General features: G+C 43.7%; 10 protein-coding genes and 1 non-coding gene across 22 annotated transcripts; 4 read left to right on the top strand and 7 right to left on the bottom strand.

Annotated features, from left to right (window-relative positions):
* Window positions 1-11,653: 11,653 nt before the first annotated feature.
* On the bottom strand, window positions 11,654-19,005 carry LOC124011341 (ETS-related transcription factor Elf-2-like). Of its 2 annotated transcripts, none has more exons than XM_046324621.1 (9): window positions 18,628-19,005; window positions 17,935-18,018; window positions 16,304-16,511; window positions 15,464-15,577; window positions 15,156-15,272; window positions 14,122-14,211; window positions 13,747-13,939; window positions 13,209-13,448; window positions 11,654-13,082 (listed from the first exon to the last, which is right to left on the bottom strand). In XM_046324621.1, the coding sequence occupies exons 2-9, from the start codon at window positions 18,007-18,009 to the stop codon at window positions 12,560-12,562; spliced, it is 1,560 nt and encodes a 519-aa protein (XP_046180577.1). In that variant the 5' UTR covers window positions 18,010-18,018; window positions 18,628-19,005; the 3' UTR covers window positions 11,654-12,559. The 2 variants fall into 2 exon arrangements, with proteins under 2 accessions (XP_046180577.1, XP_046180578.1); XM_046324622.1 differs by having other exon boundaries at window positions 15,464-15,574; window positions 18,628-19,003.
* A 6,297-nt stretch (window positions 19,006-25,302) lies between these two features.
* On the bottom strand, window positions 25,303-42,662 carry LOC124010922 (fibrous sheath CABYR-binding protein-like). Of its 6 annotated transcripts, none has more exons than XM_046323737.1 (9): window positions 42,143-42,662; window positions 38,766-38,866; window positions 38,042-38,147; window positions 32,506-32,526; window positions 29,957-30,117; window positions 29,614-29,896; window positions 26,039-26,949; window positions 25,703-25,751; window positions 25,303-25,466 (listed from the first exon to the last, which is right to left on the bottom strand). In XM_046323737.1, exons 1-8 carry the CDS (start codon window positions 42,216-42,218, stop codon window positions 25,716-25,718), a joined length of 1,695 nt encoding a protein of 564 aa, XP_046179693.1. In that variant the 5' UTR covers window positions 42,219-42,662; the 3' UTR covers window positions 25,303-25,466; window positions 25,703-25,715. The 6 variants fall into 6 exon arrangements, with proteins under 6 accessions (XP_046179693.1, XP_046179692.1, XP_046179689.1 ...); XM_046323736.1 differs by having other exon boundaries at window positions 26,039-26,293; window positions 26,342-26,949; window positions 29,614-30,117; window positions 42,143-42,659; XM_046323733.1 differs by having other exon boundaries at window positions 29,614-30,117; window positions 42,143-42,659.
* A 7,678-nt stretch (window positions 42,663-50,340) lies between these two features.
* On the bottom strand, window positions 50,341-51,862 carry ndufc1 (NADH:ubiquinone oxidoreductase subunit C1). Its single transcript, XM_046322896.1, has 4 exons — window positions 51,726-51,862; window positions 50,952-51,055; window positions 50,692-50,767; window positions 50,341-50,482 (listed from the first exon to the last, which is right to left on the bottom strand). Exons 1-3 carry the CDS (start codon window positions 51,769-51,771, stop codon window positions 50,708-50,710), a joined length of 210 nt encoding a protein of 69 aa, XP_046178852.1. The 5' UTR covers window positions 51,772-51,862; the 3' UTR covers window positions 50,341-50,482; window positions 50,692-50,707.
* Window positions 51,863-52,354: 492 nt separating this feature from the next.
* On the top strand, window positions 52,355-69,003 carry LOC124010450 (N-alpha-acetyltransferase 15, NatA auxiliary subunit-like). Its single transcript, XM_046322892.1, has 20 exons — window positions 52,355-52,623; window positions 54,381-54,465; window positions 54,605-54,709; window positions 55,184-55,341; window positions 55,446-55,580; window positions 55,759-55,912; window positions 56,057-56,176; window positions 56,329-56,424; window positions 56,589-56,695; window positions 56,804-56,876; window positions 56,957-57,126; window positions 57,268-57,420; window positions 57,532-57,660; window positions 57,782-57,995; window positions 66,369-66,562; window positions 66,802-66,910; window positions 67,007-67,105; window positions 67,300-67,443; window positions 67,549-67,646; window positions 67,823-69,003. The coding sequence occupies exons 1-20, from the start codon at window positions 52,570-52,572 to the stop codon at window positions 68,021-68,023; spliced, it is 2,598 nt and encodes an 865-aa protein (XP_046178848.1). The 5' UTR covers window positions 52,355-52,569; the 3' UTR covers window positions 68,024-69,003.
* On the top strand, window positions 66,594-66,727 carry LOC124011720. Its single transcript, XR_006834619.1, has one exon. It is a non-coding gene; the product is annotated as a small nucleolar RNA SNORA18 (small nucleolar RNA).
* LOC124010451 (malate synthase-like) lies at window positions 68,807-76,364 on the bottom strand. Of its 2 annotated transcripts, none has more exons than XM_046322894.1 (15): window positions 76,241-76,364; window positions 74,795-74,923; window positions 74,425-74,643; window positions 74,061-74,151; window positions 73,700-73,776; window positions 73,179-73,289; window positions 72,986-73,045; window positions 72,688-72,844; window positions 72,201-72,399; window positions 70,321-70,399; window positions 70,066-70,158; window positions 69,900-69,972; window positions 69,724-69,791; window positions 69,485-69,615; window positions 68,807-69,342 (listed from the first exon to the last, which is right to left on the bottom strand). In XM_046322894.1, exons 2-15 carry the CDS (start codon window positions 74,909-74,911, stop codon window positions 69,171-69,173), a joined length of 1,647 nt encoding a protein of 548 aa, XP_046178850.1. In that variant the 5' UTR covers window positions 74,912-74,923; window positions 76,241-76,364; the 3' UTR covers window positions 68,807-69,170. The 2 variants fall into 2 exon arrangements, with proteins under 2 accessions (XP_046178850.1, XP_046178849.1); XM_046322893.1 differs by lacking the exon at window positions 76,241-76,364 and adding an exon at window positions 75,225-75,490.
* LOC124010453 (ras-related protein Rab-33B-like) lies at window positions 75,615-78,687 on the top strand. Its single transcript, XM_046322895.1, has 2 exons — window positions 75,615-76,144; window positions 76,509-78,687. Exons 1-2 carry the CDS (start codon window positions 75,914-75,916, stop codon window positions 76,995-76,997), a joined length of 720 nt encoding a protein of 239 aa, XP_046178851.1. The 5' UTR covers window positions 75,615-75,913; the 3' UTR covers window positions 76,998-78,687.
* An 8,178-nt stretch (window positions 78,688-86,865) lies between these two features.
* LOC124011624 (short coiled-coil protein B) lies at window positions 86,866-90,589 on the top strand. The gene is made up of 4 exons (XM_046325080.1): window positions 86,866-87,073; window positions 89,033-89,104; window positions 89,212-89,292; window positions 89,380-90,589. Exons 2-4 carry the CDS (start codon window positions 89,086-89,088, stop codon window positions 89,520-89,522), a joined length of 243 nt encoding a protein of 80 aa, XP_046181036.1. The 5' UTR covers window positions 86,866-87,073; window positions 89,033-89,085; the 3' UTR covers window positions 89,523-90,589.
* A 1,465-nt stretch (window positions 90,590-92,054) lies between these two features.
* On the bottom strand, window positions 92,055-108,433 carry LOC124011524 (alpha-1,3-mannosyl-glycoprotein 4-beta-N-acetylglucosaminyltransferase B-like). Of its 2 annotated transcripts, none has more exons than XM_046324974.1 (15): window positions 108,092-108,433; window positions 104,832-104,993; window positions 104,213-104,344; window positions 103,635-103,768; window positions 102,618-102,664; window positions 102,380-102,418; window positions 102,165-102,240; window positions 101,894-102,008; window positions 101,357-101,487; window positions 101,089-101,196; window positions 100,799-100,992; window positions 99,413-99,491; window positions 98,292-98,367; window positions 93,457-93,569; window positions 92,055-92,834 (listed from the first exon to the last, which is right to left on the bottom strand). In XM_046324974.1, exons 1-15 carry the CDS (start codon window positions 108,174-108,176, stop codon window positions 92,817-92,819), a joined length of 1,509 nt encoding a protein of 502 aa, XP_046180930.1. In that variant the 5' UTR covers window positions 108,177-108,433; the 3' UTR covers window positions 92,055-92,816. The 2 variants fall into 2 exon arrangements, with proteins under 2 accessions (XP_046180930.1, XP_046180929.1); XM_046324973.1 differs by having other exon boundaries at window positions 102,380-102,493; window positions 108,092-108,431.
* A 2,759-nt stretch (window positions 108,434-111,192) lies between these two features.
* On the bottom strand, window positions 111,193-113,353 carry LOC124010463 (saxitoxin and tetrodotoxin-binding protein 1-like). The gene is made up of 6 exons (XM_046322908.1): window positions 113,097-113,353; window positions 112,560-112,702; window positions 112,379-112,446; window positions 112,077-112,202; window positions 111,840-111,944; window positions 111,193-111,749 (listed from the first exon to the last, which is right to left on the bottom strand). The coding sequence occupies exons 1-6, from the start codon at window positions 113,238-113,240 to the stop codon at window positions 111,712-111,714; spliced, it is 624 nt and encodes a 207-aa protein (XP_046178864.1). The 5' UTR covers window positions 113,241-113,353; the 3' UTR covers window positions 111,193-111,711.
* Window positions 113,354-126,885: 13,532 nt separating this feature from the next.
* On the bottom strand, window positions 126,886-136,954 carry LOC124011233 (matrix metalloproteinase-17-like). 4 transcript variants are annotated; one of them, XM_046324384.1, is made up of 13 exons: window positions 136,869-136,935; window positions 132,030-132,220; window positions 131,486-131,860; window positions 130,935-131,067; window positions 130,708-130,861; window positions 130,425-130,533; window positions 130,116-130,293; window positions 129,598-129,774; window positions 129,401-129,497; window positions 129,186-129,259; window positions 128,799-128,948; window positions 127,981-128,247; window positions 126,886-127,769 (listed from the first exon to the last, which is right to left on the bottom strand). In XM_046324384.1, the coding sequence occupies exons 3-13, from the start codon at window positions 131,648-131,650 to the stop codon at window positions 127,405-127,407; spliced, it is 1,869 nt and encodes a 622-aa protein (XP_046180340.1). In that variant the 5' UTR covers window positions 131,651-131,860; window positions 132,030-132,220; window positions 136,869-136,935; the 3' UTR covers window positions 126,886-127,404. The 4 variants fall into 4 exon arrangements, with proteins under 4 accessions (XP_046180340.1, XP_046180339.1, XP_046180342.1 ...); XM_046324383.1 differs by lacking the exon at window positions 132,030-132,220 and having other exon boundaries at window positions 136,869-136,954; XM_046324386.1 differs by lacking the exon at window positions 132,030-132,220 and having other exon boundaries at window positions 126,886-127,748; window positions 136,869-136,954.
* Between the last annotated feature and the right edge of the window lie 3,529 nt (window positions 136,955-140,483).

Here is a 140,483-nt window from a genome sequence, read left to right as displayed (position 1 = left end):
ATTTCCCTCAATCCTGACTAGCCTCCCAGTCCCTGCTGCTGAGAAACATCCCACAGGATGATGCTGCCACCACCATGCTTCACCGTAGGGATGATATTGGCCAGGTGATGAGCAGTGTCTGGTTTTCTCCAGATGTGACACATTGTATTCAGGCCAAATAGTTCAATCTTGATTTCATCAGACCAGAGAATCTTGTTTCTCATGGACTGACAGTCCTTTACCTGCCTTTTGGCAAACTCCAAGCAAGCTGTAATGTGCCATTTACTGAGGAGTGGCTTCCGTCTGGCCACTCTACCATAAAGGCCTAATTGGTGGAGTGCTGCACAGATGGTTGTCCTTCTGAAAGGATCTCTAATCTCCACAGAGGAACTCTGGAGCTCCGTCAGGGTGACCATCGGGTTCTTGGTCACTTTACTGAAGTGGGGGCCCTTCCCAATTGGGGCCCTTCTCCCCAAATTGCTCAGATTGGCTGGGCAGCCAGCTCTAGGAAGAGTCTTGGTGTTTCCAAACTTCTTCCATTTAAGAAGAATGGATGCCACTGGGTTCTTGAAGACCGTCAATGCTGCAGACATTGTGCCTTGACACAATCCTGTCTTGGCGCTCTATAGAGAATTCCTTCAACCTCATAGCTTGGATTTTGCTCTGACATGCACTGTCAGCTGTGGGACCTTTTTATATAGACAGGTGGGTGCCTTTCCAAATCATGTCCAATCAATTGAATTTACCACAGCTGGACTCCAAGTTGTAGAAACATCTCAAGGATGATCAATGGAAACAGGATGCACCTGATCTCAATTTCGAGTTGCATAGCAAAGGGTCTGAATAATTATGTAAATAAGGTATTTTTAATACATTTGCCCCCCAAAAAACGAAACCTGTTTCCGCTTTGCCTTTGTGAAGTATTTTGTGTAGATTGAGGATGTTTTATTTCATCCATTTGAGAATAAGGCTGTAACATAACAAAATATGAAAAGAGTGAAGGGGTCTGAGTACTTTCTGAATGCACTGTATGTATATTCCACATAGTGTACATGCATGCAGTAGTTCATTACTCATGTGCTCAATGGGGCCCTGAAGCATTCCAGTGTGTATGTACTCTATGAGCAGTTTATTGAATCACACTCCACTCGGTTCAGTCCCTCCCCTATCACACAGATGAACTAAGGACAAACTGCACTTCTCTCATTTAATTTGATCATTATGTAGTGTGCCATATGTGTGTGTGGTTGTATGCTGTGTGTGTGTGTGGTGCTCACAGAACAGTTATAGTAAGCTATTGTGGCAGCCAGATCAGCAGAGTGGGGGAGAGTGTGACTGGCACTGGTCTATTCAGGAATGCTGAGTAGCTGGCAGAATCCCCTAAACTCTCACACTGAGCAGTCCAGTCACATCCGCCTGCTCTGGAACATTCTATTACATCCATTTCAGAAGAGTCCAATCTTGCTCAGAAGAAATGGTCTTCCCACCAGAACTCCTGGAGAGGGAGAGAGAAACAGACTGAGGGAGTGAGGGAGAGAGAGAGAGAGAGAGAGAGAGAGAGAGAGAGAGAGAGAGAGAGAGAGTGTGTGAGTGTGAGAGTGAGAGTGAGAATGAGAGCTCCGTCTAGCGCCATGGATTCTGCCTGAACACTGGGTAGAGTAAGTCTGAAGCCAGGGTTTGAATAGGAGGGCTGTGTGTGTGTGACAATATTTAAGAGAGCTCTTAGAATAGTCGTAAGAAGATGTCATGTGTTTGAGATTTTATCAAGTCCTTGAAGTGTCTAGGTAAATAAAGACATCACCCCATAGCACTCACTTCTGTCATCATGCTTTGAGAGGCTAGTTAAGGATCATACCACCTCCACCTTACCTGACACTCTAGACCCACCACAATTTGCATACCACCCCAATAGGTCCACAGATGATGCCATCGCATTCCACACTGTCCTATCCCATCTCAAGGGTGCGTGCCCAGCCCCTCCTGTACTCCCTGTTCACCCATGACTGCGTGGCCATGCAAGCCTCCAACTCAATCGTCAAGTTTGCAGAAAACAATAGTCGTAGGCCTGATTACCAACAATGACGAGACAGCCCTGTCAGAGTGGTGCCAGGAAAATAATCTCTCCCTCAACATCATCTAAATAAAGGACTTCAGGAGACAGCATGTCCCTATCCACATCGACGGGACCGCAGTGGAGAAAGTGGAAAGCTTCAAGTTCCTGACAATCTGAAATGGTCTACCCACACAGATGGTGTGGTGAAGAAAGCGCAACAGTGCATCAAACTTTTACAGATGCACCATTGAGAGCTTCCTGTCAGGCTTTCTCACCACCTGGTATGGCGTCTGCACCACCTGCAACCGCAGGGCAGGGGGCACACTGTCTGCACTCCAGGACACCTACAGCCCTACAGAAAGTCCAAAAAGATCATCAAGGACAACAACCACCTGAGCCATGACATGTTCACCCCGCTATCATCCAGATGTCGAGGTCAGTACAGGTGCATCGATGCTGAGACCAAGAGACTGAAAAACAGCTTCTATATCAAGGCCATCAGACTGTTAAATAGCCATCACTTGCCAGCCTCCACCCAGTACCCTGCCCTGAACTTAGTCATTGTCACTAGCCGGCTACCACCCGATTACTCAACCCTGCACCTCAGACGCTGCTGCCCTATGTACATAGACATGGGATCACTGGCCACTTTAATAATGTTCACATACTGCTTTACTAATTTCACATGTATATATTCTAGTCAATGACATCCTATTCAACTATTGTGTGTGTGTGTGTGTGTGTGTGTGTGTGCGTGCGTGCGTGCGTGCGTGCGTGCGTGCGTGCGTGCGTGCGTGCGTGTGTGTGTGTGTGTGTGTGTGTGTGTGTGTGTGTGTGTGTGTGTGTGTGTGTGTGTGTGTGTGTGTGTGTGTGTGTGTGTGTGTGTGTAACACTATTCTATCCTATATATTCTACAGACAGAATATTTAGTATCCACATACGGTCCTAATGTCTATACATCCCAACCATCCACCCTGGACTGTGACATTGCTGGTCCTCATATTTATAGATTTGTTAATTCAATTATTTTACTTTAGATTCATTTGTATTGTTGTGAATTGTTAGAGATTACTGCACTGTTGGAGCTAGGAGCACAAGCATTTCACGACACCCGCAATAACATCTGCTAAATATGTGTTTGTGACCAATAAAATTAGATGACGAGAATAAGTAATAACTCCAGAATGGAAACTGGAACCCCACTAGAGGTCAGTAGATGGTAGCAAATAAATACGGCACTCCTCTCTTCCTTGTCTCTCTCTTCTCTCCTCTTCTCTCTCTGGAGAGGTTTATAGTTTTAAACATAATCCTGCATTGGAACACTCTGTTCTGGGTATTGAGTAACTCCCCTACCTATGCCCCCGGCACTCTAAACCTGTGTGTGCATGTGACTCATGTGTGTGTTTGTGTGTGTGTGTTACTACCCACCTCCCACTCCCCTGTGGGTTTTTCAAGTCTCCAGATACATCTGTCTGTCAGCTCCACCTGACTAGCTGTGAAACCCTCACAGTCACTTATGACTAGCAATGATGCTGACCTCATAGTCCCCCTCTAATCCTCTAGTCAGTCTCAAGGCAGGCTTACTGGGTCTAAATTGTCACACCGTCACCAGCTGGAATGTCACACTAACACAGAAACCTAGAGGGACTGAGACAGAGAGAGAGCGAAAGAAATTGGGGAAGACAGGAATGGGAGAGAACTGAAAGCAGCAGAGAACTGAATTGGGAGGAGTCAGATTGTCCGAATTGAGTGCGAGAGAAAATCAGAAACCCCTGAAGGAGGAGAAAGACTGTGAAGGAGCTCATCAAAGTAGAATAGAGCTAGAGAGCTCTGTTTTTCTCAGATAGACAAGACTGAACAGTGGTGATGATCACTAAACCACACTGACATATTCTCAGGATGGAGATGATGGGTAAGACCACATATCTGTGTCTCTCTTTTAGATCCAGTCCCTGCCTACTCTCTCTCTCTCTGTCCTCTTTCTAGCTGCTCACTCACAAAATGGCTTCCAAGGTACGCAGAGGATGAGTCCGAGCCTGACTGTTGGCAAGAGGGTGTGTCCTATGAATTTGCTAGCCTTTTTAAATCTGTGGACATTTATTGTGGTAAACGGAGCAAAATGATGCGTCACGGTTAATTGGTCAACCTAAGAGCATTCCATGCTACACTGAGTGATTACTGATGATTGATTTGAGTCGGTTTTCGGACATGATCTTTCATGTGAGATGTGTGCACCGCAGAGACATGTGCACCGCAGAGACATGTGCATCGCAGACTCTGCAATCATGTTTCACAATGTCTCATGAGCTGTCAGGGGAGTTTTTGTATGTAGGTGTGATTATGTGCGCACCCGGTTTGTGTACAGTTTTGTATCTCTAATATGTTGTCTCTGTGTCCCCAGTGTGTCCGATGGGCAGCAGCAGGCTCTTTGGTACCCTGGCCCAGCAGGACTACTACCCAGAGCACCAGGACTCGGACCAGAACCCAGAGGGCCCGGAGCAGGCCAACTCGGGCCAGCTGCTCAGAGAGTGTGAGGATGCCCTCCAGAACCGGCCGGCCCAGGCCACACAGGGACCTGGTCTACCTTGCAGACCCAACACACCAGCACCAATACAGGAACCATGAGCAGCAGAACACCTCATCCATACGGGTCATGATGTGGAACATCCTAGCTCAAGGTACATAGACCTCTGATGGATGATGGAGTACTGCAGATTACAGACCACCAGAGCATCTGTATGTCTGAGTGTACAAAACATTAGGACCACCTTACTTATATTGAGTTGCAGCCCCTTTTGCCCTCAGAACAGCCTCAATTCATCAGGTCATGGACTCTACAAGGTGTCAAGTGTTCCACAGGGATGCTGGTCCATTTTGACTCCAATGCTTTCCGCAGTTGTGTCAAGTTGGCTGGATGTCCTTTGGGTGGGGGATGATTCTTGACACACACAGGAAACTGTTGAGCGTAAAAAACGAAGAGTTGCAGTTCTTGACACACATACCCGTGCGCTTGGCACCTACTACCATACCCCAATCAAAGGCACTTAAATCTTTTGTCTTGCCCATTCACCCTGAATGGCACGCACACACAAGCCATGTCTCAAGGCTCAAAAATCTATCTCCTACCTTTCAGCTGCACTAATTGAAATGGATTTTACAAGTGACATCAATAAGTGATCTTAGCTTTCACCTGGATTCATCTGTTTGTCATGGAAAGAGCAGGTGTTCCTAATGTTTTGTACACTCGGTTGGTCTCAAGACTGTAGAGCATGGTACTGCTCAGCGTTCACGATCAGAAATGGGGAGAAGTGTACAACAGTATACGGTTATGTCTACTCTGGTAATGTCAGCTAACTACATTTACACATTACAATTTAGTCTTTTAGCAGACATTCTTATCCAGAGTGACTTACAGTAGAGTTCATACATTTTTGTCGTTTTTTTGTACCGGTTCCCTGTGGAAATCGAACCCACAAACCCTGAGATGGAGAGAGAGTTGCAAGCGCCGTGCTCTACAACTGAGCCAAACTGGTCCCTGCAAACAGCTCTCTCTCCTCTCAGCTCTAGGCGAAGATGTCCTCTAGAAGCTCTGATCTGGGCTGAGAGGAAGTACCTGGAGCAGATCCTCAGTTACCGCACTGACATCCTGTGACTTCAGGAAGTGGACCACTGCTACGACACCTTCCAGCCCATCCTGGCCACCCTGGGCTACCACAGCACCTTCCTGCCCAAGCCCTGGTCCCCCTGCCTGGATGTGGCCAGCAACAACGGCCCTGACATCTGTGCTCTCTCCTACCGCCGCTCATCACCACCTGCATCTCTCATCCATGATGCTGCCTACTAATCAGGTGGCCGTCGTGCAAACGCTGTGTTTTTATTTTTATTTTACCTTTATTTATCTAGGCAAGTCAGTTAAGAACAAATTCTTATTTTCAATGACAGCCTAGGAACAGTGGGTTAACTGCCTGTTCAGGGGCAGAATGACAGATTTGTACCTTGTCAGCTTGGGGATTTGAACTTGCAACCTTCCGGTTACTAGTCCAACGCTCTAACCACTAGCCGCCCCAGTGTTGCCGGGCGACAGGCCAGAGGCTGTGCATGGCCGTGACCCACCTGAAGGCGTGACTCACCTGAGGAGCAGCTGGGAGAGGCTGAGGGGTGCCCGGGAGGGGCAGACCTGCTGCAGAGCCTGAAGGCTATCACCTCGCAGCCGGCTGGCTTAGAGCTGGGGGAGGGAGTGGGACAGTGGGGGTGCCTCTGATAGTGTCTTTAACGCTGAAGCCCTCGGAGGACATGCACAGGCTTTTTATCTCCTCCGCCCTGGGTCTGGACTCAGCCTATAAGCTGCTGTGTACAGATGGGCAGACGGAGCATGTCTTCATTACCTGGAGGATCCGTCCCTCAGGGGAGAGCTGCAGTACCCTGGACTACACCTGGTAGTCTCACGGTGCCTTCACTGTGGATACCCTGCTGGACATACCCACTGAGGAAGAGCTAGGACCTGACCGCCTGCCCCTCAAACCACTACCCCTCCGACCACCTCTCACTGCTCTGTGATGTCAGCTTCAGGGAGCAACCCCATAGGCTGATGTAGGCTGCCTATCACAGAGGTATCAGCCAGTAGTGTCACAGTTCAGAACAATGAAGGAAAAGTGACTGGATGGGTTTGTGGTACAAGAGAACTGAATTCTTATTTTACTTGACTTGGTGGTGAGATTAGATTTTAGACTTGACACCGGGGAGTAGTTGTTTTTTGTATATATTAAAAACCAGCACTTGCAGAAACATGACTACCTCCAGGGGAAAAACGTTTCTGGCACAGGTGTGATGTTATCCCTCTTGATTTTTTCTTTATGTAAAGGGGGAAACTGAAGAATAGGATAACATCAATCCTGTGGATAATTATATAACTCTGCTATTTTCCGTGCTGTGGCAGCTAGATGGCCAGTGAGTACAGAATAAATAAATGTCCTGTGTATTTATTTTAGTGTTTGATACTTTGTGTAGCTAGTTATGTTAATATTCCGTATCACCTTCGCCCAGGCTGAATAAATGCTTGAGCATCAACATTCAGTCAAATGACTTTTGGGAATAAATGCTCACACCTCACTTCTAAAGCCTTTTGTTGGCCATTTAGTCTATAGAATATCAACGATCAGAAACACTGCCATGTAGTGTTGACCAGGGGTTCTCAAGTGCTGTGTTTAGACACACAGCCTAATTCTGATCTTTTATGCACTAATTGGTCTTTTGACCGATCACATCAGCTCTTTTTCAGAGCTGGTCTGGTTGGTCAAAAGACCAATTAGTGAAGACAAGATCAGAATTGGGCTGCTTGTCTAAATGCAGCAGTGGTGTAAAAATACTTCAAAGTACTACTTAAGTAGTTTTTTGGGGGGTATCTATACTTTACTATTCATATTATTGACAAATTTCACCTTTATTTCACTACATTCCTAAATAAAATGATGTACTTTTTACTCCATACATTTTCCCTGACACCCAAAAGTAATTGTTACAGTTTGAATGCTTATTAGCAGGACAGGAAAATTTTGAAATTCACACTTATCAAGAGAACATCCGTGGTTGCGGCCGGCTGCGACAGAGCCTGGACTCGAACCCAGAATCTCTAGCGTCATAGACCACTGCGCCACTTGGGAGGCCCATGAGTCAGTTTTAAAGCTTAAACTACAGTTTATTTTGGGGGAATACATGATGTGTGCAGTACTGTGGTCACCAATATCCCTGTTATATCCTTGTTCACATGCTAGTCGGAATGAGTCAACTCTGACATTTCCAACATGCTAACTGGTTGTAGTGGTGCCTCGTTTAACCAGTTAGCAAGTCGGACATTTGAGTTTCCTAGTTTCGACTAGCACATGAATGCTGCAAAAACATAAATTGTAGATTACATTTTGTATTACACTGAATTTATTCCACGGAGACAATTTGTTTAACCTGTTTAGTAATATTCATATATATTTTAACATCTGCCCTGCAGGTAACCCACAGTTTATTTTGGGGGAATACATGACGTGTGAAGTACTGTGGATACAATTGGCCCAGTGTCGTCCGGGTTAGGGGAGGGTTTGGCCAGCAGGGATGTCCTTGTCCCATCGCGCACTAGCGACTCTTGTGGCGGGCCGGGCGCAGTGCACGCTGACACGGTCGCCAGGTGTACGGTGATTCCTCCAACACATTGGTGCAGCTGGCTTCCGGGTTAAGTGGAATTGTGTAAAGAAGCAGTGCGGCTTGGTTGTGTTTCGGAGGACACATACGCAAATTGGTGAAGTGAAATGAAGAAAATAAAGAACGGAAAAGTGGTGTGTGCATATGTATTCACCCCCTTTGCTTTGAAGCCCCTACATAATATCTTGTGCCAATTACCTTCAGAAGTCCCATAATTATATTGCACACAGGTGGACTTTTAAGTGTCACATGATCTGTCACATGTTCTCAGTGTGTGTGTGTGTGTGTGTGTGTGTGTGTGTGTGTGTGTGTGTGTGTGTGTGTGTGTGTGTGTGTGTGTGTGTGTGTGTGTGTGTGTGTGTGTGTGTGTGTGTGTGTGTGTGTGTGTGTGTGTGTGTGTGTGTGTGTGTGTGTGTGTATATAGACTGCTCCAAAAAATAAAGGGAACACTTAAACAACACAATGTAACTCCAAGTCAATCACACTTCTGTGAAATCAAACTGTCCACTTAGGAAGCAACACTGATTGACAATCAATTTCACATGCTGTTGTGCAAATGGAATAGACAACAGGTGGAAATTATAGACAATTAGCAAGACACCCCCAATAAAGGAGTGGTTCTGCAGGTGGGGACCACAGACCACTTCTCAGTTCCTCTGCTTCCTGGCTGATGTTTTGGTTACTTTTGAATGCTGGCGGTGCTTTCACTCTAGTGGTAGCATGAGACGGAGTCTACAACCCACACAAGTGGCTCGGGTAGTGCAGCTCATCCAGGATGACACATCAATGCGAGCTGTGGCAAGAAGGTTTGCTGTGTCTGTCATCGTAGTGTCCAGAGCATGGAGGCGCTACCAGGAGACAGGCCAGTACATCAGGAGACGTGGAGGAGGCCGTAGGAGGGCAACAACCCAGCAGCAGGACCGCTACCTCTGCCTTTGTGCAAGGAGGAGCAGGAGGACCACTGCCAGAGCCCTGCAAAATGACCTCCAGCAGGCCACAAATGTGCATGTGTCTGCTCAAACGGTCAGAAAAAGACTCCATGAGGGTGGTATGATGGCCCGACGTCCACAGGTGGGGGTTGTGCTTACAGCCCAACACCGTGCAGGATGTTTGGCATTCGCCAGAGAACACCAAGATTGGCAAATTCGCCACTGGCGCCCTGTGCTCTTCACAGATGAAAGCAGGTTCACACTGAGCACGTGACAGATATGACAGTCTGGAGACGCCGTGGAGAACGTTCTGCTGCCTGCAACATCCTCCAGCTTGACCGGTTTGGCGGTGGGTCAGTCATGGTGTGGGGTGGCATTTCTTTGGGGGGCCTCCATGTGCTCGCCAGAGGTAGCCTGACTGCCATTAAGTACCGAGATGAGATCCTCAGACCCCTTGTGAGACCATATGCTGGTGCGGTTGGCCCTGGGTTTCTCCTAATGCAAGACAATGCTAGACCTCATGTGGCTGGAGTGTGTCAGCAGTTCCTGAAATAGGAAGGCATTGATGCTATGGACTGGCCCGCCCGTTCCCCAGACCTGAATCCAATTGAGCACATCTGGGACTTCATGTCTCGCTCCATCCACCAACGCCACGTTGCACCACAGACTGTCCAGGAGTTGGCGGATGCTTTAGTCCAGGTCTGGGAGATCCCTCAGGAGACCATCCACCACCTCATCAGGAGCATGCCCAGGCGTTGTAGGGAGGTCATACAGGCACGTGGAGGCCACACACACTACTGAGCCTCATTTTGACTTGTTTTAAGGACATTACATCAAAGTTGGATCAGCCTGAAGTGTGGTTTTCCACTTTAATTGAGTGTCACTCCAAATCCAGACCTCCATGGGTTGATAAATTTGATTTCCATTGATAATTGTGTGCTTTTGTTGTAAGCACATTCAACTATGTAAAGAAAAAAGTATTTAAGAATATTTCATTCATTCAGATCTAGGACGTGTTATTTTAGTGTTCCCTTTATTTTTTTGAGCAGTATATATATATATATATATACACACACACACACCTGTTCTGAAAGGCCCCAGAGTCTGCAACACCATTAAGCAAAGGGTACCACCAAGCAAGCGGCACCATAAAGACCAAGGGGCTCTCCAAACATGTCAGAGACAAAGTTGTGGAGAAGTACAGATCAGGGTTGGTTTATTTAAAAAAAATATCAAACTTTGAACATCCCACGGAGCACCATTAAATCCATTATTAAAAAATTGAAAGAACATGGCAACACAACAAACCTGCCAAGAGGGCCGCCCACCAAAACTCAAGGACTAGGCAAGGAGGGCATTACCAGGGGCAACAAAGATAACCCTGAAAGAGCTGCAAAGCTCCACAGCGGAGATTGGAGTATTTGCCCATGGGACCACTTTAAGCTGTACACTCCACAGAGCTGTTCTTTACAGAAGAGTGGCCAGAAAAAAGCCATTGCTTAAAGAAAAAAATAAGCAAACATGTTTGGTGTTCACCAAAAGGCATGTAGGAGACTCCCCAAACATATGGAAGAAGGTACTCTGGTCAGATGAGACTAAAATTTAGATTTTTGGCCATCAAGGAAAACGCTATGTCTGGTACAAACCCAACACCTCTCATCAACCCGGGAACCACATCCCCAAAGTGAAGCATGGTGGTGGCAGCATCATGCTGTGGGGATGTTTTTCATCAGCAGGGACTGGGAAACTGGTCAGAATTGAAGGAATGATGGATGGCTCTAAATACAGGGAGATTCTTGAGAGAAACCTGTTTCAATCTTCCAGAGATGTGAGACTGGGACAGAAATTCACCTTCCAGCAGGACAGTGACCCTTAACATACTGCTAAAGCAACACTACTGGTTTAATGTGAAACATTTAAGTGTCTTGGAATGGCCTAGTCAAGGCTGGTATAAGTTTGAGAACCCCTGGTATAGACAATAGTATTAGCAGCAGGATGGCATATACTGCTATGTCAGCATATATTCACAGGGACTTTTGCCACGGAGTGAAAGTGGGCACGTAAGTGTTTCCAATGACCATATCGTGTGATTTTTAACCAATTATGAGTAGGCATGGCCAACTAATTGTCATTAGATTTTTTTTATTACTACAAACAATGTGCCATCTTCACATATGTTGATGTTGGGGTGGTACTGGAGATGAATATAACGCAGAAAAAGTTATAATTTTCCCTATTTATGTCAAACCAAACGTGAGCATTGCGAGACCTGGTTGGTTTAAGGAGGATACAGGTGTTTTGACCGGTGGACCGTTTTCACCTTTCAGCCCACTTGTGTAGCAACCATTTAGACGCTTGTCAGGGTCCAGGCCTTGCAGCCGTACAGGAACCTCAGCTTCAAAAAATGTACAGTATACAAGACCAAATAGATCCAACTGAATATTTGTAACTATTTGAAAGCAATTCAGTGCCAACAAGCATTGACTGAGACGAGATGTTTCTATTCATGTTAGTTTTTATAATACATTTCAGTTTAAATCTACATCAATACAGCGAGTACAAGAAAATAGCATAAATGTGGAATATACTATCTAGATTTGTCTTTTCTTGACACAAACATCCTTTCGCTCCCATTCCTGAACAGTAAAAAAAAAAGAAACACAAGAGAACATTGAGTGTTGAGGGACAGTGCTGTGGGGTACTACTGCCCGATAGCCATACAGAGACTGAGAATGGGAACCAACAAAGTCAGATGAAAAGCCAAAGCAAAGATTCCAACTATGATACAAAAGAACTGCAGTTGCATCGAACTTCGAATACATCATACGTAACCTGCTGCAGTGTATCAAAAAGGTTTTACACAAAGACCTTCCTTATATTATGTTTTTGATTTTAAAAAAGGATTTTCAATTTACAATCTAAGGCTTGCCCGTTGTTTGAGTTCCAACGAGCTTCTAAAGGGTATGTATACAAAGTCCCTTTTCCTCTCGTGTCTTCCTGGTTTTCTGATACGGAGGTCACTGCAGCTCCAGTTTGAAGACTAGCTTCCTGGTAGCTAGGCGCTCCAACTGAGGTCCAGTTCAGAGCTCTCCTACTCTGTATGGTCCAACAGCTCCACTGCCCAGTGAGAAGGATGGGAAGTGAAGACTCCACTTCAAACAGTGTCAATATGGAGTCAGTAGCTCTCGGGCCTCAAATTCTCAAGATTCAGGGGCCACTGGGTTCTGTGCCGACTCCGAGGCAGAAGGGTCCTCCGGGCTGGACTGGGAGGGCTCCGTGCTCGCTGAAGGAGGGGATGGGGTGGACTCTGGGAGGGCTGTGGGGGGTGAGATGGCCTCTTTTACAGGAGGTGTAGTGGGGGTTGGTACAGGGGTGGTGATAGCAGTGGAGGGAAGGGGCTGTGGTATACCTACAGGGGAGGCCGCAGGTGGCTGCTGGTTGGGGGCTGTCTCACATGCTTTGCTAGTATGAGCGGAGGGGCTGGTTTCTGCATTATCTGGAGCGTGGCGGGTTTAGCCTGCACGAGCTGGGTGACTGGTTTGGCCTGTATGAGCTGGGTGACTGGTTTGGCCTGTATGAGCTGGGTGACTGGTTTGACCTGCACGAGCTGGGTGACTGGTTTGGCCTGTATGAGCTGGGTGACTGGTTTGGCCTGTATGAGCTGAGCTAGCTGGCCTGAGAGCTGGGCTGAGAGGTTGCCCTGTGTTAGCTGAGCTAGCTGGGCCGCCGGGATGGTGATGATGGTGATCTTCTCTCCGCTCTTGGCCCCGGAGGGCATCATGGTGGGCAGGGTCTGGATCACCAGCTTGGGCCCGCTGGCGTGGGTGTTGCCCAGGGTGATGGGAGCCTGGGTGGTGAAGACGGTGGAGGAGTTGAGGGTCATCTGACCCAGCGTCGTCGTCATGACCATGGGCATGGCCAAACGCATGGTCCTGTACATCAGACAGAAACAAAAACAGATTTATTCATGAACCTTCCAAATGAGTTCACTGTGCATTTGTATGAAGATGTACACAGAGAGAGAATGCATAATTATTTCATGACTAATCATGCTTCACCTGTTGCCGGACGCAGCGGGGACGACAGTGACGTAGCTCTGCTTTGTCTGGGTGGAGGTGGCAGGGTCAAGGGTCAGGGTCTGGACCGCCCGGTGGTCCTCAGAGGGTTCCCCCTCACCCTCCTCGCCCTCTTCATCCCCGTCATCGTCGATCACCCTGATGTTCTTGGGCATGTCTTTAAACTGGTAAGCCAGTCTCTGACCCTCCACCTTTGCTAAGATCCCCCGCTGGTAGTAATACCTAGACAGGGACAAACCTACCAGTCAGACGACTGCACTTACACTCAGAATGCGTGCGGAAATACAACCCAAGATGTAATTTAACAGAAGTGTCACAGCCTAGCATGTATTTTGAAAAGGGGACTTTAAAAGGGTCAAATGTATGCATTTTAAACAGGCATTCTAGCCAAAATTTTGAATGTCATTAGTCATTCCTTAGCATAAAAGTAGTAAAGATATGTTGGGTCAACAACAGCCAGCCTTACTCACTAACCATATTGAGGAATTGCCTATCAAACAGAATGGTATCCGGTGGTTACCTGAGTGCTCTGCCCATGGTCTCATAGTTCATATCAGGTTTGTTCTTGTGTTTGCCCCACAGTTTGGAAACCGCCTTGGAGTCCACCAGTTTGAAGATGCCCTTGTCCCGCTGCATCCACTTGATGTACCTGGGACAGGTGTTCTTGTCCTGGAGGAGATCCAACAGGAACTCCCATAGGTAGGTGGTGCTTCCTGGAGGACGGAGGGAGAGAGAAGACCAACATCATTCATAGAGGACCTCTCACACAGGCTGATTCCTGAATCAGCCTGTGTGAGTTGCTAGCTTGAGTGTGAGTTGCTAGCTTGAGTTGCCCTACGTAGAGAAGCATCCCTTCATGGGCTTGACAAACCCTAGCCCCTGCTGTATGGGGTACCTTTTCCCTCTCTGGGTCTCTTCCTGATCCCCAGGTCAATGGCGCAGTTGGTGTCAGGCTGAGGCTGTTGTGTCTTCGACTTCCTTCCACCTGCAAGGAAACAAACAAAACAACTTAGTGCACTTCCTATAGAGGACCGAGCATGCCCCCATTCTCATCAACGGGGCTGCAGTGAAGCAGGTTGAGAGCTTCAAGTTCCTTGGTGTCCACATCACCAACAAACTAAATGCTCCAAGCACACCAAGACAGTTGTAAGGAGGGCACGAAAAAACCTATTCCACCTCAGAGGACTTGGCATGGGTCCTCAGATCCTCAAAAGGTTCTACAGCTGCACCATCGAGAGCATCACTGGTTGCATCATTGCCTGGTATGACAACTGCTCGGCCTCCGACTGCAAGGTACTACAGAGGGTAGTGCGAACGACCCAGTACATCACTGGGGCCAAACTTCCTGCCATCCAGGACTTCTACACCAGGCGGCATCAGAGGACGCCACTAAAAATTGTCAATGTCAGCCACCCTCGTTAAAGACTTATCTCTGCTAGCGCACGGCAAGCGGTACCGGAGCGCCATGTCTAGGTCCAAGAGGCTTCTAAACAGCTTCTACCCCCAAGCCATAAGACTCCTGAACATCTCGTCAAATGGCTACCCAGATTATTTACATTGCTGCCCCTACCCTCCCCTCTCTGCTACTCTGTTATCATATCTGCATAGTCACATAACTCTACCTACATGTACATACTACCTCAACTAAACGGTGCCCCCGCACATTGACTCTGTATAGCCCCTTGTATATAGTTTTGCTATTGTTATTTTACAGCTGCTCTTTAATTACTTGATACTTTTATCCATATTTTTTTTTAACTGCATTGTTGGTTAGGGGCGCCATTTCACTAAGGTCTACACCTGTTGTACTCGGCGCATTTGACTACTAAAATTTGATTTATAATATACAACTTTTAATACTGGGTTGGACTCGGTGATCAACACAGAGACAGATAGTACGAAAGCATTTGGTTGGTGTCGGAGGCAGACCTTTCTTCTTCTTGGCTGAGGGAGGCTCGTAGTCGGGGGGTATAGGGAAGCTGTCCTCCTCCATGGGCTCACACTCTGTAGACACCTCCACCACCGTCTCCATCATCACGTCCTCCACTGAGACACGCACAGAAACAATAGTCCTCATTATTACAACCACAGAGCAGTGAGTCAACTCAAGACTGGCAAATGGTAACTGACAGGTTACACGGCAAAAATACATTTTAAAAAACAGTCGCCATCATGTCCTACCCACTTGTAATGCCTAGTCCCCAGCAAGGCCAGTACGGAAGGGGTTGAGTGGTTACCTGTGTTGTTGCGGTCTCCATGGAAACTGCTAGGGGAGTCCATGTGAAGAAGGGCCTCGGCCGCTTCGAAGGTCTTATCAAAGCACATGGTGCCCCCGTGTGATGACACCTCTACTACGACAACACAGGAGCGATGAGGGAAGAGGAGGAAGGAGAGAAGTTAGAGAAGTGAAAATCCATTCTACATTTCAAGTCAATGTAATGTTCATTCAACTAGTTTATTTCAATGATTATTTAACCATACCGCCCTATGGCTGGGGCCCTACAACCACAGACACCACAAACAATACCCATTGGAAACAGTTAGCTGGGCAAGACAGCTGTTGTCTTTCTGTAAAAAATGAGGGGTGGGGCGAAGTAAACCTGTACTTTTGAGAAAAGGGTAGTAAACTGTGTAGCCTTTATCACACTTTTTTCCCCTTTACGACCCTCCTCCCATTCCATGTTTGATCGTGCATAGCAACAACTGCCTACAGAAGTAGTTTCATCTTTAGGGTGGTCATTGGTCAACATCCAATAAAACTGTCCACTCCCTCAAGCATCAATGGCTTCTGTCATTCTTCCAATGGGCTCAGCTTATACACCACCAGATGTCCTTTCTTGAGATGGTCATGGATGGAAACAACACTGTCTCACTAGTACTCTGTGGCAATGTCAACTCTTAAGGAGCTAAGTTATGTCTAACACACACACTCCTCGTCTACCTCTCTAAAACGATGATTAAGCATCCAACCCTTGCACGTCTCTCTCTATCGACACAATCCAAACCCTCCATCTCACTGCTGAAACACGTCACTGGCCAACCCTGTACCCCCACCTCTCCCACCGCAGCCCTCTCACCTGTCTCCACCACCTCTGTGACCACCTCCTGCTCGTCTCCCACGTCCTGCATCAGGTAGGTCCCGTCATCGTAGACCAGCACCTGGGCAGCGTAGCACTGCTCCACCTGGGCACTGGGAACCTCCTCCACCACCACAGCAGGATACTCCTCCCCATCCTCCCCGATTACTGTCTCCACTATCTCCTGCACCACCTCCCCCTCCTCACTCTGGAGACAGGACAGAGAGACACATTGAGGGAGGCGCAAGCTGAAAAGTCCATTGTGTGTATGTTTGAACATTTAATTATTTACTCCACAAAACTGCAGGACAGAGATGCCGTGGTCACCAGACAAACAAGTTATTTATTGGTTCACTTCACAATATTGTTCATGTTGATGAGATCAGCCGTGGTCCTACTGCTTTACATTTAGAATGGGCTTCTGGGTTGCGCTGGTATAGCAAGTGAAATACCTTTTTGTACAGGGAAGGTTAGGGCCAGGCAGTGGTGGGTATACGTCATATACCGACTTATTTTTCAGTGGTCATTGCGTATACTCATGTCTTAATCCCCACGAAGAGTATCAAAGTAGTGTAGTGGAGGTATACGCTGTATTAATAAGGCTGATGGAACAGGTCAGAATGTTTAGCTTAAAATGTTGATCAACTATTAAATGTGCATATGGCGGTAGGCCTACGCACAAAAGTTCCAAAATGAAATTTGTGGGAAAACACTGTTCTAAAATGCGCACTGCACATGCAAGCGGTTTCATGAACAGAGATGTAAATATCAGATAGAAATGCAGAAAGAGGGTAGATCTAAAGATGCAACAACTATCATGGGTTGCTAATATGACTAGCATAATGCCTTTGTCTGCTAAACAATGAAAGAAAGTTGATTTGAGAGCCAATAGAACAAGCGAGTGCACATGAAGTCTTTATAAAATAATTGCCTCCACGTTTCTATGGTGAGGTTTTGGCTATAGATTAAACATGCCTAAGCAAGGTAAGACATGCCTCAGAATATGAAGTAAAACACCCAGGTTTCAAACAAGTCAGGAACAGGAAAAAATATAGTAATGCTAACAGCCTTCTGGTAGATGGAAAGGCTTTTGCAAAAACCTTCTTAATTAAATGTTAACTACCTACAAAGTACATTATGCCAACCTCCCAGAATGATATCATGATTATTAGCATCAATCCAGTGGCCATTTGTTTTGCAAACTCCATCGCATGTGCACTACAGAAAAAACAATGCTAGGTGACTGTGCAGTGCTATTAAGGGTAACTAGACTCAAATCTATATTTCTTCAATTTTTCCCAGACCTCAAATTTGTCTCCTGATGTGGTTTAAGCATTATTGTGGGCTTGGAACATCCAATTTTGTTTTTCTATTAGCGTGAGAGAGAACCTGAATCAAAATTAAGAAAATAACTTAGACCTGTCAATTTCTGATTCAGTTGACAGCCCTATTTATCTGTTTATTATCCTACTTGCACAGAAGTTTGGGTTAGCCTGACTGTGAAAAAACAATTTGGGAGTTATCATGTTAGGTTATTCAGAGTGCCACTGTTTGTCATATACTTTTTCCAAATAGGCCAACTTTCCTTCACCGGACAGGCTGTTAGGGTAATCCTGGTGATACTATCTTACCTGCTCAGTCTCTTCCATGACAGTGACGTACTCCACCATATTCCCTCCACCATCTGCCACCACAACAGAGGTCATCACTCATTCCTACGGGAATAAAACAGTTTCAGGAAGGGAACCTGAGCCACCCTCTTCCCCATCACAGACTAGGAATAGTTCTGTATCAGGCCCTAAAGTAAGTACTAGTATCTTCTTCACTGCTAACTGAGAAACTAAACTAACAGTAACGTAAATGTATCCAACATAATAATAGTGCGAAATTGATCATTTGAAACCATTTTCCAGGACTAGTACGGAGCAAACAGTGCACACTGTATAATCCAATACTTGCTGGTTCGGCCATCACGTTCACAAGCGTGCACCAATGTTTACATAATTTGAGCCGTTTCCGGCCTGTACTGGTACAAACGTTAGCTCTAGTTACCTAGCCAGTAACGTTAATTAACTGTACATTGACTGGTATATACCGTTAGGCGTGTGTTCTACGTTGTGTGTGTTATAGAGATGGAATAGAAGCAAGTTAAATAACGATAGTTAGCTTGTTAGCGGCCAACAGACTAAAATAGCGAACGTTAGCTAGATGGTTTGTTAGCTAGCAACGCTAAAGTTGGATATCATATGGCCATATTTACCCGATAAATATCACATATCCAATAATGGTATTGTGTAAAATCTCGCAAAAATAACGTCCCTTACCTTCTTATGTTGCTTTTCCTGCGGTGGATAGCTTCACGCTAGGCCTAACGTTAGCTGTGTAAACTAACTGCTAGCTATCCAAGTTGACCAGACCGACGTCGACTTGCTCCTCAATTGAAATACTCGCAACTGTTTGCAAGCTAGCTGTTGCAAAATTTATATTTTTACTGACAAACAATAATAAAATGCTGTATATTGCATTTGTTTACGTTAGTTCTGTTTTACAGGATGTTTCGATCTCACTGCTTTCCTGCGCGCCGTCTCTTCGCGGAGGGAGTCAGGTCAACCTCCTGGAGCCCGAAAGCGAATGACACATTGGCACTGATTACGTCAGAGCTACGAGCCCCTGGCTTGTGGCCCCAGTCGATACAAAAACTCACTGGTCGATAAAGCCCTTTTCAGAACACTTCTGTAAATAGAAATGGCTACATGAATACATCCATTGTGATTACTGGACGACTGCTGGTGTATGTCATAACTAACTACATGAGCGTCAGTCTGAATATTGTGTTGTATTCCTATGGTTGCGAGTTTATATTCTCATCCCCCAATTGAGCCTGGGGACAAAATTAGTGGGTTTACTATGACAAAGGTAGTGCATACAGGACATAATTAGTGCCGTGTTGGGTTTTCAATAGCAGACATGGTAGAGGGGTTTCAAAGTTGAGACACAAAAAGTAAAGCAACAGACAACCGAAATATTCCTTTTTGATTCCCTCTTTATTTCAGAAAAACAGCAATGTTGTTTCACAGTCAGTTTCTGGCCCATGCTAGGCCATTGCACAGAGGCAAGCCATCCACTCACATGACAGAACAAGCCCCTATATACAGTATCGGTCAAAGGTTTGGACACATACATATTCAAGGGTTTTTCTTTATTTTGTACTATTTCCTACATTGTAGAATAATAGTGAAGACATCAAATATGAAATAACACATGGAGTCATGTAGTAAACGAGAAAGTGTTAAATCAAAATATGTTTTATATTTGAGATTCTTCAAAGTAGCCACCCTTTGCCTTGATGACAGCTCCGCACACACTTGGCATTCTCTCGATCAGCTTCATGAGGTAGTCACCTGGAATGCTTTTCCAACAGTCTTGAAGGAGTTCCCAAATGTGCTGACCACTTGTTGGCTGCTTATCCTTCACTCTGCAGTCCAACTCCTCCCAAACCATTTCAATTGGGTTGAGGTTGGGTGATTGTGGAGGTCAGGTCATCTGATGCAGCACTCCATCACTCTCCTTCTTGGTCAAATATCCCTTACACAGCCTGGAGGTGTGTTGGGTCATTGTCCTGTTGAAAAACAAATGATAGTCCCACTCAGCGCAAACCAGATGGGATGGTGTATCACTGCAGAATGCTGTGGTAGCCATGCTGGTTCAGTGTGCCTTGAATTCAAAATAAATCCGTTTCACCAGCAAAGCACCCCCACACTTCCTCATCCATGCTTCGCAGTGGGAACCACACATGCGGAGATCATTCGTTCACCTACTCTGCATCTCACAAAGACACGGCAGTAGGAACCAAAAATCTAACATTTAGACTCATCAGACCAAGGGACAGATTTCCACCAGTCTAATGAAGGCCTGATTCACGCAGTATCCTCTGAACAGTTGATGTTGGCATGTGTCTGTTACTTGAACTCTGAAGAAGAGCTGCCATTTCATTTTATTTGGATGCCATTTCTGGGGTGCAGAGAAGTGCCGATTTCTGAGGAAGGTAAATTACTTATCCTCTGCAGCAGAGGTAACTCTGGGTCTTCCTTTCCTGTGGCGGTCCTCATGAGAGCCAGTTTCACCATAGCACGTGATGATTTTTGTGACTGCACTTGAAGAAACGTTCAAAGTCCTTAACATTTTACGAACTGACAGACCTTCCCGTCTTAAAGTAATGATGGACTGTCATTTATTTTTGCTTATTTTAGCTGTTCTTTCTATAATGTGGACTTGGTCTTTTACCAAACCGTGCTATCTTCTGTATACCTATCCTACCTTGTCACAACACAACTGATTGGCTCAAATGCATTAAGAAGGAAAGAAAATCCACAAATTAACTTTAACAAGGCACACCTGTTAATTGAAATGCATTCCAGGTGACTACCTCATGAAGCTGGTCGAGAGAATGCCAAGAGTGTGCAAAGCTATCAAGGCAAAGGGTGGCTACTTTGAATATTCTCAAATATAAAATATTTTGATTTGTTTAACACTTTTTTGGTTACTACATAATTCCATATGTTTTATTTCACAGTTGATGTCTTCTATTACTATTATCCTACAATGTAAAAAAATATATAGGTACAAATAAAGAAAAACTCTGGAATGAGTAGTTGTGTCCAAACGTTTGACTGGTACCATATACAGTGCCTTGCGAAAGTATTCGGCCCCCTTGAACTTTGCGACCTTTTGCCACATTTCAGGCTTCAAACATAAAGATATAAAACTGTATTTTTTTGTGAAGAATCAACAACAAGTGGGACACAATCATGAAGTGGAACGACATTTATTGGATATTTCAAACCTTTTTAACAAATCAAAAACTGAAAAATTGGGCGTGCAAAATTATTCAGCCCCTTTACTTTCAGTGCAACAAACTCTCTCCAGAAGTTCAGTGAGGATATCTGAATGATCCAATGTTGACCTAAATGTCTAATGATGATAAATACAATCCACCTGTGTGTAATCAAGTCTCCGTATAAATGCACCTGCACTGTGATAGTCTCAGAGGTCCGTTAAAAGCGCAGAGAGCATCATGAAGAACAAGGAACACACCAGGCAGGTCCGAGATACTGTTGTGAAGAAGTTTAAAGCCGGATTTGGATACAAAACAATTTCCCAAGCTTTAAACATCCCAAGGAGCACTGTGCAAGCGATAATATTGAAATGGAAGGAGTATCAGACCACTACAAATCTACCAAGACCTGGCCGTCCCTCTAAACTTTCAGCTCATACAAGGAGAAGACTGATCAGAGATGCAGCCAAGAGACCCATGATCACTCTGGATGAACTGCAGAGATCTACAGCTGAGGTGGGAGACTCTGTCCATAGGACAACAATCAGTCGTATATATTGCACAAACCTGGCCTTTATGGAAGAGTGGCAAGAAGAAAGCCATTTCTTAAAGATATCCATAAAAAGTGTCGTTTAAAGTTTGCCACAAGCCACCTGGGAGACACACCAAACATGTGGAAGAAGGTGCTCTGGTCAGATGAAACCAAAATTGAACTTTTTGGCAACAATGCAAAACGTTGTTTGGCGTAAAAGCAACACAGCTCATCACCCTGAACACACCATCCCCACTGTCAAACATGGTGGTGGCAGCATCACGGTTTGGGCCTGCTTTTCTTCAGCAGGGACAGGGAAGATGGTTAAAATTGATGGAGCCAAATACAGGACCATTCTGGAAGAAAACCTGATGGAGTCTGCAAAAGACCTGAGACTGGGACGGAGATTTGTCTTCCAACAAGACAATGATCCAAAACAAAGCAAAATCTACAATGGAATGGTTCAAAAATAAACATATCCAGGTGTTAGAATGGCCAAGTCAAAGTACAGACCTGAATCCAATCGAGAATCTGTGGAAAGAACTGAACTGCTGTTCACAAATGCTCTCCATCCAACCTCACTGAGCTCGAGCTGTTTTGCAAGGAGGAATGGGAAAAAATTTCAGTCTCTCGATGTGCAAAACTGATAGACAAACCCCAAGCGACTTACAGCTGTAATCGCAGCAAAGTATTAACTTAAGGGGGCTGAATAATTTTGCATGCCCAATTTCAGTTTTTGATTTGTTAAAAAATTTGAAATATCCAATAAATGTCGTTCCACTTCATGATTGTGTCCCACTTGTTGATGGTTCTTCACAAAAGAATACAGTTTTATATCTTTATGTTTGAAGCCTGAAATGTGGCAAAAGGTCGCAAAGTTCAAGGGGGCCGAATACTTTCGCAAGGCACTGTATATCCCATACAAAAAGTGCCTGCAGACATCAGAACAGACTAATTGAATTATCCTACTCCTTAATTAGGAATAAGCTTACATTCACTTATCAATAGTCTCAGTCCCTTTTCAAATATGCCTAAATATAGCAAGAACTCCAATATGTAAAGTGAGGGAAGGAAAGTGAGAACTAGTTCTACAACAAATCTGTAGAGTACAGTGAGAGCCTTGTTTTGGCCCACCGATTATTTGAACTGGTTTTGACAAAGTTGAACATTTATTCATGAATCTAACACAAACTAAGTCATATCATTTGAAAAGCAGACAAAAACATAGCAACACGCTTTACTGAGCCATCAAATTAACTTATGCAACCACACAAGCCTGACTTGAGTAAAAATGCAACTTTCATATGACAACAACACACGACTGTTTATACCAGACTCGGAAACCACATTATACACTCAAACTAATGGCTTTTTTCTATTTCAGATACAGCTTCACAAATGGATTGTCTATCCAACAGCTGTGTATTCTATAGCCATGGTGTGGAAACAGTGAGAACAACTCTACAACAGAGGGTGTGGGAGAAGGTAAAAGAGACAAAAATGTCTGCCTTGTGAAATATTGCTGAATAGCGATATCATGAAATATGCTAGTCTAGCTTAAGCGACATCACTGAATGTAAAAACCTGACCGACTCTCATCATGCTCATTTCCCACAAAATAATCCCATGTCTGTCTTGCAACTGAGAAGGTTGGTTCAACTTTAATACTCCGACTGCATTAATAAAAGGTCTGTGGATCACCAGCTGGGGGAAAAGAGGAGGAATGCCGAGGTAGTCTACTCTGTCTCGTCTCCCAAAAACAAGCCAGTGATTCAGAAATAGAGTCTCCAATCACTGGGTCTTTGAGAGTTAAATACTTCTGTTCACATTGGAATCGGCTCAACGAGGAAAGACCTGAGGATAGTTAAAAGAATGCTGGTCACACCAAAACCCCACCTTGTCCTGCCCAGTCCTGAAGCAATTAGTGGTTGACTTTTGGTGGCTAAGCATCAGATGTAGTATTGCATTGGATGATGATGAATTAAGAAACACCATTGTGAAGTTTCTTAGGTGAAGTAAACTACGGCATGGGGAGGATAGTCAAGGGCATGACCACGGTGCAAATTACAGGGGAGCTCCCCTAAAAGGAGAAAATAATGATCATTTGAGTATTGGTGATGTAGTCTATTGTTATTTTACCCTATTGAAGTTGATATTCGATCAGATGTATTTATCTGAAGCCTGTATGTGTTCATGTGTAAGCCTACCGGTGTTCAAAGTTAATTGTGATTAACATTGTGGTCTAGTAGGTTGACCCTTTGTGTTAGGGTGACCATATGTCCTGTTTTTTTCACAGGACAGTCCTGTTTTTCAGCCACTTTTCAGGTGTCCTGACTTAAGTCACAAAAAAAAATGTACATTTCTTCCGTTTTTCTAGTGGTGTAAAGTAAAAATACTTTAAAGTACTACTTAAGTATATTTTTTGTACTTTATACACCATACATTTCCCCTGACACCCAAAAGTACGCGTTTCATTTTGAATGCTTAGGGCAGGAAAATGGTCCAATTCAAGCACTTATCAAAAGAACATCCCTGGTCATCCCTACTGCCTCAGATCTGGTGGACTCACTAAACACAAATGTGTTGTTTGTAAATTATGTTGGTGTTAGAGTGTGCTCTTGGCTATCCATAATATTGATTATATTTTATTTAAAATGTGGAGTGTTTGGCCCGGCTGGGATGTCCTCGTCCCATCGTGCTCTAGCAAGTCCTTGTGGCGGGCCGGGTGCCTGCAAGCTGACTTCCGCCACCAGTTGTTTCCTCCGACACATTGGTGTGGCTGACTTTCGGGTTAAGCGAGCAGTGTATCAAGAAGCAGTGCGGCTTGGCAGGGTCTTATTTCAGAGGACGCATGGCTCTCGACCTTTGCCTCTCCCAAGTCCGTACGGGAGTTGCAGCGATGGGAAAGACTGTAACTACCAATTGGATATCACGAAAATGGTGTTGTCTGATTTGCTTAATAAAGAATATGAAATGATTTATACTTTTACTTTTGATACGTTTTAGCAATTATATTTGATACTTAAATATATTTAAAACCTTTAATACATTTTTTTTACTCAAGTAGTATTTTACTGGGTGACTTTCACTTTAACTTGAGTCATTTTCTATTAAGGCATCTTTACTTTTACTCAAGTATGAAAATGTAGTACTTTTTCCACCACTGCGTATTTCAATTTAGAGTTCCCATTCATTTGATCAGAATTGACATTGATTGCATTCCAACCCGACAAAACGTAGGGTATAGGCTAGCGAGCCAATGTGTCATATCGTCAACCAATCACATTGGGTCAAATTCTGCTGGGCCCAGTTCCTGCCAGCTTCTAATGGAGAGCTACAAAAGTAAGTTAATATATAACTATTTCAGTCCAATAGTTAGTCTAAGGTATTTTGGCAAACTTGTGTAACTTTGGCAAACAGTTACATTCTCCTGATGTCAACCAGGAATGTTTCCATGGCCAAATATTCCCAGATTATTATGATTTAGCTTGCCCGGTGTGACGGAGGGGGACTTTTTTGGGGGGGAGGGGAATTTGAGGGGTGTTGTACATCTAGAAAAATATACCAGATCATGTATTTTTCCATAAAGCAGGCATTTTCTGAATATATACACAGATAATTCCCGAGACCAAGACAGGAAGACAAGTTTTATACTACAGATCAATATCCAATATCAAGGGTCAAAGGTCAAAGTGTGTGGAGGGGTCAATGAAAGGGGGGGGGTTGGGGGAAGGCACATCCCCTCTTCTCCCTCAGGGTAGAGAAACTGTATATCATCCAGGGGCTTCAAGTGCTTACTGTGACGAATAAAAAGAAGAAGAAAACATTTGACATAAATACACAGTGTATCAAGACTGGTGCATGACAGACCAGACAGACAAAAGTTACACAAGTAAGTAGGCATCTATTCACCAGTGAAAAACCCTTACAGGTTCAGGTTAGACTCCGTCACACTACACCCACAAAGGAAAATGTTGCTTCCTAATATCTTAGAGAAGTGACTTCAGGAGGCGACTGTAGTAAAGCTCTGTACCTGTCAGGTGGTTCTACTGCATCTGCATCCTAAGCAGCCGTCGCTTGCCCTGAAGACAGACGGTGAGATCACGTTAGATCACAATACTATGACTAGCACTGAAGTGACAGTATCCTATTAACCTAGATTTCTAAATGTGAGATACAACTCTCAGTACTACCGCCACGGCTGTTGCATCATCATCATTCGTGATTTTGTCATTGAAAATGATCTATTTGAACAAAATATACAACAATCTGTGCATTTATAGACAGTCCTATTTTTCATCTACTATTCCAACTAATCAAACATTCTATTGATCAGTTGTATGCTGTTAGTTGTCAAATTACCTTTTACCTCAGCAGCAGGGGCCTCATCATCGTCTGGAGATGGGATGATCCTGCCGGTCATGGGGCCGACGCCCAGGACTTTGGGCCTCTTATCAGTCTTGGCTGCTCCCTCCAGCACCACTACAATGTATTCCTTCTTAGGCGCCTCCACAGGTGCCACCACCACAACTGGGGCAGCCTCCACTGCAGCTGGGGCCTCTTTCATCGCAGCCTCTTCTACAGGTGGGGCAGCTGGGACCTCCTCCACTGCAGCCTCCTCCACCTCAGGTGGGGTCTCTTCTATGGTTGGGGCCTCTTCTACAGGTGTGACCTCAGGTGGGGTCTCTTCTATGGTTGGGGCCTCTTCTACAGGTGTGGCCTCAAGTGGGGCAGCTGGGGCCTCCTCCACTGCAGCCTCCTCCACTGCAGCCGGGGCCTCCTCCACTGCAGCCGGGGCCTCCTCCACTGCAGCCGGGGCCTCCTCCACTGCAGCCGGGGCCTCCTCCACTGCAGCCGGGGCCTCTTCTGCAGGTGCAGCCTCAAGTGGGGCAGCTGTGGCCTCCTCCACTGCAGCCGGGGACTCCTCCACTGCAGCCGGGGCCTCTTCTGCGGGTGCAGCCTCAAGTGGGGCAGCTGGGGACTCCTCCACTGGGGCGGCCTCCTCCACTGGGGCGGCCTCCTCCACTGGGGCGGCCTCCTCCACTGGGGCGGCCTCCTCCACTGGGGCGGCCTCCTCCACTGGGGCGGCCTCCTCCACTGGGGCGGCCTCCTCCACTGGGGCGGCCTCCTCCACTGGGGCGGCCTCCTCCACTGGGGCGGCCTCCTCCACTGGGGCGGCCTCCTCCACTTCTTCTACAATAGGCACAACCACTTCTTTGACCACTTCAGTGACTGTCGTCACCTCCAAAGCAGAGGCTGCTGCCAGAATGACTGGTTCCACTGCAAGACAGAACCCAGCGCCCAAACATCACTCACACTCATGTTACAAAAAGACTGACTCACAATTGATCTCCAACTCAATCAACATAGCACATATGCACCCAGTGTGATAGAAGAAAGGAGATCCAGGAAAACAGAGTGAGTTAGACATGCCAACGTGAACATTGTAGAAGTCTGTGCACAATTCCCACGAGATGGTGAAAGACGCATTCTTGTTTAAAAAGTACAGTTTGACCAAAACCCTTACGGTCTCAGCCCACTGTGTGGGTTAGGGAGAATACCCAGACCAACACGTAGCCATTAGCCAGACAGAGGTCACAGGGAGAAGACCAGCTTGCCATGCAAAAACGTGACATTAGTTGGAAAAAATGACTATTTGTACAGACATAGGTGTTAGCTTGTGCTTCTTCAGATAGAAAGGCAATCCGAATGTGTTGAGACTACTTTTAGGTCACCCGAGCATTTTTTGGTTGCGTTTGCATCAACATTGTACAGATCAAAGTGTACTTTAACCATGCATTGACCTCTATTGCATGTGTCACTTGCTCCCCAAAAGTCCCATATCTAAAAGTTCCGCTGGACCAGTCATTAAAACCTCTATTTGTTGCACACGTTGGTGAATGATGCAAAGCAGAAATGCATTGGACCAATGCAGACTGTCAGGCTATGGCAAGAATGTACCCGCCAGAGCATTGAGGAACCGCAAAACGATGGGTGGTTTTCGAGAGAGTTAGGATGGAGCCTACTGTTGCAGAACTTCAACATACAGGGTAGCAGTGGCATGGGTGTAGATGGCAACGAAATAAAAAGTGCGGTGACAGGAGAAGCATTGATTGGAAGAGGGCACAGGAAGCAGTAGAAGTAATGAAGGAGCAGTGTGTGGAATAGCAGTTAACTGTACATGACCGTTCCCCATACGGTGCACGTATGAAACGCAACATGTCCTTTTAAGGGTGAACGAGTCATTTCTAATGTGAATAGAAGACATTCCAAAATAAGTCGTCAGAACATACAGCAAAGACAGTACTTTTGCATGTTTTCCACCATCCTAATGGTTTGATTTCAAACATTTGTCTTGAACTAGGGAGCTTTTCTGATATGTGTCCTGGGCTAAAGTAAATCGTTTGTTGACTCGTGGGGTAACAGTGCAGAGGTGAATGAACTCCTAGTGTCAGTGTGGTGGATTTATCCCTAGGTTCTTCATGGTACAACCCGCATAATATTAGATCGGAAGTGTATCGTCTTGTCATTTGTCCTCGTGATGGAAACCATTGCTGCTTTGGAAAGACCTTGTAGGACACCCGGAAACCCTACAAGCATAGCGTATTAGCACAAGCAAACCAAACCCAGACAAACTCAACACGGGAGGGGATCTTTCTAGTCATTTTATTGTATGGCTCGATGAATTCCCTGAATCACTTACACGACGACTCACTACGTTATAGCTGGTTTTTAAAAAAAGAGCAAATCTGAATGACCACACACGGTTGATTTCCTCACATTTTAACCTTGCGAGGTCATTCCCTCCCAAGTTCCACTTTTACAGTTAAGAATGAAAACACACGGCAACCGTTTGTTTTGTTACAGCTACAGAGCAGGTTTCAGTGTCGTCTGTGCGAGCAGAAGCCATCACGCGGCTACAGCGGGTTTAGTTCAACAAAGTTAAAGTTACATCGGCATGTACCAACTCCGTGATATCTGGCAGAGAAGCGTAAGTTAAGAGGCTTAAAAATGTACAGTTATCCATGTAATATCTCCCCCAAAAAGCCTGAGTATTAGTGGTTGGTTGGCCGCGGACTGGTCTTACACATTACAAAACAAATAAAAAGATAATCAAATGGCGCATTTGAGGTGTTTTCCTGTTTGTGTTTGCATGCGGCATCGGGCCTCTGAGGGAAGGCAGGGGAGAGGTTAAAGGGCATTGATACGTGAGATCAGTTGAGCTTTGCAAACAGTGTTTGAGAGGAAGAAGAGAGAGAGGGAAGGGGTGAATAAAGGTAGTTTGGAGGGGGAAAGGGGAAATAAGCAGGTTTTTCGTCACATTTCACTATTGGGGGGAGGGGGCACAGTGATTTGCACTATTGTGTATTTCCATCCTTACTGTGATGTGAGGTTGAGATGGATGACATCACTGCCACTTTCTAAAAAGGTCTCACAGCGGTGATCTGCTGTTCTGACTAAATTCACTTGTAAAAGCTGTGTCAGCATTTTTTCATATCTGCTGGACTCACAACAAATATACTGTACATAGTCAGGAGATTTTGAAATACAGAAAATCAAACCCCACACAAAAACCTTGAAGCTTCTGTCTTCTAGCTTTAAACACTTTCACTTACAAAACCAGCCATGCCATTATTTACTCTCTGCCCTCCAAGTAAACTCTAATAAACTAGTAAATAAAGTGTTCTCTTCTAGAGAATAACCTTCACGGCAGAGGAGTCTAGCTCTACAGTGGTTTTAGAACCAGGTGAGATCAGTGTTAGACGCTGTAGTGGTACTCTATGGTGTAGGAACAGTGTACACATAATCTCCCTGTTGTCGTTGGCCTATCGGAGTGCGTGTTCGGGCTGGTGGTGAAGGACAGCGTGTGCCTCCCTGTGGTGTGTGTGTGTTACTCAGCAGCAAAAGCAGCCTCTGGGACTGCCTCCTCCTCTGGGCCCGTACCGTTGATCTCCTCCTCCGGCTCTTCCACGGCAACTGCCTCCTCAGCAGCCTCTTCCACGGCCACTTCCTCTGCTGCTGCCTCCACTTCATTTGCCACCTCGATGACCTCTTCTGCGACCTCAGCAACAGCCTCTGTAATCTCCTCCACCACAGTCTCCGCTTCCGCTGGTGCCACCTCTGCCTCTACTGCCGCTGCCTCCACAGCCGGTTCTTCAGAGACTGCCTCGGCCGCTGCTTCTGCCTCTACTGCCGCTGCCTCCACAGCCGGTTCTTCAGAGACTGCCTCGGCCACTGCTTCTGCCTCTACTGCCGCTGCCTCCACAGCCGGTTCTTCAGAGACTGCCTCGGCCGCTGCTTCTGTCTCGACTGAGGCCTCTTCTGCGGGTTCTGCTCCGTTTTCCGCCGCTACAGCCTCCTCAACTGCAGCCTCCTCTCCAGCCTCTTCTGCTGCTGCCTCCTCCTCAGCCGCCTCCTCCTCTCCTCCCCAGGCTGCTGCTTCCTCACCTGAAATTTTTTTAAAGAGAGAGAGAGCGAGACAGAAAAATATTTGAATCAGTAAAGATGGCATGGGCCTTTGAAACACTGCCTGAGTAAGCTTTACAACACGAAATAAGTAAGAGTATTTGCAGGGCATGTGAATTACACTACTCACGCCTACAAAACACTAGCCTGTAATATAACAGAATATTCCGATAAAGTACTACGTTAATGTGTTTATCTTAAATCATATTTACATTCATTACTTATCATTTAGCTGCCGTGTACACAACCACACACTGAAACAATCACACAACGCATCACACACGCCCATGCCACTCATCTTACCACACCTCCGGCTCATACCACACTCCACAGAAGAGAATTCACTCCACTACAGAAGAGAATTCACTGCAGAACCACATGCAAAGCCCAACGAGACAAGAGAGAAAAGGAGGGGAGAAAGAGAGAAAAACAAAAAGGAGAGGAGCAAAATGAAAGTGACATAGGGGAGGTATACAGGAATACAGGATCAGGGGTTAGAGGTCAGAGGGTGGACTAAGGAGTGAGGGGATAAAGATGGTGAATCTTACCATCCCATCAAAGCAACCAATACCTGGAAATTCCAACATTAACAGAAAAGCCAGATGGTTTGTGTGCATTTAATTTTAAATTGAGGCAGTCGGTCTGTTTACACATTTATCCATCAACACGATTCCATCCTGGAAGACGCCACAAAAACAGTTCATCAAATAAATACAAAATTGGGGCAATACACAGAACGAAGTGTCCAGAGGAGAAACGTTCAGAAACAGACAGAAGTTGAATGTATGGGACGTAAGCAGGACTTGTTCGGTCATACAGGAGAAGGAGGAAAGTAGGAGATTTCCCCCTTTTCAGATTCATCCAAAGAGTCCAGCAGGCTATAAAGTCCCCTGACGTATAGCCAATTTAGTTTTACACTGAAAAGAGTAAAAATAGGAGAGCGTTAGCGCAAAAAGGAGGAAGAGAACCTTTAACCCCAAAAAAGGACTTAAAATCAGATTACAATTTCACCATTATCAAGTACGCAAATTTAACATCAAAGACTATGATCATCAAATCCCTACAGGCTTATCTCATCAAAATGACTGATAATGCCAACAGTGAATTAGCATTCTAGGTGTAAAGGGGCACTAAGATGACATCACCTGTTTCAGTTTGACGAGTGGCGTCAGTGTGGACTTCGAGTTTGGTAGGGAATAAAGACTCTTTAATAAAGAGGTACGGGTTTACGAGAGGTTGGGGGGGTTAACAGTGAGAGAAGAGGGTTTGAAGGGTGGGCACGTTTTGGGGTGGATCGTACAGTAGGAAAGGAGTAGTGTCAAGGAGGGGAGCCCCCTGTTCTGATTAACAGGTATTTCAGCCAATAGGATCAGGTTAGGGTCAGACGGGAGAAGCTGGGTGTGGTGGGGCCAGAAAGGACAGGCTGAGTTTTCTAGTTTCAGAATCACTCCGATAAAAATGTCTATATCAGTCATCAACAGGAGTAGGCCATCTAGAGTTTACCATCTAGAGAAACCAAGACATTGTGTACAGAGAACAAACATTGTGTACAGGGAACAGGTCCTCCCAAATATTACCGTCAACAGAACGTTTTCCATAAACTACATGCTTTGGGTCCCCTAACAATATTTTTTTCTGCCAATGACAGAAAGCTAAGGCATTGGGTTGTGAAACTTCCAAAACTAAGTCCAGAAAATCAGAGCGCAGAACCTGTTCTTGACCCGACACCTTATTCAGGTGTCAATTCAAATAAATGGTCATCTGTCTCAGACCGTTATGCCAGTTCTACTATATGTAAATAGAAATCATTTAAGGCCAGAAGGTTGGAAGCACTCATTGCTGATAAATTGGCTGATTTTTTTTGCAGATGAGACAAATTGCTCAGGCAGTTATTAACCAGAACAGGGAGATCTCAGAGTGGGTGTAAGAAGCTGTGAGATTGGTGCTCTGCAGTGACTAACCAATAAGGATTTAGAAACCCTACAATGATTGGAGACATCACTACTAACTATACTGTAGATTATAATCATGGCATTTCACAGCATTTGGCTCAATCATTGAAATAAGATACATGAAGAGTCCACTCATTTCAGAGCCCATGAATCCACTCCTTTTCCACACCATTGGTCCTCAGAATTATGTGAAATGCAGTTTTGTGGATGTATCTAGAGAAAAATCTAGGTGTGAGTGCACCAATAGGGAAACATACATTTCAAGGCAATCAGTGAAAGAATAATCAAATCCATGCCAAGGTACCCTTAGTCTAAGACAAAGTTTCATTGATCATTCAGAAAGAGAGTCATTTAACAGGCTGTGAGTTATTATAAAAATGAAAGACATTAGCCAGTAGAGCCACACATAGGCACTCACCCTCCTCTTCCTCATCCCTACCTGAAAACAGACACAGAGAAGCACAGTGTCACAGATTTACAGAGTTTTATATGGATTATATACTGAACAAAAATATAAAACGCAACATGTAAAGTTTTGGTCCCATGGTTCATGAGCTGAAATAAAATAATCCAGAAATGTTCCATTGGCATACAAAGCTTATTTCTCTCAAATTTGTTTATATCCATGTTAGTGAGCATTGCTCTTTTGCCAAGATAATCCATCCACTTGACAGGTCTAGCATATCAAGAAGGTGATTAAACACCATGATCATTACACAGGTGCACCTTGTGCTGGGGTCAATAAAAGGCCTTGCTCCCCAGTGGGTGGGCCTACGCCCTCCCAGGCCCACCCATGGCTGCACCCCTGCCCAGCCATGTGAAAGCCATAGATTAGGGCCTAATAAATGTTTTTCAACTGACTGATTTCCTTAGAACTCAGTGAAATCGTTGAAATTGATGCATGTTGCGTTTATATTTTTGTTCAGTGTAATATAGGCTATGGAGTACATGGATGAGAGATCTACACAATGATCCTGCTGCATGTAAAATCAGCAAAAAAAAGAAATGTCCCTTTTTCAGGACCCTGTCTTTCAAAGATAATTAATAAAAATCCAAATAACATCAGAGATCTTCATTGTAAAGGGTTTAAATACTATTTCCCATGCTTGTTCAATGAACCATAAACAATTAATGAACATGCACCTGTGGAACGGTCGTTAAGACACGAACAACTTACAGACGGTAGGCAATTAAGGTCACAGTTATGACAACTTACGATACTAAAGAGGCCTTTCTACTGACTCTGAAAAACACCAAAAGAAAGATGCCCAGGATCCCTGCTTATCTGCTTGAACGTGCCGTAGACATTCTGCAAGGAGGCATGAGGACTGCAGATGTGGCCAGGGCAATAAATTGCTATGTCCGTACTGTGAGACACCTAAGACATCGCTACAGGTAGACAGGACGGACAGCTGATCGTCCTCGCAGTGGCAGACCACGTGTAACGACACCTGCACAGGATCTGTACATCCGAACATCACACCTGCAGGACAGGTACAGGATGGCAACAACAACTGCCTGAGTTACACCAGGAACGCACAATCCCACCATCAGTGCTCAGACTGTCCACAATGTGCTGAGAGAGGCTGGACTAATGGCTTGTAGGCCTATTGTAAGGCAGGTCCTCACCAGACTTCACCGGCAACAACGTCACCCATGGGCACAAACCTACCGTCCCTGGACCAGAAAGGACTGACAAAACGTGCTCTTAAGGTTGTCTCTCACCAGGGGTGATGGTCGGATTCGCGTTTATCATCAAAAGAATGAGCGTTACACCGAGGCCTGTACTCTGGAGTGGGATCGATTTGGAGGTGGAGGGTCTGGGGCGGTGTGTCACAGCATCATAGGACTGAGCTTGTTGTCATTGCAGCAATCTCAACGCTGTGCGTTATAGGGAAGACATCCTCCTCCCTCATGTGGTACCCTTCCTGCAGGCTCATCCTGACATGACCCTCCAGCATGACAATGCCACCAGCCATACTCGTTCTGTGCGTGATTTCCTGCAAGACAGGAATGTCAGTGTTCTGCCATGTCCAGCAAGGAGCCCGGATCTCAATCCCATTGAGCAGGTCTGGGACCTGTTGGATCGGAGGGTGAGGACTAGGGCCAATCCCCCCAGAAATGTCCGGGAACTTGCAGGTGCCTTGGTGGAAGACTGGGGTAAAATCTCACAGCAAGACCTGGCAAATCTGGTGCAGTCCATGAGGAGATGCACTGCAGTACTTAATGCAGCTGGTGGCCACACCAGATACTGACTGTTACTTTTGATCCCCCCCCCCCTTTTTTCAGGGTCACATTATTCCATTTATGTTATGTCTGTGGAACTTGTTCAGTTTATGTCTCAGTTGTGGAATCTTGTTATGTTCATACAAATATTGACACATGTTAAGTTTGCTGAAAATAAACACAGTTGACAGTGAGAGAAGTTTCTTTTTTTGCTGAGTTTATATGAATGAGGTTGCCGTAGTATACATCTGACTGATCTGTACTCAGTTATGATATTGGCATGGCGTTTTATTGTCCCCCACGATGATATCAGGGAGGGGACTGTGGATCTGTCTCCATACGTCCATTCGTTCGTCAGTCACACGTGATATCTCAGACAGCACTGGGCCGATTTGGACAAAACATGGGGGAATGATGAGTCTTGCCATAGAGATCCGTCATTTACAAAATTACACTGATTTGCCCAAGTCGGGAGCTATAGCAGTTAACCGGAATGTGTTAGTCACACGCAATCTCAGTTGGCCCCATGGGGGGGGGGGGGGGGGGGGGCGCTGCATAATTCGTGGGGGACGACATATTTATTGTTGCCTTGTTTATCTTTCCACACGTGTATGAGCGTGCATGAGCGTTTATGGGTGAGATAGCCATGCGCTTGTGTGATGATATCTGGGTAGTTGGAGTTTGGCGTCGCGGTGAAGTCTGCCAAAATAAACATCCATTACAAGTGGACAATGAAAAGCTAGTTGTATATCTAATCTCGTGTTTATACAGCACCAGTAGAACGATATGGTCCTCCCGGAGTGTCAATAAATAACCAACTCCCTAGCCGCTGTTGGATGACATAATAGCTGCAAGCATAAATAGAATAGTCTTGGACGGGAGAGTGTTTTTGTTAGCAGGAAGTGATTTTGGCAGAGACGAAAAGGAGTGATAGTGGGATACGCAGGTCTCCGACAGCTGCCGGGACGCTGAATAGCAATGACTTGGTTCGGCCAGAGAATGTGAGGGGGGGGGCTGGCCTGCTTGGCTAGAAGTCCATGGTGGTCTGGCCAAAACTACTGACCACTTGTTATTTCCACACACACACTGTTGGGCTTGTCCTGACCCGCGGGCTGGCCTGTCTGTGTCAGAGCTAATAATACATCATGACAGGAGACACCCTCAGTGTGTGTGTGTGTGTGGGTCTATTCTAATGAACTCAGCAGGATTTCCACTGCAGAAGGAAGGCTCTCCCAGAGGAGAAAATAGGACACACAAACACACTGAATAGCCATGCTACGGCTTTAGGCGCATGAGCGTGTGTGTGTGGTCCTTCAGTGACATTCCTCGGACATGGTGAAATAAGTCAAGGATTATCCAGGCCTCCTGTCCCACAATCTCTAGCGTGGATCACATCCCTCTTTCACACACAGACAGGACAGAGCTACTGTGCCAACCATGACTCACGAATGGAGGGCTTAGGCCACTGTACTGAGAGGGGGGTTATGGGGTGGGTTGGCAGCTGGTGGGAGTGTAGCAGGTTTCTATTTTTTATGCGCCAATTGAAAACGCATTGCAACAGTGGACAATGAATAGTTACAGTTGAAGTCAGAAGTTTACATACACTTAGGTTGGAGTCATTAAAACTTGTTTTTCGACCACTCCACAAATATCTTGTTTACAAACTGTAGTTTCGGCAAGTCGGTTAGGACATCTGCTTTGTGCATGACACAAGTCATTTTTCCGACAATTGTTTACAGACAGATTATTTCACTTATAATTTACTCCATCACAATTCCAGTGGGTCAGAAGTATACATACACTAAATTGACTATGCCTTTAAACAGCTTGGAAAATTCCAGAAAATGATGTCATGGCTGTAGAAGCTTCTGATAGGCTAATTTACATTATTTGAGTCAATTGGAGGTGTACTTGAGGATGTATTTCAAGGCCTGCCTTCAAACTCAGTGACTCTTTGGTTGACATCATGGGAAAATCAAAGGAAATCAGCCAAAACCTCAGAAAACAGATTGTAGACCTCCACAAGTCTGGTTCATCCTTGGGAGCAATTTCCATCTGTACAAACAATAGTACGCAAGTATAAACACAATGCAGCCGTCATACCGCTCAGGAAGGAGATGCGTTCTGTCTTCTAGAGATGAATGTACTTTGGTGCGAAAAGAACAACAGCAAAGGACCAGAACAACAGCAAAGGACCTTGTGAAGATGCTAGAGGAAACAGGTACAAAAGTATCTATATACAAAGTAAAATGAGTCCTATATCGACATAACCTGAAAGGCCTCTCAGCAAGGAAGAAACCACTGCTCCAAAACCACCATAAAAAAGCCAGACTACGGTTTGCAATTGCACATGGGGACAAAGATCATACTTTTTGGAGGAATGTCCTCTACTCTGATGAAACAAAAATAGAACTGTTTGCCCATAATGACCATTGTTATGTTTGGAGGAAAAAGGGGGGAGGCTTGCAAGCCGAAGAACACCATCCCATCCATGAAGCACGGGGTGGCAGCATCATGTTGTGGGGGTGCTTTGCTGCAGAAGGGACTGGTGCACTTCACAAAATTGATGGCATCATGTGGAATGAAAATTATGTGGATATATTGAAGCAACATCTCAAGACACCAGTCAGGAAGTTAAAGCTTGGTCACAAATGGGTCTTCCAAATGGACAATGACCCCAAGCATACTTCCAAAGTTGAGGAAAATGACTTAAGGACAACAAAGTCAAGGTATTGGAGTGGCCATCACAAAGCCCTGACCTCATCCTATAGAAAATTTGTGGGCAAAAGTGAAAAAGCGTGTGCAAGCAAGGAGGCCTAAAAACCTGACTCAGTTACACCAGCTCTGTCAGGAGGAATGGGCCAAGATTCACCCAACTTATTGTGGGAAGCTTGTGGAAGGCTCACCGAAACGTTTGGTCCAAGTTAAACAATTTAAAGGCAATGCTAATAAATACTAAATGAGTGTATGCAAACTTCTGACCCATTGAGAATGTGATGAAAGAAATAAAAGCTGAAAGAAATCATTCTCTACTATTACTCTGACATTTAACATTCTTAAAATAAAGTAGTGACCCTAACTGACCTAAGACCGGGAATTTTTACTTGGATTAAATGTCAGGAATTGTGAAAACTGAGTTTAAATGTATTTGGCTAAGGTGTATGTAAACTTCCGACTCCAACTGTATTTACAGTGAGTGTGTCACAGTCCTTAAGTGTCAGGACCAAACCCAAACCGTGTCTTATTCAACAACCTGTCATGACATGATGGGTTAGTTGAGATTGGGAGGTAAGAATGTGGGTGAGGTTGTGCGTTAAGATGGTAGGTGAAGTTGTGAGGTAAAATGGTGGGTGAGGTTGTGCGGTAAGATGGTGGGTGAGGTTGTGCGGTAAGACGGTGGGTGAGACGGTGGGTGAGGTTGTGCGGTAAGACGGTGGGTGAGGTTGTGCGGTAAGACGGTGGGTGAGGTTGTGCGGTAAGACGGTGGGTGAGGTTGTGCGGTAAGACGGTGGGTGAGGTTGTGCAGTAAGACGGTGGGTGAGGTTGTGCGGTAAGACGGTGGGTGAGGTTGTGCGGTAAGACGGTGGGTGAGGTTGTGCGGTAAGACGGTGGGTGAGGTTGTGCGGTAAGACGGTGGGTGAGGTTGTGCGGTAAGACGGTGGGTGAGGTTGTGCGGTAAGATGGTGGGTGAGGTTATGCAATAAGATGGTGGGTGAGCTGAGACTGACTCTTGGGAGGCCATGGTTTGGGCGACCACACAGTCTTGGGACGAGCGTTGATATCCGCTACACGGTCATTGAATCTGGCGTGGTCTGTGGTCACAGTGCTGTATGTCTGTTGGAAGAAACACAAAGAACATTTTAAACGCTCAAAATAGTAATATCTTCAACTCTACCAGAGAAATCTCTAAAATTATTTTGGAGGGCAACTTTAGCCATGTTGACCCAGCCCGGCTGCGACCGGGAGACCCATGGGGCGGCGCACAATTGGCGCAGCATCGCCCGGGTTCGGGGAGGGTTTTGCCATCAGGGGTGTCCTTGTCCCATCGTGCACTAGCGATTCCTGTGGCGGGCTGGGCGCAGCGCACACTGACAGTCACCAGGTGCACAGTGTTTCCTCCGACACATTGGTGCGGCTGGCTTCCGGGTTAAGTGACTGCGGCTTGGTTGTGTCTCGACCTTCGCCTCTCCTGAGTTCGTACAGGAGTTGCAGCGATGAGACAAGACAGTTACTACCAATTGGATACCATGAAATTGGGGAGAAAAACAATACATTTTTTTTTAAAGACCGAAAATAATAATAAGAACTTTAGCCATGTCACATAATAAAACAGAGCACATTCTAGAGTTGTAAAGGTTTATGAAATCAGCCAGTCTGGTATTATAGTTTATCTCTAAACTACGTCATCTGAACTCAGACAGATCAAATTAAAATGGCCAGGCGTAGACTCACGTATGCGATGGCTCCAGCGAAGGCCCCGCCACACAGCAGGGCGTAGACGATGTTATCACCAGTACCACCGGGGACTGATGACATTTGTCGTCGTGGCAACACTAAAAAAAATTTAAAAAAGTCATAGCTCAACTCACCCGGCCTTCAGAGTGGTCATCAGTGAGAAGGAAACATGGTAGATGTAAACAGGATATTCAACATTCGATCTTGATCCCGCCCTATAACCCTGGCTCCCTATTAGATTGACGTAGACCTAATGCATCAAAACAATCCACAGAAAGAGCGAGACAGAAGCGTGAGGACAGAGGCTTTGTTGAAGCACAATCCCTGGCTGTTTATTGGATTGGGTGGAATGAGTTTAGGTGTCCAGGAATGTGCCTGTCAGAGCTAATTTGCCTCCAACTGAAATAGACTTCAGTGATCCTCTGGTAGACCTTCAACCAGAGTAACAATGGGCAGCTTTTTTAAATAGTCTATTGTAAAAGAAAAGAAAGTCAAATGCAAATTGAATTTAATTCTACCTTAAGCAATTTACCTAGCAGGTCAGCGCAATAGCAACATTCAAAAGCAGGTGAAATGACCCACCACTAATATTCAAGTTAAAAAATAATAATAATTAAACACTCTCTCCAGACGCATATTCTTTTTGATGATACTCCGCACAAGGTGGTGTTGTGTCATTTGACGTAGTTCTTTCACTTTCATTGTGTTTTGCCTGAGTGCCATTACATCAGCAGGAGAACACTGCAGCCAGGCACTTTGTTTACAACTTCAAGACTTCGGCCATAGTCACAGATTCCTGCTAATGCTGTTGTAGGTTTGTGCCATGCCCTCACTGCAGACAGGCACACAAAAAACTAGACACGCACAACACACAAAGACGGACACAATCATACGCACACACTTACCACACAACAAGCATGCAAGTTTAGAACACAGACAGGATTCAAAACACACGAAAATTCACAAAGACAGAAATCTACCGTACAGACAGACTGTCACAGAAACGGACTTCCGGCTTTGCCACAGTACAAATAAATCTGTCAAGTAGCTACAGTGGAGAAAACCACGAATCACAAGTGTCCAGTTTTACTTGTACAGTAAACAAGCACAGTCTAAACTAACAGGAGAGCCTGCATGCCTTTAACAATCAGTGTGCAAAGTGGGGGACCAGTAATTTTAGGCCCAAATAAAGTTGACAATTTAACGGAAGAAAAGGCAATAGAATTTTATTTTAGACATAACTAGTCCCTGTTTGTGTCAATTTCCTTTTGATCCTGATAATTAGGAAATAACAGTGTGGCTGATTATAAATGGGTTCTAACTACATAGTACGTGAGTTTCTCCATTCAAAACATCAACATAGGGATTGTCACTGTACCCTGTTATTTATACCAACTAATCTGTTAAACCCTCACAGGAGTTGCAGGGTTAAGGTGGTGTGGGATTGAGAGAGTATGAGGGGTTGTGGGTCATAAGATTAAACTATGATACTCTGTGTGCCTAAGTACTGGTCAAGGGAGGAGAGTGGGCAGGGAGGGACCCACTGCCATGAGAAGAGGCCCCTTCTTGCATGTAGATGTAGAAATGTATCAAATATTTGTTTTTTTATAACTAACCCAAAATAGACCACAGCCTGTTGTTTCCAAAGGGAGCAAATGGATAATAGTGGGCAGAACAAGCAAGGGGGTGGGGCAGAGCCAAGCATGAGCTATCAAGATCCTATTGGCATGTTCTAGTATGTGTCTGTATATTTCTGTTAGGGAACTGAAGTGTGTGTAATAACTAAATTTACCCTTGCAATCCTAAACATCGCACTTTATAAAAAAAAAAACTTTGACAAAGGGTAAAGTCTACATAACTTAATCCACCTTGTTTGTAACAGATTCTAGTTTTGGGAACAGACAACTATTGAGATCAAATGTTTAATCGGTAAGAAAATTAACAGAATGTCGGCCAAAATACATCTCGCTCCATCTTCTCCCACTCCCGGCCACTGGGCTTCATCTCATCACTAAATGTGGTGGTAAATAGAAATGGCAACCGGATGCTTCATAGTTACACATCCGATTAAACATCTGGCTCATTGTTCCATCTGTGGTTGTATACTGCACAGACGCAAAGCAGGGGCCGGTGTTGTTGCGTAATCTCATAAGAGGTCACCAATGGTGTCTTGACAGCAGGACACCGGACAAGCTCGACTTTGAGTGTGTGTGTCAATGAAGAGAACGCTGTGCCAAAAACTCACGGCACGTCATGTTGCTATCGTTGCCTAGCCCTTGGGCACTTGTCTAAGAGCAGCAAAACCACGTTCTGTAGGAGCTACAGCAAATTACGAGCAATGCCAAGTAAGCAAAAGGTGTGGACATTCTACTAAAATGTGAAGGCACATAGTGTAAGGTAAAGCTTTTGACAATTTAATAAAGGTCCAAATATGAAAATGGACCTTCTCAGAAGCTGACGTTATGTCAGCCTAAATATATGTGTGAGTACAGCATATGGTTTACTGAACTATGCCCATGGTAAATATTTAAAATGGAATGCTGACTCCGGCTTTGAAACACTGATTAGGTCAACCATTTTTTGTTCATAGAACGCAAGTTCATTGGTGCGCGCTCCCGTGGGAGCAGCTGTATGGCGAGAAACGCGTGCCTCTGTCCAGTCTTATACATTGAGACCATGATCACACCACGTGAGCAAAAGCATGAACCCTATTTCTATGCCATCTTTGACATATATTATTAGTGTTTAAAACACACAAACGTTATGTAACGAGCTTCATTTAATTGATACATTCCCTTTCAAATTGCGTGTTTCGTAACTATGGTTAAAATGGATCATGTGAACACCTAGGCCGTGCAATCGCCCTTAATACGAAGTGACAAGCTGCCATAATCTAATGATTGGAGAGGATTTCAACGATTTATTGGCACAGTAGGCCATCGCTGAGTCTGTATAGTAACACCGAATTAATTTCGGAACAAAATGGTTAGGATACTTTGAGCATGAGATTACTTGAACATGGGGAAAACAGGACTTTCCCTTTAAAATGTAGCAATGCTCCAATAAAATGGTAATCATAAATACAATGAAAAGATTCAGAGCATCATTGGTCAACATTCCAATTGACCTTCACTTCCCTTGTCCTGTAACACCGGTGCCATCTTTCATATGTGGGATGCGACAGTTTCAAAAGCCAAAACACGAGAACAAAATGTTCTCTTCTGAAATGCACGCATATTCCTCTGCCCGAAGACTATCCTACCCTACAGAAGAATGAAAAACCAACATGCATACACATTTGCCATCTTGTATCATGTACAAATGTAATTTAATTCGATCTCTCCATATTTTGAACCCATCATGTAAATACTCACCATCTCTAGATAACTGTTGGGCTACCTTCCTTGCCAAAGGCCCATATCTTTGCCAAGCCGCTCTGCAGAGAAACATCGCCGCTCGCTATCCAAAAACTACCGTAGGAATGCAGCGTGTGCCGGAGCAAGGGAGGGCAGAATGAATGGCGTAAGCTGGTCGTGTGTGAGAGGAGCGAAGCGCTGGATGTCTGTCTTCTCAAACGGTTCTTCACCCTCCCCCTTTTCTCACGCACAAGGGAAACGGTCAAATGTCAAGCACGTGGAACATAAACATATATTTTGTTTTATCGGTGTGTCTTTCATTTTTGGAATGTCTTTCCTGTACGCTTGTTATGAGTGCATCCATTTTACGAGTTCAGTGTACGCACCCAAACCCCTTAGTCGATTGACACACCTTTACATCAACCTAAGTAACGTAATTTTAAAACTCCCGATCAAAATCCGTCAATTTCAAGTAGAGATACCGTATCTGACAGGACGGAAATGGATTCAGAGGAGCATGAGGAGGCGAGTCTGATAAGGTCTCGCCCAATTCCTGTACAAAGGACCGAAGACAGCCTTTTAACAAAGTACCTTTTTAACATGTTTTTCATCTCTTAAAAATGTTTTACTTTTGTTAAATAATTTATACACATTTTAAATTGATTTTACAGAATTGGATGTTTTACATAAAAAATACTTTTATTTATGGTTGTTTTTATTGGTTTTAACAACGTAATTTTTAACAAACTTAATTGTAATATTCAAATGCTGTTTTTATGCTTTTATGCCGTTTTTATGTGTAAAAAATTAGGTACAACATATGTTTTAGCTGGTTTAAAGGAAATGCGATAATAAAACTTTTCCAAAATAAAAAAAAATATGTTTTTTTTTGCATTGGATACGTCTTAATCTTTCGATGTCGTACTTCCATATCGGCGGTGAAAGGCGACAGAACTTGAGCGGTGTTTGTCAAACCATGAGTCATCCCGAAAATGGGTTTTCTCACAAAAAGTCTGTAGCTTTCGAACGGTTTGACCAACAAACTCTTATGACCACTCTATGGAAAGGGTAGACTCTCACAAGTAGTGTCAGGACTCATCTGACTTTTTTTTTTTTAATCGAAGTATGAAGGAAGTTTTCCTTAACTGTCTTATATCTTATAGTTATAGGACAATAACTTAAAAACCTATGATATATTTTTTACTCTATTTTTTGTTGTTGCCATTTATGAATGTGTTATTCAATGCTTTCATCTGGGCTATTCTAGTAAAGGCCAAATTAAATGTTTATACTTAAAGCGGTCCTAAAATTCAAAATCAAATATCTCAATGGTCCATAGTATGAACATCTTAACCTTCCTGTTGTGTTCCGGTCAAATTGGACTGATTTACAAGTTTTCTCTCTGAAAAATGTAGTCAATTTAATCTGATTGTCATAGGGTTCCATTACATGTTGATGATTTTCATTACATTTTGGGTGTTTTGTTTAACTTTTGTGTTCCTGTGGTGTTCATGGTCAAAAATGACCGGTCATTAGAAATTAATGGGTGAGACTACAATTAGTGTATAAAATTGAGTTCAGGCACATGCCCATTCATCAGATTGACACACTTCCTCTCCCAGACCCCCACATGCATGTGTGTTTGAGGACACACACACACCTCACACCCCTTCTTGGCTTCCATGTCAACCCCCATGGGAACCTTTCCCCCAATATAATCTTTCTCCCACGGGAACCACACCTGTTGGCATTCTCACAAACAATTGCAACATTGTTTCAATAATATAAAGAACTTTTCTCACTGATCTGGTATATAAAGCTTTTTTTGAGGCCTTGCTAATAATTCATTATGTGGCAGCACAATGACCAAACGATATACTGTTTGTTAGGCTCTTGATCATATCTTTGATCATGACACCGGTGAGGAGGAGAGAGGCCAGGAAACGGACAGTGGAGTAGTCTATGACAAATAGCACAATATGTTTAATCTGAGTATGTGTTATAGTCAAACTAATTCATACATGATGCTTTTTTGCTTAAAACGAGTTGTATGAGCTACGATCAATGAAGCCCACAGGCCATAAATAGCAAATAGAAGTTAAAAACGTGTAATTTTCACAATAACTTAAGTTGATAGAAAAAGATCTAACACAACATTAGGTGATAATATATGTATTATTATGGATTTATAATCAGCTATAATGGGGCGGTCATTTTGGACCGGGAACATATAATTAATTAACAAGAAACAACACAACAGGAGGGTTAAAACAATTCCATGTCAGCTTAGAACCTCACTTTAAACCAATTTAAGCAGACACTATGTTCAGGTATTTTAACAAACTTAATTGTAATATTCAAATGCTGCATTTCGCTACACTCGCATTAACATCTGCTAACCTTGTGTATGTGACAAATAAAATTTGATTTGATTTGGTATTTGGGCATTGCATTACACATTGCCAGGGGCGCCGTATGAGGGAAGCGAGGACGATTCTAAGGGCCTGTGACTGACAGGGGCCCTAAAAAATTATTAGAACATTAGGTAAAAAAAAATCAATTAGTTTAAGCACTGTCTATTGTTGCAACTTAGAGGCAGATCAGATCCCATTTGACCAATTTATGTAGAAATCCAGGTAATTCCAAAGGGTTCATACTTTGTGTGTGTGTGTGTGTGTGTGTGTGTGTGTGTGTGTGTGTGTGTGTGTGTGTGTGTGTGTGTGTGTGTGTGTGTGTGTGTGTGTGTGTGTGTGTGTGTGTGTGTGTGTGTGTGTGTGTGTGTGTGTGTGTGTGTGTGTGTGTGTGTGTGTGTGTGTGTTTTTTTGCGATCACATAACCCAGAGGTGCTAATCTTTTTGTATGATGTCTTTTCTCATGAGGCCAATGTCCTCCATTGCGTCTTCTAGTGTAGCCAAAGATCAGTGACTTTGCTAGCAAGAAGGCTCGGAGCTGGGCTCTTGGTGAGTAAGTCTGAGCAAGGGCCAGTGATAACTGTTAAATGGCATCGTTATGGATGTTGTTTCACTACACACATGATGCCCACAGGCTGAGCACAAGACTGAGAACAAGATACATCTCAAAGTAATGGCTGGATTGCCATCAAATTTGTTGTGCACAATCAAGACCCCAAGTTGAAGAAACCTATTGATTTGATGACCTCTTGACCTTTCCTCTAGCGCCACCATCAGGCCTTTTCATTTCCATTTTGTTTTCCATTTCCACTTTTACAGCTGCTTATTTTCCAGTTGGTATGTGTACTTAGTTCAAAAATCTGCTACTGATTTTATTATTTTGTTTGTTATATCATTCTATAGATGATAATGTTAATTTATTTTAATTGAAGAGGTTAATGTATATTTAAGTAATATTTATTTTAAGTTATACATTAATGTTAAGAGAATTTTCCATTCAAGAATTTGACCATTAAAATTACATTTAGACTGTAAAAGATGGCCTTTAGCACATTTCTTATAGAGGGTGTCAGTCTCGCATCAAATAGTGAATTCCTGTGCAGTGATGCTGCATGCATGTCTGCACAGTGTTATATCTTCACAGCTCACTGTCAGTGAATATTGTACAGTAAATATTGGACTACAAGAGAGTTGAAAGCCTGCAAAGGTACAGATATTTAAAGTTTTGAATGTGTCGATTGGGTTCTGGAGGTGTGTGGTTACAGCAATTGCGCGGGGTTGTTGTGGCCTGTGTTGGTGGGGCCCAATGTGATGTCTTTTCATGGGGACCAACATTCCTGGCGGCACCCCTGCACATAGCCTACCATTGGCAAACATGTCTCAATAACGTATAGCCTAGACAATTTACGGTAGTATTTTTAATGACATTTTTCAACTTTATCTGAAGGGGAGTTTGTTCACCACGTGCTTAATGCACGTTCCACAATCGATCGATTCCTCCATGTGCGCAGATTACCCCAAGAAAGGGTTAAGGTAGGAAATGGGGTGCCAAATCCCAGTGGGTTAAATATGATCCACAGAGAAGTATCAACTCATTTACCGTTAGCATTGGTCTAGCAGTGGTCTTTTATATATGTTCAAAGCTGTCAATTTGATTTATAGAGGATGGGCAGGTGGCTTTTCATAAACCACAGGCTATGCTATAGTTCCTTCATTGTTGGAATGTTCTAGAAATGTCCGCAGACAGGCGCGTACTGGGACTAGAAATCGTCTCTGGTATTTCTAACACGCTGACACATTTTTTCCCCTTGAGGCCCCCATTATTAGCCAGATAATTATCGTTTTAAATTTAATTATATTTTACAGGTGTAAATATTGGACTATAAATTGTGCCTTCCTGTGTTATACTTATGCTATTTTTTATTCCATTCTACTGAGCCATTTGCTTTATGTTCATATTCGTACCTTTTATTTCTTATTGTTGTTTCATTGTCGAGAAGGAACCTGCAAGTAAGCATTTAGTTGGACGGTGTATACTGTATGTATGTATCCTGCACCTACGACATAAAAGCTTGTGACTTGTTTTGCACAACAACAAAAAACTAGTTTTGCAGGCCCACAGTGGTGGAAAAAGTACTCATAATCATACTTGAGCAAAAATAAAAAATACCGTAATGGAATATGACTGAAGTAAAAGTGACAGTAAAATACTATCCGAGTAAAAGTCTAAAAGTATATGGTTTTAAATGTACTTATGTACAGTGGTGGGAAAAGTATTCAATTACCAGTAAAAGTACAAAGTAAATTCTATAAATGTAATTTCTTATATTAAGCAAACCAGACCGCATGATGTTCTTGTAAAAATGTTTTTTTAACAGACAGCCAGGGGCACACTAATACTCTGACATCATTTACAAATGCAATATTTGTGTTTAGAGTCCACTAGATCAGATGTGGTAGGGATGACAACCCATTATATTGATAAGTGTGTAAATTGGACCATATTACTGCCCTGACTGAGCATTCAAAATGTAATGAGTACTTTTAGGTGTCAGGGAAAATGTAAAAAAGTACATGTTTTCTTTAGGAATGTAGTGGAGTCAAAGTAAAAGTATTCAAAAACATAAATACTCAAGTAAAGTACAGATACCCCAAAAATCTACTTAAGTAGTACTTCAAAGTATTTTTACTTAGGAACTTTACACCACTGCAGGCCCACTCAGGTAAAAATGGACCAGCCCATCTGGCATTTGCCCAAAATGCCTGATGGCCAGTCTGGCCCTGTCCAAAGGTCATTGTCATAGCCTATGAGATGATATCTTGACATGAGGGGGGGGGAAACTCAGGGGGGGGGAGGGGTTGACTGTCAAAATTGACCACAATTTTTCAAATTAGTTTTATTGGCAAGGCAGGAAGTCATCATGTCCTGGCTATAAGACACACAGTAGACTTCGATAATATAAGGGACAAATATCTGCAGTGCCATTGGAGAGCACAACATTAGCTAGCATTCTCTGTAATCAAATTAACGAATGATGCAATGCTGAAGATCTGTTTACAACAGGGAGGTATGGGGACTGGCTTTTCTCTCCCTCCACATCATTATCTGGCAAGTGTCTGAACTAGAGGTGCCTAGACCAGTGGCGGAAAAAGTACCCAATTGTCAGATACCTTAATAGAAAGTTACTCAAGTAAGTCAGCCAGTAAAATACGACTTGAGTAAAAGTATTTGGTTTTAAATATACTTTCACCTTTATTTAACCAGGTAAGCTAGTTGAGAACAAGTTCTCATTTACAACTAAGACCTGGCCAAGATAAAGCAAAGCAGTGCGACACAAACAACAACACAGAGTTACACATGGAATTAACAAGCATACAGTCAATAACACAATAGAAAAAAAAGAAAGTCTATATACAGCTTGTGCAAATGGCGTGAGGAGGTAGGCAATAAATATGCCATAGTAGTAGAGTAATCACAATTTAGCTAATTAACACTGGAGCAATAAATGAGCAGATGATGATGTGCAAGTAAAGACACTGGTGTGCAAAAGAGCAGAAAAGTAAATAAAAACAATATGGGGATGAGGTAGGTAGATTGGGTGGGCTTTTACAGATGGACTATGTACAGCTGCAGCGATCTGTTAGCTGCTCAGATATCTGATGTTTAAAGTTAGTGATGGAAATGTAAGTTTCCAGCTTTGGGGATGGCCCCTGAGATATACCTGCTGGAGCGAGTGCTACGGGTGGGTGTTGTGACCAGTGAGCTGAGTGAGCTGAGATAAGGCGGAGCTTTACCTAGTATAGACTTATAGATCACTTGGAGCCAGTGGGTCTGGCGACGAATATGTAGCAAGGGCCAGCCGACTAGAGCATACAGGTCGCAGTGGTGGGTGGTATAAGGGTCTTTGGTAAAAAAACAAAAAACAGATGGCACTGTGATAGACTGCATCCTGTTTGATGAGTAGAGTATTGGAGGCTATTTTGCAGATGACATCGCCGAAGTCGAGGATCGGTAGGATAGTCAGTTTTACTAGGTTAAGTTTGACGGCATGAGTGAAGGAGGCTTTGTTGCAACAAAAAAAAACAATACTAGATTTGATTTTGGATTGGAGGTGTTTAATATGAGTCTGGAAGGAGAGTTTACAGTCTAGCCAGACACCTAGGTATTTGTAGTTGTCCACATATTCTAGGTCAGAACCATCCAGGGTAGTGATGCTAGTCGGGCAGGCGGATGCGGGCAGCGAACGGTTGAAAAGCATGCATTTGGTTTTTACTAGCATTTAAGAGCAGTTGGAGGCCATGGAAGGAGAGTTGTGTGGCATTGAAGCTCGTTTGGAGGTTAGTTAACAGTGTCCAAAGAAGGGCCAGAGGTGGATCAGGGAATAACCCGCAGCAAGAGCGACATCATTGATATATACAGAGAAAAGAGTCAGCCCGAGAATTGAACCCTGTGGTACCCCCATAGTATGAAAAGTAAATGTGACTGCTAAAATATACTTAAGTATCAAAAGTAAAAGTAGAAATAATGAAAAATTAAGCAAAGCAGATGGCAACATTTTCTTGATTTTAAAATTTACGAGGAGTTAGGGGCACACTCAAGACATTATTTACAAAAGATGCATTTGTGTTTACCGAGTCCACCAGGCCAGAGGCAGTAGGGATGACCACGTGTTCTCTTGATAAGTGTGTGAATTTGACAATTTTCCTGTCCTGTTAAGCATTCAAAATGTAATGAGCACTTTGTGTGTCAGGGAAAATGTATGGAGTAAAAAGTCCAATATTTTATTTAGGAATGTAGTGAAGTAAAAGTTTTCCAAAATTTAAATAGTAAAGTACAGATACTCCAAAAAACTACTTAAGTAGTACTCTATAGTATTTTTACTTTTGTACTTTACACCACTGGCCTAGACACAGTCTACTGATGTGAGACACATGCATGCAAGCATCCGCACCATGAATACAGCAGGTTTTACAGAGATGCCGTCTACAGTATTCTGGAGCACCATATCAATAAGGCATCTATTTACTGTATTTCAATGATCACCCTGATGGTATATGTATCTGTGTATTGGTATCCAGCCAGAGGCGGCAGGTAGCCTAGTGGTTAGAGTATTGGACTAGTAACTGAAAGGTTGCAAGATCGAATCCCTGAGCTGACAAGGTAAAAGCTGTCGTTCTGCCCCTGAACAAGGCAGTTAACCCACTGTTCCTAGACAGTCATTGAAAATAAGAATTTGTTGAACATCTCTGGAGATGTTAACTGAGAGAAAAATAACTGCAGCAATGCTCCCCATCCAATCTGACAGAGCTTGAGAGGATCTGCAGAGAAGAATGGGACAAACTCCCCAAATACATGTGTGCCATGCTTGTAGCATCATACTCAAGAAGACTTGAGGCTGAGATGGCTGCCAGAGGTGCTTCAACAAAGTACTGTGTAAAGGGTCTGAATACTTAAGGAAATGTGGGATTTCAGTATATTTTTAATAAATTAGCAAAAACTTTCTAAAAACCTGTTTTTTCTTTGTCATGAGGTAGTGTGTAGATTGATGAGGGGGGAAAAAACAGCCATTATAGAACAAGGCTGTAACATAAAAAAAGTGGAAAACGTTGAGGGGTCTGAATACTTTCCCTGTGTATTGGTATGTACTATATCTTAAAAATAGTATGGTGTAAGGGAAAATATCGACCCCCCACTCAGATTGTGTATCAGGGAGAGTGGGATATGCAAAAAAATATATAATTCCAAGTCACAAATGCATATTAATACACACGTGTGAAATAGGAAAATAAGTACCCACCAAATTATTAAATACAGTAATCTCTTTATTACACATAGAACTAGATATTATGCCCAGGACATGGGATCATTAAAACAAAATAAAAATACAGAAGGAAAAAAAAGTGTGAAGACATATTCAGATCACCCTGATGGATCCACGAAATAGTCCTGCAAAGCATAATAATGAATCACAAAAACATTAGGCTGTCATGTTTTTCTTTTGTAATATAATAAATCGAAAGAACAACAATCTGAACTCAAACAGCAGACATTTTTACAAGCGTTAGAACAGCACAACATCCTAATTCTTGAAAGTCCCACATGCATTACCTTAATAATTACTAAACTGAGGGAGACTTGAAGAGGGTAAGACTCACATGTTGTCATAGCGATTCATTCCAGGCCATTCCTCACTTTGTACTCATGCACATCAGTGCTGTGCTGTTTGAAGAGCTGCAGATGAAAAAAATAACCTCTATAGTTTGGCATTCATCCTGGACTGCATTCAAAAATCCAAACAATGTTCTGCAGTATTGTAAAAGGAAATCAGGGGACAAATGTACAAATATCAGTAGGCTAACTAAGTAATCTTATGTTTTGTGTTTAACCCCCAATAGAGGAGGTGAGCAGTCATTACCAGGCCCCAGAGGAAAGCGGACGTCCCGAACGCTAAGCCCACACGCAGCCAGTTGGGGTTGGTGTGATCTGGCTTTGCTGCGGTGAATGCAGACCGAGTCCCAACTGCAAGATAAAAGGACAATGAGATTAATAATCAGCATTTGACTGACTGGCAATTCAACAGAAAGAGTTGTGAGGTTGTAATGCTTCAGTTGTTACTGTATGAGTCTGTTCTTGCTGACTCCCAATAGAGACCCCACAAGTGTCAAGTTAGTCACAAATTGTGCATACATTATTGTAGACTACATCAATACTAGGTTGACAGATTTGTCTCTCTTTATCTCCATAATTACAATCATTCGTGAGGTAATTATCGTGCATGAAAATCCTGTGTTTGGACTAATGATTACATCCCAGGTAGCTAATAATACCTAATTAACTAGTAGACTATTAGTAAGCTAATGTCACTTAGCTACTATACCGAGATAGCACATTCAATCATCTGAATACAGCTACTTTGTGTTTTCATGTCAATTGCAGTGTTATTAAAACGTGAATGGCTATGCATGTTGCCATATAACTTAGTACTTCACTTAGTCAAGACAGTTACGCTAACCTTGCTAAAATAACGTTAGCTATTGACATTGGCTAATGTTAGCTAGCTAAGCTAAGGTCAGGCCTCAAAACAGCCCGATAGCCAGTCTTCTCGCAAGGTTAACGTTTTTTTTGTATATATATATATATAAAGGATTATTACACAAATTATACACCTGTTTCCTTTTTATTTACTTACTCTTGCTGGCGCTTGCTGCCCGTAGTAATAAACGATTGAGTGTCATTTTAGCCACAGAGTTTGTTCCCTCATCCGAAATCGGTTCGTGACGAGCTTTGATCGACTATGTGCCCTGTCCAGTGGAGTAGAATTTGAAATGATCACAGAATAATAGATTTTTAAAAAGAGGGATGATTTTATTTAGAGATTAAAGGCTCAGTGTTCCTAAAATAAAGTACACACTTGAACCATTTACTGTAAAATTTTGCAATAACATATTCACTTCAATATGTCATGTTTTTACGTCTATGATGCAAATGTCATGTTTTTACATCAATAATGCAAACCACATAACAGTGATGACAATGCTGCAATGATGGATAATGGCTACGGAAATGGACTGTAATCTTATCTAATTCATATATTTTTTAAATTCTTTCTGTCTGGGACTGGGCACGGTGCCATGTAGCTAGCTCTGGAGAACCCAAGATTGGAATTATGAGAACTGAGAAAAAATATATTTTACATCATGTCTATTGCAGAACCGAAGTGATGCACTATAACACGTCCCCTTCCATAATTGTCTTTGGTTGATTGATTACATTTGTAACTTTTCAGTTTGACAATTTTGCACGGTACAGCAGCGGCACGCACACAGACCCAGAGAGCAGCTTGACCCGGAGGAGAAGGCGGCCATTTTGGTCTGAAGGGGGCCTTGGCTGTCACCACGTGAGGAAGAAGAGCCCGAAAGAGAGTGAGACAATTCCGGGAGCTTTGACTCGAAGAGACCGAGAGGGGAGAGAGAGAGAGGAAACTTCGATTCCGATTCATGCGCGAAGCTACAGAAGAGTAGCCAGATTACAGAATGCCCTCAATTACTCTACCGCCGAAAGAGAACGCTCTATTCAAGAGAATATTGGTAAGTACCTAGCTGCCGCTAGCTAGTTACGTTAGCTAACTTGCTATATATAGCAAGCTAGCTAACTTGCGCACGTTACAGTAGCTACTCTATACATGACCAGTAGCTAGTTAGCGTTGATTCGATTTGAAATAAAACAGCATGTATTCATGTTGTATCGTTAGTTGACATATGTTGTTCCTTCCATCACCCTCTAAACGATTGTAACGTTATAGCTAACTCGTGGGCTAGTATGTCGCGAGGCAATCGGAACGGCCTGATTATCATCATTAGCTTGTTAGTTAGCGGTTTCAGTTTTACACCGTTTACTAACTAGCTAGTTACCATGAAACATGGCTAACAAGCGAGTAAACTTACTAACTTGTTATATGTTGTATCAGTTTGATGTAGCGGACTGGTTCAAAAATAAACGCATGACTTTGCTCCAAAACATGATTGGCAAGGAACGTTAGCTAGCTACGGCTAGATAAGTTGGCTAACGTAGGAAGCTAGCTCGCTGCAAACTCATTCTACACCAACCGCACAGGTACTTCATCATTACTCAGCATTTTAGCAACAAGATAAACTATAACTAGCTATGAAGCTAGATAGGCGTTACATTTAACATGCTCAACGTATGTGCAGTGTTGTCCCCAAAGATATTACTGCAAACAGCGGTATGTTAAGTATTGCAATCCTTTACCATAGATTGCAGTTAGCTAACACAACCTAGCTACCCAGCCAGCTAGCTGTCACTCACGCTTTACTGAATCATATATCATGTGGGAACTAATTATAAACAATTAGCTTCCTATCATGCCAGCTAAAGTGCACACGTTTGGTCTACCTTGCTGAATATTTACCACCATTCACACAACCATTTCCTATTTCTGGACATGGTGTTTAACAATGTTGGTGTTATTGGCGAAGTTAGGTTGTCAATAGCTCGGCATCTCTCTAGGCCTGCAAATACAAGTAAGCCACACCTACAGTGTTGGATATAAACTTTCAGATTAGTTGCCAACATATGTTTATTCATAAGTATACTCATATATTTTTGAGCAATTATGTATATTGAGGAAAGTACATTACTGAATATATTTCTACAGGGTTGGTTCTCTGCAGAATAAAAAAATCCACTCTGATGCAAGGCAAACATTTCTTTACCTTAGTTCCTTGCATTATTTTACTCTGCAAATATACTAATAATTAATTTGCCAATGCTGTTTGAGGAGAGCTCGCAAGGTTGTAAATGCTTACCACAAGTATGTTTTGTGTAGATATGAATTGTCTGTTTCCACTCAGAGCCTCTAACGTTCTGTACAACATTCTGAAAATGTTTGTTTTAGCTGCTGTGTTGAATGCTCCTCAGTTTCCTTGGAGCCCCTGCCTTCTCCCTATGCCAGTGTGGATTCCCGGGTATTAGCGTTATGCGGGGAATTGGCAGGCTGATCACTGAGGTGCTAGGCCACACTGTGCTGACCCAGGCAGATAGGAATCTACGTCTGACTGGTTCTCTAATCACTGCATCTCATCACCCACCTGACCACACATTCACACAAAGCTAGATGTTTTTTCAGACCCAATCAATCAAGATAATACTTACTGTATTAGGTTGTGGTGAGCTACTGTCCCTGCTTGCTGGCAGGGTGGTATCACCAGACAACCTACCCAAAAGTGTTATTTGTAACTATGTATTTGGGTGATTCATCAGATCTGAACTCTAAGAACAGGGTGTACAAAAACCTTGATGACAACACACCTCTCCCCTGTTGCAGAGATGCTATGAGCACAAGCAGTACAGAAATGGACTCAAGTTCTGCAAACAGATCCTCTCCAACCCAAAGTTCGCAGAGCATGGAGGTAAGGCCTGCTTCAACAGCCACTACTCACTTATCTTTCGGTGGTTGGAACATCAGTGTTGGTAATTCATTTCTTGGCTTAATTATGTGTTTTGGCTGTGACTGACACTAGTTCCTTTTCTCCCTCATCTGTCCCTCAGAGACGCTGGCGATGAAGGGACTGACCCTGAACTGTCTGGGGAAAAAGGAGGATGCGTACGAACTGGTGAGACGAGGCCTGCGCAACGACCTCAAGAGCCATGTCTGTATCCTTTTATACTAGGGCTAATGAGGTGAGGGTTCATATGAACCTCCTAGTCGGAGGAGGGAAGACATTCACCAAAAGCTCGACATCATAATAAGCCCAAACTTTTGACTCCATCCCACAAGCCCTTACTGCGCCATGTCTACTGCACATAATCCAGGCAGGGAATGGGAGCGTGCTAGATCGGCTCTGACTGTTACTGTGACATCTAATAATATAGGCTTGGTTGCATTCATTTGTCACCATGAGTATTAGCTTTCTTTTTTGCCTTGAAATGTAGTCCTCCAAATGGGTTGTTTTAGCGAGGGATTTAATTTCTGAGGTTTGTTAAAAAAATATATATATATATATATATATATATATATTAGGTAAGTCAGTTAGTAAGAACAAAATCTTATTTACAATGATGGCCTACCTCTGGTTTAGTGTGTGTGTGTAGTCTCTTGTTTTGCCTCCTTAACCTTTGCTTTCCCAGGCTGGCATGTGTATGGTCTGCTGCAGCGGTCGGATAAGAAGTACGATGAGGCCATCAAGTGCTACCGCAATGCTCTGAAGTGGGACAAGGACAACCTGCAGATCCTCAGGGACCTTTCTCTTCTCCAAATCCAGATGAGAGACCTGGAGGGCTACAGGGTGAGGACCCAGAGACGGACCGTGTGTGCACGCATGTCTCTACTCATAAGTATGAGCTCCTACTGTGTATAATAATTATTCTGTTATGCTCCCTCTCTCTGCAGGAGACCCGCTATCAGCTCCTGCAGCTGCGTCCCGCGCAGAGGGCCTCATGGATCGGCTACGCCGTGGCCTACCACCTGCTGGAGGACTTTGAGATGGCCGCCAAGATCGTTGAAGAGTTTCGCAAAACGCAACAGGTGAGCTTGACCTCTTTGACCTCTGTTTTTGAGTCAAATAATTCTCATTGGGTGCTCTGTAGAATTCCTATATCACCCATCTGTATACATTTTTCTGATTGGTCACCCTGCCTGGATCAGTACACCCAATTGGTCACTGCCTGTGTCAGTAAATGTGGTGGGTGGTGCTGTGTTTCAGACATCACCAGACAAAGTGGACTATGAGTACAGTGAGCTGCTGCTGTACCAGAACCAGGTGCTCAGGGAGGCGGGGCTTTTCAAGGAAGCACTGGAGCACCTCACCACCTATGAGAAACAGATCTGTGACAAGCTTGCTGTGGAGGAGACACGAGGTGTGTGTGTGAGCGAGAGAAGGGGTGAAAGTGCATGTGAAAGTGTGTATTGAGTGTTTTAATCCTAATGTGTGTGAGGGTGTAGGGTTGTGTTTGTAGATCTATGCATAAAATGTGATTCATGTGAACCTATTTATTGCTCAGGAGAGCTGCTACTGCAGCTAGACCGCTCGGAGGAGGCCACTGAGGTCTACCGACAACTCCAGGAGAGGAACCCTGAGAACTGGGCCTACTACCAGGGTCTGGAGAAAGCACTGAAACCAGGTATCCTTTGAACCCTCACTGCTACCCACCCCATTCCCACTGGACCCTCTCTGGTCTCCTCTTTAGCATGGGTCCTCTCACTACATGTGTTTGGTAGATTCTCTGACCAGATTTGAATCTGCGTATGAATGGCATGCTCTGACTGTTCCCAGCTTGCATAGAGGAGAGGCAGAAGCTCTATGAGGAGGCGTGGGTGAAGTATCCCAAAGGACTTGTTCCCCGGAGGCTGCCTCTCACCTTCCTAACAGGTACATAAATAAGCCATTATCACTACTATTACTGTGTAATTATCCATGGTGTGACAGCCTTTCAAGACGATGGCTGATAGACACAAGCACGTTGAAATGTGGTCTGTGGAACACCAGAGGATGGGGTGTTGAGGAGCTCCATTCACTTCTTGTTTTCTTTTCAGGTGAGAAGTTCCGGGAATGTCTGGACTGCTATCTGAGGATGAACTTCAGTAAAGGTTGTCCGCCCGTCTTCACCACTCTGAAGTCCCTGTATCACGACAAGGAGAAGGTGAGGGAGAACCACTGCCATTCCATAGGCTCCAGCAAGTCACTGAAGTAACATGCCTGGACTGAGATGTCAGGGTGATCTTGTGTTTGCTTGTTCCTCTCCGTGTAGTTGTCCATCATTGAAGAATTAGTGGTTGGATATGAGACGTGTTTGAAAAGCTGTCGAAAGTTCAATCAAAGTGGTGAGTGCGATCAGATTTTCATGTTTTATGAAATCTAATAGGAACCGTATTAGAATCTCTAATTATGGTGTGTGTATTAGATGACGGTAAGGAGGAGCCCCCCACCACTCTGCTGTGGGTCCAGTATTTCTTGGCTCAGCACTTTGATCACGTGGGCCAGCAGACGCTAGCCCTGGACTACATCAACACAGCAATCGAGAGCACACCCACGCTCATAGAACTGTTCCTCATCAAGGCCAAAATATACAAGGTAACCCACACACAGCCGTTGAGAGCACCCCCGCCCCCGTATAATTGTTCCTCAAGGCACACATTTTCTAGACATGTCATTATAGTGAAGATTTACAGTGTAACACACACTCTCTCTCTCTTCCTATCTTTGTCTCTGTAGCATGCAGGTAACATAAAGGAAGCAGCCAGGTGGATGGATGAGGCCCAGGCTCTGGACACTGCTGACCGCTTCATCAACTCAAAGTGTGCAAAGTACATGTTGAAGGCCGGCCTGGTCAAAGAGGCAGAAGAGATGTGCTCCAAGTTCACAAGGGTCAGTCAGTGTTTGTGTGTTAAGCTGTCAATGTGTAGACTGTACATAGTGTGTTGCCTTAAAACCCTTTGTGTGTGTGTGGTGGTAACTGTGGGTATCGGTGTGTTTCAGGAGGGTGCATCAGCGGTAGAGAATCTGAATGAGATGCAGTGTATGTGGTACCAGACAGAATGTGCTCTGGCCTATAAGTCCATGAACAAGTTTGGAGACGCACTCAAGAAGTGCCACGAGATCGAGAGGGTAAGTTTTCTAACTGGGGGGCAGATTCCCTGACGGGGGTTAAACCTGTATAGATGGCCCAGTTGTAGTACAGGTCTGGTCAGTGGTTGGATTGCCTCATCATATCCATGTGTCCCATTAGCATTTTGTGGAGATCACAGACGACCAGTTCGACTTCCACACGTACTGCATGAGGAAAATGACGCTGCGATCCTATGTGGACCTGCTCAAGCTGGAGGACGTGCTGCGCATGCACCCCTTCTATTACAAAGCTGCCCGCACCGCCATTCAGATCTACCTCGGCCTGCACGACAACCCACTCACCGACGACAACAAGGAACACCAGGCGGATGCCGGTACGTATTGTGTGTGAGAGTGCAAGACCCCAAACTGACGCTTGTTTGATATTTTGCTCATTTGATGATTTACATACTGGTTTTTGGTTTGGTGTAGTGCAAAGTTCCCTCTAATGTTTTTTGGCACTGAGCAAATTCCAGGTCTGCAGAGCACAAACTTGAACGTTTGCTGTGAACAGACTGTACCCGCTTTAAGTTAGTTTTAATTGGTCAAGTAGGCTACTGTGGCTATTTGATCATAATGTAGGCCTACCAGAGTGGGCTACCATGAAAAGAAACGATGAAGAAAATAAATCTCATAACATTTTAACATGGAAACAGCTGTTCTATCATTCAGCCTACCGTGGCAGCCAATGTGTGGAGTTCATTGTAAGGCCTACATTCCATGAGGCTGGGTATGACATTAATCCATTTGTCTTTCAGACAAGGTGACTGGAAATGTTTGATGCAAGAAACTACTTGACAAGATAAAATGTGTTTTATTCCCATACCATTATTCCAGAGAATCAGACAAATGAACTTCTTACGGCTGAAATCCAGTTAACTGGATCGATTTGGCAACAGCCAGTGAAAGCGCAGAGCGCAAAATTCAAACAAATCTCATAATTAAAATTCCTCAAACATACGAGTATTATACACCATTTTAATGCAGCCGCTGTGTCAGATTTCAATGAAGCACACCATGCAATAATCTGAGTACAGCGCTCAGAGACCAAAACAAGCCATACAGATACCCGCCATGTTGTCGAGTCAACAGAAGTCAGAAATAGCATTATAAATATTCACTTACCTTTGATCTTTATCGGAATGCACTCCCAGGAATCCCAGTTCCACAATACATGTTTGTTTTGTTCCATAAAGTCCATTTATGTCCAAATACCTCCTTTTTGTTCCCATTTAGTTCACAAATCCAAATTCACACAGGCACTTAGTTCAGATGACAGTTCCATTACAGTTCGTAATTAATCTTTAGGATGTTTTTATCATAAATCTTCAATAATATTCCAACCGGACAATTCCTTTGTCTTTAGAAATGAAAAGGAATGCAGCTAACTCTCACGGGCGCGTGCGAGGCTGAGCTCATGCATTCTGCCAGACACCTGACTCGAACAGCTCTTATTCTCTCGCCCTTCACAGTAGAAGCCTGAAACAAGGTTCTAAAGACTGTTGACAGCTAGTAGAAGCCTTTGGAAGTGCAATTGGACCAAATTTTATACTGTATATTGGATAGGCAAAGACATGAGAACCTACAAACCTCAGATTTCCCACTTCCTGGTTGGATTTTTTTCTCAGGTTTTTGCCTACCATGAGAGTTCTGAATATACTCAGACATCATTCAAACAGTTTTTTAGAAACTTCATTGTGTTTTCTATCCAAATTTGCTTATAATATGCACATCTTAGCTTCTGGGCCTGCGTAGCAGGCAGTTTACTCTGGGCACCTTATTCATCCAAGCTACTCAATTCTGCCCCCCCCCCCAGCCATAAGAAGTTAACCTGTTACGCCTAGACGTTTCGACAACATCCAGTGAAATTGCAGAGCGCAAAATTCTATTAAATTATTAGAAATATTTAACTTTCATAAAATCACAAGTGCAATACACCAAAATAAAGCTTAACTTCTTTTTAATCCAGCTACCGTGTTAGATTTCAAAAAGGCTTTACGGCGAAAGAAAACCATGTGATTATCTGAGGACAGCGCCCCACCATACAAACACTAGAAAATCATATTTCAACCAAGCAGGTGCGACACGAAAGTCAGAAGTAACGATATGATTCATGCCTTACCTTTGAAGATCTTCTTCTGTCGGCACTCCAATATGTCCTAGAAACATCACAAATGGTCCTTTTGTTCGCTAAACTCTTTTTTTATATCCCCAAAATGTCAATTTATTTGGCGCGTTTGATTCAGAAAAACACCGGTTCCAACTCACCCAACATGACTACAAATGATCTAATAAGTTACCTGTAAACTTGGTCCAAACATTTCAAACAACTTTCCTAATCCAACTTTAGGTATCCTAAAACGTAAATAATCGATCAAATTTAAGACGGAATATACGGTGTTCAATAGCGGATAAAATCAACGTGGAGTGCGCACCAAACCAGAGTACACTTCGCTTGACACTCATTCTGAACAGCTGTACTAATTCATTTCTCAAAGGAAAAACATCAACCAATTTCTAAAGACTGTTGACATCTAGTGGAAGCCATAGGATTTGCAACCAGGTGCCTCATAAATTTAGTTACCCATAGAAAAGTCACCTCAATTTTTTTTCTGGATGGTTTGTCCTCTCCTCTGTTTCGCCTGCCAAATAAGTTCTGGTATACTCAGACATCATTCAAACAGTTTTTTTAGAAACGTCAGAGTATTTTCTATCCAAATCTACTAATTATATGCACATCCTAGCTTCTGGGCCTGATTAGCAGGCAGTTTACTTTGGGCACTCTTTTCATCTGGACATGAAAATACTGCTCCCTATCCCAAACAAGTTAACCTCTTTTAGCTAGGGGGCACTATTTTTATGTTTGGAAAAATAACATTCCCAAAGTAAACCACCTATTTCTCAGGCCCATATGCTAGAATATGCATATAATTGACAGGATAGAAAACACTCTAAAGTTTCCAAAACTTTTAAAATATTGTCTGCGAGTATAACAGAACTGATATTGCAGGTGAAATCCTGAGGAAAATCAAACCAGGAAGTGGCCTCTATTTTGAAAGCTCCATGTTCCATTGCCTGCCTTCGGCTCCATTTTAAAGGGATATCAACAGGATTCCTTTTCCTATCGCTTCCTCAAGGTGTCAACAGTCTTTAGACATAGTTCCAGGCTTTTATTTTGAAAAATGAGCGAGAAAGATAACATCGCGTAGTGGATAGCTGGGTGTAGGCATGAGTTTTGCTTGCGCAACAGAGTGGGGCAGCCATTGTATCTCCCTCTCCTACTGAAAAAAAAAATGCAAAAATCGCTGAAGTTGGAGACTTATCTCCCTCACCAACTTCAAACATCTGCTATCTGGGCAGCTAACCGATCGCTGCAGCTGTACATAGTCTATCGGCAAATAGCCCACCCATTTTTACCTACCTCATCCCCATACTGATTTTATTTATTTACTTTTCTGCTCTTTTGCACACCAATATCTCTACCTGTACATGACCATCTGATCATTTATCACTCCAGTGTTAATCTGCAAAATTGTAATTATTTGCCTACCTCATGCCATTTGCACACAATGTATATAGACTCCACTTTTTTTCCCTATTGTGTTATTGACTTGTTAATTGTGTACTCCATGTATAACTCTGTGTTGTTGTCTGCTCACACTGCTATGCTTTATCTTGGCCAGGTCGCAGTTGCAAATGAGAACTTGTTCTCAACTAGCCTACCTGGTTAAATAAAGGTGAAACAAAAAAATAAAAAAAGACAGTGCCGGTTGATATTATCGATGTATATATTTTAAAAACAACCTGAGGATTGACACGTTTCTGTGGACATTACGGATACTATTTGGAATTTGTCTGCATTGTCGTGACCGCTCGAGCCTGTGGATTTCTGAGCATAACGTGCCAAACAAACGGAGGTATTTTGGATATAAAAATAATCTTTATGGAACAAAAGTAACATTTATTGTGTAACTGGGAGTCTCGTGAGTGAAAACATCCAAATATCATCAAAGGTAAGAGATTTTATTGCTTTCTGATTTTCGTTACCAAGCTACTTTGGTGCTAGGTGTTCATAATGTTTTGTCTGGTGGTCGATGAATTTACACAAACGCTTGGATTGCTTTCGCTGTAAAGCATATTTTCAATCTGACACGACAGGTGGATTAACAAAAAGCTAAGCTGTGTTTTGCTATATTGCACTTGTGATTTCATGAATATAAATATTTTTAGTAATATTATTTGAATGTGGCACTCTGCAATTCCCACCAACGGGATGGTTTGCGTCAAGTTAAATAAAGGTGACTTTTTTTCCACTATTTTATTTACATTTTTACAAATCCTGTCTCAAAATAAAGCACTGCCCCTTTAAGAGGAAAAAAAGCTCTTTACCTGACTTGCTTTTCACAGATGTCTAGAAATGTACACTTTATTTTGTGCTCTTGTAAGAAGCAATCCCTCACCAAGAGCCCAGTTATAGATAATTTGTAGTCAGCAAATTACTAGTAAAGGATATGAACAAAATGTGCACACGTGGCTACATGCAGCTCTCGCTTTGATCTCAAAACAAGCTCCTCTATTTATGACTGCTCATGCTGGAAACTGTACCTCTGTTTAAATAGACCAGTGCAGCATAGCGTACAGGCAGAGTAGTGCGTCAATGCAATAGAATCCTACTCGGATGCGTTCTGCCTACAACATCTCTTGTTTTGATTTGATCACAATTGCCACATTAAAGCAAAACGGTGTTAAAACCTCTTGGAACTACCCATCCCGGATCCGGGAGAATTTGTCATCAACTACACTAATTAGCATAGCGCAACGGTCAAAAAAATATTACTAGAAAATATTCATGAAATCACAAGTGAAATATAGTGAAACACAGCTTAGCCTTTTGTTAATCACCCTGTCATCTCAGATTTTGAAATGATGCTTTACAACCAAAGCAAGACAAGCTTTGGTGTAAGTTTATTGATAGCCTAGCATAGCATTATGTCCAGCTAGCAGCAGGAAGCTTGGTCACAAAAATCAGAAAAGCAATCAAATGAATCGTTTACCTTTGATCTTCGGATGTTTTCACTCACAAGACTCCCAGGTAGACAGCAAATGTTCCTTTTGTTCCATAAAGATTATTTTTATACACAAAATACCTCCGTTTGTTGGTCACGTTATGTTGAGAAATCCACCGGAAATAGCGGTCACGATAACGCGGTCACGACAAAAAAATCCAAATTATATCCATAATATTGACAGAAACATGGCAAATGTTTTTTATAATCAATCCAAGGTGTTTTTCAAATATCTATTCGATAATACACTGCTCAAAAAAATAAAGGGAACACTAAAATAACACATCCTAGATCTGAATGAATGAAATATTCTTAAATACTTTTTTCTTTTCTATAGTTGAATGTGCTGACCAAAATCACACAAATTATCAATGGAAATCAAATTTATCAACCCATGGAGGTCTGGATTTGGAGTGACACTCAATTAAAGTGGAAAACCACACTTCAGGCTGATCCAACTTTGATGTAATGTCCTTAAAACAAGTCAAAATGAGGCTCAGTAGTGTGTGTGGCCTCCACGTGCCTGTATGACCTCCCTACAACGCCTGGGCATGCTCCTGATGAGGTGGCGGATGGTCTCCTGAGGGATCTCCTCTCAGACCTGGACTAAAGCATCCGCCAACTCCTGGACAGTCTGTGGTGCAACGTGATGTTGGTGGATGGAGCGAGACGTGATGTCCCAGATGTGCTCAATTGGATTCAGGTCTGGGTAACGAGCGGGCCAGTCCATAGCATCAATGCCTTCCTATTTCAGGAACTGCTGACACACTCCAGCCACATGAGGTCTAGCATTGTCTTGCATTAGGAGGAACCCAGGGCCAACCGCACCAGCATATGGTCTCACAAGGGGTCTGAGGATCTCATCTTGGTACCTCATGGCAGTCAGGCTACCTCTGGCGAGCACATGGAGGGCTGTGCGGCCCCCCCAAAGAAATGCCACCCCACACCATGACTGACCCACCGCCAAACCGGTCATGCTGGAGGATGTTGCAGGCAGCAGAACGTTCTCCACGGTGTCTCGACTGTCACGTCTGTCACATGCTCAGTGTGAACCTGCTTTAATCTGTGAAGAGCACAGGGCGCCAGTGGCGAATTTGCCAATCTTGGTGTTCTCTGGCAAATGAAAAACATCCTGCACGGTGTTGGGCTGTATGCACAACCCCCACCTGTGGATGTCGGGCCGTCATACCACCCTCATGGAGTCTGTTTCTGACCGTTTGAGCAGACACATGCACATTTGTGGCCTGCTGGAGGTCATTTTGCAGGGCTCTGGCAGTGGTCCTCCTGCTCCTCCTTGCACAAAGGCGGAGGTAGCGGTCCTGCTGCTTGGTTGTTGCCCTCCTACGGCGGCCTCCACGTCTCATGATGTACTGGCCTGTCTCCTGGTAGCGCCTCCATGCTCTGGACACTACGCTGACAGACACAGCAAACCTTCTTGCCACAGCTCGCATTGATGTGTCATCCTGGATGAGCTGCACTACCTGAGCCACTTGTGTGGGTTGTAGACACCGTCTCATTCTACCACTAGAGTGAAAGCATCGCCAGCATTCAAAAGTGACCAAAACATCAGCCAGAAAGCATAGGAACTGAGAAGTGGTCTGTGGTCCCCACCTGCAGAACCACTCCTTTATTGGGGGTGTCTTGCTAATTGTCTATAATTTCCACCTGTTGTCTATTCCATTTGCACAACAGCATGTGAAATTTATTGTCAATCAGTGTTGCTTCCTAAGTGGACAGTTTGTTTTCACAGAAGTGTGATTGACTTGGAGTTACATTGTGTTTAAGTGTTCCCTTTATTTTTTTAAGCAGTGTATATCAACCGGGACAATTGGCTTTTCGGTAGGAGCGAGAGGAAAAATGACTACCTATGTCTTTTACGCAAGAATCACTCTGAGAGCCCTCAGCTGGCCACTTACGCAATGTAGTCGTTTAGGCTCATTCTTCAACAAAAAGGTGTGAAACTACATCAAAATGCTGTAGACACCCTAGGGAATATGTAGAAAGGGGAATCTGGTTGATATCCCTTTCAATGGCCAATAGGGGTGCATAGGAACACAACTGGTTTCAAAACATGAGTCACTTCCTGATTGGATTTTTCTTAGGCTTTCGCCTACAATATCAGTTCTGTTATACTACCGGACAATATTTTTACAGTTTTGGAAATGAATGTTTTCTATCCTAAGCTGTCAATTGTATGCATATTCTAGCATCTGGTCCTGAGAAATAAGCAGTTTACTTTTGGAACGTTATTTTTCCAAAAATGAAAATAGTGCCTCCTAGCTTCAAGAGGTTTTAACAGGGAAACCTGAAGAACAGAAAAGATTGGTGACCACTGAGTCGAGATCACTTTCAGAGTCAAAATGAAAGCAGAGATCTACCCCTCACATTTTCTTAACCACGACTTGAATAACATAAGCCTATGCAACATTAACAATGAGGTTTGTGCAGTAAGTTATAGGCCCAATACATTCTCACAGCAATTGGCCTGCCAATGCATTGTTGGTCGGGCCATTTTTGAAAAATTATGTACAACATTTTGAGGTAGGCTATATGATCACACCGGTAATAGATCCGTTGTATTATTTGTGAGACACTGCTGATTGAGCATGCGTTTAAATAGTTCGCTTTTTATTTTACCGGGCTGATGGTCTCTGCATCTGATGGTCAGTCAGAGAGCAGCCGACTAAGGGTCCGCCTCTCAACATCCCTCTCCCTTTCCTCCACTGACACTGACTAAAAAGGGACACCGTCTTCCAGCTGATGGCGAATCTCGAGTCGCACCGCAGTATTTCTGCCTCATGCACAAATTCATGTTACTCCTATGAACAGAGAAGGTAAAATGTTCCTCTATATTAAAAAATACCAAAGTCGCTAATACTAAAGCAAGCCCAGAGATGCACTTTCCTACTCTTTATTTACTGCTGCAGTGCTTGTTGTAGCGCTGTGTGGAAATAGGACGAACTTGGATTTAATAGCTTATAAAAGTGTTGAATACAAAGTGTTGACAGTGCTGAGTAAAAACTCTCATTAAAAACAGCATCTCTTTGCTGTATTCGTTGAGTCTCTAGTCATGGTTTTAAATGTTTAGAAATCTCACCGTATCAACTTTGCTGTAGCTTTCTTTTATTTTTATGCCTGCTATGTTACTGCAGACACGGTAATCTGAGCCATTCGATTGGCCAGCGGTAGGCCTATAGTGCACCTGATTTGCTCTCCGGGCCCGCCGGGAAGGCAGTTTGTACATTCAGACACATGAAATGGTTCAAAATGGCTAGCTTGCCTGCCCGGCGCACAGGGCAGCTGAATCTGGTGCACTTAACGGCAACAACCGGAGATGAAAAAAAAAAAAAAAATAGGAACAAGGCTTTCATTCGTTTTTTTATTATCGATTAGGAATGCCTTGGAGATCGACTAGTTGATCTCAATCGACTGGTTGTTGACCACTGCTCTAGAAAGAGAACAGCACTAATCTCTTGCTTCTCTGAATGCTGACATTTCTTCTGTGAAGCAGTCTTGGGCTACTGTGTGCCCACGTGCAGCTTAGAGGGAACATTGGTGTAGTGTCTTGATTTGTAAATGATCCCAGTGTCTGAGAGAAATGACACTGGCCCGTCTGTCCCTGTGCTGGTTCTTGTCCCACAGAGAACCTGAATGATAAGGAGCTAAAGAAGCTTAGGAACAAGCAGAGACGAGCCCAGAAGAAAGCCCAACTAGAGGAGGAGAAGAAGAACGCAGAGAAAGAGAAGCAGCTGAAGAACCAGAAGAAGAAGAAAGAAGATGACGACGAGGAGATCGGAGGACCAAAGGAGGAGCTCATACCAGACAAACTGGCCAAGGTGTGTGTGGCCTGTAAAAGATGAAGGAATGACTGAGGCCTATCCCGACAGACTCCTCACAGTGAGCTCTAGTCGTTGGAAATGCCTCAAAGAACAAACCTGTGGTTTCGCTTTACCCTCATGGCTACTGCCATTAGCCCTGTGGGATATCACTGCAGAACATGGTGAAATTACACTAAGGAGACTGAACAGTTTTTGGGGGGGATAAGACCCATGATATTGTTTTCTTCCCCCTGTAGGTGGAGAACCCACTAGAGGAGGCAGTGAAGTTTTTAACCCCCCTGAAAAACCTGGTGAAGAACAAGATTGAGACTCACCTCCTGGCCTTCGAGATCTACTTCAGGAAAGGTAAAGGAACGAGAAGCTGATTGACGTTCTGACACGAAGAATCTGGTACTTTAGTAAAAAAAAATGTAAACAGATCTGTTGCTTTCCCTCTCGTAGAGAAGTACCTGCTGATGTTGCAGTCGGTGAAGAGAGCATTCTCAATGGAGCCCTCTCACCCCTGGCTGCACCAGTGTCTAGTGCGCTTCTTCAAAGGAGGTACAGTTTAGTAGGGCTTCTGCCACCTGTCATTTGGCCAGGCTGTTGGGCCTTGTCATCATCCAAACTCCATGCATTTAAGATACCCTCACTGCCATCTGTCTCTGAACCCTATGTTGATTGTTGCTGGAATAGTTCTCTGTGTTCTGGTACAAATAACTCTACCATGTTCTGATTCTGTGTGTATTCCTCAGTGTCTGACAGTAAGGACCTACCGGAGGCTGTGCGGACTGTTTTGAAGCAGGAGATTTCACGGCTGTTTGGGGAGAGCAACCCCCAGAACTTTAACAAAAACTACCTGAGCCAACACTCCAACTCTATACCACACCGCGTGGCTGGTACGTACCCGCACTACCTGACTCAACAGTCCACATGAGACTTCACCATAACTACACACACACTGTCAACTTGTAACTGAAAAGTTCCACGTTGTCCCCCTGCAGCTGCTAAGATGATGTTTTATCTGGACCCGTCCTCTGACAAGATGGCCTCTGAGCTGGCTACAGCGCCAGATGAGTCCCTCACTGGGAGAAGCATCACGGTGAGCGCTTACTCACTGCACTAATTCTTGCGCAACATTGTTATATTTAAATGTATCAAGTACCTTTGGCACACTAGTCCCACACCTGAATCAGAAACAACGTTGGGGAAAAAGGCAAGGAATAATGTCAATTGTCTGTGTGACCCAAGTCTAAGACACCTTATCTTTCCTGTCAGATCTGCACAGATGTGCTGGAGGCGCTGCGTGAGGGCAATCTCGGCGATGGGCAGCAGAAGGCAGCGGAGGCGTACCGCGCCGCGTGTAACAAGCTGTACCCCCACACCTTGGCCTTCATGCCCCCCGGCTACGAGGACAACGCCACCTCCACCATCAGCGCCAATGGAGACCTGTCAGCAGGCGAGCACGACGACATGTGAGAGGGGAGCGAGGGATGGGAGGGGAGGAGCATAGAAGCTGCCAGCCGCTAGTCTGTCAACAACACCCCAGCTACGGTTGTTTGTGAATGCCCCCTGCAGTGCACTGACCTGGACTGAGAGAGCCGCGAAGAGGAGGGAAAAACAAATGCGCATTTTACTATTTTTTTTTTTTTAAACCCTGTTGACATCTCTTCTTTAACTGAACAAAATAAAACTGTATAAGAAAAGAAAGTGTTAGGGTGGCTGCCGTTAAGTCAGGTTTTTACTCCTGTGTTTTCACGCCTGTGTTTCTCCTGTATGTGCATCTGCTTCTCACGTTTTTAAAGGTAATTTATATATTAAAAACAAAGAATTTAAAACATTTGCAAAAATTGAAAGATTATAAATTGTGGTGGTGATGGAGGATTGTGGTTTTACCTGTGAGCTGGCAAGTGCCAAAAATGAAAAGGTGGAACTTTTTAAAGGAGACATCACTTGTTTCCCAGGGGAGGCGTAGCAGAGATGCACTCAGTTAATCAGCTACTGAGCTCAAGCAGTCCTCTGCTCTGCCACAAGGTGGTGCAGCGGTAGAGGTCCCGGCGTGGCCTCCAGGAGGGAACAGGACACGACTGATCTGAATGCAGAGACACAGAGCTCAATGCTCACCTGGAGTGCTGTATGACTGACAAATGTGCAGATTTCTGTTTTCCTTTTCCGCTCTGTATTTTCCTTCCTAGTTTTACCCATGTGAAAGTCCCATGAAACCACTTCCTGATAAAGCAAAAACACACTGACACTCTACAGTTAGTGGGGTTTGTTTTGGGGTTTTATTTCTGTTTATTGGTCAAATGTTATAGGCTCATCCAATGTTACCAATCCATCTTTTAATTTTTTGAGAAAGGCGTTTGTCAATCATACTGAGTTCTGCACACAGACCACTCCTAACACACAGAGGACTTATCAATAACTAAAGTTGAATAAAAAGCTATTTCCTGATGCCATTTTTCCTGCAGAAGTTTGTATTTTATTCAAGGATTCCGGATCAGTATTGTCAAACATTCAATTATTTGAAGGGTCTTGAAGAGGGACACTTTTGCTCACGTTGCCTCACATGCTCACCGTAGGTACTATGAGGGATGTAAATACCATGCTATGTTGGACAGGGATTTCAGAGTTTTGGTCTGGGCAGGTCCCCTACTGCCCCACCCTCATGCCTTTTGGCCTGAGAGCTGAGGAAGGTGTGGTCCAGGTTGAGGTAGGTGGTGAGGAACTCTGGGAAATCTCTCTTCTGGACAACCTCCAGGAACATGGCTGCAGCTGTCAACAACCTCTGTTCCTCTCTAGGGGGGGGGGGGAGAATGGTGGAAGAATTGGAGGCTCAGAGGAGAGGGAGGACTGCAGAGACAAAGGAAACTTCTAGAAATGCAGAATGTTTGAGTTGTGAGTTACCTTGGAAACCTTGTGCTCTTATCCAACTCCTACCTGACAGTGTGACAGCGTGTGACGACCTTCAGCTCCCCCATGACCTCCTGAGTCAGCTCTGTCACAAGACCCCGGGTCACCACCCTGCTATCATCCTCCAGCTGTGTCTGATGGCGGATCCACTGCCACACCTGGACACAAAACACCACACAGACATCTCATGAAATGGATCCTGGACTCTCAAGTTGTTTTGCAATGGGAAGTGCGGCACAGGATGACCTAAACTAAAGTGAACCTACCTGGGATCTGGAGATTTCGGCAGTTGCAGAATCTTCCACCTGTCCCCTGTAGAAGAAGTGACCTTTGCCTAGGGGAGACCCATGGAGCATTACATCAACATTACTCAATCACATATCCATCCCAAACCTTCATTAAGGATGCTTGTTCATTATGATGCATACTCTTGAATTCTCACCTTTGAGCCAAGCATCTATGAACAGGATTCCTACAGCGATGTTATACTTCAAGCCATACAGGGTTACTCCACCCTAGAAGAACGTTTAGTGCAGTTCAGTACACGAGACGTGGAATGTTATTCCAGAGAGATGCATACAGTAGCACAACGTTATTGAGTAACTGACCGTTGGCATACAGAGCAGGTCGTCGGGGGTAACCGTGAGGTCTTCTCTAAGCTGGTGCATCTGGTTGTCACCCTGAGAATGCAGCTGGAAGAGCTGAGAAGAGAGTGATACAGAAAGGTGGGGAGAGTGACAAATCAAATTGTATTTGTCACCTTCTTCGTAAACAATAGGTGCAGACTAACAGTGAAATGCTTACTGAGAAGATAACAGTTCCTTGAAAGGTATAGCTCAACAATTCCTACATTAAGGACTTACTTTCTGCATGGGCTCTATCAAGCCCAGGTCATACACCATGAAGCCATCAACACCAGCTTTGATCTCCAGTAACTTCAGTCTGAAATATGAGAAAGGGAGAAACAACATTTTTGCTGAATGGTGCAATTGGAGCCCAGTGAAATCATAATCGAGCAATCAGTCGTCACTGCTGTTGTGTAATATGACCAAAAACACAGAACATATCAGGATCAAATAGACAAGAAATTGATACAGTACCGGTCAAAAATGTGGATACACCTACTCATTCATGGGTTTTTCTTTATTTTTACTATTTTCAACCTTGCAGAATAATAGTGAAGACATCAAAACTATGAATAAACACATGGAATCATGTAGTAACCAAAAAAGTGTTAAACTAATCAAAATATATGTTATATTCTTCAAAGTAGCCACCCTTTGCATTGATGACAGCTTTGCACACTCTTGGCATTCTCTCAACCAGCTTCACCTGGAATGCTTTTCCAACAGTTTTTAAGGAGTTCACACATGCTGAGCACTTGTTGGCTGCTTTTCCTTCACTCTGAGGTCCAACTCATCCCAAAGCATCTCAATTGGGTTGAGGTCAGGTGATTGTGGAGGTTAGGTCATCTAATGCAGCACTCCATCACTCTCCTTCTTGGTCAAATATCCCTTACACAGCCTGGAGGTGTGTTTTGGGTCATTGTCCTGTTGAAAAACAACTGATAATCCTACTAAGCGCATACTAGATGGGATGGCGTATTGCTGCAGAATGATGTGGTAGCCATGCTGGTTAAGTGTGCCTTGAATTCTAAATAAATCACTGAAAGTGTCATCAGAAAAGCACCCTCACACCTCCTCCTCCATGCTTCACGGTGGGAACCAAACACGGATGACATCCGTTCACCTACTCTGCGTCTCATAAAGACACAGCGGTTTAAACCAAAAATCTACAATTTGGACTCATCAGACCAAAGGACACATTTCCACCGGTCTAATGTCCATTGCCTTTGTTTCTTGGCCCAAGCCAGTCTCTTATTATTGGTGTCCTATAGTAGTGGTTTCTTTGCAGCAAATCGGCCATGAAGGCCGGATTCACACAGTATCCTCTGAACAGTTGATGTTGAGATGTGTCTGTTACTTGAACTCTGAAGCATTTATTTGGGTTGACATTTCTGAGGTGCAGTTAATTTCTGATTTCTGAGGCTGGTAACTAACTTATCCTCTGCAGCAGAGGTAACTCTGGGTCTTCCTTTCCTTTGGCAGTCCTCATGAGAGCCTGTTTCATCATAGCGCTTGATGGTTTTTGCGACTGCACTTGAAGAAACTTGGAGTCCTTGAAATTTTCCAGATTGACAGACCTTCATGTCTTAAAGTAATGATGGACTGTCATTTCTCTTTGCTTATTTGAGCTGTTCTCACCATAATATGGACTTGGTGTTTTACCAAATCGGGCTATCTTCTGTATACCACCGCTAGCTTGTCACAGCACAACTGATTTGCTCAAACACATTAAGAAGGAAAGAAATTCCACAAATTAACAAGGCACAACTATTAATTGAAATGCATTCCAGGTGGCTACCTCATGAAGCTGGTTGAGAGAATGCCAAGACTGCAAAGCTGTCATCAAGGCAAAGGGTGTCTACTTTGAAGAATCTCAAATATAAATTATATTTTGATATATTTAACACTTTTTGGTTACTACATTATTCCATTTGTGTTATTTAATTGTTTTGATGATTTCACTATTATTCTACAATGCAGAAAATAGTTTTTTTTAAATAGTAAAAATAAAGAAAACCCATGGAAGGAGTAGGTGCGCCCAAACTTTTGACTGGTACTGTACATACAGTGTATATATCAGATGACGTATAGATGACTGTGTAGAATAGGTCCTTCACCTGGTGACGTTGGCCAAGGCTGCTCTATAGGGGGCACTGTCCCTGTCCTGAGGCAGCAGCAGGGCTGCCATACCTCCAGTAGCCAGGGCTCCTCTACGGTGACATGTCTGGACCAGCAGGTCCATGTAGCTCCGCAGGAACAGCTTCTCCATGTTGACATACTTACTGCGGTCAGGGAGCAGGAAGGCCCCTCGGTGACCTGTCAGGCAATCATATGAACTTAAAATGACCTTTTGTGAACTAGTAATCCAGTGATGTATCAAGATATACCCAGGGATTACCCATGTTTAGACAGCTGCTGCATTCAGTTTTATAATAAGGTTTAAACTGAGCTGTTTGGGAAAGAATGGTCCCAATCTAAAAAACAACATGGTTGAAAGTTGAAAGCTGTCTTCTCCAACATTGCCAGAATAGAGACATTTTGTAGACCCATGAAAACCCTTAGTTTCCATGGAAAAGATATGACTGAGTGATTGAAGTCACTCACCAAACTTGTTGACAAAGGAAGCGGAATAATCCCAGATCCCACAGTTGAGTCCAGCGGAGTGATCCTTAAGCTCATACAGAATCTCCTCCATCTCAAATGCTGACAGCACATTCTCTATCAGCACGGTTGCCTTTATGCTGCCCACAGGCAGGCCCAGCTAGAGGATACAACACACACACACACTTGTATTCAATGTTACTTATGATCAGTAATTTACGGTGTATCAGAGAAGCAATCAAATAGCAAGCATGCTGTTCTAAAGCATTTCACACCTTTACCATGTTGGCATGCTACAAACCTTCTGCTCTGTCCAGAGGAATATGTTGTTCCAAAGTCTCGCCTCCATGTAGCTCTCGACCTAACATGCATCGATGGTGGTGAGGAAAAGAGAGAGAAAGTAGTGGAGAGTTTTTTTTTTTATACCAGATCGTGTCAATCCTATTTGCTATTCTAACAGCCAATAACAGCACAGCTATCTACCATAGCCTTACTTTGGAAAGGTAGAAAAATGGCCCACTCTCGCTGTCGAACAACAGCTTGCCACAGTGGAACATGAGGAAGCCGAAATCACACAGCGGCCCTGGCACCTCTTTGCCTTTAACCTGCATACACACAAATGAATCAGCGCTGCTGAAATATCATCCACACAAAAATAAGATGATGGTCAGGGGCCAACTTTCACTGGGAATGGGGGGGCATGTCCCCCCCCCCCAGTTTTATCATTGGAATGTGATACAAAGGGTGCAAGGGTGTGCTTTAGGACCATGCGGATGCCTCGGAGCGATCAGGTAGGCTTTTCAGAGTGTTTTTCTGACAGAATATATATATATATATTTATATAGTATGTCCCCACCACTTCTAAAACCAAAGTTACACCCCTGATGATGGTTGTAGACATAACATGATCATTTGGATGGCTCTACACTTTCAGCCACTCCAGATGTTGTATGCGTGTAAACTGAGGTATTGAGATGAATTTGGACATCAGAGTGTTGAAGTTGGAACTCAATACCATCATGTTGTGTTCCACCATGTTCCAGGCTCTAGGGCGGAGCATCAGAACAGGAGCCTGGGATATCTTGGGGGCATCTGTTGGAGGACAGTAACAGTTGGGCGTATATGTGAATAATAATAATGCAGGTCTTCACACAATATTCTGACCTGTAGATCTACTTAAACATGGTGGAAAGTTATAAAGTCGACTAATGCAGGGTTTGTGATTAACATATAAGATATTATAACGTCCAGTTAAACAATCAAGATAGACTGTATCTAGATACATTTAGATTCGGATGATGTGTGCCAACAAAACGCTTCCTGCCCTGGACCGAGCCCACCGTGAGTAATGGGTAATAGAGTGGATATAAACTCACTGGGAAATTGATTGTGCACCGCCCGGTAAACATTATAAATGCCTTTTATCTGGTTGTGGTACGTTGGGCAGTTCCCATCATCAAAATCAACCTGCAAGAGAAAAACAACACAGTCGTCTACATAGTGAAGAGGGCTTTTCTGGAATGCTCTGCCCACCAACAGATCCAGAATCACCTGATTTATACGTCTTTTAACTTGTATATCAAAGCCTCCTGATATCCAACATCCCTTGCCTTGTAGCAACATTCTAGACTGGGTACATACGTGACTGTTTCTGCATTCAACAATGTTACTTGTATGTTACATTCAACAACGTGTCAAACAAGGCTAATTGGCCAAATCTGACCCCTGAATATCCTGTACCTGTAGGCCCTGTGCAGGGGAACTGAGGGCCTGAATGAAGCGCTGGGTGTCACAGGGGGCCAGGTCCCCCACATCCACATGTCTCCTCTGCAGCCTCTGGGGGACTGGACGGACCCTCCAGCTAGGGTCGCTTCTTACGGGGGCTGTGACCTCACAGAACCCCGGTAGGTCACCTGACAGGTCCAGGTGGGTCTTCCTGGAGATTCTAAGCCTCAGGATCTTATACGACAGAAAGACACATACTGTATTAGACTAGGTTGATATACTGTATATTTTTTAATGATCGCTGATCACTCAGTTTGTCAACAAGTAGGCCTAGAGAAAACAAATATATTTGGAACAATGTATTAGTGCTTTTTTTTTTACCTACCTTGCGGACCTCTTCATCAAATGCTGAGACCAGTTCCTGTAGGAAGACCAGGGAGCCTGCGGTAAAGATGGTTCGATACTCAGCCTCCAACCCTGGGGGAGAGGGCTCTAGCTCCATGGTTATAGGATCCTGTGGGCCATAGAGTTATTACAATTGCAATAACATGCCTCAACGCTATGCAAAGAAATCATCAATCAACTGGGACATGACCGTTTTTATGAAGTACTGTACGCTGTACATGAATATGTCCAGTTGGTTACAAACACAAGTTTACATGGATCAAAAAGGGATTGCAGCTTAACTTCAATAAAACTAGCAGGACAGAGTGGAAATGTGTGAACTTTCACCCGTCATGAAAATAAAGATAATGTTACAACATTTTAACAAACAACATTTGAACAAATTGTAATAGGGGGGAATGAGTACTCACGGACATGTTGATGTCTTTTTTCACTACTGAAGTGGACTTTGGTAAGGTGCACCACTAACCATTGTTTGTTTTAGGTAAAGGTTAAAAGCCACTTTCTAAAACATTAACAGGATTTTAAAGTGCTGACACACGTTCGAGATATTATCAAAAATCTGAATACCTATTCCTATTTCATTCTAATTGTATTTGGAAGATATTTAGTACTGCAGTTCACTTCTGTGATATTCCCATGTAATGCTTATTTTAGTGTTTTGACTGGGCTCGGTAGGGAGCTGGGACGCAGGCTGCAGTTGTAAGCAACGACCCTCGTGTCGAATCTGATCCAATCCACAGCGTCTTTCATTTTCTTGGTTACCTCTCGCGAGAGTTGTGTTTTCTGTCAATGTTGTACGTGGCTTCAAATGTAATGCAGGGCGGGGAAGGAGTTAGAAGGATGCTTAAAGTAGCAACCTGAGATTGTTATTCCAAAACTAATGCATGGTCATATGTTTATATTTGGAGGTTACAGATTTGTCACGAATGTCAAATTCCATTTGTATTGGGCGAGATTGCTTGTCTCATTTTGACAGCTCATCCAGCTAGCATTGGCAGAGGCGCGGTTTTGCAAGCCATAACAGCTCTGGGTTCACGTTAGCTAGGCAGCTACTGTAGTTTGCTAGCATATCCTCGATAATCAACAACCAAACAATATGGCAAGTGTGGAGTCGTCGATGGAATTCACTAGTTCGCTGACTGTCTCGTCTCATCTTCCGCCACCACGGACGCGGATTTTCAAGATCATCGTGATTGGGGACTCCGGTGTGGGCAAGACATGCCTAACCTACCAATTCTGTGCGGGCAAGTTTCCGGAGAAAACCGAGGCCACGATCGGGGTGGACTTTCGGGAGAAACTTATCGAGATTGACGGCGAGAAAATCAAGGTGAATAGATAGATTACATAAAACAAGTGAAATGATTGTTTGGGTTGTTCCAAAACAACACAACCTGGAAACAATTGACATATAAATGCAGTCTACCTCATCCACGTTGGAGTTGTTGTGGCATCAATTTCAAACGTCTCTTGTCTTTGATCATCTCAAGGGCAGTGGCAGAAGCGAAAACAATCTGTCTGGTGCGCTGACTGCCCTCTGCAGAATCATACATATTACATACATTCAGTTCATCCTCTGGCAAACTCACAGTGAATATAAGGTCTATCTATGTACTGTATTTCAGTTCCTTGGAGACTGACAACATTCAATAAAGAAGCTGTTCAGAGTGTGTTCATTTGACTTTCCCCTCCAGGTTCAGCTATGGGACACGGCAGGCCAGGAGCGTTTCCGTAAGAGCATGGTGCAGCACTACTACCGCAACGTGCACGCTGTGGTGTTCGTGTACGACGTGACCAGTGCCGCCAGCTTCCGCAGCCTCCCGGCCTGGATCGAAGAGTGTAAGCAACACGCTCTGGGCCAGGAGGTCCCGAGGATCCTGGTTGGGAACAAGTGTGACCTGCAGAACTCTGTCCAGGTGGGCACAGACTTGGCCCAGCAGTTTGCTGACGCCCACTCCATGCCCTTGTTCGAGACATCTGCCAAGAACCCCAGCAGCAATGGCCATGGTGACGGTAGCCATGGTAACAGTGATCACGTGGAGGCCATTTTCATGACGGTAGCCCACAAGCTGAAGTCCCAGAAGCCACTGATACTGAGCCAGCTGCCCGGGGGGGACACGGTGACCCTGACGAGGGGAAGGGACGAGGGCGAGGAGAAGGCGAGCTGGGCCTGCATGTGCTGAGAGAGAGCATTGGGGGGAGCAAGAGAAGAAGGTTGTGGGGAGAAATAGGAATCAGGGTAGACCCCCCCCCCCCCCCAACAGTTAAGCACCTTTTTATTATTTAAGTGGATGTGTGGTCACCTGAGAGATGGGGTGATGTCATCATATTACAAGAGTTTAGGTGCCCTCAGTCTTTGTCAACACACATATTAAACTCACCTCCTGTGCTCCACCTTGACTGTGTGTTACCACACACATGTTCTGTGTTAGGAGGTAGTCCTGACGGTGTTAGCACTGTCATCAATTGGCAAACATCTCAGTGACCTGGGAAAGCTAAGGATAAAAAGGAACTTGTTTGAAGTGAATCTTGTTGACGGGTTCCACTGAACTGTGTTTGAGCTAGAAAACTGTTGGCCAGATTGATGTACAACATATTCAATTTACACACACACACCTCAGAGTATACAGCAGGCAATATCAGTACACCTCACTCAGGCGTTTCTGTACCAAAATACCCATCCATCGGGTTTATAATTGTGCCCCTACGCAAGTCCCACAATATACAAAAGTTTTCTGAAGCAAAGTTATGATCTTCTGTAGCATGTCTTGCATAAGTAACGTCTGATAAAACAACTACTACAATATACAACAAATAACATGTATCTTAAATCTGTTCTAACTGTAACACGTTTTCTACCCTATGATGTCATCCCAAAGGCCTTCACTACCGTCACCATTGCTTTGTGCGTTTGGATCACAGCTGGTCCTGTGGTGCACCGTTTTACGTGTGTTTGTGAGAAGGATGTGTGGCACAACATCAGATCAGTTCAGTACTGTGAGTGCAGCACAGTGTGATGCTGCACGAACCACTCCGTCTGATGAGATCACTGTTGATGTGGGGCAAGACTCGTCATCATTCCCTCTTCATAATCTGCTTTGGCAAAGTACTGATGACAGCTGCTATCAATGCACGGGTATCTTTATCTTTACCACAAGCTTGTAAAATGTGTCAAAAGTAGTGGTGAGGAGATTGATTACCTTTAATTGTTGCCGTTGAACCTTAGCTAACAGACCTGCTTCTATGAACATGGGACAGTTGCAAAGAAACCCCTCACCAGTGAAATGACCCTCTTAAGGAAGAAGGTTGGTGTTTATGTACTGTATGTCAGATAACCTGGAAGTCTTGTCGTATAATTACCGTTTTTAGCCAGCAGAGAACAGATGCCACCCCACAGTATGTCAACACAACAATTAGCTGCGCTAAATTACTGTGGGCTTAAGATAGCCTTTTCTCAGGATACAGTTCAATTAAAAGATATTTACTCTGACCTGTTGCCCTTAGATTGGTCTATAGAACTAGGCAGGGGGGGGGGTGGTAAGGCTTTATCAATTGCCTTGCACTCTTGTTTTGCTTAAATGTGCTTTAAATATTTGTTTTTTTATGTGTTCTGTTAGTGCTCTGTGTCGTTAATTTGTCATTTCAGGTTAATCAATTCTTTTTTTTCTGTTCATTTTATCTGGGCTATTTTATCTGGGCTATTTGATACAAAGGTATGTCTGTTTGAGAAAGACACTGTTTATTTTAATGAGACTGATCACGTCAGGAATTAATTCCTGGGAACAAAACAAGGGAGTAAAACCTTGCAATGGTTTATGGATTACATTAGAAATGTTATGTGTAACCTTGCAATAAAGCATCCTGAACATTTCAGCGCAATGTATGTCATTTCAGGTCGACATGTTCTTTGATCTGTGGGATGGGGGGAGTTAAAGAGTTCAACTATTGTTGTGTTGATCGTTTGTGGGAGCTGTCAGGGTATTACAACTTCAGGGTTGTTGTGATGGTGGAACACCTCGTTGTCATTCTCGCCATTGGTCAACGTTAGGCATGCCTAACCTGACACCATCACCATGGAAACACAGGAGCAAAGCACTAAGGCAGGATAAACCTGGCGAGGGTCAAACCATGCTATTAGATGATTGAACATTGTGTCACCTTTGGCAGTCTGTCAGACAATTGTAGCCTCAAGCCAATGCCACCTTGATCACTTACCAATACTGTGTTTTTCCTTTGGGAAGCAAAGAGTCACCACAAAATTTAACAAATCAAGTGTTGTACGCTACATTTGACAAATCATTTAAATTGTTTAGATGAAAGAACACTCATTGTTCACCAAACCAGTCCACACAGGTGCTCAAGTTTCACGAGGTTGGTGTTTTTGTGTAAAAAAACACGTCAATGAACCCACACACAACGCCACACAGGCCAACTGCAGCATGCCCAGGACAACGACCCTGCGCTGGTTTAATAAGGATCGGACCCTTTTTTTTCCCGCCTAAAATGACAACCAAATCTAACTGCCTGTAACAGAAACAGCAGCAGTTCAAACTTTAGAACCAATTTCCTACATTTGAATATAAAAATTATTTTATCAAACAAAACTATGCTACATTTTATCTATGGAACCCTCATGATGACAAATCAGAGCAAGATTACTGTATGTAAGTACATTATTTACCTTCAGACGTGAATGTAATCAAACCCGTTGTGAATTTTTTTTTGTTGTTGTGCCCTTTCCTCAAACAATAGCATGGTATTTTGTCACTGTAAAAGCTATTGTAAATTGGACAGTGCAGTTAGATTAACAACAATTGAAGCTTCCTGTCCATATAAGACATGTCTATGTCCTGGGCAATGTTCTTGTTACTTACAACGTCATGCTAATCACATTAGCACACGTTAGCTCAACCGTCCTGGTGGAGGGACACCGATCCAGTAGAGGTTTTTAACCCCTTCTCTGCCGGACACAAATAGCCATCGTTGTACTTCCTTCTTGTGTGACATTGTCCTTCGTGTGCAAATGCTAAGCGTTTTTAAATACTCTGTGACCACTCAACTATTGTCAACAAAGGTCAATGAATTACATTCATAATTTCATGTTTTTGAACACATAGGGTGAATTCTTAAAAAGTGTGATGTCATAAACTAGGACAGCTTAATCCTGACGAGTTAATTTCTTACTAGACCGTTGTAGAGAAACCACATGATCAAAATCACATCACTTCATTGGTGTCACATCATTTAGTGGGTTAAAGCAAGCTTTAAACAGGAAGCTCACCCATAAGCACATGGTCAGTGACAGCTTTTTTTCTGTTTCGAAGTTGGTTAGAAAACTCTTAAATAATGCACTGTTTTGCTTTACCAACCGTAACTAGCTAAAGTAGAACAACATGGAGCAACTAAAGTAGGACAGCATGGATCATTTGTGTCTTCCTAGTGCTTGTAGTTCCTGGAGGTGTGTGTGTATATGGTGGCTCGACAAATGTATTTCAATGGATACGTCTTGTCCACTAAAACAAAGCAGGTTTGCCTGAAAAGGTGAACATGGCTTAGTCTGCACTGTATCCTGCCCTTCTTAAAGACCTGGCAACAAAGAAAGTATTTTTTAAACATCACGCTTTGGGCTGGATGTGTTAATGTGTAGTTCATACATGCATAATCCATGAGCAGAATTACTCTCTTACCTCAATTATCCATGACATCTCTAGTTTGAAAGTGACTGTTGTCTTGAAGCTGTGCCACGGCATTTTTCCTACATTTCCCCCCACGTGGGCCAGCCCACTAGCAATTTTAGTTCTAGCAAATGAGAGTCAGCCCCTTGCATTTGAGTGTGTGGTGGTTAATTTCTGTATTATCAAAAATGATGAGAGACAAACTTATCACACAAGTCAGAGTTATACTTAAACTAAATATTTATTCACTTATTAAAGGAAAGCAGGTCACACACACACACAAGTGAATGATGTGAGTGCTCTGCAACAACGATGGCTGGTCGACGAACCACCCTTAGATGATTCATGGAGAGCACCGACACAAAGGATACAAAGATCTTTTATAGTCTACATGACAAACAACAGATATGTGGAATGGGTCATAAGGTTAGGATTTGTATGAAAGAAATGAATAATTCACAGGAGACAGGATCTGCTGTAAAGACTGTTCTCTTTGTGTGGAAACCAGGGTCTGGCCCCCAAAACAAGGTTCCTCTCATAATTATAGAAAACAGAAAGGAAAACGCAGCACACTGCTGCTCATGGTCCCAGGTGATATTTATTTACAACGTTTCGACCCTTAGGTCTTCATTAGGCATCCATATCCCAGGTGGGGCTGGAAGGTCCTATATATAGGGGCAGTACTCAGTGACATCACTTCCTGAAACAGGATGTAAAAGAAAATGTAAAACATAGTTTCACAATATTACCATTAAATGTATCAATATATATGATCATACACAGGCAATGTGATCAGTATTTACAGTAATATACACACACATACAATATTAAATTAGGATTTAATTTTTTTTTTTTTAAACAAAAACACAATTTAGACATTGAAACTATTAAAACGGTTTCAAGATGTGATGGTTATTAAGGACAAAACCTCTCTTTCTACAGATCTCTATAGGAAAACGAGGGACAGGAACACCCTCCTTAGAGGTGACAGCTTTCATCCACATCCACTTATTAAAAGTCTCCCTATAAGTCAATTCAGTCATATCAGAAGAATATGCAGATCTGATGCTTCTTATCATGAACAGTCCACGGGCCTCACACAAAGATTTAAAGAAAGAGGGTACAAAGACAATTGGGTAAAACATGTCAATGATCCTTTTGAAGGACTAACAGTTGGATAGCCTTCAACCAAAAGTAAAAGAAAAAGCAGAACATGTCCAATAATGCTTTACGCAATACTCACCATTGGGGAAGGCATTTAAGGACATTATCAAGAAGCACTGGTAAATTATTGATACAGACCCACAATTGAAACCCATTTTTAAATATCCCCCACATATGGTTTTTAAAAGACCCCCAAACGTGAGAGATCAAATCTAATTTTATTCGTCACATGCGCTGAATACAACAGGTGTAGATAGACCTTAAAATGAAATGCTTACTTAAGAGCCCCTAACCAACAATGCAGTTTTAAAAAATACAGATAAGAGATAAAAGTAACAAGTAATTAAAGAGCAGCAGTAAAATTACAATAGCGAGACTATACAGGGGGGTACCGGTACAGAGTCAATGTGCGGGGGCACCGGTTAGTTGAGATAATATGTACAAGTAGGTAGAGTTATTAAAGTGACTATGCATAGATGATAACAACAGAGAGTAGCAGTGGTGTAAAAGGGGGGCAAAATAGCCATTTGAATAGTGGCCTAGGTGGTAGCCATTTGATTGGGTGTTCAGTGGAGAGTAGTTATGGACTAGGGTGGCTGGAGTCTTTGACAATTTTTAGCCATCCTCTTAGAAACCTCATTTACATTTACATTTAAGTCATTTAGCAGACTTCCAGAGCACTCTGGTACCACTTATGACATCCAGTGGAACAACCACTTTACAATAGTGCATCTAAATATTTTAGGGGGAGAGAAGTCTATGATTCCTTAAAGAGGTGGGGCTGGAGATTCTTTGACATGAGGGAGTTTTTCCACCATTGGGGGCCATCCTCTGACACCGCCTGGTATAGAGGTCCTGAATGGCAGGAAGCTTGGCCCCAGTGATGTACTGAGCCGTTCGCAATACCCTCTGCAGTGCCTTGCGGTCGGAGGCCGAGCAGTTGCAATACCAGGCAGTGATGCAACCAGTCAGGATGCTCTCGATGGTGCAGCTATAGAACCGTTTGAGGATCTGAGGACCCATGCCAAGTCTCCTGAGGGGGAATAGGTTTTGTCGTTCCCTCTTCACAACTGTCTTGGTGTGCTTGGACCATTTAGTTTGTTGGTGATGTGGACACCAAGGAACTTGAAGCTCTCAACCTGCTCCACTGCAGCACAGTCGATGAGAATGGGGGCGTGCTTGTTCCTCCTTTTTCTGTAGTCCATAATCATCTCCTTTGTCTTGATCACGTTGAGGGAGGGAAAGGTTGTTGTCCTGTCACCACACGGCCAGGTCTCTGACCTCCCTATAGGCTGTCTCGTTGTTGGTGATCAGGCCTACCACTGTTGTGTCATCGGCAAACTTAATGATGGTGTTGGAGTCATGCCTGGCAGTGCAGTCATAAGTGAACAGGGAGTACAGGAGGGGACTGAGCACACACCCCTGAGGGGCCCCTGTGTTGAGGACCAGCGTGGCAAATGTGTGTTACCTACCACAAAGTCCAGGATCTAGTTGCAGAGGGAGTTGTTTAGTCCCATGGTCCTTAGCTTATTGATAAGCATTGAGGGCACTATGATGTTGAACACTGAGCTGTAGTCAATGAATAGCATTCTCACATAGTGTTCATGTGTTCCTTTTGTCCAGGTGGGAAAGGGCAGTGTGGAGTGAAATAGAGACTGCATCATCTGTGGATCTGTTGGGGCGGTATGCAAATTGGAGTGGGTCTAGGATTTCTGGATGATGATGTTGATGTGAGCCATGACCAGCCTTTCAAAGCACGTCATGTCTACAGATGTGAGTGCTATGGGTCGGTAGTCATTTAGGCAGTTTACCTTTGTGTTCTTGGGGACAGGCACCATGGTGGTCTGCTTAAAACATGTTGGTATTACAGACTCGGACAGGGAGAGATTGAAAATGTCAGTGTAGTCACTTGCCAGTTGGTCAGCGCAAGCTCGCAGTACACGTCCTGGTAATCGGTCTGGCCCTGCAGCCTTGAATGTTGACCTGTTTAAAGGTTTTACTCACATCAGCTGAGGAGAGCGTGATCACACAGTCTTCTGGAACAGCTGGTGCTCTCATGCATGTTTCTATTTTATTTCCCTCGAAGCGAGCATAGAAGTAGTTTATCTTGTCTGGTAGGCTCGTGTCACTTGGCAGCTCTCAGCTGTGCTTCCCATTGTAGTCTGTAATGGTTTGCAAGCCCTGCCACATCCGACGAGCGTCAGAGCCGGTGTAGTACAATTCGATCTTAGTCTGTATTGACGTTTTGCCTGTTTGATGGTTCGTTGGAGGGCATAGCGGGATTTCTTATAAGCTTCCTGGTTAGAGTCCTGCTCCTTGAAAGTGGCAGCTTCTAGCTTTTAGCTCAGTGCGGATGTTGCATGTAATCCATGGCATCTGGTTGGGGTATGTACGTACAGTCACTGTGGGGACGACGTCATTGATGCACTTATTGATGAAGCCAGTGACTAATGTGGTGTACTCCTCAATGCCATCGGAGGAATCCCGGAACATAGTCCAGTCTGTGTTAGCAAAACAGTCCTGTAGCTTAGCATCTGCTTCATCTGACCACTTTTTTATTGATCTAGTCACTGGTGCTTCCTGCTTTAATTTTTGCTTGTAAGCAGGAATCAGGAGAATAGAATTATGGTCAGATTTGCCAAATGGAGGGTGAGGGAGAGCTTTGTACGCATCCCTGTGTGTGGAGTAAAGGTGGTCCAGAGTCCCCCACCCCTCTGGTTGCACATTTAATATGCTGATAGAAATTTGGTAAAACAGATTTAAGTTTCCCTGCATTGAAGTCCCTGGCTACGAGTGCCGTTTTCTTGTTTGCTTGTGGCAGAATACATCTCCTTCAATGCTGTCTTAGTGCCAGCCTCTGATTGTGGTGGTATGTAAACAGCTACGGAAAATACAGATGAAAACTCTCTCGGTACTCTTGCTTATATGGTGCACCAGCCGTCATTTACAAAAATACATAGTCTGCCCTCATCTTACCAGACGCCGCTGTTCTATCCTGCCGGTACTGAGTACAACCAGTCAGCTGGTGATCGTGTCGTCGTTCAGCCACGACTCCATGAAGCATAAGATATTACAGTTTTGAATGTCCCGTTGGTACTTTAGTCTTCCGCGTAGGTCATCGATTTTATTCTCCAAAGATTGCACGTTTTCTAGCAGAGTGGAAGGAAGTGGGGTTTTATTCGATCGCCTATGAATTCTCAGAAGGCAGCCTGCCCTCTGGTCCCTTTTTCTGCTTCTCCTCTTCACGCAAATCACAGGGATTTGGGCCTGTTCCCGAGAAAGCAGTTTATCGCTCGCGTCGGGCTCGTCAGACTCATTAAAAGGGAAAAAAGGATTCTGCCAGTCACTTGTGAGTAATCGCAGTCCTGATATCCAGAAATTATTTTTGGTCATAAGAGACGGCAGCAGCAACATTATGTACAAAATAAGTTTTAAAAATAAGTTACAAACAACGCAAATAAACAAACAAAAAACACAATCGGTTGAGGACACATAAAACGTCTGCCTTCTTCGGCGCCATTTTAATAATATTGATATTAGATTTTGTGGTTAAATCTGATTACCCACTAGAGAAAGGGGGAAACTTTTTTGGACAAGGTTCTGGAGGGTAATTATAAATGTGGCCAATGTGGTCAATGCAGCTTTACATACAAATGCAAGTTATTTATACACAGGACAAAGATTTAAGATCAAGGGTCTAATTACCTGCATGTCCACCAATGTTATTTACATGTTGAAATAGCCTTGTGGTCTGTCTTACATAGGGAAAACCCATAGAAGCCTTAAGACACGGATCAATGAACAACGCAGCAATATACGGACAGGTAAGACAACGAATCTGGTTGCTGCTCATTTTGCACAAGCTGGACATCCTATTAGCTCTCTGGGATACATTAGAATAGAAATTGTCAATATGTCACGCAGGGGAGGAGACATTGAGAGGAAACTTCTTCTAAGGGAATCATCCTGGATCCACAGGCTGAACACTGTCTCCTCTTGTCCTTAACGAGAGGTTTGACTTGAAACTGTTTTTATGTCAAAATGTAGTTACAATTAGGATTTTTTTAAATGTGTATGTATATTGATCACATTCCCTGTGTATGATCATATATTTTGATAAACTGAATTGTAATATTGTGAAACTGTCATACATTGTTTACCTGTTTTCTCAGGAAGTGATGTCACTGAGTACTTCCCCTATATATAGGACCTTCCACCCAGACCTGGGATATGGATGCCTGATGAAGACCCAAGGGTCGAAACATTATTATAAATAAATATAACCTAGGAGAATGAGAAACAGTGTGCAACATTTTCTTTCTGTTTTCCATGAGTTTGTCTACAACTCCAGCACCTGTGGAAAGTACCTGGATGTGCGTATGTTCTTCAGCTTTTGTCCTCTCATAATTATCCGAGCAATCTGAACCCTGGTACCTCTGGTACCTTCCAGTGCACAAACACCAACTCATGCTATGGAATGCGGTCTTTAGGTTTTATCACCAAAGGCATTGTAAATCCACTGTCGGCATTAAGCCCCAGAGGACCAACTCAGAAGACAACTCACAGATGAGTGTTCTAAGAACCCTATTCTATTCCATAAAACAACCATTTTATGCAATAACAGTATTGTAACATAATTTTGCTCTCACAAGTGACAGCTAGAAGAGACCTGTCCAGCGTTCTCCAATGAGTTTGCAGGGCGGGCACAACGGCTCAGTGGACACAGGAGAGAGAGAGAGAGAGAGAGAGAGAGAGAGAGAGAGAGAGAGAGAGAGAGAGAGAGAGAGAGAGAGAGAGAGAGAGAGCAATGACATGGTGCGCATATCTGCTCATATGTGACGTAGTAGGCCATTTTCAGAACTATTGGCTAAAAAGTATACAAAAGTACCAGAGAATCTGTAATGAATAGCTACATTAACTTACTCTGCTTGTCTGTGCTGAGAAACATCCATATTCTCCAAAATGGTTTCTATGATGAAAAAGCATTAGGAAAATATATTAACAAATGTATGGAGAAAATGCTATGGTGGTAGCTTTTCTGTTTTGTGGTATACCTCTGTGCAACTCCAAAATAAAATAGGAATCTTTCAAAAAAGCTTTTGACCACGCTTTTACGTGTCTTAACTGTCTACAACAAAATGCAGTGTCGTTGACCAGCTGCAGCATTGTTTCAAAGGGGCTCGCAATAATGGCCACAATCAATGCCATTAATACATTAGTAAGTCCTGTAGATAAAGTATGGGTCTGGTTACAATAATCAGTCTTACACCACCCTCTAGCGGACACACGACGAGCATCTCACGAAGGAGGCGCTTGACACCTAAATTACCTTGAACAGCGGCTGGCAGGATTGTAGAATTCTTTTCGGACGTTTTCCTATTTCAGCACCACATTGCATATTTATTTTTTGCTCTTTGAGGGTAAGTAATTTGAATATTTTCTGTCAATTTGACTTGTTGTTTTAATGGTTTTGTAGAAAGTGTTGTTATGGGTAGCAAATAAGACAGGCCAGTTTGTTTCGCCAGCTGGCCTCTGTCGGCATAGCTAGCAAGATTAGCTAGACAGTCTGCTAACTTTGGTGATATTTTTTGGGCCAGGACACTGGTAGAATAACAATTTATAACATTACCGGTGGCTACCCGATTCGAAAGTCAAAGTGTGAAATAATCATGATAGATTTTGGGTGGACGAGTGTTTCTAGGTTGTGATTGCGGGCAGACAATTTTGATTTTTTTTTTAGCTAACATTAGCTAGCTAGCTGTTTAAATTACATAGGATGCTAAATCAACGCTCAACTAGGGTTCGAGTAATGATCTTGTCAGCCAGTGTATCTGTTTTTTTTTAATAAGGAGAAATTGCGATTTAAACAACAAAGCAGAACCCCGCCACTGTTTTATTAAAAAGCTGCACTGGGTCTAGAGAAATGTAACCACTCATATTCAGACCGAGCTATGCAAGGGATGACAATCAGATTAAGGACTGACCATCCAATAATGAATGGGTATAGCTATATCATTAATAAAAGTCTAAATGGATGTAGCAATTCTAGATTGCTTCTTTTTAAAGTAAGTGAAATGAAATTTAAACTAATTTATTCACAATGGAAGTGTACCACTTGGCTGCAAATTGACTGACGAATTGAATGGAGCAGCGGTAACAAATGTAAGTCTACCAGTAGAGACCGTTGCATTGATTGTATTGAATAATTTACAGCAAGTCAGTCAATCCTGCTTCTACACCTGCATTGCTTGCTGTTTGGGGTTTTAGGCTGTGTTTCTGTAGATCACTTTGAGATATCAGCTGATGTAAGAAGGGCTATATAAATACATTTGATTTGAATCCTAAAACTGTTGATCAATCCACACATGCAGGTGCCATTTCACAAACCTCTACTTTTCTGAACAAAAATATAAATGCAGCATGTATAGTGCTGGTTTCATGAGCTGAAATAAAAGATCTCAAAACAACCACAAATATGTTGTGCACAAATTTGTTTGCATTTCTCCTTTGCCAAGATAATCCATCCACCTGACAGGTGTGGCAAATCAAGAAGCTGATCAAACAGCATGAGCACTACACAGGTGCACCTTGTGCTGGGGACAATAAAAGGCCACTGTCCAGTTTTGTCACAACACAATGCCACAGAGGTTTTGAGGGAATGTGCAATTCGCATTGCTGAATGTTGTGAACAGAGTGCCCCATGGTGGGGGTGGTTATGGTATGGGCAGGCATAAGCCACGGACAACAAACACAATTGCAATTTATGTCAATTTGAATGCACAGAGATGCGTGACGAGATCCTGAGGTCCATTGTCATGCCATTCATCCGCCACCATCACCTCATGTTTCAGCATGATAATGCATGGCCCCATGTTGCAACGATCTGTACACAATTCCTGAAAGCTGAAAATGTCAGTTATTTCATGGCCTGCATACTCAGACATGTCACCCACTGAGCATGTTCGGGATGCTCTGGATCGTGTATGACAGAATGTTCCAGTTCCCGCCAATATCCAGCAACTTAGCACAACCAATGAAGAGGAGTGGGATAACTTTCCATAGGCCACAATCAACAGCCTGATCGGCTCTATTTGAAGGAGACGTGTTGCACTGCACGAGGCAAATGGTGGTCACACCAGATATTCACTGGTTTTCATCTGTGGATATCTGCATATCTGTATTCCCAGTCATGTGAAATCCATAGATTAGGGCCTAATTAATTTATTTCAATTGACTGATTTCCTTATGAACTGTAAAATCTTTGAAATTGTTGTGTTTTAATATTTTTGTTCAGTATACATAAGAGTTGAACAGGTCAGTCAGGGGCCATTGACCCTTGTCTAAGATCCTATTCCTTCTAAATGTTTGTCCCCTTCCAGTGTCCCTGTAAGTTGCAGCCCTGCATTCCAAAAAGGAAGACGAGTACTTCGCCATGAGCTCCGACGGGGATGGTAAGAGCCCAAGGCTTGCTTCACATACTTTCTGGGAAATGTGCAACGTCAACAGCATTTGTTTCCCGTGGACATGTTTGTAATAGAATGTGTTGTGTGTGTTGTAGGTGACATGGAGAATCAGGCTGAGCTGGAGGAAAAGACTAGGCTTATAAACCAGGTGTTGGAGCTTCAACACACTCTAGAAGGTGAGACGGCTGGATGTTTGCAGACTCATGAAAGCAGCGGTAAATAATGTTAGTTATTGCAATTCCTTAAATCATTGTTGTTGTCAGACCTGTCGTCGCGTGTGGATGCGGTGAAGGAGGAGAACCTGAAGTTGAAGTCTGAGAACCAGGTTCTGGGTCAGTACATTGAGAACCTTATGTCTGCCTCCAGCGTGTTCCAGACCACCGACACCAAGAGCAAACGAAAATAAGGGACCAGACAAGAACCGCCACTGCCCTCCAAAACCAATCCCCCTCTACCTTCCCTCCTAACCCAAATACCAGCCAATAACCCCCCTGAACTACAGCTGGTAGAGTTTATGCCTTTGTCATCATGACATCCATAGCCCTAGACCCCCCCCCCTCACTTCGCCACCTTTAAGATTTCTACAGTGAAGCTCAATTGTTTACATTGGGTTACTTTTTAACTTTTCTATTTATGTTACAGTATTATTGCCATTGTTACACAGTTGTTGTATGCAACTTTGTTATTTCTGGGTGTATGTGTTTCTTTTACTACACATAACCTCGCCTGAAGGAAGAGACGAGGGAACTGTGTCATTTCAGATTGCCTAGTAGTCTAAATAGGCTTGCAAAATTACGGTAACTTTCCCAAAAGTCTGTTTTTCTAGAAATCTCAAGACTATTCCCAGATTTCCTGCTTATCCACTTCTAATTGCAGGAATCTTCCAACCAGGATTTCTGGAAAACCCAGGGAATTTGGAGAAAGTTACTGGAATTATGCAACCCTAAGGGCTCTCTCTATTCAATCCGCATCGAAGTTTAGCTTAACAACGTGATTCAAATTTAAAGGCAATGTTCCGGCTTTAGCAGAGACCTCATTCATGGTAAACGCTGCATATGTCAGCTCAAAGGGAAATTACCTTTAGATTTCTATCGAGGAATCTGTACACTTTACAGCTTGAATAGAGCCCAAAGGTCATCATGGTTTAATATTGTATGTTTTAATATTGTTTGTTATATTATTAGACTATGCTTTTAGGTCTAGGCTTAATTGGAATGCTGACTCTCTCCACTGGCAAAGTTTTCATCAAACACACAAGATATTAAATCAGAGTTCAGACCTTTTGTTTTTCTAAAATTGTTATTGTATGAACAATTTGGGGCTTGCGCATGTGCATCAATGGTAGAGAAAGTTGCTTCGTTGCATTTGTCAGCCAGTGGAAGTCACCCTAAACCTTGGTGTGTAGCCGTTGTGTACATTTGACCATTATGTTATTTTTAAATGCATTTGTTTTAATAAAAGTGTTTGATTTGCCTTTTGAGTGTATGTGGTGGTATTCCTCTCCTGTCTCCACATAGTCCTCTCTAAACCACATCTCCAGCTTCCACATGGGCTCTAAGGGTGCCCGGAAAGACAAATGAGGAACAGCCAGCATTGAGTTTTGCCGTTCTGCATCTCACTGAGGTCATGCTGTAAACGTAACTGTTGACATGTCGAGGCACTATACTGTATGTCCACAGCTAACGCAAGGCTCAGTGTCTCAACAATCAGGAACATGTTCTTATAGTTAATATATTTCAAAATCTGTCATGTGCTGCTGGGGCCTGTGGTAGCCTGATTTTCAGTTGACATACCAATCCCTAGACTGATTGAACTTAAATGTATTGACCACAACAATAACATTTATCTACAAAGCCCTTTTTACGTCAGCTGATGTCAAAGTGCCTATACAGAAACCCAGGCTAAAACCTCAAACGGCAAGCAATGCAGATGTAAAAGCGCAGTGGCTAGGAAAAACTCCCTAGGAAGAAACCTAGAGAGGAACCAGGCTATGAGGGGTGGCCAGTCCTATTCTGGCTGTGCCGGGTGGAGAGTATAACAGTACATGGCCAAGATGTTCAAACGCTCATAGATGACCAGCAGGGTCAAATAACAATCAGTGGTTGTAGAGGGTGCAACAGGTCAGCACCTCCTGAGTAAATGCTAGTTGGCTTCTCATAGCCGATCATTCAGAGTTAGAGAGATCAAGTGCGGTAGAGCGCGAGGGTCGAAACAGCAGACACGGAACAAGGTAGCACGTCAATCCATTGAATTAGAAACGGAATTTGTCAGGGAGATTCTCAATTAAAACAAAGTCTGTCCTCTCCTCGAGTCCTCTGACAGGGAAACCAATAATTACGTAGCAGCGTCAATTTGGACGGAGGAGTTTACTTCTCTCCTCGATTGCCTCTGCCGGCCTAGGATACACAAATGTATTCTCCCGGCAGCAAATATTTTGTTTTAAAATCCAGAGGTGAGGATTGGCGCCAAACCCCATATACTCCATAGAAGTGATTGTTGAGTTGACCCAGCTGCAAGACTTGTGCAGTATTAGTGCCCCCTGCTGGGGAACATTAGCGGCGACTGTCTGCAAGTCGAAGTAAACTCGAGACCAAACTTGGGGAGAAATTGAGCTAACAATACTACTTACTCATCAACTATAATATCTGTAGATATTGTAAAGTCAGACAATTATAGTCTAGTTTGTAGAGTAGAGAGAACCTGTATTTTCTACCTATGAAATATGGAACACATATAGATACTTATCACAGGAGGTTGGTGGCAACATAATTGAGGAGGATGGGCTCGAGGTAAAGACTGGAGCGGAATTGTATCAAATACTTCAAACATGTTTTACATGTGTTTGATGCCATTCCATTTACTCCATTCCAGCTATTATTATGAGCCGTCCTCGCCTCCACTGCTACTTATACGTTAAAGGTTGGGAAAAAAATCAAGATAATTTGTCAAGCAGTTTAATTGCTATCCACAATCAAGAATGCCTTCATGTTCTTTCTTTATATACAGCACATAGTACCTACGTGTGGAGTGACTGATCCCCATTGAAATTAGTAGACTTGCAGTTCAGTACCAGGGAAATGCACCTATGGCAAAATACTAACTTGTGGAATGAACCTGATTGACAGCATTTTGGCCAGAGACATGAACTTGCGCAAACAATGTAACTAGCACTCAATAATACAGCCATACAACCATTGCATCAGTCCACATCTTTTTCTCACACCACACACACACACACACACAAACAAACAAACACATTACATTCCTTACTGACGGAGTGTATCAATCAAATCATCTCTCGCTGAATTGTCGTTGTTATACTCTAACATAGCCCTGTACACGTTAAATCATGTTTTCCCTCTAGAGAACGGAGACTAAAACCGCAGCTGAAAGCTGGTGTCCAGTATAAAGTCTTCCACAAATGTGGAAATGCTCAAATTGATTGACAAACTCATTTAGGAACACACCAACTGAAACTGTCTCTTCCAGATTCACATTATAGTCATGGGTTGAAAAACTATCCGAAGGGCGAAGAGAACATACACAGTGTGCGTGTACTTCCATTCAGTAGCAGGTGAGACGGTTAGAGAAACTGCATTGACTATCCATGTCCAATAGAGGTCGCTGTTGGTCCAGTTGTGGAGTGTAACAGGTAGGGAGGCAGCACGGGCGCTCAGGTTCCTCCTGTTTCTTCCCGTCATCAAAGTTTAATAAATATCTGACAGACAGGGACAAGCATGAGCATTAACCAAACCTGTAATCCGACACAGAAACACACTCTCTCTAATGCCCCCCATAATCAGTCAAGAGTAATTAACACAATGCTTAGCATATTGCTGCTTTCTCTTTCTGTAACACACATGATTTCCAGGGCTCTATTTGTGACACTCGTTTGTCCACGGGTTGATGGTCACCACACTTGTAACTGAATGTTAGGGATTGTTCTCATATCATTTGATTGTGATTGACACCAGAGCTACTGAATGTACCAAGACACACTGATGGTTATTGTAAATAAGTTCACAGAGTTCCCTCTAAGTTAAGAGAGGGAACTATGTAGGAATGTGGCTCTGTTCAATAGAAATTGAAAGGTAATTTCCTATTGAGCGGACATATACGCCGGTTACCATGAATGCAGTCTTCCCTAACGCAGGAATGTTTCAATTTCAATCACACCGTTAATGCTGAACTTCTGCGATACGGACCGCAGAGAGCCCTTGTCATTCTCGTGAAACAAATCCACTTCCTCTTTCAGGACACACCTTTAAATCTAGAGAACCATTGACTGACTAATAAAACACAAAATTCCTTTCACTTCCTCATTCGCGCACACAGCTCACCTCACTGAGCAGAACCCACACGTCAGAGTCGCTGTGTACCAGCAGACGTAAAGCAGAGATGGGCTGCATCTGTGCGTCGATCTGTCCCTCAGCCATCCCATCCACAAAGGAACCTACAAGCGTAAGACAAACATGCAATAATATATTAGTAACCTGAAAGTGGCATTATTCTGAAAACCCCGGGCAGAATATACATTCTATTATAACAGCAATCGACTCTATATCCAGTCATGTACAAAACATCCCACAGTGGGCTATAACCTTTTGAGTTTCATATGAGACTATTGTCTATGAGGAATTATGTTGGTTATGTGTGAATGGATTGGACTCTGACATCAATGGACGGATTCTAAGGTGTGTCCCTTTCTTTGTTCTCATCTGCTGTTTTGGTACTGTAGGCACTCACTCACTCACTCACTCACTCACTCACTCACTCACTCACTCACTCACTCACTCACTCACTCACTCACTCACTCACTCACTCACTCACTCACTCACTCACTCACTCACTCACTTCCACTAGTTACCACAGCCACAAAATTATCTATATCATAAAAAGTCATATAAACAAAAATGTATTTTTGGTCTTAATTTAAGGTTAGGCATATGGTTAGCAGTGTGGTTAAGTTTAAATCACATTTTAAGAAGATAAATTGAAGAAATATGTTGGGTTTTTGACTTTGTGGAAACTATTGACGATCGTTCTCACTTACAGCAGTGATCCACTATGCGACTAGCACGCTAGCTTCGCCCTCATGTCGGTGTTAGCAAGCAGGTTAGGTCGTGCTTGGTATCAACAGCCAATCCAGTAGGGGCTGGAAACTATATAGTGAGCTTTGATTGGTCAACAGCAATGCAACATCGCAGAGTACGCAACAAAAGTTCCACTTTCCCCAACTTTGGTCCCGCCTTGTTCACGCTCCCTCGCCCATGTTTATGTCATCCAACGGTCCCCATCCACTTCGCTTCCCTTCATTGAAAACGAATGGGGCTCAGTTATTTCATCTCCCCCAAAGTGCTAGATGGATTTCTGCCATTAAGGGGAACATTGACTTTACATTTCAATCCCGCTTTAAAAGCCAAATGTTATTTTTATTTTTTCTCCCTTTTTTAAATCACCAAGAGAATCCGTAATTAATCCCAGTCCTACTGCTGTTGCCGCCCTAGGTCTAGTATTTCCAAGACTACTTCTCGCTCTCGGCCTCCTTGTAACTCTATATCCGTCTCCCTTAGCTTCCCCTTCTTCTGGCTCTTCAACAATTGGGTCTTATATCAGGTGTGTACCAGCTCATTAATATAGAGTCGATGTCGATGTCCACCCCCCCCCGTGTAAATGTCATTAGTATAATAAATAAAATCCCTGTCATAATCCATCTGTTTAAACGGACAATTGGTCTTCTCACAAACCTATATGACCCCAACATCAAAAGGTGAGACTCATGAACACACACAGTACCTTTGGAATGTATTCAGACCCCTTGACTTTTTCCACATTTAATTACATTACAGCCCTATTCTAAAATATGTTAAATAAATAAAAATACAAATCCTCGTCAATCTACACACAATACCCCAACTTGATTGGAGTCCACCCGTGGTGAATTCAATTGTTTGGACCTGATTTGGAAAGGCACACACATGTCTATGTAAGGTCCCACAGTTGACAGTGCATGTCAGAGCAAAAACCAAGCCATGAGGTTGAAGGAATTGTGCGTGTCAGGATTGTGTCGGGGAACAGATCTGGGAAACGGTACCAAAACATTTCTGCAGCATTGAAGATCTTCAAGAACACAGTGGCCTCCATCATTCTTAAATGGAAGAAGTTTGGAACCACCAAAACTATTCCTAGAGCTGGCCCCCCAGCCAAATAGGGAGAGCAATAGGGAGAGAAGGGCCTTGGTCAGGGAGTTGACCAAGAACCCGATGGTCACTCTGACAGAGCTCTAGAGTTCCTTTGTGGAGATGGGAGAACCACCATCTCTGCAGCACTCCACCAATCAGGCCTTTATGGTAGAGTGGCCAGACGGAAGCCACTCCTCAGTAAAAGCCACATGACAGCCTGCTTGGAGTTTGCCAAAAGGCATCTAAAGGACTGAGAAACAAGATTCTCTGGTTTGATGAAGTATGGTGGTGGCAGCATCATGCTGTGGGGATGTTTTTCAGCGGCAGGGATTGGGAGACTAGTCAGGATTTAGGAAAAGATGAACGGAGGAAGGTACAGAGAGATCCTTGATGAAAACCTGCTCCAGAGCGCTCAGGACCTCATACTTGGGCGAAGGTTCACCATCCAACAGGACAACAACCTTAAGCACACAGCCAAGAAAACGCAGGAGTGGCTTTGGGACAAGTCTCTGAATGTCCTTGCGTGGGCCAGCTAGAGCCCGGACTCAAAACCGATCAAACATCTCTGGAGAGACCTGAAAATAGCTGTAAAGCAATGCTCCGCATTCAACCTGACAGACATTGAGAGGATCTGCAGAGAATAATGTGAGAAACTCTTCAAATACAGGTGTGCCAAGCTTGTAGCGGCATACCGAAGAAGACTCAAGACTGTAATCGCTGCCAAAGGTGCTTCAACAAAGTACTGAGTAAAGAATCTGAATACTTAAGTAAATGTAATATTTCAGATTTATATTTTTAATTAAATGTGCAACCATTTCTAAAAAACTGTTTTTGCTTTGTCATCATAGGGTATTGTGTGTAGCTTGATGAGGGGGAATAAAAAATAAAAAAAACATTTTAGAATAAGGCTGTGACGTAACAAGTCAAGGGGTCTGAATACTTACCCAATGCACTGTATTTGGTCAGTGTTATACTCTATGACCCCCACACGCTTCACAGTCTTCGTCTGGTGTCGGTACCGCCAATGTGTTAACTTTTGTCTGTAGCGTCCTAACAGTTTGGCCTACAAACTAATATGGCCTCGCCATCGAAATCTGAGACTCTCACAAACCTGTACATGTCAGTTGTTTTGTTCTACAACGACCACAAGCCTCACAAGATGGAAGGTAACCCGGTAGCAGTTTTTAAAAAGTGAATGATATGGAAGTACTCTAGTGCCGAAAAAAAAGGGGTTAAATATGGGTCAATTTGGGGGGGGGGGGGGGTGTAATTTCCTGGGCTTTGTCAGATCTCTTAGACATAGGACAGACACTTCAAAACATAATTCCTTTATTTTAATTTTATTTTTTTATGAATATGTTTTTCAATGTGTTTCTATGGGCTAATACTGTAGCAGTAAGGCTAAATTCAATGTTTCATCAAATGACTATTGTAGCTGGAAACAGCTGAACCATCACTCCTGTGTTCCAATGGCACATTGTGTTAGCTAATCCAAGTTTATACTTTTAAAAGGCTAATTGATCATTAGAAAACCCTTTTGCAATTATGTTAGCACAGCTGAAAATGGTTGTTTTGATAAAATAAGCAATAAAACTGGCCTTCCTTAGACTAGTTGCATATCTGGAGCATCAGCATTTCTGGGTTACATTACAGGCCTAAAATGGCCAGAAACAAAGTACTTTCTTCTGAAACTCATCAGTCTATTCTTGTTCTGAGAAATGAAAGTTATTCCATGCGAGAAATTGCCAAGAAACTGAAGATCTAGTACAACGCTGTGTACTACTCCCTTCACAGAACAGCACAAACTGGCTCTAACCAGAATAGAAAGTGGAGTGGGAGGCCCCGGTGCACAACTGAGCAAGAGGACAAGTACATTAGAGTGTCTAGTTTGAGAAACAGGCGCCTTATAAGTCCTCAACTGGCAGCAAAGTTAAAACCATATCTCTGGTCAGTGTCTGCTCTTTTGCCAATCTTAATATTTTCTTTTTATTGGCCAGTCTGAGATATGTTTTTTTCTTTGTAACTCTGCCTAGTAGGCCAGAATCCCGGAGACGCCTTTTCCTTGTTGACGTTGAGACTGGTGTTTTGCGGTCATATTAGTTTGTAGGCCAAACTGTTAGGACACTACAGACAGAAGTTGACACATTAGCGATACCGACTTCAGACGAGGCCCGTGAAGCATATGGGGAAATGTAAATGTAAAACACTGAACATGTAAAAATCTGCCGTTTCCAGCTAGGATAATTTACAATATTAACAATGTCTACACTGTATTTCTGATCAGTTTGATGTTATTTTAAATGGACAAAAAAAAAGCTTTTCTTTCAAAAACAAGAACATTTCTAAGTGATCCCCCCCCAATTTTTTTTCTTTTTTTCTTCATTAGGAAGTTGTGTAAATGTCAGATGTTTCTTGATTGATGTGGTGCTATTGTATATCATACCATTTGAAACGGCTGTTTCTCAGCTTTCAAAATATGTATCATGTTTTTGACACCAGCAAATGATGCTCATCAATGCACGCGAAGGTCATGGTCTCAGTAAATTCAGGAATTCCTAAACTCAACTATCGATGACGCAATAATGCCAATATAGCGATTTACAGTTACAATTCGCTGGATTTCTAAAGCCTAGTGTTTCCATTCCCCTTTGAGGTGATTTATGATTCAGCAAAGCTTAGTCATTCCTTCTCTCTCTATTTGCGCTATCTCAATCACAGAAGGCATTAAGAGGGCCAAAGGTACACTTATACAAACAACCAACCGCCACCACACAGACACTACCAGGGTAGAGTCCGACAGCTAATCTAGTTATTGTATTTCTATGATTCCGAATAATGCAGACACAGAACAACACCTTGATGGAGGTGTGTCTGCCCCGTCTTACCCTGGCAAGTGCTTGTGTCTACAGAGAAACTACTAGCAATAAAAGGAGATCAGAGCTTTTTCCGACCACATCACCTGACCAGGAATAAGAATATTCAAACTCATGTACCAATCACTATGAAGCCTCCGTAAGATCCTTCGTATTGAGGAGACTGGCCACCCACCAGTCTGTCACTCACCGAGCTCTGGAGAGGAAAAACACATGTTAAACTGGGTTAAAATGGACCTATGTTTTCACTATCTCAGGTCACAGCAGAGCTGTGTAACGCAACATCTATGTCCATAGTCATTGCACTATGACGATGGTTCTGCCCCACGGTACTATACAAGTAGAGTTATATTTGAATAGTTCTACGAAACACAGCCATAAGGTAATGGAAGGTTCTATGAAGTACAGTCATTCAAATGAGTATAATTTTAAATAGCCACACAAACACGATATGAGCAGAAGTCTATAGAACACTTCCACTATAACACTAGAACTAGAATGGGAATGTTTAAGATACATAAAGTAGTCATTTAAGAGTAATTAACACATATCTCAGCATATTTATATGTTTTCCCATCTGTAATACACTCGATTTCCAGTGTTCTATTGTGTGAGACTCACAAGTCACCAGACTAGTTACTGAATGTCAGGGATTGTGCTCATATCGTTTGATAGTGATTGACGTCAGAGCTACTGAAGGTACCAGGACACACTGATGATTATATCGATGACATTATGAACAACGTCTGACTCTTTCATGTTTTACTTTGTATAAGACTGTAGTGGAGTATGGACAGGAGTGAAAGTTTCATATTTTGTGTTGATTTATCTCAAACACACACAGAGATAGGCCATCAGCGTGTTAGCAGATAGCATGTGGTGGTTGGTGTTTCCTGTCATCTTGTTACATAGTCCCCAGGATCTGACACCTGAGAGTCACATCAGTCTCTCAGACCAGCTCCATGATACTGCAGTCACCAGAGATCTCTCTCTCTCTCTCTCTCTCTCTCTCTCTCTCTCTCTCTCTCTCTCTCTCTCTCTCTCTCTCTCTCTCTCTCTCACTCACTCACTCACTCACTCACTCACTCACTCACTCACTCACCACTCACTCACTCACTCACTCACTCACTCACTCACTCACTCACTCACTCACTCACTCACTCACTCACTCACTCACTCACTCACTCACTCACTCACTCACTCACTCACTCTCCAGTTAGTATGACCTCCATGGCACTCACATCACTAGGGAGCACCTCCACAGTGGTGTTATAAAACTTGTCTCCGTTGATCTCAATGTTTCCGCTGCGAAACAGGTACCTGGAGAGACAAGATTGGATCATCGGAGTCATTACCTACTGTAGAATTGCAACAGTTGGGCTGACTGGTCAAAATAGAATACACCTCTGTCATATATCCCTCTCATACCATAAATGACCACGATCAACAAGTGTCAACTAACTCAATACCTACAATGTATTTGCTCATAACTCGTAATTTCCTTTAACTCCATTCTAGTTGCTTTGAGACATTCCCTGTGTGTCTAATCACAGTGTGGTATTAAATCAAATAACATGTTCTTGATCGCATACACATATTTAGCGGATGTTGCGGGTGTAGAATTGTCCATTGTGAGCGAGGGTGTGACAAGTGGAAGGCAAAGTCCTGTTTCACAACCTTTATACAGGCAAGCAGACAGAGGGAATGGGAGTCAGCGTCGGGAAGGCCAGTTTTTTAAATGTGACCTGTGGTTGAAGTTCAAATGAGATGAAACAGCTAGCTCACTAGTCTTTACCTGATGTGAATTTGTTCTGCTGCAGACAAACAACCGGACTTACACGTGCCCCTATCCCGTCCCTGACTATGATAGCAACTCCAAAGTCATTTATCGTATTCATTTCCAACGCAGTTCGTTACATTTAAAGCTACAATAGAGAAACAAGTGTGAAAATAAAGTTATTAAAGAAAGAAAATACCACCAATCTCTAAGGGTTCTTTTTTCACAAGAGGACAAAGGGCTACCGATATCTGTTCACGTGCCTGGTGTTCACATTCACGTGCCTGGTGTTCACGTTCACGTGCCTGGTGTTCGCGTTCACGTGCCTGGTGTTCACGTTCACGTGCCTGGTGTTCACGTTCACGTGCCTGGTGTTCACGTTCACGTGCCTGGTGTTCACGTTCACGTGCCTGGTGTTCACGTTCACGTGCCTGGTGTTCACGTTCACGTGCCTGGTGTTCGCGTTCACGTGCCTGGTGTTCGCGTTCACGAGCCTGGTGTTCACGTTCACGTGCCTGGTGTTCACGTTCACATGCCTGGTGTTCACGTTCACGTGCCTGGTGTTCACGTTCACGTGCCTGGTGTTCGCGTTCACGTGCCTGGTGTTCGCGTTCACGAGCCTGGTGTTCGCGTTCACGTGCCTGGTGTTCGCGTTCACGTGCCTGGTGTTCGCGTTCACGTGCCTGGTGTTCGCGTTCACGTGCCTGGTGTTCGCTTTCACGTGCCTGGTGTTCGCGTTCACGTGCCTGGTGTTCGCTTTCACGTGCCTGGTGTTCGCGTTCACGTGCCTGGTGTTCGCGTTCACGTGCCTGGTGTAGGCTACTGTGGGAGTGTGTGTGTGTCCACTGACCCGGTGACAGTGAGTGGCTGCGGGAAGCTGAGCAGGATGAAGTCTTCAGCGGTAGGGGTCAGGCCCCAGAAGAAGTCCTGGCCCTCGTAGGCCCTCTCCAGGGTGTGCTGCTGGTAGTGCTTCAGACTACTGCTCAGCTCTGCACGGGGGTTACTGTGGGCAGCAAACAGTGGCGCCTTCCCAAAGTCCTTATCCTGCTCAAACACAATGGAGAGAGAGAGACATTTGAATTATAACTGCCACTAACTGAGTTTATCTTGCACAAACACACCAGAGAGAGATAATCTTACTTTCAGTTTCTGTACTTTCCCAGGCAGAGAGGAGTGAAGGCCTACATGTTGAAACAGAGAGGGTTTATATCTCAGCTTGAGCAGGTCCTTCTGCAGGTTGCAGTCTTTCTGGATGGGACAAAACAAGATGAAAAGCCCATCAACTCTCCATCCAATAAAGGAATTGTTCACTCAGAAGGTTTGTGAGATGCGTGGACTCTACATCAGATCATCGTTTTGCATTTCATTCTCTTGAACAGAATACTTTATTTTGCTGAGCACAACTCACCACATCTTTTTCTGGGTTGCAAGCCTTCACCCACAGAATGTGGTCCAACAGCCAATCAATGGGCTTGTCTTTGTGGAACATCAGAAAGAACTCTGCTATCATTGGTAGATCACGGGCTCGGAACATCTTGCCTGATGCAGACACAAACACACACACAAACCCATAAATGAAAATAAAATGACTTTATGACAAGGAAGTAGAGTCATGAGTGTATTGTACCTACCAGTGGAGGCTGGTGAGGGGAGGACGGCTCATAATAATGGCTGGAATGGAGTAAATGGAATGGTATCAAACACATGGTTTCCATTCACTCCATTCCAGCCATTATTATGAGCCGTCCTCCCCTCACCAGCCTCCACTGGTACATATCCACATCTGTGAGTGTAAATAACCTCATTAACTAAAGGTAATAAATAAACTGCATGTGTTCACCTGCTTTGGTTTCCACAGTTGTCGTGCAGTAGAAACAAGTGTTAATCTAAACACGATCAACTACGACTTCCTTTTCCAGACACACACACACGAGCACAGACTCACCGATGAAGCCGAGCTGAGAGAACTCCAGCAACATCCAGTCATCCGAGGCCAGTGATCTGACGTATGTTTTCATGGCCTGAGAGTAGCCAGGCTTAGCCACAATGTCATCTTCCAACTGAGAACACATATTTTTTCCAATGAGGATGTGTTCATAAAAATATGAGTTCAATTCACTTTCTAAATTCACATTTAAATGGAACGACTCACATGCAGTTACACAGACAGACTGACTGACCAATCAGAGAAGTTGAACTCTGACCCCCCCCCCCACCTGTACATAGTAGGTTCCCTTCTCATGTGCGTAGAGCATCAGGAAGCTGTAGTCCAAGTTCTGCTTGGTGCGCCATCTGAAAACAACCGCAATACAAACCACTTACTGCGGGTATACATGATGTGTTAGACTTTTTTATTTTCATGATTTTAAGACCACACATCTGTATGTGTTGGGTTGGGTTGTGTTTGGTTGTGCATGCGTCCATTTCTCACTTGACTCTATCCTTGGAGTCTCCAAAGGTTTCCCTGAGTCTGTGGAAGTTGGGGTAGAAGTACTGAGAAGGGGACACTACCTCCAACAGGCCTGAGTGCACATCCTTAGGAAAACTACAGCCACACACAACAGGCAAACACACAGGTAAACTACAAACCACATTGAAGAAAGACTAACAACAACAAAAAAACAGCCAAAACAGTCCAACTAAAATCCCCAAAAACCAAAATGTCTCACTTATGCTTTATGAGTTCTGCTACGGTGTTGACGTATCCTGCATCCGTCTGAAATAAAGAGACAGAGAGAAGAGAAGAGATGAATGAGAAGGGAGAATCCAGTGAAAGTTTAAACATGAGGTCATATTACTAAGAGTGGTGTGTTCGTGTGCAATAGAACCAGTGTAGATGAAACATGAGAGGTACAATACACTGAAGGTGTCTTGTGTCTTGACTCCCGTGTGTGCTCATATCCTCAGACACACAACCACTACACAACCACTACACAACCAAGTTACCATCAATTGGGCAAACCTTTGAGTTGGAATGCAAACATAGTTGTGACGCGAGTGATCACAGTTGAACATTAGGAGCTGAAACGGCCTTAGGTCTTGAAATCAAGAACAGGAAATTCCTGTTACGTGCCCGTCAGTTTCTGTGTTTCTAGTGTTAAAGCATACACACCTCAGGTCCTGAAAGGCATGGTCACACATTCAATAGGTTTAGCAGGTCTTTTGTTAGGAACTAATCACTTTCTTTTTCTCATTCTAATCCCTCAATTTTCTGCTTTAAAATGATAATAATATGTCGGTTAGAGCCTAGGGAGAGACCTGGCCAAAGTCTGGGTCCCCAACCTACATTTATTTAATTTTTATTCAGCTAGGCAAGTCAGTTAAGAAAAGAATATTATTTACAATGACGGCCTACATCGGCCAAACCCTAACCCGGATGACACTGGGCCAATTGTGCACCTCCCTATGGGACTCCCAATCACAGCCAGTTGTGATACAGCCTGGAATTGAACCAGTGTCTGTAGTGACACCTCTAGCAAGGAGATGCAGTGCCTTAGACCACCGCGCCACTCGGGAGCACACAATACCCCATCTACAAAGTCCCTTCCTCTTATGCTTAACATCTAGAAAGACACTTCTAAATGACCTGATGGGGCCCCAATTGTTATTGACTTTAAGTGAGGTTTGATTGGCAAAGACTGTCACGTGTGTCCATGTGCCTCTATCAGGGTACGTGAGCAAGTTACCTCGGCAACAAAGACGATGATGACGGTGTCTTCTCGTTCAGAAGGTGAAAGGTCGTAGAGGAGGGAGTTCAGGGTGCTAACCAAGTAGCTCTGCTTCTGACGCTTCACCGTAGGGATCCCCAATACCAGGGACACTGACGCATGCGCACACACACAGGGAGGGAAGGAAGGAAAGAACACAGTAAATAGCCTTATCTGCTGCAGATTTCAAATTTCCAGAGCTATTGATAACACAGGTGGCGTTATGGTGAAGAAGGAATAAGGTCCACACAGAGCAGGGAGGGTGAGGTGGGTGGATAGAGGTTACAGGGTGAAATCCACACCAGGTTGTGTAGCCTCTCACGTTAACACAAGCCCTCCTGTCTGTCAAAGAGAACATGTTTACGCAGACACATTTTTACATGTAATACATTTCTACACACACACACACACACACACACACACACACACACACACACACACACACACACACACACACACACACACACACACACACACACACACACACACACACACACACACACACACACACACACACACACACACCAGGGATTAAGACAGAAGGAAGTGTCTTTCACCTCCAGTCCGGCCCTTTCCCAGGACGACGTTAGGATTCAGGCTGTCTGCGTGGTCCCGTAGGTGGGGCAGGTAGAGGTAGGCATTGGGCAGTCTGGAGGAAAGCAGACCGAGTCTTCTCTTTATCAGTCCTTCTACACTCCACACCACCAGAAACCAAACCAAACACACAACGAACGGTCAGACATAAAAAACACTTAATCCTTTTATTTTACAGCAGCAAATGACCTGTGAGAGGTCATTTGATTAGCATTGTTGGCAATGTTTAAAAGGCTAATCTTGGATTCACAAAAGTAAACAAACTTGGGTGGAGAGAGAGATGCAAATAAGGAAAGAGAAAGAAAGAAAGAAAGAAAAAGTAGAGAAAGGAGAGAAAGGACAAAAAGGAGAGAAAGAAAGAGATAGGGAAAACACTGCCATGGACCAAAAACATGTGGATTCAGGAGGGGTAGTTTGATTTCTGCCCGTCTGTGACCAGCACTGAACATGAATTGAAAGTAAAGGATCGTCCTCAAACTGGATCCACAAAGTACAACGAGCCTTTACATAGATGACAACATGGCTGTCCTGTCACCTATGATCTAAATGTATACTGATGATAACTTGGCTCTGTCACCTCACCTGTGACATTAGTGGAGGAGTTGTTGTACGGTATGGTGAGGTTCCTCAGGCTGGTCAGCAGACTGCTGAGCTCCCTGTACACCAGCTCCCCCCTGGACTCTGCAGCCAGCAGACGTTCATACAGCTGGATCATCTTAGGGTCGTAAGGGGGTTCACCCTTGTCTACCCACACACACAAACACGCGCCCACACACGCATGACAGAAAGAGTCGGGAGGAGAGTTTGAAACGTTAAGAGAGTGGATAACAGTTGCAAGTCTATGTTTAATGCATGGATTTGAAAAACTTTGAAAAAAGTATTGAGTAGTTGGGTGCAGGATAACAAAAGGTATAGCTCAGCAAACTGCATGTACAGTACAATAACCACACACACAAACACACACACGCTTACTCCTCCCCCCAAAATTAATTAAGATAATCCTCCCATAGCCCCATTCCACTGCCGGAATTTCCATGACAACCCCATTCATACAACATAGTTCCTCAAAGGACACTCCTGGTGTTTTAGTTGCCGGGTTGAAGCAGGAAAGGGGCAAGTGGAATGGTGTGTACATTTTCCAGAAAACAAGGAATTCACACTTTAGCAGTCTTTCTTTAAGTCATTGAAGTATTACATCATGTAAAACTGGTACCATGGTATAAAGTCACCATTACTTTTACTCTGTGTGTGTATGTGAGAGAGAGAGAGAGCGCGAGAAGAGAGAGAGGAGCTAGAATCAAATTGATGTTTGTCGCACCTGGTGTACATTTCTGATTGTAAGAACAGATTGAGTGATCTGGTGTTGCAGAATCATGGAAATAGGCCTAACTCCAGATTGGAACCATTGGAAGGTATATACAGTTGAAGTCAGAAGTTTACATACATTTAGGTTGGAGTCATTCAAACTCATTTTTCAACCACTCCACAAATTTCTTGTTAACAAACTATAGTTTTGGCAAGTCGGTTAGGACATCTACTTTGTGCATGACACAAGTAATTTTTCCAACAATTGTTTACAGACAGATTATTTCACTTATAATTCACAATTCCAGTGGGTCAGAGGTTTACATACACTAAGTTGACTGTGCCTATAAACAGCTTGGAAAACTCCAGAAAATTATGCCATGGCTTTAGAAGCTTCTGATAGGCTAATTGACATGATTTGAGTCAATTGGAGATGTACCCTATGGATGTATTTCAAGGCCTACCTTCAAACTCAGTGCCTCTTTGATTGACATCATGGGAAAATCAAAAGAAATCAGCGAAGACCACTGAAAAAAAGATTGTAAACCTCCACAAGTCTGGTTCATTCTTGGGAGCAATTTCCAAACGCCTGAAAGTATCACATTCATCTGTACAAACATTAGTACGCAAGTATAAACACCATGGGACCATGCAGCCGTCATACCGCTCAGGAAGGAGATGCGCTCTGTCTCCTAAAGATGAATGTACTTTGGTGCGAAAAGTGCAAATCAATCCCAGAACAACAGCAAAGGACCTTGTGAAGGTGGGGACAAAGATCGTACTTTTTGGAGAAATCTCCTCTGGTCTGATGAAACAAAAATAGAACCGTTTGCCCATAATGACCATCGTTATGTTTGGAGGAAAAAGGGGGATGCTTGCAAGCCGAAGAACACCACCCCAACCGTGAAGCACGGGGTGGCAGCATCATGATGTGGGGGTGCTTTGCTGCAGGAGGGACTGGTGCACTTCACAAAATAGATGGCATCATGAGGAAACAAAATTATGTGGAAATATTGAAGCAACATCTCAAGACATCAGTAAGGAAGTTAAAACTTGGTCGCAAATGGGTCTTCCAAATGGACAATGACCCCAAGCATGCTTCCAAAGTTGTGGCAAAATGGCTTAAGGACAACAAAGTCAAGGTATTGGAGTGGCCATCAGAAAGCCCTGACCTCAATCCTATAGAACATTTGTGGGCAGAACTGAAAAAGTGTGTGCGAGCAAGGAGGCCTATACACCTGACTCAGTTACACCAGCTCTGTCAGGAGGAATGGCCCAAAATGTACTCAACTTATTGTGGGAAGCTTGTGGAAGACTACCCAAAACATTTGACCCAAGTTAAACAATTTAAAGGCAATGCTACCAAATACTAATTGAGTGTATGTAATCTTCTGCCCCACTGGGAATGTGATGAAAGAAATAAAAGCTGAAGTAAAACATTCTCTCTACTATTATTCTGACATTTCACATTCTTAAAAGTAAGTGGTGATCCAAACTGACCTAAAACAGAGAATTTTTACCAGGATTAAATGTCAGGAATTGGAAAAACTTTAAATGTATTTGGCTAAATCAATATATCAAATATACTGAACAAAAATTTAAACGCAACATGTAAAGTATTGGTCCCATGTTTCATGAGCTGATATAAAAGATCCCAGAAATGTTCCATATGCACAAAAAGCTTATTTGTCTCAAATGCTGTGCACAAATTTGTTTACATTCCTGTTGTTTACATTCCTGTTAGTGCCAAGATAATCCATCCACCTGACAGGTGGGGCATATCAAGAAGCTGATTAAACAGCATGATCATTACACAGGTGCACCCTGTGCTGGGGACAATAAAAGACCACTCTAACATATGCAGTGTTGTCACACAACACAATGCCACATATGCGACCAATTTTGAGGGAGGATGAAATTGGCATGCTGACTGCAGGAATGTCCACCTGAGATGTTGCCAGAGAATTTAATGTTAATTTCTCGACCATGTTGTTTTAGAGAATTTGGCAGTACATCCAATCGGCCTCACAACCGAAGACCATGTGTAACCATGTCAGCCCAGGACCTCTACATCCGGCTTCTTCACCTGGGGGATTGTCTGAGCACAGCCACCCTGACAGCTGATGAAGCAGGAGTATTTCTGTCTGCAATAAAGCCCTTTTTAGGGGGGAAAACATATTCTTATTGGCTGGGCCTGGCTCCTCGGTGGGTGGGCCTATGCACTCCCAGGCCCACCCATGGCTGCGCCCCTGCCCAGTCATGTTATGCCCAGTCATGTTAAATCCATAGATTAGAGCCTAATGCATTTATTTAAATTGACTGATTTCCTTATATGAACTGTAACTCAGTAAAATCGTTGAAACTGTTGCATGTTTCGTTTATATTTTTGTTCAGTGAATTTATCTTTAAATATTAACATTCGAAAACAATAGAAAACTGATACAACAGTTCTGCACAAGCGTTTCACCTTTTGAAAGTTTGTAACCTAATTGAAAGTTTGTAGCCTAATAACTAGTGTTACACGTGCGATATTTTACCATTTCCATTATAAGCGGTGAACCAGGTTAGAGAGAGAAAAACAGAAGCCAGAAGACATCCAAGTTTGACATGAGTGAGCCTCATCTCATCTCTCAAACTGTCAATAGAAATATTCCGTCTGATTTTGGTCTAAAAGGAATACAGCGCTGCCGTTGCGTTCAAATGATAATCCACGCAGGTCACTCTCGCTCCTGTCATGACATTGCAAACTATGCAGCCCCAGGTTAGTCGTCAGAAAGTCCGTGCCTAGACAGTGTGCCCTGATGAAAGCCGGAAAGTCACTTCCTTATCTCTACATATAGTTTGACATACAACCACAACCCCTGGCTAGCCAACTAACTCAGGACGTGTGACATTTTCCTGGAAAAGTGATGACACTTGAGCTGTACAGTATTTCAGTTGTGTTCTCAACCCCATCTGCTGGGCATATTTGGAACTGCGGGATTTTTATTCCAGAGTGGTTTGTTTTTCTACCAAGTCCTATCGAGAAAAACCAACAACTTGAAATGTCAATAGATGGATTGGTTGTTTAGCAACAAAATTAACGCGTGCGCAACTATTTAGGCTGACGCGTGCACAACTGGTTTAGGCTGTTGACAATATGTAAACTATATTTAGTCTCCAAATGTTTATTGATCAAGGCCCTTCTCTCCCGATTGCTCAGTTTGGCCTGCCAGCCAGCTCTAGGAATTGTCAGGGTGGTTCCAAACTTAATGGAGGCTACTGTGTTCTTGGGGATCTTCAATGCTGCAGATATTTTTGGTACCCTTCCCCAGATCTGTGCCCCGACACAACCCTGTCTCTACGGACAATTCCTTTGACCTCATAGCTTGGTTTTTGTTCTGACATGCACTGTCAACTGTGGGACCTTATGTGTGTCAGAGTATGTGAGTGGAGTTGAGCAGTTGGAAACCAAATCATCGCTCTGGCGCTCCACTTCCTTTCCAGAGCTCCACTTCCTGACCAATAGCTCGCTAAAAACCGCTGTTAGCTCAAAGGAAAAAAATAAATTCTGCTCCAAATTCGCTTTATTCATTCAAATCACAATTTAACCAAAGCTCATCTATTTTTGTGACTACTTGGACCTACCATTTGGTTTTGAAGTATTGAAACCAAACCATATGATTTTAATTACAATTATTTTAATAAACAACAGGAAAAGATGGCTGTAAGAAACGTTCATAATTTCAAATAGGCTACATGTTGTATTAAACAGCATGTAAACACTCTAAATTGGCCAGGAGCCAGACAGGTATCCTAAGAAGGAACGAAAATTAAATATTTAGGCTACATTATTTATATTATTTCAAAGCTATATCCAGTGGTGTAAAGTGCTTAAGTAAAAATACTTGAAAGTACTACTTAAGTCGTATTTAGGGTATCTGTACTTCACTATTAATATTTCTTACAACTTTTACTTTTACTTCACTACATTCCTAAAGAAAATTATGTACTTTTTACTCCATACATTTTTCCTGACACCCAAAAGCACTCGTTACATTGTGAATGTTTAGCATGACATGAACATTCTCTAGTGCACACAGTTATCAAGAGAACATCCCTGGTCACCCTTACTGCCTCTGATCTGGCGGACTCACTAAACACATGCATCGTTTGTAAATTATGTGTGTTGTGTTGGAGCGTGCACCTAGCTATCCGTAAATAAATAAAAAGTAAATGATGCTGTCCGCTTTGCTTAATATAAGGAATTTTTAAACTAGTTATACTTTTACTTTTGATGATTAAGTATATAGGCAGTTAACCCACTGTTCCCAGACCGTCATTGAAAATACGAATTTGTTCTTAACTCACTTGCCTGGTTAAATAAAGGTAAAATAAAAAATATTTTGGCAATTACATTTACTTTTGATACTTAAGTATATATTTAAAAACAAACACCTTTACTTTATATTTTTATATTAAGTTTAACAATTGGGTACATTATGCACTCAGCATTTAAATAATATTTAATGAAAATAAATGTATGCACGATTAGCCGGTTTGTGTTCCGTGTCACTCTTGCCAGGCTGGGCAGGATTGTGTAGTTGTTTTTTAAATATATTTCTATATGTAGGAAAATTAACCCAATCAAAACGGATAGCTCTTTGAAAGAGATAATATTCCAGTGTAACAGGGTTATATTGGTGATTCCCCTTGCCACTTTATTGTTAAGCCAATGGGTTTTTGGTTTTAGTTTTGTCTTGCCTTCACCTACTCAACATGGCATTTTATTGGCTGGTTTGCGTTGCTTGCTTACGAGGGAGGATGTTTCATTAGAATCGTCCCAGTGAACAAGCACCAAACCAGCGGTAAATTGTTGGTTGCAAAGCACTGTTGGTCAAAAATGATTTTTATACTCCCAAGTGATGATTTAAATGTACAATTTATATAAATTTGTTTGTAAATGTTATTAGAACGTCACACATAAGATGCAGCGTTTTTTGGGTGCATATTTGTTATACATTTTGTTGTAGAGAATTCCAGCTAATACCAGCTAAACTGACTGTGGTGGGGAGGGTGCAGAGTTGGATGGTGAACTGCATTGCATGACGTGCAATTTTGTGCTGTTTCTATCAGAGGTACATTTTTCAAAATATTATATTGTAATTGTTGTATTATTTTGTTAACTACATTTCCCAGTGAACAAGCACCAAACCAGCATGCATTGAATGGTGAGCTGTGCATTGCATGATGTGCAATTTTGTGCTGTTTCTATCAGAATAAAGCTCCATGACTGGTGCCACAAGTTGGAGCTCGTGTCGATGATTGATTGTACACAACACAAGAGTACTGTTACACCAGGCCTATTGGGCGAAAGTTAATGGTGGCCTATTGTATAGATAATATAACGAAAATTAACGAAAGTTTTAAGAGATCTGATTTTTAGTTTATAAATACTTTGCTACAATGACAGACTTAGCTACCCATATTGTTCCTTTCTGTTCGCATGTGCACTTAGTAAGTACACCATCATGCTTTCGAGATACGTGTCTTTTCAGATTCCACAATGAATATGTAGTTGTGGACACTACATGACCGCAGTCCCTCTTTTGCTCCTTGGTCCTCCTCATCTTTGTAAGTCACCTTGATTTTTCACCTGTTTGTTTTATAATTTCTTTATTAAAATATTTAGCATACTAGATGACAGTAGCTAACGCAGAAAGAAGGCCAGCTCGCTCCACGCTCCAGTCAAATTGGACACGCTCGCTCTGCTCTGCTCACCTACTCTGTGTTTTGAAACCCACCTGATGAGTATTTTTGGAACGGTGTGTTTTTTATTCCAGTGTGGTTACTTTTTCTACACAATTGATTTGATATAGCGAGGTACTACAGACAAAAACATAGACATGTCAATAGGTTATGAATGAAAGATGTTGAGAAACAGGCTTCATACAAACAGGCTGATTTTCTGCTAGATCTTGTGTCAAATGAGTGACAGACAGTTATACCAATGTTTGAGTCTGAGTGAGTGAGACACAACCCATAACAGCGCAGATTTCACCATTAATAGTAAAAAATAAAAACTAGAAAAATATTTCAGTCAGTTTTATGTCTCTCCTAACAATATCTCCTGTGAACATGATTATAGCTCCAGTTTTCCATATTCCAGCTCTTAGTTTTATTTGGTCTCATTCTTCTTTGTCTCGGTGCAAAACTCTGCAGAGAGAAGACAATGAAGGAAAGAAAGATTTAGATTTGGATCACAATGTCAATGTTGCGATGTTATTTCATCTGTAGACATTGTACCTGCAACGCCATCATAGATGAACTGTGCAGGTTGAGGGAACTTGAGGCACTCGGCTTGTTTTCTGATTGGCTCCAGCTCTGATTCATGCAGTTTGCCAGTCTTTCCTGGAAAAGGGAAAATAAAATGGCTTTTTAAACACAGCAATCGGGTAAATTCTGACAAAGATAGACACCTACAAACACCCCACTCTCACTTTACCTACACAACCACCTACTCAAAAGCACACACACACTTACCAAAGATATAGAAAGATCGGACCATTCGGATGGGCACTCCTGCTACGGTAATGGTGTTACTGAAGTGCATGACGAGACAGTCAGGGCAGGCTTGCAGGAAGTGAGCCTTGGAAATTCCATTATCCTCTATATGTAAAAAATAAAAAAAACACTAACTCTCAGCATAATTTCTATTTGATAATCTGCCATTAGTTTAGGATGAATTGAAGCAGCCTGTTAACCACTTCTGGTCTGGGATAGCTACATATTTAGCTACAGTATTTCACTAACACTTGAAAGGGAAAGGTACGGATCTGACTTACTTAACTGCTGTATGGTGTTCTCTACAATGGACATATTCATTATGGAGTAATTAACACAGGTGTCATCACTGAAAGATAAGAGGATATGTCCTATTAGATTCAGAGATTGTCTCATAACTGTCAGTGGTCCAGATGTGTTCATCAAACCTATGACAAAGCAGTAGAGTAAGGAGCCACTCACATCATGTTTCCCTGTTTGAAAAGCACACTCTTGTCGCTTGATGTTGCTCGTAGTTCCACCTTGGAGCTTTTTCCCATTTTCAGTTTTTCGGCATAACCTTCATCATCTGAAAACGCCTCGATGAGAATCCATTCACCAAAGACCTGTAGGGAAACATACATCACACTGGCATTCACTTTTTCAGTTGAGAACTTGCTACATAGACCTGACTTATTATAAGCCTGATCTAAGCACATAACGGCTCAGATTTTTACAATAACTAATACAGCATCATAACTGCCAGCTTTAAGTAAAGTGTTACCAAAGACTATATACAATATGCAAGATCAAGGTAATGGCAAGAGTCATGGGTAGTCTAGTGGTGATGCTACAGCCTCTGGCATCCATGTCTTCAGTGTCAGCATGGATATGAATCTCTCCTACTGCCCTTTGACACAACCTCTATCTTTCCCCTTCCATCCTTTCACAGTATGCATTCAATCAAATCAGAAAATATCAATTCCCACTCCTTTAAAAAAGTATAGGTCTGACACCCACCGTGTTGAGCTTGTCGGCAGGGAGTGGTTTGACCATTTTACCACAGTCCTCCTCAGTCGGTGGCTCAGTCATCGGTGACGCGGTCACCCTGCTCACTGCCAGCAGAGCCAGGAGAGCCACACCGTAGTAGTACACAACACACATGGTGGAAACTGGAACCTTATCGGAGCCACAGAACCACCCTCTAATATAGCTACAGTCTGTGGTTTGACTTTGTCCTGAGTGTGTTCCAGGGTGATCCGGGTTGCGTACGAAATAACACTATTCCCTATATAGAGCACTACCTTTGACCAGGGTAGTGCCTTTAAAGGGGAATAACGGCACATTTCTAAACGGTGTCTATGTTCCTAAACCCCTCTGACTTGTTGGACTGTCTGTCAAAGTGCGCACCTCTCACGCAGGGAGAGCGAGCTACAGTGCGTCACAGGGTTACGAGGTCCCCCACAGAACTTTGCTGAATAATGCAAATGTACGAAATATAGAAACATTCTGACACAGCAAAAACACCCCATTGTGAGACATAGCTAATACATTTTGTGATATATTTGGTCGCGGTTTCACAGTTTTAGCTTATCTGAAATCTCTGCTTATAGAGGAGACAGCAGCCAGCTCATGCAACAACACACACGAGGAGGCTCCTCATAAACACAACCCACCGGAAGGTTTCAAACTTGTCTACCTCAGACTTGAGCGCATCCCTCAACACAACACACAACTTTTACTATTGTCACAGACGCATCATCAGACCTCGGCAGTAGCCTATTTCATTTCTCTCTTTCCATGCTTTGGAAACCAAGCAGATCACGCTGTGCTCTAATGATGGCATCGTAACTAATACACTAGAATATAATTGTCGATCTGATGTTAAAAACTATGTTCACAACCTTAATCTCCTAAATGATGTCGCTGGTGTATTTTGTTTGAATTTTCGAATATATTGCGCATTAGGCTAAGGTTTTTACCTGGCGCGAGTCCACCCTGGCTCGAGTCCAATGCGCGAAGCAACACACATAACCAGCTCGAGAACTGTATACGGAAGCAAAGTTTCACCCATATTTTATAAGAAATTATAAACTCGGTGGTTCGAGCCCTGAATGCTGATTGGCTGACATCCGTGGTATATGAGACCGTATACCACGGGTATGACAACTTTATTTTTACTGTTCTAATTACGTTGGAAACCAGTCACTTGTGTCGTCCTTAGCAGTGGTATATTGGCCATATAACACACCTCCTCGGGCCTTATTGCTTAATTATAAACTGTGTGGTTTGAGCCCTGAATTCTGATTGGCTGGCAGCCGTTGTATATCAGACCGTATACCACGGTATGACATTACATTTATTTTTACTGCTCTAAATACGTTGGTAACCAGTTTATAATAGCAATAAGTCACCTTTGGGGTTTGTAGTATATGGCCAATATACCACGGCTAAGGGTTGTGTCCAGGCACTCCGCGATGTGTCATGCATAAGTTCACCCCTTAGCCATGGTATATTGGCCATATACCACACCCCTTCGTGCCATATCGCTTAAATATCCACCTACCTTCGTCATGTCAACCATCCATCCAAATCAAATCATTCCAGGTGTCAGCCTTCTGTCTTTCTAAACTTTCGCGTAGCCTATTCCCATGATATGGCTGTTGATTGCAGTTATCATTCATCAATACATGACTTTCAAGGAGTAGGGTATTTGATGCAAACGGACTATAAGAATACTTAAATATATATATATATATATATATATATATATATATATATCCTACATTATCACATTCTCTTGCTCACTCGAGAAAGAGAGTTTGGCCCTGGCTTGCAAACCAAATTTGGTAAATGATTGTCATTATTCTACCAATTTGAAAATGTAAATATAGGCTAATAATAAATGTAATAATAGCATATTTGATCTACCCCAATGAAAACTTGGACAGTGAGCATAAATCGCATTTCGATAGATGCGTGCATCAGTACCCGCAACTTAAATTCATTTACAAGAATATGTTTGCTTATAAGGGCACAAGGCGAGACCCAAATGCAGACAGATGGTTGAGCTCCGATATTTATTATAGCAAAAGGGGTAGGCAAAAGGCAAGTCGGGGACAGGCGAGAGTTCATAAACCAGGTCAGAGTCCAAACGTTGCAAGACGATAGGCAGGCTCGAGGTCAGGGGCAGGTGGAGTGGTCAGGCAGGCGGGCTCAGAGTCAGGACAGGCAAGGGTCAAACCCAGGGGGGTGAGAAAAGAGAGACTGGAAAAAGCATGCGCTGAGACACAAAAATGCTGGTTGACTTGTCAAACAAGATGAACTGGCACAGAGAGACAGGAAACACAGGGATAAATACACCAGGAATAATAAGCAACACCTGGAGGGGGTGGAGACAAGCACAAGGACAAGGTGAAACAGATCAGGGCGTGACATCGCTGTCAGCTGGCTACTGTAGCTAAGTTACAATCTAATGAAACATTTGTTACATAAATTAATATTTTAGCCCATATGTAATCCAATGAAGTGGCCGTTATGTCGCATTTACTAGTCTTTCCCTCAGATTTTAGTGTATATATTTAGCCGTAATGTCTGATTTACATTTACATTTACATTTAAGTCATTTAGCAGACGCTCTTATCCAGAGCGACTTACAAATTGGTGCATTCACCTTATGACATCCAGTGGGACAGTCACTTAACAATAGTGCATCTAAAACTTAGGGGGGGTGGGGTGAGAGGGATTACTTATCCTATCCTAGGTATTCCTTAAAGAGGTGGGGTTTCAGGTGTCTCCGGAAGGTGGTGATTGACTCCGCTGTCCTGGCGTCGTGAGGGAGTTTGTTCCACCATTGGGGGGCCAGGGCAGCGAACAGTTTTGACTGGGCTGAGCGGGAGCTGTACTTCCTCAGTGGTAGGGAGGCGAGCAGGCCAGAGGTGGATGAACGCAGTGCCCTTGTTTGGGTGTAGGGCCTGATCAGAGCCTGGAGGTACTGAGGTGCCGTTCCCCTCACAGCTCCGTAGGCAAGCACCATGGTCTTGTAGCGGATGCGAGCTTCAACTGGAAGCCAGTGGAGAGAACGGAGGAGCGGGGTGACGTGAGAGAACTTGGGAAGGTTGAACACCAGACGGGCTGCGGCATTCTGGATGAGTTGAAGGGGTTTAATGGCACAGGCAGGGAGCCCAGCCAACAGCGAGTTGCAGTAATCCAGACGGGAGATGACAAGTGCCTGGATTAGGACCTGCGCCGCTTCCTGTGTGAGGCAGGGTCGTACTCTGCGGATGTTGTAGAGCATGAACCTACAGGAACGGGCCACCGCCTTGATGTTGGTTGAGAACGACAGGGTGTTGTCCAGGATCACGCCAAGGTTCTTGGCGCTCTGGGAGGAGGACACAATGGAGTTGTCAACCGTGATGGCGAGATCATGGAACGGGCAGTCCTTCCCCGGGAGGAAGAGCAGCTCCGTCTTGCCGAGGTTCAGCTTGAGGTGGTGATCCGTCATCCACACTGATATGTCTGCCAGACATGCAGAGATGCGATTCGCCACCTGGTCATCAGAAGGGGGAAAGGAGAAGATTAATTGTGTGTCGTCTGCATAGCAATGATAAGAGAGACCATGTGAGGTTATGACAGAGCCAAGTGACTTGGTGTATAGCGAGAATAGGAGAGGGCCAAGAACAGAGCCCTGGGGGACACCAGTGGTGAGAGCGCGTGGTGAGGAGACAGATTCTCGCCACGCCACCTGGTAGGAGCGACCTGTCAGGTAGGACGCAATCCAAGCGTGGGCCGCGCCGGAGATGCCCAACTCGGAGAGGGTGGAGAGGAGGATCTGATGGTTCACAGTATCGAAGGCAGCCGATAGATCTAGAAGGATGAGAGCAGAGGAGAGAGAGTTAGCTTTAGCAGTGCGGAGCGCCTCCGTGATACAGAGGAGAGCAGTCTCAGTTGAATGACTAGTCTTGAACCTGACTGATTTGGATCAAGAAGGTCATTCAGAGAGAGATAGCGGGAGAGCTGGCCAAGGACGGCACGTTCAAGAGTTTTGGAGAGAAAAGAAAGAAGGGATACTGGTCTGTAATTGTTGACATCGGAGGGATCGAGTGTAGGTTTTTTCAGAAGGGGTGCAACTCTCGCTCTCTTGAAGACGGAAGGGACGTAGCCAGCGGTCAGGGATGAGTTGATGAGCGAGGTGAGGTAAGGGAGAAGGTCTCCGGAAATGGTCTGGAGAAGAGAGGAGGGGATAGGGTCAAGCGGGCAGGTTGTTGGGCGGCCGGCCGTCACAAGACGCGAGATTTCATCTGAGAGAGAGGGGAGAAAGAGGTCAGAGCACAGGGTAGGGCAGTGTGAGCAGAACCAGCGGTGTCGTTTGACTTAGCAAACGAGGATCGGATGTCGTCGACCTTCTTTTCAAAATGGTTGACGAAGTCATCTGCAGAGAGGGAGGAGGGGGGAGGGGGCGGAGGATTCAGGAGGGAGGAGAAGGTGGCAAAGAGCTTCCTAGGGTTAGAGGCAGATGCTTGGAATTTAGCGTGGTAGAAAGTGGCTTTAGCAGCAGAGACAGAGGAGGAAAATGTAGAGAGATGGGAGTGAAAGGATGCCAGGTCCGCAGGGAGGCGAGTTTTCCTCCATTTCCGCTCGGCTGCCCGGAGCCCTGTTCTGTGAGCTCGCAATGAGTCATCGAGCCACGGAGCGGGAGGGGAGGACCGAGCCGGCCTGGAGGATAGGGGACATAGAGAGTCAAGGGATGCAGAGAGGGAGGAGAGGAGGGTTGAGGAGGCAGAATCAGGAGATAGGTGGGAGAAGGTTTGAGCGGAGGGAAGAGATGATAGGATGGAAGAGGAGAGAGTAGCGGGGGAGAGAGAGCGAAGGTTGGGACGGCGCGATACCATCCGAGTAGGGCCAGTGTGGGAGGTGTTGGATGAGAGCGAGAGGGAAAAGGATCACACCATGCAACGAGGGATGTATACATTTTTAAACATTTCAATTTTTTGTTTTATGATTTTGTTTTCAATGAGGGATGTAGCCTACAGTCAGGGAGGGAAGATGGACAGTGTTGATGGGCAGGTGAAATTATGTCCAATAGTGTTGCAAGATAAAAGTGGATGGCAGGATTAGGTCAGCCTCTTTCCTCCTTGCTTGGCAGAGATCTCAGGTAAATGGTGAACCCACAACTCCAATGTATCACAAATGTATGTATATATATATGCCATATCTCACAATCGCTTGGACTTCAAAAATGTAGTATTTTCGCTGTGACACAGGTGGATTGGCCATCTGGAAATTCTGGCAAATGCCAGATGGGGTGGACCATTTTTACTTGGATGGGCTGGTTGAAAAATAATGAAATAGTGACATGACGTGGCCGGTGGCTGTTCAGAGTTTTGCGCAATTTCTGTGTTTTTCTAATCTATAATGAGCCTTTAGCTGATCAGTGGGCATCGGTTGGCCCCAAATGTATTTATAAAGCCCTTTTTACATCAGCAGATGTCACAAAGTGCTTATATAGAAACCCAGCTTAAAACCCCAAACAGCAAGCAATGCAGATGTAGAAGCACGGTGGCTAGGAAAAACTCCCTAGAAAGGCAGGAACCTAGGAAGAAACCTAGAGAGGAACCAGGCAATGAGGGGTGGCCCGTCCTCCTCTGGATGTGCTGGGTGCTGATTATAAGAGTACATGGCCATTAAGGCCAGATCGTTCTTCAACTTGTCCAAACGTTCATCGATGAATAATAAGAAATAATAATCACAGTGGTTGTAGAGGGTGCAACAGGTCAGCGCCTCATGAGTAAATGTCAGTTGGCTTTTCATAGTCGAGCATTCAGAGGTCGAGACAGCAGGTGTGGTAGAGAGAGAGGGAAGGAGAGCGAGAGAGGGAAGGAGAGCGAGAGAGAGGGGTTCGAAATCAGCTGATGTCACACAAACTCACATTCAAAGTCAAACATCAGCAATGCCACCCAATCCGACTCTGTCTGGGGCGGCAGGGTAGCCTAGTGGTTAGAGCATTGGACTAGTAACCAAAAGGTTGCAAGTTCAAATCCCTGAGCTGACAAGGTACAAAATCTGTTGTTCTGCCCCTGAACAGGCAGTTAACCCACTGCTCCTAGGCCGTCATTGAAAATAAGAATTTGTTCTTAACTGACTTGCCTAGTAAAATAAAGGTAAAATAAAATAAAAATTCAGTTAGACAGCCAAGATCATGGATTGTAAGAAACTGAAAGGGTGACTATAAACATTGAAAGAACACATTCTGCGTTGTCACCTCACTCAAAACTTCTGATTTTTGGGGGTGGCTAAAACCATGATTTGGTCAAACAGTAAAGTGGACTATCTTTTTGATTCCTGTAATGAAAGTGAGTGCCCTGCCCCTGTGCCTGTTTCACTGGAGCCTACTGCTGTAATAAGCAAGACACTCTTCTCTCCCCAATGTGCTCGTGAGAAGAAAAACAATTATAATATTTAAACATGCCAATTTGGGAAAAATACACCTTTCAAAGCTTCGTCCCCTTGTCCCTGTCGAAGAGAGTAGGGCAGATGATAGAGGAGCATGAGTTCTGATAGAAACTGTTTCTGAACCTGTTGGTATCTACAAGCCATCAGACTACTGACCACTTGAACTAACTCTCCACACCGTAGTTCACATGTACTCGCCCACTCACGCACGCACCCCCCCCCCCCCCCACACACACATTGTAGCTACACACACATCACAATTGCTGCTACCCCACCCTTATTTAGTATTGCTAATACAGTACGATTTAGAAACTTTGCACTCCGATCCCCCTTTCTCTAATAAGGGTGTAAATATTGGACTATAAATTGTTCCTTCCTTGTATTATACTTATGCTAAAATGTTTATTCTATTCTACTGAGCCATTTACTTTATGTTCATGTTCTTATCTTTTATTATTTCTTATTGTTGTTGCGTTGTCGAGAAGTAACCTGCAAGTAAGCACGTCGTTAGACAGTGTATACCATGTGTATCCTGTACATAAATAAAACGTGAAACTTGAGCTTTCTGTAGTTATCATTTTTATTTCTCAACTCTCAGTATTCAGCTTAATAGCAACTATTTTGAGATATGGCGCGGCATGCGTGATATATATGCGCACCGGCCATTGCGAGGGCATAGGCCTATAGGTTTCATGGGTAGGAGCCTACAACTGCCATGTTTATTTTTAGGACGTTACATTTACCCTTGGATGAATACATGGCTACTAGCAGTGGGTAGTAGATTTAGAGTTAGCGATCTAGTTCATGTTTTTCCACTTCCTCAGGTGTTTAACCCCAAATTAATTAGCCTAGTTAGTGCACATAAAGAGGTATGTAATTCATCTCTATTGAAAAAACAATCATGGTGCGGGATGGGGTGAGTTGGCGGCCACAGGAGGTTGGTGGCACCTTTAATTAAAGAGAACAGGCTCGTGGTAATGGCTGGAGCGGAATCAGTGGAATGGTATCAAATACATCAAACACATGGTTTCCATGTGTTTGATGCCATTCCATTTGCGCCGCGCCGGCCATTATTATTTTGAGCCGTTCTCCCCTCAGCAGCCTCCACTGTTGGTGGCACACGCAGTAATCTGGGCTGGTGTGGATAAAATGCCAAGGCCGAATTCTTGTCCCAGTCTGCCCCTACTGTGACAGAATGTTGATATTCTTCATAGATTTCCTTATTCCACAAAGTTCTATCTAGCGCTGTAGTGAGTGAGGGGCTGGATAACTCTGTGACATACTGTAGCTCGCGCTCTAGCTCTATCTCGCTCTCCCTGAATGAGAGAGGTATGCACTTTGACAGAAAGTCCAACAACGAGTCAGACAGGTTTGGGAACATAGACACATTTTTGAAATGTTCCGTTATTCCCCTTTAAGTTGAATAGAGTTGATCCTGGGGCTATGGATTCCACCATGGGTACCGTGACAGCGTTCAGGAACTCAGAAATGCTTTGGTAGCTTTGATAATGATGAATGCATTTTGTGTTTATTTAATCCTAGAGCAGCTGTCTTCTATGTGTTTGGTTTTTGGTAATGGACCATAGTACAAGGTTATGCATGGAAATGTAGCTTTGTGTTTGGCCTTAATGTGAATCCCATTTTCTAATGAGCAGCCTCACTGTGTACAAACTACTGTCTGTCTGTCTGTCTGTCTGTCTGTCTGTCTGTCTGTCTGTCTGTCTGTCTGTCTGTCTGTCTGTCTGTCTGTCTGTCTGTCTGTCTGTCTGTCTGTCTGTCTGTCTGTCTGTCTGTCTGTCTGTCTGTCTGTCTGTCTGGCTGGCTGGCTGGCTGGCTGTCTGTCTGGCTGGCTGGCTGGCTGGCTGGCTGGCTGGCTGGCTGGCTGGCTTGTCAGGAAGCACAAACTTTTTATTAGAGTCCAAATGATTTTATTAATGCAACCATTTCATCATCAGTAGCCATATTACTGTGAACCATGTTATATATTGAGATTCAGCAATGCGCAAGCTCTCTTTTATCTCAGCGCAAATTCTGCAGAGAGAAGAGAGGAGATGTTGGTGAAAACTTTAACAAGGTTCTAAACACACAAGGACTCAGCCAATAGAGATCTATTCTCGTCTGTTAAATTACAACATTCTAAATCAATACTAAATGTTGCCTGGTGTCCCTTTTGTTGAGTAGGGTAGGGTTGGGGTAAATAATGAATACTGTGCAGGCGGAGGATACTGGAGGCATTCTGCTGCTTTCCAAAAATGCTTCAGCTCTGACTCTGGCAGTGTCCTGGGCTTCACTGGAAAGAGGAAAATAAACTAGTTGATTCCATGACTTGATTGACTTGGGTTCCTGGTTTTCAAAAGCTTCTGGGTAAATGTTTGGGTAATATTTGGCCATTCGAGACGTCTCAATAGCACATTTACATTTACATTACATTTACATTTAAGTCATTTAGCAGACGCTCTTATCCAGAGCGACTTACAAATTGGTGCATTCACCTTATGACATCCAGTGGAACAACCACTTTACAATAGTGCATCTAAATATTTTAAGGGGGGGGGGGGTGAGAAGGATTACTTTATCCTATCTTAGGTATTCCTTAAAGAGGTGGGGTTTCAGGTGTCTCCGGAAGGTGGTGATTGACTCCGCTGTCCTGGCGTCGTGAGGGAGTTTGTTCCACCATTGGGGAGCCAGAGCAGCGAACAGTTTTGACTGAGCTGAGCGGGAACTGTACTTCCTCAGTGGTAGGGAGGCGAGCAGGCCAGAGGTGGATGAACGCAGTGCCCTTATTTGGGTGTAGGGCCTGATCAGAGCCTGGAGGTACTGAGGTGCCGTTCCCCTCACAGCTCCGTAGGCAAGCACCATGGTCTTGTAGCGGATGCGAGCTTCAACTGGAAGCCAGTGGAGAGAGCGGAGGAGCGGGGTGACGTGAGAGAACTTGGGAAGGTTGAACACTAGACGGGCTGCGGCGTTCTGGATGAGTTGTAGGGGTTTAATGGTACAGGCAGGGAGCCCAGCCAACAGCGAGTTGCAGTAATCCAGACGGGAGATGACAAGTGCCTGGATTAGGACCTGCGCCGCTTCCTGTGTGAGGCAGGGTCGTACTCTGCGGATGTTGTAGAGCATGAACCTACAGGAACGGGCCACCGCCTTGATGTTAGTTGAGAACGACAGTTTGTTGTCCAGGATCACGCCAAGGTTCTTAGCGCTCTGGGAGGAGGACACAATGGAGTTGTCAACCGTGATGGCGAGATCATGGAACGGGCAGTCCTTCCCCGGGAGGAAGAGCAGCTCCGTCTTGCCGAAGTTCAGCTTGAGGTGGTGATCCGTCATCCACACTGATATGTCTGCCAGACATGCAGAGATGCGATTCGCCACCTGGTCATCAGAAGGGGGGAAAGGAGAAGATTAATTGTGTGTCGTCTGCATAGCAATGATAGGAGAGACCATGTGAGGTTATGACAGAGCCAAGTGACTTGGTGTATAGCGAGAATAGGAGAGGGCCTAGAACAGAGCCCTGGGGACACCAGTGGTGAGAGCGCGTGGTGAGGAGACAGATTCTCGCCACGCCACCTGGTAGGAGCGACCTGTCAGGTAGGACGCAATCCAAGCGTGGGCCGCGCCGGAGATGCCCAACTCGGAGAGGGTGGAGACATGTGCTCACACACACCTACCAAAGATATAGAGAGATCAGATATGCACTCCGGCCATGGTGCTCCTGCTGTGCATGGCGAGACAGAGGATAGGTTTGCAGTAAATGTCCCGCGGAAGTCACATTATTCTCTATGTAAGAAAACACACAGCAACTCTCGGAGTAATTTAACAGCCTATTTTCTATCTGACATCTGGTATAGGATGTTGACAGAGGAGTTTTCCATCATTGTCAAAGGGAATGAGATGATCATTAGATAGCTACACTTTTTAATAGGCTTATCTGAGAGCTGTATGTCTCTTCACATAGCCACTGTGTCTAACAATACATAACACAAGGGATTGGAAACAAAGCTATAGAGAGTTACTATAAACTTACATCAGGTCTTCCTGGAGGAGACGGACTATCTTGTTGTGGGAACTGGGAAAGAATTCAATCCATGAGCTGTTGGTCTTTCTCAGTATCGCATCGAACATCTCATGGTCCAGGAAACCCTTGATGAAGACCCACTTCCCGAGGATCTGTGGTGAAATGTATTGGCCTGTCATTAAATTTCATACATTTCTATTTGTGTGGTGAGCATAGTGCCTGAGGGCAGAGGTTGTATTCTGCCTATAAACACGGGTCTATAAGTTGGAGTCAAATGCCTTTTAAACTCCTTTTAGATTCAGTTTACAAATTGGAATTCATCACTATTTCTAATATACCACAACACCACTATGGCTTAGGCCCACATTATAGATATACAGTTGAAGTTGGAAGTTAACATACACTGAGGTTGGAGTCATTAAAACTCAATTGTTTACAGACAGATTATTTCACTAATAATTCACTGTATCACAATTCCATTGGGTCAGAAGTTTACATACACTAAGTTGACTGTGCCTTTGAACAGCTTGGAAAATTCCGAAAAGGATTTCATGGCTTCAGAAGTTTCCGATAGGCTAATTGACATCATTTGAGTCAATTGGAGGTGTACCTGTGGATGTATTTTAAGACCTACCTTCAAACTCAGTGCCTCTTTGCTTGACATCATGGGAAAATCAAAAGAAATCAGCCAAGACCTCAGAAAAAAATAGGACCATGTACTATGGGACCACGCAGCCGTCATACCGCTCAGGAAGGAGACTCGTTTTGTCTCCTAGAGATGAATGCACTTTGGTGCGAAAAGTGCAAATCAATCCCAGAACAACAGCAAAGGACCTTGTGAAGATGCTGAAAATGTATCTATATCCACAGTAAAACGAGTCCTATATCGACACAACCGGAAAGGCTGCTCAGCAAGGAAGAAGCCACTGCTCAAAAACCGCCATCAAAAAGCCAGACTACGGTTTGCAACTGCACATGGGGACAAAGATCGTACTTTTTGGAGAAATGTCCTCTGGTCTGATGAAACACAAATATAACTGTTTGCCCATAACAACCATTGTTATGTTTGGAGGAAAAAGGGGGAAGCTTGCAAGCTGAAGAACACCATCCCAACTGCGAAGCATAGGGGTGGCAGCATCCTGTTGTGGGTGTGCTTTGCTGCAGGAGGGACTGGTGCACTTCACAAAATTGATGGGATCATGAGGAAGGAAAATTATGTGGATATATTGAAGCAATATCTCAAGACATCAGTCAGGTAGTTAAAGCCTGGTCACAAATTTTTAAAATTTTACCTTTATTTAACCAGGCAAGTCAGTTAAGAACATATTCTTATTTTCAATGACGGCCTGGGAACAGTGGGTTAACTGCCTGTTCAGGGGCAGAACGACAGATTTGTACCTTGTCAGCTCGGGGGTTTGAACTCGCAACGTTCCGGTTACTAGTCCAACGCTCTAACCACTAGGCTACGCTGCCGCCCCAAATGGGTCTTCCAAATGAACAATGACCCCAAGCATACTTCCCAAGTTGTGGCAAAATGGCTTAAGGACACATCTTAGGGCTAGGGGGCAGTGTTCGGAAGTTCGGAGGAATGACGTGCCCAAAGTATACTGCCTGTTACTCAGGCCCAGAAGCTAGGATATGCATATAAGCATGGGTAGCATTGGATAGAAAACACTCTGAAGTTTCTAAAACTGTTAAAATAATGTCTGTGAGTATAACAGAACTGATATGGCAGGAAAAAACCCAAAGAAAATGTTTTTTTGAAGTCACAGTCCATTTCAATGCTTGTCTATGGGATATACAAATAAACAGCTCCCAGATTGCAGTTCCTATGGCTTCCACTAGATGTCAACAGTGTTTAGAAAGGGTTTCAGGCTTGTTGGCTTGGTGTCTCTCATTAGAAATGTAGTCTTGTTGGCGCGTGAATGAGGTGCGCGCTCTTCGTTATTTATCTTCCCTATTGAACATACTATTCTCCGTCTTAAATTTCATCATTTATTTAGATATTAGAGTACCTGAGGATTAATTAGAAACATCATTTGACTTGTTTGGACAAACTTTACTGGTAACTTTTTGGATTTGTTTGTATGCATGTTGAACGAGTGGATTACTGAATCAAGCCCGCCAACTAAACTGATATTTTTGGGATATAAAGAAGGACTTTATCAAACAAAGCGACCATTTGTTGTGTAGCGGAGACCCTTGGGATTGCAAACAGAGGAAGATCTTTACAGGTAAGTGATTTATTTTATCGCTATTTATTACTTTTGTGATGCCTGTGCTGGTTAGGAAAAGTATTTTGGTGTGGGGCGCTGTCCTCAGCTAAGGACAACAAAGTCAAGGTATTGGAGTGGCCATCACAAAGCCCTGACCTCAATCCCATAGAAAATTTGTTGGCAGAACTGGAAAAGTGTGTGCGAGCAAGGAGGCCTACAAACCTGTCACAGTTACACCAGCTCTGTCAGGAGGAATGGGCCAAAATCACCCAACTTATTGTGGGAAGCTTGTGGAAGGCTACCGGAAATGTCTGACCCAGGTTTAAAAGCAATGCTACCAAATACTAATTGAGTGTATGTAAACTTCTGACCCACTGGGAATGTGATGAAAGAAATAAAAGATGAAGTAAAACATTCTCTCTACTATTATTCTGACATTTCACATTCTTAAAATAAGGTGGTGATCCTAACTGGCCTAAGACAGGGAATTTTCACTAGGATTAAATGTCAGGAATTGTGAAAAATGAGTTTAAATGTATTTGGCTGAGATGTATGTAAACTTCCGACTTCAACTGTAGGTGATGTACTAACAGTAAGCTGGTCTTCCGGAGCGAGCGGTTTGACCAGATGTCCACCATCCTCTGGGGCCTGTGCTGCTGTTCCCACAGACAACAGAACAAGGACCAGGGCCACGTAGAGGACACACATTGTGTAAATCAAGATAAACTGAGCCTGCAGAGAAGTAAGTCTTAGCAAGAAGGAAGCGTTGGTTGTCAATGAGCTGAATCACCTTCAATGTATACTGAGGGAAGACTGGTGTGTTTCAAGAGAATGTTTCTCCCCATGTTACGCAATACCGAAGTTACCCAAATCAGCCTGTGGGGCCAAGGCTCCTACTGATCCCCAAGGTCAATTTACATGTGGTTGAACTCTAGGGTGCAGTGACACCATGATTAAACCATTGGACCTCTACAACTATCAATTATTTATCGTTTGTTTGGTTTGGTCAGGGGCTCTATAGGGCAACACCCCAAGAGAAATGTTTTGACGGTGAACTATAAACCAAACATTGACTTACTCTTATTGCTTTTAGTATCAAATGTAAATTAGACATCTGCACACTGAAGACAATGTTTTATTTTATTTTGTTAGATAACATTTTCTGAAATTGGCCATAATTACACAATCATTGAGCTTTGGCTATACAACAAGGTGCAAAGGGATACATTTCACAGATAGACAGAGACGGATTCTGCTGAAATATCCAAATGTCCAGGACAAACATTCCTCCTTTAGTGTGGAGGGACTTCTTCGTTGTGTCCAAAATTCCCAACTTCCCCTAACCCGTAACCCCTATACCACAGCCCTAAGTGTAGGTATGTGGAATGGATTGTAAGGGTGAATGGAAAACTTTGTCATAGAGGAAGGTGAGAAAGGGCCTAGCACCATTGACAACGGCAGCCACAACCTCTGGCTTGCCAAGAATGGGGTGAGAGGAGGAGGCCATTGTAGTTATGGGACGTAGCCATGCGATAGAAGGGGGTGAGAGGTGGGAGGCCATCGTAGAGTATTGGGACATAGCCATGGGACAGACGGGGTAAAGAGGGGGGAGGCCATCGTAGAATATTGGGACGTAAGCCCAACATCACACGGTTATCAGTGGGAAGAGAGTCAATAGCAGGGCACTTATGAACAATGTCACACTCATGCTGCCTCCTGTTGCTCCATTCAAGCAAGAGCATGGCCAGTTCTCCAGACCCTCTCTGTCTATGTCTCTGTGTCTGTCCAGGCCCTTCCTCTGGCCTCCCCTCTCTTCTCTCCCCCTCTCGCGGAGCTCCTGCCGTCCAGTAGGGGGAGGCAGAGAGAGCGATAGGTCGTCTAGGACAGGTGCGGAGGGGTGAGGGCAGTCCAACCAATCGGTGGCCAGGGATCGGGGATATCCTGCCTCCGGGGCAGAGCGTGGGTAGGGGAACTTCCAATAGGAATCTCCTTTGAAGAGGTAGACGGAGCCTGAGGAAGTGGTATAGGAGGGGGCTTAATGTCTGTTGATATAAACAGACTCACACATGTATTGTACATTACGTGTGGTGTCTCTCACACATATAATCTTTCATAGTGTCACTCTCATAGAATCTCAGTCTGTTCTCCTCGTTCATCTCTCACTCACTTTCTCTCTCATACACTCTCTCTTTCTCCCTCTATTTCTTCCTCGCACACTCACCGTCTCTCTCAGTGGTAATCCCATTCACTCCTCCTCTGATAAGGTCAGCCCAGGTGCTACTCTCCTCTTCCTCTCCTCCTCCTGCTTCCCCCTCTCCAATCTCCCCCCACACGGGTCCTTCTTGTGGATCCCACATCAGGCCCTGCTCCACCTCTTCTTCCTCTCCTCCCCCCTTTCCTTCTGTCTCTCCCCATTTCCTCAGAGCTGAGAGGGGGCGGGGGTAGCCCTCCTGGAGAGAGAGGTCATTGAACAGCCAAAACTGGGACTCTACAAAACAAAATGGAAAGAGGCAATGAACAGTGTCCTCAAGGTTGTGTCTGGTTTATAATTGATTCACATAGACTATATGATGAGAAACTAGAATCAAGAGCATAGTTTAGTCCGTTGAACAGCACTAATTCTCCTCTGTTGTTAATTAAAGGTCCAATGCAGTGTTTTTTTTCTTCTCAATATCAAATCATTTCTGGGTAACAATTACTGTGATTGTTTTAAATTAAAATGGGATTCATAGCAAAAAGCAATTTCTCAAGCATGAATTTTGCTTCGACTGTCTGGTAGAGGGGAGGGTAAACCTGAAAATGGGGTCTTTATTGGTAGAGAGGTTTGGAACTGTCTTTCTTATTGGTCTATTAACTAATTTACCACATGAAGATGTCACCAGGCAGGCCAAAACTCCATCCCCTTAAAACAGGCAGACATTTCAGGTGTTTTTTTCAAACAGCTCTTACTATGAAAATGGTCTTATTATAGTTTTCACAATTTCACAGCATTTTCCAACATCGTAGTGTGTGGGGTGACTGGAGTCAGAGGTTACCTACCAGTGATGAATATGATGGCATGGTCTGAGTGTCTCTCCAACACAGCCTGCAGGGGGGGCAGGTTAGGGGGCAGACCCCCCCACAGCCTCCTCACCGAGGCCCCTCGGCCCGACACCAGCCCCCCAGTACTGACCCTCCAAATACTCAGCCCTGCCAGAGAGGGGGGCCGGGGGAATAGAGAGGAATAAGGCAGGATAGTCAGGGGAGTATTGGGAGAAGGACAGATACAGATAAAGAGATGTGAGGTGAAGCGAGACAGAGAGGAATTCAATACAAAGTCCTGCAGTTGTGGTTATATCCACCAGGGGGCGATCATACCCGTAGTTTAAAACCGGAGGCTAGGGGAAATAGTCCAACCAATAGGGAGACTACCTACACCACACTCACCTTTAAAGAAGAACGTCTCTCCCCTAATCTTAGCCACTGCATCAAAGCTAGTGTTGCAGCGGTCTACAGAATGGCTGAAAGAGAAGGAGAGAGCAACAGAGAGGATGAGAGGGAAGGAGAGATGCAGAGATGGAAGAGATAGTTATTGGTTGAATGGCTGCCCCTTATCCACTTTTGTTAACCTGTGAGTACCTGTGTCTGTAGTGTGTCAGTACCTGTGTCGGTGTCGGTGTCCGTGTCCGTCGCGATGCTGTAGCTGAGGTTCAGGAACCAACCGAGGAACGTTTGTGACCATGAGTTGATTTCTATTACCTGTCAAAACACCTTCCTTTCAGAACTCAGTACAACAACAGGAGGACACACACCCACATGACGTGGACAAGTGATAATAAACACAAGCACACAGACTGACCGTAGAGCATGGTGATGAGCTCCAGGTCGTTGGGGCCCAGGCGGTAGTTTAGAGGGTCTCCTACGGGGCCCTGGTAGTAAGGTCTCATCACAGAGCGCCTGGCAGACGAGTGGGACAAACCCAGGGCGTGGCCCAATTCATGCACCAGCACGGTGAACAAGTCCGTTCCCTCAGAGGCTGGGGAGGGGCGATGGAGGTGAGGAGGTGTAGAGTTTCAGTTTAGGGGAATGTTAGTAGTGTCTTGTCTGTGTACATAATATTCCAAAAATGTGTGTCAATAATATTTTCCAAATTGAACCCCTTACTATTGTAAACCTCAGGATGATTAAACAGTGGAGAGTTGACCATAAATTCTACCTAACTTACCAGAGGGCTGCACAGAACTATCACAGTAATGCAAATATTTGCTTTAAACGTTCAGATCTACAGGAAGTTCCTAGGGATAAGGGCTAGTGTTTGGTTTGGTATTGGGCTCTTGAACCCCCAGTAGCTCTCTGGGTCTTCTGGCTGTCACTCACCTGGCTGGCGGAACACCCACTCCTCCTCGGCATCTAGGTGTACACCGCCCGCTCTGGCGAGGTCAGAAGGGAAGAAGGCGTGGCCAACAGCTCCTCCTGCACCATCGAATGGGTAGCCGTCACCATGGAAACCGTGAAGGAAGTCCACCTGCAGATCCGCCCCTTCTGGGCCTCCCACCTGGCAATAGGAGAAATGGGCAGTAAGGTCAGAGGGGGAGGGTGGGGGTGGGGGGGGAGAAAGAGAGTGCAAGAGGGGTAATCTTTGAATTCAACTATCACAAAAAGGAACGTCTTGGGAAAGAGACTGACCTCGTGGAACTCCAGCGGGGTTGGCTCTGCCCACACCCTCAGGGCGTAGAACACCAGAGAGCGAATCGTCTCGCGGGAGAGGGAGGAAGAGGTGGGGTATGAACGCAACCTAGGGACATTTATTTGAGAGAAAGAAAGAGAGCGAGGTAGGGAGAGAGAGAGAGAGAGAAAATGAGAGAAGCATTACTAGGGAGGATGAGAGAGCTGTTGGGATGACAATTGAGGGATAAGTTGATGAATAAGAGGGTATGTTGGAGGGATGATGAGCAGAAGTCTAAGGAACCTCCAGTTGATGTTCCTTCTTGTCCATGTTGTCACAGCCCTCTTTCTCCTCAGGCCCTGCCCCTCCTGGAGCTGATTGGCCAGTGGTTTGGGCTCCTCCCCTTTGTCTGGCAGTGAACATCGCGGGGCTCGCATCAGAGCCAGCGTCTGCTTATCTGAGAGAGAGAGAGAAGATGGATACAATCACCATAATTTCTCCAACCCCAACCCTCTTTTTTATTTTCTCACCTGCAACTCCTGTCTCCTCTAGGCCTGCAAACCTTTGCATGGCGCTAACAGCATGAGTGACAGCTGTCCAGGCTTGTAGCTGTCCAGTGGAGGAGTCCGAGGGGGGGAGGTAGCCATACCTCGTCAGCCAATCCTGGGACAAGACACAACGTCATGAGCAGCAGAGGTGGTGGTTTTGAGTGGGTGAAGAGAAATCACCGGTTAAGAGGAAATCAGACAAGTAAAAAGCAGGGGTTGACTCGACAGCTCTTCAAAGTGTCTACATAAAGCGTCTAACTCAATAGACCAATCCTGTGAAGGTCCATGACCAGATGCACGTGAGCCCAGCTAAGCTTGCTCATCAAGGCAGCTCTAAATGAGTCAAAACCAGATCGAGGCATGTGATGTATTACCTTTGCTAGTGGATTGGTATTCCCTATTTTCTCTATTCACTTTGACTATTTTCACTAGGCCATCGTAAAATAACAACTTGCTGAAATAAATAATGAATTCTGCATGAATAATAAAAACGTCCTTGTTAAAGACCTATACGCCTCTGCATTGTCCCTCACCACCAGTCCAGTGGTCTCGTCGTCCGTGGGGGTAACAGGAGCAGAGTTTGTGGAAGCTGTTGTGTCCGTTGGGGCAACTGCTGAGCCTTGGACCCCGGCCACGGACACGGTTTGCATGCGCTCGCACACGTACAGGAGGAGAAAACTCCACGCCGCTGCCTTCATCCTGCTGGCGTTCACATATTCCAATCAAACTCGGGGAAACAAAGTTGGAGTGAACATTTATCGCCTCCGGTCAGTTCAGCCATGCAACTGGTCAAGGTCTATGAGGTGTCATCCGTCCTTTATGGTCGGGTTGACGGTGAAGAGTGAAGGTCAGCCGTGACAGGACCTCTCAGAACTTTTTGCCACTGCTCGTGAAACCAGTCAAACGCTCTGGGAATGGGAGGGAGAAACCACCAGTTTACATTGTTGGTTTTATGCTATTGTTGCCAAAGAAAACATTGACACAGTTTATGTTAAAGGCTTTAAATGACTATGAAGCTTGGCTTTGCACCATATGGCACAAATATTTAAAACATACAAGAAAAACTGCCCTGCCTACCTTCAAGCTATGCTCAAACCCTACACCCCAACCCGAGCGGTCCGTTCTACCACCTCTGGTCTCTTGGTCCTCTCACCCCTAAGGGAGAGCAGCTCCCGCTCAGGCCAGTCCAAGCTTTCCTCGATCCTGGCACCCCAATGGTGGAACCAGCTTCCCCCTGAAGCTAGGACAGCAGAGTCCCTGCCAATCTTCTGAAAACAGCGGAAACCATACCTCTTCAAAGAGTATATTTTTTGTAACAAAGCATCCTTCACTCATGCTGCAGAACGTACCCTTGTAAAACTGACTATTGTGCCAATCCTCGACTTCGGCGATGTAATTTACAAAATAGCTTCCAACACTCTACTCAGCAAATTGGATGCAGTCTATCACAGTGCCATCCGTTTTGTCACCAAAGCCCCATATACTACCCACCACTGCGACCTGTACGCTCTCGTTGGCTGGCCCTCGCTTCATATTCGTCGCCAAAACCACTGACTCCAGGTCATCTATAAGTCTTTGCTAGGTAAAGCCCCGCCTTATCTCAGCTCACTGGTCACCATAGCAGCACCCACCCATAGCACGCGCTCCAGCAGGTATATTTCACTGGTCACGCCCAAAGCCAATTCCTCCTTTGGCCGCCTTTCCTTACAGTTCTCTGCTGCCAATGACTGGAACAAATAGCAAAAATCACTGAAGCCGGAGACCCAAATCTCCCTCACTAACTTTAAACACCAGCTATCAGAGCAGCTTACCGATCACTGCACCTGTACATAGCCCATCTGTAAATAGCCCATCCAACTACCTCTTCCCCATACTGTTATTTTTTTTTGCTCCTTTGCACCCCAGTATCACTGTTGTACATTCATCTTCTACACATCTATCACTCCAGTGATTCATTGCTAAATTGTAATTATTTCGCCACTATGGCCTATTTATTGCCTTACATCTCTTATCTTACCTCATTTGCACACATTGTATATAGACTTTATTTCTCTCTTGTGTTATTGACTGTATGTTTGTTAATTCCATGTGTAACTCTGTGTTGTTGTTTGTGTCGCACTGCTTTGCTTTATCTTGGCCAGTTCGCAGTTGTAAATGAGAACTTGTTCTCAACTAGCCTACCTAGTTAAATAAAGGTGAAATATATATCTATTTAAAAAATATCTTAAATAATCGCCCTCCTTGACCCCCACTCCCCACAAAAACGATATATGTGTTGGTTCAAGATATATATACAGTATATATATCAATATACACTATATGATCAAAAGTATGTGGACCCTGCTCCTGCTCGTGGGCATTAATATGGAGTTGGTACCCCCTTTGCGGCTAAACCAGCCTCTACTCTTCTGGGAAGGCGTTCCAGTAGATGTTGGAACATTGCTGCGGGGACTCGCTTCCATTCAGCCACAAGAGCATTAGTGAGTTCAGGTACTGATGTTGGGCGAGTAGGCCTGGCTCTCAGTCATCGTTCCAATTCATCCCAAAGGTGTTCGATTGGGTTGAAGTCAGGGCTCTGTGCAGGCCAGTCAAGTTCTTCCACACCAATCTCGACAAACCATTTCTGTATGGATCTCGCTTGTGCATGGGGGCATTGTCATGCTGAAACAGAAAGGGCCTTCCCAAACTGTTACCACAAAGTTGGAAGCACAGAATTGTCTAGAATGTCATTGTATGTTGTAGTGTTAAGATGTCCCTTCACTGGAACTAAGGGGCCTAGCCCGAACCATGAAAAACAGCTCCAGACAATTATTCCTCCTCCACCAAACTTTACAGTTGGCAATCTGCATTTGGGCAGAAAGTCTTTTCCTGGCATCCGCCAAACCCAGAAGTGTCATCACTCATCACTCCAGAGAACGCGTTTTCACTGCTCCAGAATCCAATGGCGGTGAGCTTTACACCACTCCAGCCAACGCTTAGCATTGCACATGGTTTTCTTAGGTTTGTGTGTGGCTGCTCGGCCATGGTAAACACATTTTATGAAGCTCCGTTATGTGCTGACATTGCTTCCAGAGGCAGTTTGGAACTTGGTAGTGAGTGTTTTGCAACTGAGGACAGACGATTTTTACAGGTTTCAGCACTCTGCGGTTCTGTGAGCTTGTGTGGCCTACCACTTCGCAGCTGAGGAATTGTTGCTCCTAGACGTTACCACTTCACGATAACAGCACTTACAGTTGACAAGGGCAGCTCTAGCAGGGTCAAAATTTGACAAACTGACTTGTTGGAAAGGTAGCATCCTATGACAGCGCCACATTGAAAGTCACTGAGCTCTTCAGTAAGACCATTCTACTGCCAATGCATGGCAGTGTGCTTGATTTTATACACCTGTCAGCAACGGGTGTGACTGAAATAGCCGAATCCACTAATTTGAAGGGGTGTTCATATACTTTTGTATGTATAGTGTATATAATTATTTAGTTTGTGGGGCCGTTATAAATGTTTTGGTCACAGCTAGGTGGCCTACAGTGTGTATATATTGAAAAGGAGACCCTGGTCTCAATTGGGCTTCCCCGATTAAATAAAAGTGAATAAAAATATGAAATTCACAACTGGCAAGCAGATCTTTAGAAATGGTAGGATCAATTGTAAATTGGCAATTCACGTCATAAACATGTACCATGACAGTGTCATTGTCTCGTGCCCCTCCCACCAACATTGTCTCGTTGCGCTGCATTCAGAAATGTTCCTCATGTGTGCGCCCAGCTCATTTTTTAATTTACATTATTCACCAGAGGAGGGAAACATTCTGCGAATATTTTGACATTGTATTAACAAGGCGTCTCGGAGAATATTGATTGCAACATAGTAGCCAACGGGGCAGCATCTTTCCATGGGCCAGCTTGACTGTCTGATATTATTATGTTGCCTACGCAGTAATTGTACTCTGGGTGGTTATTATAAAAAAATATTTTTTAAACTAACATCCACAATCAATAACTTAGCACTATTTAATGACGTTAAGCTAGTAAGATTGATCTGTAAGAATATGTGATCGTAATTGAGCAAGATGGACAAGCAAGACTGATAGAGTGAGAGGTGGAAATGCATTATACCAGAGGCAGGTGGGCTACAGGTAGGGATTAAGGATGCAGGCAGAGGATGATGTAGAAGTAGGCCTACAACTAAATCATTATTGATTTGCATGATCTCAATTATCATTCTGTTACTGTATGACAGTGTACATGTTTTATATCCTACAATTGTTATTGTCTTTGAAGCTAAAAACAGGACATGTGTTTTGGGGAAATGCTCTATATAGCAAGTTGTTCAGTTGTGGGGGTTTTTCATACCAAACATTGCACTAGCCTACTGGGCAAATTAATCAAATATCAATTAGACCCAAAGATATCACAGCATTTTAATAGCAATAAAATAGCTTTTGGTTGCGAAAGGTCACCAAAAAGGAGGGCTCCCTCACCTCCCAATTCCCAATACAATTAACCCCTGGCTATCAGATTACAACAAGGTTTACACGGCCGAGTTCAAATGCCGACATTAAATTCAAAGCAATCGGCCTACTGCCTAAACCGCGGACTGGCAAAGCAAGCTGGCACGGTCTCTGCTTTCTAAAAGTGAGAGAAAGGGGCGCAAACTGGCAGCGACGCTCCACATGGTCCTAAATCCAGCCTTGGAATACCATAAACAGCTGTTGCGTTTTAACCCGGTTTGGAATGATTACTTTACTCTTTACATTTTTGGTATTCAGCTAGCTAGAGTATGGCGACCCAACTGACGCCTCTACTGCACACCCTCGTTTTTACTCGGCATGAAAGTGAGTAAATCTACCTCTTTCTCATTGAGACATTTGAAACAATATGTATATAATGCAGAGATACAATATTATATTCATACCTGACAATAATGATGAATGAAAATGTCTATGAAGATGGACAGGACATGTAGGCATGTTCAATAGGAGACGAACCAAGAAATATCTAATCAGGAGATTGAAGAACATTTGCATAAAGTAAATAAGGGAGGATATGGAAGGGTGTGTACAATAAGATTTCATTTCAAAGAGGGAAAGTGTGTGTGGGATAGAGGTGGGAGTAAGGGGGGCTGAGAAGGATGTGGTGGTTTAATTAAATTAGCGGGTGTCATTTAGTTAAAGAAGGGGGGGGGGGACAAAAAGGGAGGGATGGAAGGATGGATGAAAGGATAGAGGGATCATGGAGGACAGTTGTAAAGTAATGGGATTAAAGTGGAATGGGGGTTCAGTCCTTTTCTCAAGGGACAGATAGAAGGAGAAAGGGGGGGAAATAAAAGACAAGTGGTGCCCCCGTCTCCCTTTCAAGGATAAAAGGAGAGAGTAAAGGGGAGACTAGGAGAGAGAGACGCTTAAGAGAGGAGGTAGGCCGCCGGAAAAAGGAAAGAAAGAAAGAAAGAAAGAGAAAGAAAGGGAGGGAGGTGTACAGTAAGATGGGTGAAGGGTGGCATGTGGTGGTTGAGTAATGAAAGTGCCAGCGGGTGTTAATGAAGGGATTCTTTAATTATGCTGGGTTCCAAACGCGCACTCTTGACTTGGGCCCTCTATCTGGTTCAGTGCATGTTGGCGTTCTCAAGCACTCATCACGCACAAATGGTTCTAACACCCTCTGTCAGACAATATGGCAAAGAAACACATTAGCTAAAAAGCATACTGCAAATGAAAAATACATTATGTTTAATAGCTACCACAATGCATCTGTACACCAATACTGGAAAAAAGTGCAACATTCCTTTTTACTGCATATGTAACAGTATAACTTTAGACCGTCCACACACACACTCAAAAATAGTGCATACTCACACAAGTTGATTCTCATGATCGACAGTTAGGCAAAAATTGATAAAAGGTGCAGTTTATCCAATGCTTACCTTACCCTTCGTCCCTGACTTCGAACTCTCTCTCTTTCGCTCTCTCCTCTCACTCACTCTGAACAGATGTGTCCCTTTCCCAACCGCTAACCCACTCACTCCGCCTTCACTCCCTCAAACACTATACCCCCCCCCATGTTGCTGAGCTTTCACAATAGTCTCCTCAATACTACCACTAAAACAAATCTGTGTGCGCGTGTCACTCAAACCACCCATATGGCTATCAATCCTTTCCAACTCCGAATTAATTGTAATATTTATACACAGTATATATGTATATTTATACACAGTATATATCTGTACACTGTCTGTAAACTATAACACATTTTTAAAGAAAACAATTAGGCTCAGAATCGTGTTTGGCACGGCGTATAAAAATAAATTTTATGTGTAACTAAAGATTCTCTCTGTGGAATTAGTGAGAGTGAGACAGCACATATGGTGTGTTTGTTTGTGTCTCTCTGTGTGTGTGTGTGTCCACGGTTGACTGTGTGTAGTAAGGAAGTGGGGTTAGTAAGATTTTGATTAAATCCTCTTAACGAAAGGATTTAAAAAATGTAAGAAAGATTTGAACAGATCTCGCTCGCTAACTGTCTCTCTATTTCTCTCTCGCTCCCACTCTCTATCTGCAGGGGTATTATTCTATCCTACTGACCTCCTTCTGGAAATAATACTGACTAATAAAGCCAATTACCATTTTTTTTCCCAACTAGGCAAGTCAGTTAAAAACAAATTATTATTTACAATGACAGCCTACTGGGGAACAGTGGGTTAACTGCCTTGTTCAGGGGTAGGACGACAGATTTTTACATTGTCGGCTCAGGAATTTGATTCAGCAACCCTTCAGTTACTGGCCCAATGCTCTAACCTCTAGGCTATCTGCCACTCCAAACAGAGGAGACAGAGAGAGATACAGAGACAAACATAAACAGATTTGAGCGACAATGCAGGATAACTATAACACCACCTGTTGAAACTTTATATTGACAGAGAGAGAGAGAGAAAGGAGAGAGAGAGAAAGAGAGAGAGAGAGTGAACAGATGCTTTTCCAGATGCACCAGTATAGATGCACCCCTCTTTCTCCTCCTCCATTCTCTCTCTCCATCGGGGGTGAAAGGTTTGAATTGAAAAAGGACGTTAGGACTCCCTGTTTTTACAAGAAAACCTGATCCCCTGATCTGCCCCTAATCTTTAACCAGGACCTGTCAAAGCAGAGACAAAAGGGGATAAAATACCTAATGGCAATATTAGCACCACCACTTCGCTCATTTAAAGCCCTCACTCTGAACCTCAACTCATCACAACTTTGCCAACTGACCCCATTTTTCTGTGATATTTGTCTTTTTTCTAGGCTTTTTCACCCTTCCCTAGAATGCCTACCCTAATTTGGAGTAAACTTCTACTGCTACTTACAGCTATTTCACTCTATTCACATCTACGGTACCTGTACTTAAATACTTGTACATATATTCCTCATTTCCTCAAGTGCTGGATTTTCACCCACAGCAGCCAATCCACCATTCATTCTGATTTTAACTCCAAACCTCCAATGTCCACAGATTAACCCATCTTTCCCAGTATATTGCCATTTTATTTTGCAATACATCCTTGTAGCAAATATTTTATATAATAGCTTACATTGAAACAAACGGATTGATGTGTCAATTGTTGTTTTATATGTCAGTTCATAGACTCAATGCCAAGGTATTGGGACATCAAAACCCTGTTCGCAACTGTGGTTTAACACCATTGACTATATTCAAATTCCTTGAATCTGTAGTTGGCTGCCAACTAGGTGGAGAAAATAGAAAATAGTTTCCCCTGTTGTCTTGACGACGGGGCCAACCCACATGAATGTATGTGGTGGTTGGGCAGGGTCAAAGGTGATGTGCTGGAGGGGGAGATGGTTAACGCATGGAGGCTGTATTTTGTACTCCTGAAACAGGGAATGGGGAATTAGCTTGAATATGTGAATGGGCTTGTGTGTCTGGGAATCTGCGAATGCCCCAATTGTGGGGCTGAACTTGTGGTTCCCCAGGCAACTGAGGCACTTTTTTAGGAACTCTACATTGCATGGTGTCTTTGTCGTTCACTCAGCATGTGGCATACCTCACAACAGACATCTTTCAGATGTCCTGTTTTTTTTTACACTCTGCGACATTAAGGACAGTTCTTACTGGGTTAATTGTCCTGTCGCATACTCCTAGAAGGAACCCACTGGGCACAGACATCCGTTCAACGTCTATTCCACGTTGGTTCAACGTCATTGCACTGAAATGACATGGAAACCATGCTGATTCAACCAGTGTGCCCAGTGGGAAGAGTGTTCATTGCCTGATGCCAGTCTGCTCGAATGACAAGAACCGGGTTGGGAAGGTTGTTGAAATGACCAGATCGTTGAAATGACCAGATCATCAAATGACACTATATGATTCTTTTAAATTTTTCACTGTAGATAATCTTTAGTTAAACTAAAACTAATATGACAGGCATTTCAGTGCTGAAACAGACTGGCATCCTCTCTAGGACAACTGGCATTAGACTTACAGTAACTGACATCAAGTGAGGCCAACTCCATAAGGAACATCGCTTGGAGGAGAATGCAGAGCCATACTGTGACTGTAGGCCTGCTGTTAGCTGGGTATTCAAATTGAATCAAATTGTATTTGTCACATGCTCCGAATACAACAGGTACAATACATTCACCTTACCGTGAATGTAAATAGACCGGGTAGCCATTTGATTAATTGTTCAGCCGTCTTATGGCTTGGGGGTAGAAGCTGTTAAGGAGCCTTTTGAACCAAAGACTTGGCACTGCCGTACCGCTTGCTGTGCGGTAGCAGAGAGAACAGTCTATGACTAGGGTGACTGGAGTCTTTGTACATTTTTTGTAGTCCACAGTGTCCCTATTGTGCCTCTATCTTTCCCCTGTTAACTAGATGTCTAGTTAGGGAAGCATAAACCTCTGATGTTGCACAGACGACTGCTAGAGTTGAAATTCTAGAGTTGAAATGCTAGATGCTAGAGTTGAAATTCTAGAGTTGAAATGCTAGATGCTAGAGTTGAAATGCTAGAGTTGACTGCTAGATGCTCGAGTTGACTGCTAGATTCTCGAGTTGACTGCCAGATGCTCCAGTTGACTGCTAGATGCTAGAGTTGACTACTAGATGCTAGAATTGACTACTAGATGCTAGAGTTGATTGCTAGATGCTAGAGTTGAAATGCAAGAGTTGACTGCTAGATGCTAGAGTTGACTGCTAGATGCTAGAGTTGAAATGCTAGAGTTGACTGCTAGATGCTAGAGTTGATTGCTAGATGCTAGAGTTGATTGCTAGATGCTAGAGTTGAAATGCTAGAGTTGACTGCTAGATGCTAGAGTTGACTGCTAGAGTTGACTGCTAGATGCTAGAGTTGAAATGCTACAGTTGACTGCTAGATGCTAGAGTTGAAATGCTAGAGTTGACTGCTAGATGCTAGAGTTGACTACTAGATGCTAGAGTTGACTACTAGATGCTAGAGTTGACTACTAGATGCTAGAGTTGAAATGCTAGAGTTGACTGCTAGATGCTAGAGTTTAAATTCTAGAGTTGACTGCTAGATGCTAGAGTTGACTGC

This window comes from Oncorhynchus gorbuscha, linkage group LG23, assembly GCF_021184085.1.
Source record: "Oncorhynchus gorbuscha isolate QuinsamMale2020 ecotype Even-year linkage group LG23, OgorEven_v1.0, whole genome shotgun sequence".
Lineage (NCBI taxonomy): Eukaryota > Metazoa > Chordata > Actinopteri > Salmoniformes > Salmonidae > Oncorhynchus > Oncorhynchus gorbuscha.
This window is presented reverse-complemented; position numbering and strand designations above follow the sequence as displayed.

What these genes read in the sequence shown, in the direction of transcription:
- LOC124010922 (XM_046323733.1), bottom strand. Translation starts at nt 42,218, where the DNA reads ATGTTTCTCTGCAGAGCGGCTTGGCAAAGATATGGGCCTTTGGCAAGG. An exon ending in TCGCTGGAGCCATCGCATAC is followed by an intron (nt 38,148 to 38,765) that starts GTGAGTCTACGC and finishes TTCTTCCAACAG; the next exon opens with ACATACAGCACTGTGACCAC. An exon ending in TAGGGATGAGGAAGAGGAGG is followed by an intron (nt 30,118 to 32,505) that starts GTGAGTGCCTAT and finishes AAAAAATTTCAG; the next exon opens with GTGAGGAAGCAGCAGCCTGG.
- LOC124010463 (XM_046322908.1), bottom strand. Translation starts at nt 113,240, where the DNA reads ATGTGTGTTGTGTACTACTACGGTGTGGCTCTCCTGGCTCTGCTGGCA. An exon ending in CCGATCTTTCTATATCTTTG is followed by an intron (nt 111,945 to 112,076) that starts GTAAGTGTGTGT and finishes TCCCTTTTCCAG; the next exon opens with GAAAGACTGGCAAACTGCAT. An exon ending in CATCTATGATGGCGTTGCAG is followed by an intron (nt 111,750 to 111,839) that starts GTACAATGTCTA and finishes TTCTCTCTGCAG; the next exon opens with AGTTTTGCACCGAGACAAAG.
- LOC124011524 (XM_046324973.1), bottom strand. Translation starts at nt 108,176, where the DNA reads ATGAGGCTCACTCATGTCAAACTTGGATGTCTTCTGGCTTCTGTTTTT. An exon ending in CACCGCTTATAATGGAAATG is followed by an intron (nt 104,994 to 108,091) that starts GTAAAATATCGC and finishes GTGTGTGGGTAG; the next exon opens with ACAAGGGTGAACCCCCTTAC. An exon ending in TGGAGGTGCTCCCTAGTGAT is followed by an intron (nt 98,368 to 99,412) that starts GTGAGTGCCATG and finishes TTTCCTCTCCAG; the next exon opens with AGCTCGGTGAGTGACAGACT.
- LOC124011233 (XM_046324383.1), bottom strand. Translation starts at nt 131,650, where the DNA reads ATGAAGGCAGCGGCGTGGAGTTTTCTCCTCCTGTACGTGTGCGAGCGC. An exon ending in ACGAGACCACTGGACTGGTG is followed by an intron (nt 131,068 to 131,485) that starts GTGAGGGACAAT and finishes GTCTTGTCCCAG; the next exon opens with GATTGGCTGACGAGGTATGG. An exon ending in TGCCATCATATTCATCACTG is followed by an intron (nt 128,248 to 128,798) that starts GTAGGTAACCTC and finishes TTTGTTTTGTAG; the next exon opens with AGTCCCAGTTTTGGCTGTTC.
- LOC124010451 (XM_046322893.1), bottom strand. An exon ending in TCCTCTGGACAGAGCAGAAG is followed by an intron (nt 72,845 to 72,985) that starts GTTTGTAGCATG and finishes TGTATCCTCTAG; the next exon opens with CTGGGCCTGCCTGTGGGCAG. An exon ending in CCGAAATCTCCAGATCCCAG is followed by an intron (nt 69,616 to 69,723) that starts GTAGGTTCACTT and finishes TTTTGTGTCCAG; the next exon opens with GTGTGGCAGTGGATCCGCCA.
- ndufc1 (XM_046322896.1), bottom strand. Translation starts at nt 51,771, where the DNA reads ATGACACTCAATCGTTTATTACTACGGGCAGCAAGCGCCAGCAAGA. An exon ending in GGCAGCAAGCGCCAGCAAGA is followed by an intron (nt 51,056 to 51,725) that starts GTAAGTAAATAA and finishes TTTATCTTGCAG; the next exon opens with TTGGGACTCGGTCTGCATTC. An exon ending in CCGCTTTCCTCTGGGGCCTG is followed by an intron (nt 50,768 to 50,951) that starts GTAATGACTGCT and finishes TTTCATCTGCAG; the next exon opens with CTCTTCAAACAGCACAGCAC.
- LOC124010453 (XM_046322895.1), top strand. Translation starts at nt 75,914, where the DNA reads ATGGCAAGTGTGGAGTCGTCGATGGAATTCACTAGTTCGCTGACTGTC. An exon ending in TTGACGGCGAGAAAATCAAG is followed by an intron (nt 76,145 to 76,508) that starts GTGAATAGATAG and finishes TTTCCCCTCCAG; the next exon opens with GTTCAGCTATGGGACACGGC.
- LOC124011624 (XM_046325080.1), top strand. An exon ending in GCTTCAACACACTCTAGAAG is followed by an intron (nt 89,293 to 89,379) that starts GTGAGACGGCTG and finishes TGTTGTTGTCAG; the next exon opens with ACCTGTCGTCGCGTGTGGAT.
- LOC124011341 (XM_046324621.1), bottom strand. Translation starts at nt 18,009, where the DNA reads ATGACCTCTGTTGTGGTGGCAGATGGTGGAGGGAATATGGTGGAGTAC. An exon ending in CTCAGCCAAGAAGAAGAAAG is followed by an intron (nt 14,212 to 15,155) that starts GTCTGCCTCCGA and finishes GTTTCCTTGCAG; the next exon opens with GTGGAAGGAAGTCGAAGACA. An exon ending in CCCGCTGCGTCCGGCAACAG is followed by an intron (nt 13,083 to 13,208) that starts GTGAAGCATGAT and finishes TCTGATGTACAG; the next exon opens with GACCATGCGTTTGGCCATGC.
- LOC124010450 (XM_046322892.1), top strand. Translation starts at nt 52,570, where the DNA reads ATGCCCTCAATTACTCTACCGCCGAAAGAGAACGCTCTATTCAAGAGA. An exon ending in GCCTCTCACCTTCCTAACAG is followed by an intron (nt 56,425 to 56,588) that starts GTACATAAATAA and finishes TTTTCTTTTCAG; the next exon opens with GTGAGAAGTTCCGGGAATGT. An exon ending in TACCAGACAAACTGGCCAAG is followed by an intron (nt 66,563 to 66,801) that starts GTGTGTGTGGCC and finishes TTCCCCCTGTAG; the next exon opens with GTGGAGAACCCACTAGAGGA.